This window comes from Populus alba, chromosome 3, assembly GCF_005239225.2.
Source record: "Populus alba chromosome 3, ASM523922v2, whole genome shotgun sequence".
Classification (NCBI taxonomy): domain Eukaryota; kingdom Viridiplantae; phylum Streptophyta; class Magnoliopsida; order Malpighiales; family Salicaceae; genus Populus; species Populus alba.
The window spans coordinates 2,533,701-2,660,080 of record NC_133286.1 but is presented as its reverse complement, the minus strand read 5'-3'; the positions used below and the strand labels follow the sequence as shown (position 1 = coordinate 2,660,080).

The 126,380-nt window shown below is 35.8% G+C and overlaps 6 protein-coding genes, 4 long non-coding RNA genes and 1 pseudogene across 10 annotated transcripts; 5 read left to right on the top strand and 6 right to left on the bottom strand.

The window, feature by feature from the left end:
- Nucleotides 1-14,647: 14,647 nt before the first annotated feature.
- LOC118046100 (uncharacterized) lies at nt 14,648-28,749 on the bottom strand. Its single transcript, XM_035054871.2, has 2 exons — nt 28,648-28,749; nt 14,648-15,484 (listed from the first exon to the last, which is right to left on the bottom strand). The coding sequence occupies exon 2, from the start codon at nt 15,196-15,198 to the stop codon at nt 14,839-14,841; it is 360 nt and encodes a 119-aa protein (XP_034910762.1). The 5' UTR covers nt 15,199-15,484; nt 28,648-28,749; the 3' UTR covers nt 14,648-14,838.
- On the top strand, nt 26,425-29,668 carry LOC118046103 (uncharacterized). The gene is made up of 3 exons (XR_004687084.2): nt 26,425-26,722; nt 26,846-26,915; nt 29,227-29,668. It is a non-coding gene; the product is annotated as an uncharacterized lncRNA (long non-coding RNA).
- Nucleotides 29,669-43,396: 13,728 nt separating this feature from the next.
- Nucleotides 43,397-58,402, top strand: LOC118046066 (uncharacterized). Its single transcript, XM_073408141.1, has 11 exons — nt 43,397-43,720; nt 43,881-44,068; nt 44,147-44,300; nt 44,517-44,777; nt 44,931-45,269; nt 45,351-46,431; nt 46,925-47,251; nt 47,401-47,478; nt 47,617-47,804; nt 48,174-48,813; nt 58,239-58,402. The coding sequence occupies exons 1-11, from the start codon at nt 43,397-43,399 to the stop codon at nt 58,400-58,402; spliced, it is 3,744 nt and encodes a 1,247-aa protein (XP_073264242.1).
- Nucleotides 58,403-69,906: 11,504 nt separating this feature from the next.
- LOC118046067 (pentatricopeptide repeat-containing protein At2g34400-like) lies at nt 69,907-71,446 on the bottom strand (annotated as a pseudogene).
- A 520-nt stretch (nt 71,447-71,966) lies between these two features.
- Nucleotides 71,967-76,050, top strand: LOC140955343 (uncharacterized). The gene is made up of 2 exons (XR_012169315.1): nt 71,967-74,649; nt 75,170-76,050. It is a non-coding gene; the product is annotated as an uncharacterized lncRNA (long non-coding RNA).
- A 6,824-nt stretch (nt 76,051-82,874) lies between these two features.
- LOC140955341 (uncharacterized) lies at nt 82,875-88,182 on the top strand. The gene is made up of 3 exons (XR_012169314.1): nt 82,875-85,254; nt 85,378-85,447; nt 87,604-88,182. It is a non-coding gene; the product is annotated as an uncharacterized lncRNA (long non-coding RNA).
- Nucleotides 88,183-98,512: 10,330 nt separating this feature from the next.
- Nucleotides 98,513-99,377, bottom strand: LOC140955404 (pentatricopeptide repeat-containing protein At1g06140, mitochondrial-like). Its single transcript, XM_073408140.1, has 2 exons — nt 99,239-99,377; nt 98,513-99,120 (listed from the first exon to the last, which is right to left on the bottom strand). The coding sequence occupies exons 1-2, from the start codon at nt 99,375-99,377 to the stop codon at nt 98,513-98,515; spliced, it is 747 nt and encodes a 248-aa protein (XP_073264241.1).
- Nucleotides 99,378-99,651: 274 nt separating this feature from the next.
- LOC140955340 (uncharacterized) lies at nt 99,652-102,818 on the top strand. Its single transcript, XR_012169313.1, has 3 exons — nt 99,652-99,853; nt 99,977-100,046; nt 102,295-102,818. It is a non-coding gene; the product is annotated as an uncharacterized lncRNA (long non-coding RNA).
- Nucleotides 100,914-101,502, bottom strand: LOC118046080 (uncharacterized). Its single transcript, XM_035054843.2, has one exon. It carries the CDS (start codon nt 101,465-101,467, stop codon nt 101,102-101,104), a length of 366 nt encoding a protein of 121 aa, XP_034910734.1. The 5' UTR covers nt 101,468-101,502; the 3' UTR covers nt 100,914-101,101.
- Nucleotides 102,819-102,918: 100 nt separating the features above from the next.
- Nucleotides 102,919-112,939, bottom strand: LOC118046069 (ATP-dependent DNA helicase Q-like 4A). The gene is made up of 13 exons (XM_073408139.1): nt 112,892-112,939; nt 107,674-107,759; nt 106,053-106,122; nt 105,862-105,930; nt 105,577-105,705; nt 105,315-105,473; nt 105,130-105,178; nt 104,857-104,996; nt 104,689-104,744; nt 104,065-104,197; nt 103,884-103,978; nt 103,651-103,728; nt 102,919-103,561 (listed from the first exon to the last, which is right to left on the bottom strand). Exons 1-13 carry the CDS (start codon nt 112,937-112,939, stop codon nt 103,258-103,260), a joined length of 1,416 nt encoding a protein of 471 aa, XP_073264240.1. The 3' UTR covers nt 102,919-103,257.
- Nucleotides 112,940-116,172: 3,233 nt separating this feature from the next.
- On the bottom strand, nt 116,173-118,871 carry LOC140955339 (ATP-dependent DNA helicase Q-like 4A). The gene is made up of 8 exons (XM_073407824.1): nt 118,624-118,871; nt 118,422-118,552; nt 117,757-118,120; nt 117,528-117,659; nt 117,167-117,253; nt 116,931-117,058; nt 116,429-116,549; nt 116,173-116,343 (listed from the first exon to the last, which is right to left on the bottom strand). The coding sequence occupies exons 1-8, from the start codon at nt 118,813-118,815 to the stop codon at nt 116,188-116,190; spliced, it is 1,311 nt and encodes a 436-aa protein (XP_073263925.1). The 5' UTR covers nt 118,816-118,871; the 3' UTR covers nt 116,173-116,187.
- Between the last annotated feature and the right edge of the window lie 7,509 nt (nt 118,872-126,380).

The window sequence follows — 126,380 nt, the reverse complement described above, 5'->3', positions numbered from 1 at the left end:
ATCTTGACAATACGATTCAATCACACCTTAGAAGACCGCCAAACAAGGTTGTAATTAATTAGGTGTTTTGTTTGGGGTTAATTTAGGGTTAATTATGATCTTTTTTGGTGTTATTCCAGGTGCAGTTGGAATCATCTCGTTGAGATCTTTCTAAATGTAATGGAGGTGTCGAAAACAGAGCCTCAATATGTTCTCTTGTGATCAATTCTTTATTTCCTTTTTCTTATTTATAATTTCTTTCTTGATCATTAACTTGAGGCGTGTACATACACTGTCCTTAAGGATATTTCCTCAACACAAGACTATCCTCCAGGATCCAACAAATTCCTCGTCTGAAGACAAGGGTTACAAAAACAGTAACCAAGATAGAAAGGAAATACCAACAAGCCTTGCAAACACAGACAAATAATAATACGGATTTTTTAGCACCTTTTTGCTTGTAAAAGCATATGGTATTTATAGAGTGCTAACATGTTTGCCTTGGGTTAGGTTGATTGTCAAATCCAAGTATTTTGAATCTAGCACGTTCGCCAGATTCATATTGCCTTGAATATACATGATAGCCAAACGCAAGTATTTGAATTTGGCATGTTCGCCAGACCCATTTTTCTTTAGGTCTAGCATGATTGTCAAACCTAAGGGTCCTGTGCCTATCGAGGTCACTATACCTCTATCAAAGTTCACTATATAGACACTAGATAAAAACCTTTTGAAATAATATCAATTATTTACAACAGAAACAAAGTAAAGAAGGAATAAGTAACTGGGGTCACACCATAACTCTGTTTTTTACATATCTAATATTGTTAGAAAGATCTTAACAATACAATTCCATCAGACCTTGAAATACCACCAAACAAGTAAAATTCTGAAATCTGGCTTGCAACCACCACTTCTCATTTGCTAAAAAATGATCAGAGCTTGCTTAGCGTGCCCATGAGACCACTTCAACATATAATATAAATATCTGTAGAAGTAAAATTCTGAAATCTAACACGAAGCCATTGAGCTAAACAATATAAAGTTAAATCATAAATTTTATTCCAATCAAGATCAACAACATATCTTGAGCATCAAAAACTAAACTAATTTATTACGGGTAATCCAAATAGAACACAAGATATGTCAACAAAGCATATAGATGATTTTGTGCTGAAATTTTCAATGTAACAAATGATTCCATTCCTGTTAAAAAAGCTGAATATATAGTCTTCAGCATACACTCATCATACCCAATCCATAAAGATTCTAGACTAGAACCTCTAAGTGACAGAGCAATGCATAAAAAGGTGATCAATGGTCTCAATTTCCATATCACAAAAATAACAACAAGCATCATCATAACTAATAATTTTTCTGTAGGCAAGAAATCCCTTAATACTCATATAAACTGATACACATGACAGGAACAAATCTTGTGAACTCAAGCACATTAAAAATGACTTAAAACTTTTTCGAAGTAAAATGAAGTTCAGTTTTTAGAGTTTTGCAGTCTTGTCATACTTCTGCTTAATCACTGTGTTTTCAAGTCTTGAAACAAGCCATTAACTGCCTTTGTATTTGGTATTGAAAAGGGGTGTTGCATAATTGAACAAACGATTATCTAAATTTAGGGCCTCCAATCATACACTTTCTATCTCCTAGCATGCCCCCATTCCTGTAAAAAAAGCTGAATATATAGTCTTCAGCATACACTCATCATACCCAATCCATAATGATTCTAGACTAGAACCTCTAAGTAACAGAGCAATGAATAAAAAGGTGATCAATGCTCTCAATTTCCATATCACAAAAATAACAAGCAGCATCATCATAACTAATAATTCTTCTGTAGGCAAGAAATCCCTTACCACTCAAACTGCCCTGCAACAACAACCACATAAACATCTTAATTTTAGGAGGAAATATACTTTGCCAAAGCAAAGTACCAAAATTCTTAGATGCTGGATGCCAAATATCATCAATGAGAGCACAAGCTGATTTAACTGTGAAAATCTCATTCTTCTCCAACTGCCACACTCTTCTTCTATCAGCTGAATCAGAAATAGATAAATTCCTCTCTCCTTCAGCAAGAAGAGACTCCATACGCTGACACTCCCTAGTCTCAGCTTCATGCATGACCCCACATTTAGCAATACATGTCAATGTACGCAATCCAATTGACCACAAGCAGAGAGCACACGAACTAATGCTCTCCAATGGAACAAACGCAGCCTCCAGCATGTTACAAACCATTCTAAAGCTTCCTTTGGGTGGTTGCCCAGCAATGATGGCACTCCAGGAAACCACATTCCTCTCCGGCATCTCATTAAACGACATCCTTGCCAGCTCTAGCTCACCGCTTTTAGCATACCCATTAACCATGCACGTCCAAGAGAACACATCTCTAACTCCCATGGTATCAAAGATCCCTCTTGCAGAATCCAAGCAGCCACAGTTCACATTCATGGTGATTTGCATTTCTAGTTTTACATATTCGTGAAAACTCTTCCCTAATCTCAACCTTCTGCGAGCAAGCTGAACGAGCGGCTATCATAGTGACCTCTTCTGGCTCTACATTACCCTCCACTGACATCGAGTCAAAAAGCTTGCAGGTCTCATCCCAACAGTTACGCTTAGAGTACCCATCAGTCATAGACAGAAAGTCCATCTCTAACAGGAATTCCATCAAACAAGTGTCAAGCAAAACCCAAACAACCACGCAGGTCATAAAAACGAGCCAACCCATCTTGAAACAACATAGCAGAAACAAAACCCATCTTTCGAATACCACAATGAACTGATTTCCCTCCTAAAACTCTCAAGCTCCTACAGTCCATTTCAGCGCCATTCTGAAGCATTTGGCAGGAAAACAAGAAGCCACTACGGCCCATTTTGGCTTTAGAGTAGCCTCTAATCATGGTATTCCAAATATGGTTTTGTATCTGCGAAAACAGAAGACGATCACGATTTATACCTGCAGTGTGAGAGAGGGCAAAAGGCCAAGGCAAGACAAAGCTTGGGGGTAGATTAGCCAGACTATAAAGGAGAAGGACTTATTTGTAGTTGTTCCAAGATTGTGAGTCAAAATAATACCGCTTCTTTTCCTTCAAACGCAATCTCGTCCTACGTTCCAGGGAATCTTTTTACCTAATCTCTTAATATATATTTGAATGGCATCTTGGCTTAAGCTCCTTCAATTATTGCTTTCGAGTATTCTCATGGTATTGCTCTTTGTTTTTGAGGATCCAATTAATAAGCAAATCATGGAGACTTGGCTGTTGACCTCAACACTCTCGTCTGCTTTGACTCCTTCAATATCTTGGATGTGAACCAGGCTTGGAATATTGGGTGTTCTTGTTTTTGATACATGTAAAGAGGTAAGCTAAGCATCTCTTTCAAGATCTCTCTAGCTGCTGCAGCGATGCCAAATCGCTATCTTTCTTCAAGTTCCTTAGCAGGAGTATTGTATAGCAACCAACTTTCTTTGCGTTTTGCTCCAGGTTTGGGCCAATTTTGATGCCTTCTGTGAATCCCTCCATCTGGGCTTATCAAAAGAGGAGGAGGAAAGAAGTAAGTTTCTCTTCTCAGTTACATGTTTCAATTCAATACTGAGCTAGTTTCTTGATGCTTCAAACTTCTTTACAAAAGAAAAATAAAGAAAAGAAAACTGTCCTCTGATGTGAATGAGTAAGCAAACTTCACATAAACTAGGAAGGAAAGGGGAAGTTGGAATCTTGAGTTCACAGGCTAATGGTGGAGTCCATGTTACAATTGCTTTGTTTAAACAAATCTGTTCCAGTTAGTGTTCTGTTTTTCCATGTTCTAGTTTCATAGCGTTTTGACATATGGTTTCAAACCGTTTATAATTCAAAATATTAATTTAATACGTATAATTTCAATGTATAACCACAATTCAAATTATGTAATTTAAATTTTAAACAAAGTTTGGTATAAAAGTTGGGTTTGAACCGGTATGGCCTTATCAATTTGATAAATTCAAAAATAACCTGGAATCCTAGATGATTAGTAATAATATATTTTGATTGAAATCATTCAAAACAATAATATATTAGATCGATCCAAGTCAACCTAAATTAATTTTTCAAATTAATAATCCAGATCAGGAGACCATAATAATTTTAAATAAATCAAATTACAATAAACAGCTCAATCCACCAATGAGATACTTTCCATGATTTCAAAAACTATATATCAATGGAAATCTTCATTTTCAGACACTTGAAAAGCGTACAAAATAAAAAAAAAATAAAATAAAAAACCTACAAAGTTGAAAAACCTGGAAATGTACATAAAAATCTGAAGAAAAAAAAAACTTTAACTCTTTGGAAACGTAATTTGAGATCAGTACATATATAACTCATACTATTAGAGACAGAATCTGATCACATATAATTAAAAAACCTACAAAGTTGAAAAACCTGGAAATGTAAAAAACTTGAGAATTACATGCACGTAATACATATTCAAGAAACCAAGAACAGCAACATATTTATTTAATTAGACTCAAACACTCAAACATACATAAATTTACACTCAAAAAAACACCAAACTTAGGAAATTCATTCTTCTATATATATCTGGATATGGCCGAACATCCACGCTCCATGCAAATAATAGCTAGTTAGCTCTTGTCACTTCAACCCAAACCTCCTTACCAAACAGCTTCAAACTACTCCTCCTTTTAGCTTCAATCCTGAACTGTGACCCCAGGTTATGGTCATCCTCACGATGAAGAACAACCACGTCACCAACTCTCAGTCCATAATCAGCAACAAAATCACGCCAGCCCATAGAAAGCACTGGCTTTTCATAAACTCCATTTCTCTTCAGGCAACGAATAACTCGAAGCTCACCACAGCTATCTTTAACATGCAAATCAACAGAATCATTTCCAGCAAAATCTAAATGCTGTAAGCAATGAGTTGGGAACGAGAACCGAACATGAACATCAGTATCTCTCAACACTTTGCTGAAGATCTGCATTTTTTTCTCAGGGGTCGTGAAAAAAGAGAGAAATGGTTATGTTTAAGCTATCTGCAGCTGGATTGATATGGTTTCTTGCAGCGAGTTGTTGATTTATAGTAAATCAAAACTAGCTAGCTACTGTATTCACGGTAGAAAGACATCGAGCGAGAGATTTCGGAAATCTTGTTCATTTGATCGATTTCGCATGGCGTTATTTAAATCTTGATCGATTATTTGTAGATAGAACAAGAGAAACGCAGGCTTATCAAAGACTAAATGAGCCAGGAGGTACGCTCGTATTGCCTCTCGTGCACCTCGTTCGTTCTAACTTGCGAAAACCAAACACTTGCTCAAGATCTTGCATGCTTGTCTAAGTGTTTAGTGAACTAGAGCATCTTGGGCAACTTGGACAATGGCAACTTGGACCCCATTTAATAAAAAAACTACAAGAATAAATAAGGTTTATTTTTCAATTATATTTTATGAAATGAAAATTGTTCCTCTTGTTAGACATACATGAATAATAATAAATTAAATATATTTCTCAAAAATTATATTTTAAAAGGTTTTATTTATAATTTAATTTATCTAGGATCCGTATTCATTTTAAGTCGGTTCTGGGTCATGAACTTGGGATAATGTCCCCTCTTAAGAGATGAGGCTTTCACTCCTCACTTTACTTATCTAGGATCAGTATAACTTTTTACTGTGTGTAACTTAAATATGAAAATGGAGATTTATATAATACATTGCATAAGATTTGTTATCAGTTAATTGTATTTTACCATTATTATTGGCTCTTGTGATTTTAGATAAAGCTGGTTCTTGATCTTGCAGGCATGTGCTCCAAGTCCGCCCAATTAAAGTTTCATCAAATCCTGCGTTTTCTTGAGATTTCTGCGAGGTTTTTGTTCGAATAAGCAACAAGGTGCACGATATTGCTGGAGGGCAAGTCCTTCCATGCGTGTCCAAAATTCGAAGTCATTTTCAATTCAAGGTCAACATTATATTTTTTATAATATAATAATGCTAGAATGACGCTCGATCTCCTCAGCATGCATCGAGCAATCGCGTTTGGATTTCGAGTTCGAGTGATTTGAAATGCTCGGTGTCTGTGTTGTGTGCATGTAGCCCAAAGAATAAATAGTGTTTGTGTCATCGACCGAGACCGTCAGCACTGTGGGCGTGCAATGACGTTTCTACTCGGAGGAGGCTATGTGCTTCATTTTTGTACTTAAGCATTGCCCTTTACAATTACAATTTTATGTGCTTGAAATTCGAGCCTTCATTTTGCCGCAACCAACTTTCTTCTTCGCGCTTTTCAAAGCCGCAATAATAGACTTAAATCCGCGTGTCATTAGAAACGTTGCCTCATTGGCGTGTCATTAGAAATGTTCTTCGTGCGGATCACCAAAAGTTAATTTTTTTTATAGTGAAAGTGGATGGTTCTTCGCCTCTCTCTTTTTTTTTTCTTTTTTTTAAGTACTATTTTAATTTTCTTTTACCAACAAAAGTTAATTGCCGGTTGATTAAAACAATATAGTGATATGCACCCCCGGGGAGCGAACAAGCTGCAAGCAGCGACCTCATTTTTTCATGTTACCCTATTAGACCAAGCTAGAGTGTTTTTAAGGATTTATTATTTAAAGATATTATTTTCTTTGGTTTTGAATAATTGTTTAAAAGTTAGGTTGTTGTAAATCACAAGTCATTCAATTGTCAAACTTCCAACAGTAATCTACACAAACCATCAAATGAAAAATTTCTTAAATTCCTATTAGAAGAGAGGAATTTCTAAAATCCTAGTGAACAGTTCTAGTGCTTTTTGAAAAATACCGACGAAATGTTTCGTCAGTCATTCCTTTTATAATTGACATGATGAACAGTGTTAGGCAGAAGTGAACACTTTACCAATGATTTTACCAAAAGATTTTACTGACGGAATTAATTTTTTCGATAATTCTATTGGTATAAATGATATGTTATTGTTTTTTTTGCTTTGTTTTAATTTTTTTTCCCACCGTAATTCTCTTGGTAGATATCGAGGGAATATTTCTGTCGGTAAAATTCACTGTAATTTTTTGACCGAAATATTTTGTCAGTATTTCCATTTGTATTTATCAATTTTCTAGTAGTGCTATACCATAATTAATAATGTGTAAAACAACATTGTATATGTCACTTGCTGAAAATCTAGCAAGTGATGTATTTCATCATTTTATGGACCTAAAAATCATACTCATTTGTGTCAAGAGGTATGAGAGTCGCCACCTAATTGTTTGGTTTAGAGTCACTAGAAAACCTGAGTATACTGGTCTTATCAGAAATTCTAAGGGTAAACAACTGGTTGTGGCTAGAGAAGGTATTGACACCCTTGGTATAAAGAGGATGGTAAAAGGGTATTTTAAATTAAAATAAAGCATATGGTCATAGCATAAAAGGGGAGGGGTAAAGGGGTAAAATACCCTAAAACCATCTCTATATCCCACTTTTCTTCTATATGCTGCCGGTAAGGCACCTTGCCCTTGCTATCGGCGTGCTTTCCAGTGATAGCCAAGGCTACCGTTTCACCAAGCAACAACAGCCAAGGTCATGGTTGCCTACATCCACGTGAGGCCCAATACTGCCAACAACATCTAGCATGCCTGTCACTGCCACCCACAACAACGTGAGACATTGCTACACATGCTTGTTTTGTAAAAAAATCCGATTTCAAAAAATCATGAGAAAAATTAACTTTCTAGAAAAAATATCTTTATTTCGCACATAAAATTAATTTCTAATTAACACTAACAAAAATTAAAACATGCATTCAAACAATCCTAATTTATCTAACAAAGGCTCTGGTACCACCATTGGATTTCCATAATGGCATACACATAGTAGAAACAATAAAAAAAAAAAAATTGAGAGTCCATAGGATCCTGTTAGACAGATTTAGGGTTGTTTAGGGATTTATTATTTGAAGATCTGAACTTCTTCGACTTTGAATAATTTTTTAAAGGTTGGGTTGTCGCAAACTACAATCCATTTAATTTTTCAGCTTTCAACGGTAATTTACACAAACTACTAGTGAAAAATCTCTTAAATCCCTATTTAAGAGAGGGGAATTTCTATGCTTAGAGTACCAGCTATTTATTTTGTGACTTGTATAGTTTTTTTTTATCTAACAGATAATAACAAAATTAAAAGGCATAGGTTACTATTTATAGAAAAATCTAAAAATCCCTATAAATTGAAAAACATTTCAATTTGCCCCTTGAATAATATCCACATTCCACATATTACTATTCTTTCTATGGATTTGTGTCTTTCATTTATTAAAGGAACATTCGTTTTTGCTGCCTATCTGAACTTTTTTTAAAAAAATTATTTTTTTATTTTAAAATATTTTTTGTGTTTTTAAATTGTTTTTATGTGTGAATATTAAAATTAATTTTTTTAAAAAATAAAATAAAAATTATTTTAATATATTTTCAAATAAAAAACACTTTAAAAAAATATTTTTTACCATAATATCAAACACAACTTGAATTTTAAGAAAAATAAAAAGATTTATACAAGGAATGTGTAATAGCAAGATTCAAACACTAATCAATAAACTCAACCATATATATTTATTAAACAAAAATGTAAAACTACTCACAAATTATTATTATTAGCTAGATTATCTGCTTTCACAAATTATTATTATTAAAACGGACATGTCTTGAACCTCATATATTAAACTCATGCGATTCAAAAGCCCAAAATCATCTACACATCCAAGACTACAACTTTTATAAAGGGTGTCAGGTCAGATAAATTCATTTTGAAGATAAAACTCCAAACGCAAGTTGAAAGACGAGATTAATCTCCTGATTTGATGACAAAACTAATAGTAGGGAGTTGTATCTTGAGAAGGAATATGAGGGGATTAGAAGGATTGTTTTCTACATCCTTTAAACTTCATATCTTTAGCCTTGATCTTATCATGAAATCTACATACTAAGATACAAAAACAGGGAAAGACCAATTAGGCAGTTGGGTTCTATTTTGCTATTGGGATTTGGAGAGAGATTATCTTGAATGCTAGAATTTTCAGAGATCATGAGCAACTAGTTCCTAATTTTGGTTCAATAAGAATATACTCCATCTCCATTAGCAAGTTGTGAGAAGTAACATTATCATTGTAATTCTTTCATATTCAAGTATTTAGTTTTTCTTGTTCAGAATTGTTGGTACCTAATTTTTGACCCACCTTTTTGCTAAACTTTTTGAAAAATCCAAAAAATAGCGAAAAACAACAAAAATCCATAAAATATGTTTTTAATATATTTGCATCGTTTTTAGCATTTTCAATGTCGTCTAAAAAAAAATTTTAATTTTCAAAAGTTTTTAAAAACGCGTTCAACTTTTTACACATTATTTTTAAAAATCATTGATTTTCCTCATTGAATCGAATTTGATATTGCTCGTTTTTAAAAAATACAAAAAAAAAAGAAAAATCAAATTTACAAAAAAAAAAAAAGTTGAGAGACCAATTTTGAGGCCTAAGCAACATTTTGTCTATAAATAGGAGTTTCCACAACTCACACAAACGAGGGGGGCAATCTTGGACCAAAATTAGAAGAGGCAACACAAAAAAACCCTAAACAACCTAACCCTACCAGCTCCCACTCTAAGGGAGCGGCCGTTCTCCCTCTTGAAACAAAAAGGAGCCACAACCCCCAGCAGTTGATTGGATTTTTTTTTTTTTAGAAAACAAAGTCGCCGTCCCCCGGGTTTCTTAGTGGTTGCTCTCCCAGTACAGAGCCAAGGACCCCCAGCCATTTCAGCTCTTTGTCTGCTCCCCTGCACCTGAAGCAACCCCATTCCCACAAATCTTCCCTTCTCAATCGTTCCCTCACCCTAGACAACCCCCAACAATGGCCACCAACCCTCTCTCTTTCCCTGCACCAAGACCGTCCCCATCACCCCTCACCCCTCACCAGGCTTGCCTCTATTTTCCCCTCTCAGTCGTTCTTCCCTCAGCCAACATACGATACCCACATAACCCCCTAAACCAGCACCCTACTTCCCATCGCCTCTCCTTTTCCCCCGATCTTCTCCTTTAGCTCCTCACCAGACTCACGAACTAGTCAAGACCACCCCCTCACTCTCCTCTTAGCCGGTCTTCGCCGTCAGCAGCAGCATCCCTCACTGACCTAGATCGGTCCGTTGCTCCTTCCTCCTCTACTCTTTCAGCCCCTCCCATCTCTTCTAAATAGAGACCCAGCTCTTGCCAACCAGCCTTCTACTACAGAGGAGACACTGCAACATCACCTGTAGACTGGACAGAAACCCAAAGGGCAACAACCTTATGGTCACACAACCGGCCGCCTGAAATAGAGAACAAGGGGAAACGAAAAAGAACATATCTATAGGAAGCAGATCTAAGAAAAAATCGAGAAAGAAAGGGGACAAAGCTTGTTGTTGCGTTTTGTTCTTTTTGTAGGCGGCGGTGACCCTCACCGACGGTGTAAGAAGGTAGAGAATAAGAGGACGTTCCCGATCCACCGGTTTGGCAGCCTTCATCGGCAGTGGCGCGTGAACCCACGTGTCTCTAGTGACAGAGGCGCGTGGAGGAGACGCGCCGCCACTGTTCCTGCAGTTGCAGAAGGCTTTCCTTGCCATTTTTGGAGTTTTAGGGGCTATTTTGTAAATTTTAAATTGTTTAATGTAATTTTTGCTTAGTTTTGAATTTTTATAATTTGTAGTGTGGATGTAACCAAAAAAAAAAAGGAAAAGAAAAAAAAAGAAAAATATAGTGAAAGTGAATGTGTTGTTTGTATTTTATTTATGAATATTTGTTTTATGATAAAATTGCAAAGAATAAAGAAGAATTTAATATTTTGATTTGCTCACAGTTAAGGATTATGAGCCACACGTAAGTCGTATTTCTAATATCTGATGAAAGAATAAAAATTTTAAAACTTCTTTATCGCATCAAAGTCATGAAGCAGCTTACCTCAGGTAGGGTGCATTAGGGATGCTAATCCAGTCCCTTACCCGTGAATCTTTGACAAGACCAGTACACCCAGGTTTCCTAGTAGCCCTCAATTAAATACTAGGTGGTGACTCCTAACAAATCAAGCAAACGAGGAAGAAAAATCACCAACCGACACCGCGCGGGTGATGTGCGACAAAATAGCGACTCCGCTGAGGACGGTACTGTTTCTGACAATATTGGACTAAGCTTTGTGTATTTGTTGTGTTTAAGTTTTTGCAAATTTATCTCTTTTTTAATGTTTTTGTTTCTATGCATTTTATAGAATTGTCTCACGCATCACCTATTTTAATTTTTGAAAGCACACACAAGCTTTTAGGTTAGGTGGGGAACTAGCGATTTGCCCTATGACTATTGGTCAGGGTTCAGATGGGTGAAACACCCAACTTATTTCTGAGTGCTTGCTTGGTAATGGTGGGTATACGTGCTTTAACCATTTCTCGTAACGCCCCTATACTGTCTTTACGAAGATCATCACTGGGCAGATATCAGACCCTTTTGAGACCAAGTAGAAAACCTACCCATGTTCACATAATGAATAGAACTTGTCCTTAGGTTATATGTGCTATCATTATTTGCATAAGGGCAAACCCTTTTTGAAGCATCTTGAACTCAAGACTTGTGGGTAACACAATGACCGTCACTCAAAAAATTTTCATTGTAGAGTTTGGGCAAGAATCAAGATTCTTGTTTCATCATGCAAGAGTTACGATCATATGTCACCCTTCGAAAGACAAATTCATCATATAGATTACTTGTCATACATTTTTCATGCATGCACCGGGATGAAAAGTAGGTCCCTTACGAGTCTACAACACTTGACTTTGAGCGAAAAAAACAAAAGATGAACATTGTGCTCGTCGTAACATCAATTTTCAAGAAGAGTTGGAGTCTCTGAAGAAAAGCTTGACTCACCTCTAGCTTACTCGAGCAAATACTGAAAAATAACTCTGGGGAAGTTCCTTCCAACTGACCTATCATCTTTGTTCAAAACCCAATAGCGACTCAGCTTAAAGAAATTTGGGGGAAACATGATCAAGAGCCTCAATACAATCCAGCATTTCTGCAAAAGCTTTTGTAAGAAGGCTGACCAAATGGGAATTGCACCACCGTTGCAGAATGGAGCTTGTTCTTGTTTTGCTAAAAAATAACTACCTCTATTTGATCATGCCTGCAAAACTTCTTGATTTTTTGTTTAAACGTGTTCCAGTTTTTGTTGGTAATTTGGCTCAAAATTTCCCTGTCAAATGAGCCTTTCTTGTTAATAAGATCATATGTTTTCCTATGTTCATGACATACCTTTATTTTTGTTGTTGTTTTATGCAAATAACACATTAAGCATAACTTTTAAGCATGAAACCATTATACCAAGAATCTTTGGGTGTGTTTCCCTTTTCTTCCAAAGCTATGCATGATCATATATGTTCACAAGGATTTTTGGAAATTCAAAGTTTAGTACAAAAATAGAAATCATGTTGATGTTTGTCCAAAACAAACGAGTTCTGGAAATTCAGGTGATTCTTTAGAGAGGTAATCATACACCTAGAAAACCTGAAAAAAAAAAAACAAAAAACAAAAAAAAAACACCATGAATTGACTCCAAAAGCTGAATTTTATTTGAATGAATAATGAGAAATCATGTTGCATACTCACATGAAAGCAAGGCTAACCAATCTTAAGTGCATGAGTTTGAAATGAGGAAAGACCATTTTTTATAATCATTTCACAAGGCTAAAATATATCATTTGTAGTCCCCTTTTGAGCCTAGTAACATTTTTGAAAATAACCTTGGCTAGGATCACACCTCACACTGGGAGCAAGTGCGAGAGACATAAAAAAAAACCTCAATGATTGAAAGTGCCCAAGCAAAACTGGGGGGCATAAAAAAAATTCTCAATCATAAAAAATGTCCAAACAAAGTTGGGGGCATGAAGAAAAAAACCAAAAGGTCCAAAAAAATTGAGTTTCTCACAAAAATAACCAATATGATGATGCTTAGAACCAAATGAAGAAAACAAAAACAAAAAGAAAGGGCCCAAGCCCAACACTGGGGGGCACAATAGACAATTTTGGAAAGACATTCAAATGATAAAAGGTCAAGAAACAAGCACAAGTGATCCTTAGTTTTGAAATCCCTCAAACACCTTTTGAGCCTACAAATACCCTTTTCTTCATAACCAAGAGCCCAAGCCTACATTACGTGCCTAATCAAGCTCTTTCTGATCAAAGAAAGCAATCAAGATTGGTACACAATGCTTTCTCATACGAATCAAATCATTATTCATGCAAATAAAATGAATGCTTTCAAGACTAGTTCTCTATAACCCTTAAAATAAAATCTTAAACGATTTCCGACCAACCAAATATCACTTCATGTTTTTCACCAAAAGCAAAACAAAAAGTTTTCATCACTCATGAAAACCTCTCCATAGGAATCACTTGAATTTCTTTAGAATGAGTTCGCTTTGAATCGATATCAAAATGATTTCTGTGTCTGGAATAGCTTTGAAAATTCCAAAAATTCTTGGGCATGATTAGGGGGATTGGGGGGGGGGTAAAAAAATGCATGGTAGGGTGGTTGCCCAGCAATCATGGCACTCCAGGAAACCACATTCCTCTCCGGCATCTCATTAAACGACATCCTTGCCAGCTCTAGCTCACCGCTTTTAGCATACCCATCAACCATGCTCGTCCAAGAGAACACATCTCTAACTCCCATGGTATCAAAGATCCAAGAAGCCTCATTTCACATTCATGGTGATTTGCATTTCTAGTTTTACATATTCGTGAAAACTCTTCCCTAATCTCAAACGCCCCTTTTGCGAGCAAGCTGAACGAGCGGCTATCATAGTGACCTCTTCTGGCTCTACATTGCCTTCCACTGACATCGAGTCAAAAAGCTTCCAGGTCTCAACCCAACAGCTACGCTTAAAACCAATATTCTCAAATCTCATTTTTCTCATATCCTGAATATCATCAATGAGAGCAATATTCTCAAATCCTGAATATCATCAATGAGAGCATAAGCTAATTTAACTGTGAAAATCTCATTTTTCTCTAACTTCCGCACCCTTCTCGCAGCTGAATCAGAAATAGATAAATTCTTCACTGCTTCAGCAAGAAGAGACTTCAACTGCTAACACTCCCTATTTTCAGCTTCATCTATGACCCCAATAAACGGATTGAGAGATATGATTGATATATATTGTACAGCTTAGATAACATTTTTTTTAAAAAAAAAACATTATTTGTCCAAAATGGAACAAGATAAAATCTGTTCCAGTTAATTGAAATATATCAGTCATTCAAGACAAAACAAAAGGCAATTGACACCATAGGATTCGGAACAATGATCTTTGTTTCTTAGCATCACCAATGAATTTCCCATGATTTAAAAGACTATACACACACACACACACACACACACACACACATGCATGCATGCATGTAGTCTCCATGGTTTTAAATCCATTTCTTTTTTATTCTTTTCAATTTATTTATCCATCAAATCAATGGAAATTCTCATTTTCAGACACTTGAAAAGCGCACAAAATAGAAAAAATAAAAAACCAACAAAATTGAAAAACCTGGAAATGTAAAAACTTGAAGAAACTAGGAACAGCAACATTCTTCTATATATAATTAATTAAATCCATTATTGCTGAGAATTACATGCTCGTAATACATATTCAAGAAACTAAGAACAGCAACATATTTCTTTAATTCACTCAAACATAAACACATCCATAAATTTACACACAAAAAAACACCAAACTTAGGAAATTCATTCTTCTATATATATCTGGATCTGGCCGAAGATCCACGCTCCATGCAAATAATAGCTAGTTAGCTCTTGTCACATCACCCCAATCCTCCTTACCAAACAGCTTGATACTCCTCTTAGCTTCAATCCTGAACTGTGACCCCAGGTTCTGGTCATCCTCACGATGAAGAACAACCTTGTCACCAACTCTCAGTCCATAATCAGCAACAAATTTAAGCCAGCCCATAGAAAGCACTGGCTTTTCATAAACTCCATTTCTCTTCAGGCAACGAATAACTCGAAGCTCACCATAGCAATCTTTAACATTCAGATCAACATAATTATTTCCAGCAAAATCTAAATGCTCTAAGCAATGAGTTGGGAACGAGAACCGCACACGAACATCAGTATCTTTCAACACTTTGCTGAAGATCTGCATTTTTTTCTCAAGGGTCGTGAAAAGAGAGAGAAATGGTTATGTTTAAGCTATCTGCTGGATTGCTATGGTTTCTTGCAAGGGTCTTGTTATTAATTTATACTAGCTAGCTACTGTATTCACGGTAGAAAGACATCGAGCGAGAGATTTCGGAAATCTTGTTCATTTGATCGATTTCGCATGGCGTTATTTAAATCTTGGTGGATTATTTGTAGATAGAACAAGAGAAACGCAGGCTTATCAAAGACTATATGAGCCAGGAGGTACGCTCGTATTGCCTCTCGTGCACCTCGTTCGTTCTGACTTGCGAAAAGTAAACACTTGCTCAAGAACTTGCGAAGAGCATCTTCCAACTTGGTCAATGGCCAAGCACCCCATTTAATAAAAAAAACTACAAGAATAAATAAGGTATATTTTTCAATTATATTTTATGAAATGAAAATTGTTCCTCTTATTAGGCATACATGAATAATAATAAATTAAATATATTTCTCAAAAATTATATTTTAAAAGGTTTTATTTATAATTTTATCTAGGATCCGTATTCATTTTAAGTCGTTTCTGGGTCATAGAACAAGAGAAAAGCAGGCTTATCAAAGACTAAATGAGCCAGGAGGTGCACCATATTCTTGGAGGGCAAGTCAACAATATAGCAATCGCTTCTGGTATAGCAATCGCTTTCCGCAATAAAGGCGCATGTCATTAGAAACGTTGCCTCATTGGCGTGTCATTAGAAATGTTCTTCGTGCGGATCTCCAAAAGTCAATTTTATTTATAGTGAAAGTGATGGTTCTTCGCCTCTCTCTTTTTTTTCTTTTTTTTTAAGTACTATTTTAATTTTCTCTTACCAACAAAAGTCAATTGCCGGTTGATTAAAACAAGATAGTGACATGCACCCCCCCGGGGAGCGAGCAAGCTGAACAAGCTGCGAGCAGTGACCTCATTTTTTCATGTTACCCTATTAGATAAATCTAGAGTGTTTTTAAGGATTTATTATTTAAAGATATGATTTTTTTTGTTTTGAATAATTTTTTAAAAATTAAGTTTTTGCAAATCACAAGTAATTCAACTGTCCACGATAATCCACCGATAAAATATCTCTTAAATTTCTATTTCGGAGAGAGGAATTTTTATGCCTAGAATACTAGTTTTTTATTCTATGACTTATATAGTTTTTTTATCCAACATACAACACCAAAATTAAGAGGCATAGCTTACTATTTATAAAAACAATTCTAAAAAACCCTATAAATTGGAAGACATTTCAATTTGCCTCTTGAATAATTAATATCCATATATTAATTCAGGATAATTTTAGAAATTAATTTAATCGAGTCCTTTCTTGATTTTTCTAGGTCTAGAAATATAATATTTGTATTAATTGTATTGTAATCCTTAATTTCTAAAAATATATTTAATCAAGTCATACCTAATTAAATTATCCCAGTTTAATTTCTGACTAATGGTTCTTAATGCGTGTGACCCATTAGGTTCCTAATATGTTAGCCCAAATATAAATTATAATTCTAATTAAATATAATTAAATAAATCAAAAAATTTAATTTGTTATCAATTCAACAATTGATTAATTTATATATAAAGATTAGGTGCATCGTGTAATAACGTGTCATGATCCCCTAAATATTAGAGAAATCATTAGTGGTTTGACTTAACCTTTGAGTGACTAGTTTTTCAGTGTAATTAATATGATTTCATCAATAATGTTCTGATTAATTAGTTGCGAATGAAGCTGAGAAGAGAAAAAAGAAAAATCTTACCTTAATGTAGTTGCAAGTGAAGCTGAGAAGAGAAAAAAATAAATTCATAAAGTATATTAATTAAAAAAAATCTGAGAAGAGAAAAGAAAAAAAAAAAGAGAAGAAGACATACTTGAGAATGGAGGAGAAGAGGAGTTGAAGATAAAAGAGAAGAGAAAGAAAGAAAGAAAAGGATGTTGTTGTTTTTAACATAAGGGGAAGAAGAAGGAGAAGAAAAAGAAGAAGGAGAGCATGCTCGTTTGTTGTGAAATGAGGGATTCTATTTATTGGAGTATTTTACTAATGATTTTACCAACAAATAATTAATATTAATATTTCTAACTTTCATCGGTCATTTTGTCTGTAATATTTAATTTAAATTTTTAATTTAATCAAAAATATTCAGAAACCACCAAATATCACCAACGACTTTTCAATCCGTCGATAATTTTGTCTATAAAGAACAATAATTAACAATGCAATTGAGAAGTGAACAGTTCCAGTGCTCTTTGAAAAATACTGACGAAATGTTCTTTCGGTGATTTCCTTTGTAATTGACATGATGAACAATGTTAGGCAGAATTGAGCACTTTACCAATGATTTTACCAAAGGACTTTACCGATGGAATTAATTACATCGATAATTCTTTTGGTATAAATGACATGTCATCGTTTTTTTTGCTTTGTTTTAATTCTTTTTTTCCCACAGTAATTCCCTTGGTAGATACCGAGGAACTATTTTTGTCGGTAAAATTCACTGCAATTTTTCGACAGAAATATTCTGTCAGTATTTATCAATTTTTTGGTTGTGCTACACCATAATTAATAATGTGTAAAACAACATTGTATATATCACTTGTTGAAAATCTAGCAAGTGATATATTTCATCATTTTATGGACCTAAAAATCCATACTCATTTGCGTCAAGAGGTATGAGAGTCGCCACCTAGTTATTTGGTTTAGAGTCACTAGGAAACTCGGGTATACTGGTCCTATCAAAAATTCTAAGGGTAATAAATTGGTTGTGACTAGGAAAGATATTAACACCCCTAGTAAAAAGAGAAGGGTAAAAAGGTATTTTAAATTAAAATAAACCACGTGGTCATAACACAAAAGAGGAGGGGTAAAGGGATAAAATACCCTAAAACCATCTCTATGTCCCACTTTTCTTCTATGTGTCGGCGGCAAGGCACCTTGCCCTTGTTGCCAGTGTGCTTTCCAGTGACAGCCAAGGCTACCGTTGCGCCAAGCAACAACAACCAAGGTCATTGTTGCCTACATCCACGCAAGGCCCAACGTTGCTAGCAGCATCTAGCACACTTGTCGCTGCCACCCATGACAACGTGAGACATTGCTACACATACTTATTTTGTAAAAAAACCCGATTTCAAAAAATCATGAGAAAAATTGACTTTTTTGAAAAAAAATCTTCATTTCGCACATAAAATTAATTTTTAATTAACACTAATAAAAAATAAAACATGCAATCAAACAATCCTAATTTATCTAATGAAGGCTCTGTAACCACCATTGGATTTCCATAATGGCATACACATAGTAGAAACAATAAAAAAAAATTATTCGAGAGTCCATAGAATCCCTTTAGACAAATCTAGAGTTGTTTAGGGATTTATTACATGAAGATCTAAACTTCTTCGATTTTGAATAATTCTTTAAGAGTTGGGTTGTCGCAAACTAGAAGTCATTCAATTTTCTAGCTTTCAACGGCAATCCACATGAACTACTAGTGAAAAATCTCTTAAATCCTTATTTAAGAGAGAGGAATTTCTTTGCCTAGAGCACCAGCTATTTCTATTGTGACTTGTATAGTTTTTTTTTGCCTAACAGATAATAACAAAATTAAAAGGCATAGCTTACTATTTATAAAAAAAAAATCTAAAAAATCCCTATAAATTGGAAAACATTTCAATTTGTCCATTGAATAATATCCATAGTCCACATTATTGTTCTCTCTATGGATCTGTCTCTTTCATCTATTGGGGGAACATTCATTCTTGCTTGCCTATCTAAACTTTTTTTTTAAAAATATTTTTTTATTTTAAATTATTTTTTATGTGTTTTTAAATTTTTTTATGTGTGAATATTAAAATTAAATTTTTTAAAAAACATAAAAATTATTTTAATATATTTTCAAATAAAAAACATTTTAAAAAATAATTTTTACCATAATATCAAACACAACCTGAATTTTAAAAGAAAAATAAAAAGATTTATATAAGGAATGTGTAATAGCAAGATTTCAAACACTAATCAATAAACTTAACCATATATATTTAGTATACAAAAATGTAAAACTACTCACAAATTATTATTATTATTAGCTAGATTATCTGCTTTCAACAATTATTATTATTAAAACGGGCATGTCTTTAGCCTTATATATTGAACTTATGCGATTCAAAAGTCCAAAATCATCTACACATCCAAAACTACAACTTTTATGAAGGGTGTCAAGTCAGATAAATTTATTTTGAAGGTAAAAATCCAAACACAAGTTGAAAGACGAGATTAGTCTCTTTATTTGATGAGAAGACTAACAGTAGGCAGTTGTATCTTTAAAAGGAATCTGAGGGGATCAGAATGATTGTTTTCTACATCCTTTAAACTTCATATCGTTAGCCTTGATCTTATCATGAAATCTACATACTAAGATACAAAAACAGGGAAAGACCAACTAGGCAGTTGGGTTCTATTTTGCTACTGGGATTTGGAGAGAGATTATCTTGAATGCTGGAATTTTCAGAGATCATGAGCAAATAGTTCCTAATTTCAGTTTAATGAGAATATACTCCATCTCCATTAGCAAGTTGTGAGAAGTAACGTTATCATTATAATTGTCGCACCCAACATCGTGGCGGTCTTAAAAATAAATTCTCGAATTATGAAAAAAAAACAAATATCTGGCATCTTGTTCTTTTAGGGAAAAAGATCTTGTTTAAGGAGTCGCCACCTAGTATTATGGTCACTAAGAACCCTAACTGGTCAACAGAGATTCTATGGTTTAGGACTGGTTACGTAAAAGGGAAGATATTATCACCCCTTAAACGTCCTGCCTGAAGCAAGTTGCATTGCTAGTTTCGTCTTAAATTGCTAAATATTTATTAGTTTATGCTATGAAAATTTGCTTATAATATTCCTAACTCTGGCGCCAGTGAATATTCAATTACGAATAATTTCAACTCTGGTGTTGGTAAGTATTACGTAGCTATAAAATAAATTTGGATCAATATTTTTATTCCTGACTCTGGCATCAGTGAATAAACAAATAAAAATAAATTTATTTTTAGGCATGCACATATTTTTTATTTTTTATCTAAATAAAACAAAATACAACAAATAAAAATAATATAAATTTAAACCGGTATTTTTATTCTTGACTTTGACGTTAGTGAATAAACCAATAAATTTACATTATTTTTATTCGTGCATACATATTTTTTATTATTTTTATTCCTGACTCTGGCGTCAGTGAATAAAAAAATAAAAATAAATTTATTTTTATGCATGCACATATTTTTTATTTTTTAGCTAAATAAAACAAAATACAACAAATAAAAATAATATAAATTTAAACTGGTATTTTTATTCCTGACTCTGGCGTCAGTGAATAAACTAATAAATTTATATTATTTTTATTTGTGCATACACATTTTTTTTCTACCTTTTTTTTTATTTTTCTGCTTTTTATTGTTTTTTGGACGGGGCCCAGCTCAGCCCATATAAGCGGGGCTAGGCCCGGCCACTGGCCCAAGCCAGTGGCCTGGCTGGGCTGAGCAACGCGCACGCCTGTAGCTACACTGTGCAAGTGAATTAAAATTCACTTGCACAGTGCAAATGCTAATCAAACGAAATAATGCACGAAGAAGAGGTTACTGACCTGGTCTGCTGAGCGCCTTTCTCCTTCGCCCTTCTTCGTTCTTGTTATTCCTTCTGTGTGGGCACCTTTTCCACCTTGCTTATTTCTTCTGCTGCTAATGACTCGAAGCAAAAACTTTAGGCGAATGACTGAACTGGTTCTCTGTTATCTCCCCTGTTTCTGGGTTTCCCCTTTTGCTCCTTTTTGCTGTGATTTATGCCCTCTTTTCGTCTTCCAACCGTCGCCTCCCCTACTTATTTCCCCCTGTTTTCCCCTGTGTTCTGGGTTTTTATTCTCTGGCTTTTGTTTTTTCTTGCGTCTGCCCTCACGTGCTCTATCTTTCTTCTGTTTTGGGTTGATTTTTTCTTGTGCAGGGATGAAGATGAAGGCAGGGTTGATCTCTGATTCCTTTCTGCTTTTCTCCCCTTCTCTCTGTATTTTTTCTGTGTTTATGCTCTGTTTTGCTCTGCTTGTTTCCTCTCTGATTTTCGGTTCCCCTGTTCGTTGCTCCCCTTCTCTGTTTTTTTTTTTTTTCTGGATCTTCTTCCCTGTTGGTTCTGTTTTTTCACCTCTTGGTGTGCTTGCGCTCCCCCCTTTTATAGAGAAGCTTCCCCTCAACCAGTCCTCCATTTGCAGGACTGTTATGGAATCCACGAACGAGATCGTGGGCAAGAGATATGGTTCATGACCGGATTTGTTGCAGCAGATTTCCCTGTTGAACCGGCTTCATCCGCGCAAGCGTGGGAGACGATGAACAATGCTTCCAAAACGGCGCCGTTGTGTCCTTGGGCATGGCTGTTTTTCAATTTAGTCCCTAGACAGTTTAAACGTAACAATTGGGACCCTAATCAGAAATAATTGATTTCTAATTGTGCCCTTGGATTAAATTCAATTGAATCCTTGAGTTATAGCATCATTTACATAACAGTCTTGGATTTTTGGACTATTTAATTTGGTCCTTGAATTTTAATTTTCAAGCAATTTTTTTTTAAATCAGCTCTAAACTTTGGTATTTTTTCAATTACACCCCTGATTCCTTTAATTAATTAAATCAAAGTTTAATTAAATCCTCAAACTTATTAATTCTTCAATTAAACTCTTGATTTCATTAATTAAAATAATCTAAATTTTAATTAAATCAATTCTCCAATTAAACCCTTGATTTAATTAATTAAACTTCCAATCATGTTGCCCTTAACCCAAATTTTAATTCATTCTTTATTTATTTTATTTTTATTTTTATTTTTTTTCATCATCATTTTTTTTTAAAATAATAAAAATAAAAAGATTAAAAATTGGGTTATGATAATAATTGTTTCAGATTTCAAGTATTTAGTTTTTCTTGTTCAGAATTATGCTCTTGATTTTTATTTAAGCTTATTGAATTGTTTTGAGATGCATGTATGTTTTCTAGTTTCTTTCAATCCGTAATTGTTTCTAAGGATTAGAGTAAGAAGTAAAAAAATTAATTTGATTGTTGCAACTCTTATTTTAATTTATTAGGAAAGAATAAATTAAGTTAAATTGTCAAGCTTTTGAATGTTTACTTAGAATAATTTCATAGACTTTACTCCTAAGGCTACTTCCGAGTGAATGAGAATTGCTTTTAATATTAAATTCGATTGATGGTAAGAAATTGATTCGAGAGCTTTGTCTAATTATTTACTTGTAATCTCATCTATTTCCCTCAGTTTTAAAGGATATCAACTTTATTTGCTTGAAGTGAAAGAATATTAATTTTATTTCATTGATTAACAGTTTTATAGGATAGATGTGTGGACTCTTAAACTGAGTTAACAATATATCAATTTATTATATATTTTTTTAGAATTTTATTTTTTTAATTTTTTTTATTCAAATCCCTCAGTTTTTTTATTTTAGTATATTGTAGGAAAATTAAACTAAATTTCCCTTGGGTTTATCCGGGTTTTCACGATCATACTAAAAATTTATTTTATTTATGATAGTAAATACATAATTATATTCTGGAGGTTCCAAAGTCCGACCAATAACTTGATATTTTGGTTTTAACACTTTCTTACCCAATGGATATAAAATAGCCCTCTATAAGGATAAAGCAACGCTGACAAAGAAAACAGCTAAATTAAAGTAGGATATGAATTTTATAAATAAAAATATTCATATTATTATTATTATTGTAAATTTTTATTGTTCAAATATTTTCATTTTTGACGGGTACTTAAGCATTGCCCTTTACAATTACAATTTTATGTGCTTGGAATTCGAGAAATGAACGGAACTCTGTTGGGTGTTCTTGTTTTTGATACATCATAAGCTGCAGCAAATCGCTTTCTTTCTTCTAGTTCTTCCTTAGCAGGAGTTTTGTATAGCAACCACCTTTCTTCTTCGCGTTTTTCAAAGCCGAAATAACAGGCTTAATTGTATCTCGATGACACCATAAGAACAGCAGCATATGAAATTGGATGTTGCTAATCTTGTTAAAGCAGTGCACTAATGTTGTTGTTGTTTTTTTTTTTTATGTGAAGAGATTTAACTTTATAAGAAATTGTAGCAATCATGCTTGGTATTTAAAGTTTCGTCGTTTAAGTATGATTTGTATGTATCGATGTATATTCCTGTTGATAAAAAAATTCACGAGCTCATTACTAAGAATTATGCATTATTTGGACTCAAACCTAAAAGCTTATGCTTGCTTATTCATGTGCACATGAAGGTGTTGGGCGGAATCCGGTGACCGGTGATGAACTGATAATTGCTCAACGGAGGAATAAGCACACTGAGAGACAATATTTAACGTGGTTCGGCAAATCGCCTACATCCACGGGAGAGAGTCCATTTTATTAGAGTAGAGAAAGAATACAATAAATACATGGAGGAGGATCTCATCACTCAACTCCCATCTCTCTTGCTGCCTTGCAGCTGCAGGGCTGCTGCCCATGGCAGCAGCCCTTTCTCTTCTCTTTCTCTTCACTCTTTCACACACTCACGTTATTCTCCCTCTCACACTTTGGCTCTCTTTGCATGCCTCTTTTATAGGCAATAAATGGCCATCATGGAGGGGCCAACATGCCATCATTAGTGGCACTAATGGAGCTACCACTTGCTTGGTGGTGGTGGCCACTTGCTTGGTGGTGGGGTATTGCCAATAAATGGCAATATCCTAACAGAAGGAACTTCAAACATTCCATTTTAGCTAAATACATAAAGTGAATATATATTGATTATAGATGCATAAAGATTTGTGTTTTTGAATTATACAAGGTTTTACTTTTTATGATTGGTGTAGGAACTTCAAAGTTCAAACATTCCATTTAGCTAATTACTTTTTGAACTACATGGATTGCTTTGAAATTTTTGTGTGCTGCAGGTAATCTATCTTTCTTCAATTAATCTTTTATTTATCTTTAATGTATTTATTTTGCAAGGTTTATGTTTAAGAAGTTCTTATAATGGATCAATGACCAAAGTGTTAATTTTTTTCTTTTAAAAAAACAAAAAATACTTGCATCATATATATATGAATGACAACTTGGTTTAAGCTTCTTCAATTATTGCTTTCAAATATTCTAATGGAGATAATGGAGTTTATTGGGGAATACGATGTAAATTGTGTATTTTTAAATTTTGATTTTTTTAATTTTTATTAAAAAGTTTTTTTTTTTATTTTTAAATCATTTTAATATTTTAATTTCAAAAATAATGTTTTTAAAATAAAAAAAATATCATTTTAATATATTTATAAATAAAAATACTTTCATCCACAATCACTAATATAATTCTAAACCGGCCATTAGCTGTTGAACTCAACACTCCCGACAGCATTGACTTCTTCAATTATTGCTTGGAATATTGGGTGTTCTTGTTTTTGACACATGTAAAGAGGTAAGCTAAGCCTCTCTTTTAAAATCTGTCTAGCTGCTGCAGCGATGCCAAATCAGAGCTTGGTTAGCGTGCCCATGAGAGAAGCATAAACAGCGATCATGGAATTCGAGAAACAAAGATTTTCCTTCTTCATGTCATTTGAAACGTTTTTAGCTTCATGTTTATACACACACACACACATAGAATGACAAACTAACTAAAAGAAAAACTTACATTGAAAAAATATTAATATTGAGCATTAGACTATCTCAATACATAATCTGAATATCTAACTAGATTAATATCTGTATAAATAAATTTTGAAATTTAACACGAAATTATTAAGCTAAACAATAAAAAATTAAATCATAAACTTTATTCCAATTAAGATTAACAGCATCAAAAACTAATTTGTTACGGGTAATCTAAATAGACCCTAAGATGACTTTGCACTGGAATTTCCCATGTAACAAATGATTTCATTCCTGCAAGGAAAGCTAAATAGTCTTCAGCATACACCCATCATACACAATCCATTGCATAATCATAACTAATAATTCTTCTACAGGCAAGAAATTTTCTGGAACTCAGACTACCCTGTAACAACAACCACAAAAACATCTCAATTTTTTAGGAGGAAATATACTTGCTAGATTTAAGTATCAAAATTCTCATATCCTGGATGCTGAATATCATCAATGAGAGCACAAGCTGATTTAACAGTAAAAATCTCAGCTGAATAAAAAATAGATAAATTCCTCTCTGCTTCAGGTTTTGATGACTCCAAACGCTGACACTCCCTAGTCTCAGCTTCATGCATGACCCCACATTTAGCAATACATGTCAATGAACGCGTTTGCTATGATCACACTGATTCGTTGTGTTTTGTAACGATGGTGTAGTTTCAATGGATTCACTGACCAAATTCCAAGCAATCCAAATGACCACAAGCAGAGAGCACACGAACTAATGCTCTCCAATTGAACAAACGCAGCCTCCAGCAATCATGGCACTCCAGGAAACCACATTCCTCTCCGGCATCTCATTAAACGACATCCTTGCCAGCTCTAGCTCTCCGCTTTTAGCATACCCATTAACCATGCTCGTCCAAGAGAACACATCTCTAACTCCCATACTCGTCCAAGCAGCCACATTTCACATACATTGTGATTTACATTTCTAGTTTTACATATTCGTGAAAACTCTTCCCTTCTGCGAGCAAGCTGAACGACCTCTTCTGGCTCCACATTGCCCTCCACTGACATCGAGTCAAAAAGCTTCCAGGTCTCAACCCAACAGTTACGCTTAGAGTACCCATCAGTCATAGACAGAAAGTCCATCTCTAACAGGAATTCCATCAAACAAGTGTCAAGCAAAACCCAAACAACCACGCAGGTCATAAAAACGAGCCAACCCATCTTGAAACAACATAGCAGAAACAAAACCCATCTTTCGAATACCACAATGAACTGATTTCCCTCCTAAAACTCTCAAGCTCCTACAGTCCATTTCAGCGCCATTCTGAAGCATTTGGCAGGAAAACAAGAAGCCACTACGGCCCATTTTGGCTTTAGAGTAGCCTCTAATCATGGTATTCCAAATATGGTTTTGTATCTGCGAAAACAGAAGACGATCACGATTTATACCTGCAGTGTGAGAGAGGGCAAAAGGCCAAGGCAAGACAAAGCTTGGGGGGTAGATTAGCCAGACTATAAAGGAGAAGGACTTATTTGTAGTTGTTCCAAGATTGTGAGTCAAAATAATACCGCTTCTTTTCCTTCAAACGCAATCTCGTCCTACGTTCCAGGGAATCTTTTTACCTAATCTCTTAATATATATTTGAATGGCATCTTGGCTTAAGCTCCTTCAATTATTGCTTTCGAGTATTCTCATGGTATTGCTCTTTGTTTTTGAGGATCCAATTAATAAGCAAATCATGGAGACTTGGCTGTTGACCTCAACACTCTCGTCTGCTTTGACTCCTTCAATATCTTGGATGTGAACCAGGCTTGGAATATTGGGTGTTCTTGTTTTTGATACATGTAAAGAGGTAAGCTAAGCATCTCTTTCAAGATCTCTCTAGCTGCTGCAGCGATGCCAAATCGCTATCTTTCTTCAAGTTCCTTAGCAGGAGTATTGTATAGCAACCAACTTTCTTTGCGTTTTGCTCCAGGTTTGGGCCAATTTTGATGCCTTCTGTGAATCCCTCCATCTGGGCTTATCAAAAGAGGAGGAGGAAAGAAGTAAGTTTCTCTTCTCAGTTACATGTTTCAATTCAATACTGAGCTAGTTTTCTTGATGCTTCAAACTTCTTTACAAAAGAAAAATAAAGAAAAGAAAACTGTCCTCTGATGTGAATGAGTAAGCAAACTTCACATAAACTAGGAAGGAAAGGGGAAGTTGGAATCTTGAGTTCACAGGCTAATGGTGGAGTCCATGTTACAATTGCTTTGTTTAAACAAATCTGTTCCAGTTAGTGTTCTGTTTTTCCATGTTCTAGTTTCATAGCGTTTTGACATATGGTTTCAAACCGTTTATAATTCAAAATATTAATTTAATAAGTATAATTTCAATGTATAACCACAATTTAAATTATGTAATTTAAATTTTAAACAAAGTTTGGTATAAAGGTTGGGTTTGAATGGGTATGACCTCATCAATTTGATAAATCCAAAGACAACCTGGAATCCTGGATTATTAGTAATAATATAATTGGCCTAAAATCATTCAAGACAACAACATATTAGATCGATACAAGTCAACCTGAGATAATTTTTGTCCAGAATAATACTAAAAAGTTCCAGCTGAAATTTAAACATGATTTATGGAATGGACTGAGATTTTAAACAAGATAAAATCTGCTCAAGTTAATTTATTCTGTTTTTTAAATTAAAATATATCAGTTATTCAAGACAAAACAGAAGGCAATTGACACCATAGGATTTGAAACAATGATCTTTGTTTCTTAGCATCACCAATGAATTTCCCATGATTTAAAAGACTACACACACACTTTTTTATTCTTTTCAATTTATTTATCCATCAAATCAATGGAAATTCTTATTTTCAGACACTTAAAAAGCGCACAAAATAGAAAAAACAAAAAAACCAACAAAATTGAAAAACCTGGAAATGTAAAAAACTTGAGAATTACATGCACGTAATACATATTCAAGAAACCAAGAACAGCAACATATTTATTTAATTAGACTCAAACACTCAAACATACATAAATTTACACACAAAAAAACACCAAACTTAGGAAATTCATTCTTCTATATATATCTGGATATGGCCGAACATCCACGCTCCATGCAAATAATAGCTAGTTAGCTCTTGTCACTTCAACCCAAACCTCCTCACCAAACAGCTTCAAACTACTCCTCCTTTTAGCTTCAATCCTGAACTGTGACCCCAGGTTATGGTCATCCTCACGATGAAGAACAACCACGTCACCAACTGTCAGTTCATAATATTTAACAAATTGACGCCAGCCCTTAGAAAGCACTGGCTTGTCATAATCTCCATCTCTCTTCAGGCAACGAATAACTCGAAGCTCGCCACAGCTATCTTTAACACGCAAATCAACATAATTATTTCCAGCAAAATCTAAATGCTGCAAGCATTGAGCTGGGAACGAGAACCGAAAACGAACATCAGTATCTGTCATCACTTTGCTGAAGATCTGCATTTTTTTTCTCAAGGGTCGTAAAAAGAGAGAGAAATGGTTATGTTTAAGCTATCTGCTGGATTGATATGGTTGCTTGCTCCGAGCTTGTTAATTTATACTAGTTAGCTACTGTATTCACGGTAGAAAGACATCGAGCGAGAGATTTCGGAAATCTTGTTCATTTGATCGATTTCGCATGGCGTTATTTAAATCTTGGTGGATTATTTGTAGATAGAACAAGAGAAACGCAAGCTTATCAAAGACTAAATGAGCCAGGAGGTACGCTCGTATGGCCTCTCGTGCACCTCGTTCGTTCTAACTTGCGAAAACCAAACACTTGCTGAAGATCTTGCATGCTTGTCGAAGTGCTTAGTGAACAAGAGCATTTTGGGCAACTTGGACACTGGCCAAGGACCCATTTAATAAAAAACTACAAGAATAAATAAGGTTTATTCTTCAATTATATTTTATGAAATGAAAATTGTCCTCTTATTAGACATACATGAATAATAATAAAATATATTTTCTTAAAAATTATATTTTAAAAGGTTTCATTTATAATTTTATCTAGGTTCCCTATTTATTATAAGTCATAAGTCGGTTCTGGGTCATGGTCATGAACTTGGGATAATGTCCCCTCTTAAGAGATGAGGCTTTCACTCCTCACTTTACTTATCTTGGATCAGTATAATATTGAGCATTAACAAAAAAAATAAAAAATAATTACATGTTAATTTATGGAGTTATTAATCATGCTCAATAACTTAAATATGAAAACGGAGATTTATATAATACATTGCATAAGATTTGTTATCAGTTAATTGTATTTTACCATTATTATTGGCTCTTGTGATTTTAGATAAAGCTGGTTCTTGATCTTGCAGGCATGCGTTTTCTTGAGATTTCTGCGAGGTTTTTGTTCGAATAAGCAACAAGGTGCGCGATATTGTTGAAGGGCAAATCCTTCCATGCGTGTCCAAAATTCGAAGTCGTTTTCAATTCAAGGTCCACGATATATTTTTTATAATGTAATAATGCTAGAATTACGCTCGATCTCCTCAGCATGCATCGAGTAATCGCGTTTGGATTTCGAGTTCGAGTGATTTGAAATGCTCGGTGTCTGTGTTGTGTGCATGTAGCCCAAAGAATAAATAGTGTTTGTGTCATCGACCGAGAGCGTCAGCACTGTGGGCGTGCAATGACGTTTCTACTCGGAGGAGGCTATGTGCTTTGTTTTTGACGGGCAGCTTCATTTTTGTACTTAAGCATTGCCCTTTACAATTACAATTTTATGTGCTTGAAATTCGAGCCTTCATTTTGCCGCAACCAACTTTCTTCTTCGCGCTTTTCAGAGCCGCAATAATAGACTTAAATCCGCGTGTCATTAGAAACGTTGCCTCATTGGCATGTCATTAGAAATGTTCTTCGTGCGGATCACCAAAAGTTAATTTTTTTTATAGTTGGTTCTTCGCCTCTCTTTTTTTTTTTTTTTTTTTTTTTTTTTTTTAAGTACTATTTTAATTTTCTTTTACCAACAAAAGTTAATTGCCGGTTGATTAAAAAAATATAGTGATATGCACCCCCGGGGAGCGAGCAAGCTGAACAAGCTGCAAGCAGCGACCTCATTTTTTCATGTTACCCTATTAGACCAAGCTAGAGTGTTTTTAAGGATTTATTATTTAAAGATATTATTTTTTTTGATTTTAAATAATTCTTTAAAAGTAAGGTTATCGTAAATCAGAAGTCATTCAATTGTCAAACTTCCAACGGTAATCTACACAAACCATCAGTGAAAAATCTCTTAAATCCCTATTAGAAGAGAGGAATTTCTAAAATCCTAGTGAACAGTTACATGATTTTACTGACGGAATTAATTTCGTCGGTAATTCTATTGGTATAAATGACATGTTATTGTTTTTTTTGCTTTGTTTTAATTTTTTTTTCCCACCGTAATTCTCTTGGTAGATACCAAGGGAATATTTCCGTCGGTAAAATTCACTGTAATTTTTTGACAGAAATATTTTGTCAGTATTTCCATTTGTATTTATCAATTTTCTGGTAGTGCTACACCATAATTAATAACGTGAAAAACAACATTGTATATGTCACTTGCTGAAAATCTAGCAAGTGATATATTTCATCATTTTATGGACCTAAAAATCATACTCATTTGTGTCAAGAGGTATGAGAGTCGCCACCTAATTGTTTGATTTAAAGTCACTAGGAAACCTGGGTATACTGGTCTTATCAGAAATTCTAAGGGTATGCAACTGGTTGTGGCTAGAGAAGATATTGGCATCCCTGGTATAAAGAGGATGGTAAAAGGGTATTTTAAATTAAAATAAAGCATATGGTCATAGCATAAAAAGGGAGGGGTAAATGGGTAAAATACCCTAAAACCATCTCTATATCCCACTTTTCTTCTATATGCCGCCGGTAAGGCACCTTGCCCTTGCTGCCAACGTGCTTTCCATGATAGCCAAGGCTACCGTTTCACCAAGCAACAACAACTAAGGTCATAGTTGCCTACATCCATGCGAGGCCCAATACTGCCAACAACATCTAACATGCTTGTCACTGCCACCCACAACAACATGAGACATTGCTACACATACTTGTTTTGTAAAAAAATTCGATTTCAAAAAATCATGAGAAAAATTAACTTTCTAGAAAAAATATCTTTATTTCGCACATAAAATTAATTTCTAATTAACACTAATAAAAATTAAAACATGCATTCAAACAATCCTAATTTATCTAACAAAGGTTCTGGTACCACCATTGGATTTCCATAATGGCATACACACAATAGAAACAATAAAAAATATAAAATTTGAGAGTCCATAGGATCCTGTTAGACAGATTTAGAGTTGTTTAGGGATTTATTACTTGAAGATCTGAACTTCTTCGACTTTGAATAATTTTTTAAAGGTTGGGTTGTCGCAAACTACAATCCATTTAATTTTCCAGCTTTCAACGGTAATCCACACAAACTACTAGTGAAAAATCTCTTAAATCCCTTGACGCGGAACAATAAATAACAAGAATTAAAACAAGAAAAGAAAGAAGCTTTAGAGAAAGAAAGAAGCTAAAGAAGAGAAGAAAGGGGATTGGAGATATGCAAAAGCTGCAATTTTTCATTAATCATCAAAAGTACCTCTCAAAATGACAAAAGAACATATAAATAGTAAACCCTAAAAGTAAACCCTAAAACATCCTGCTATTTGGGCTCGACCCATCAAATCGAACTGTTTAACATAAATAACAATGAGCAGGCCCAGGTGGGCTAAATAAATAAATAACAATAAGCAGACCCAAATGGGCTAAATAAAATAACAATGAAATAGGCCCACATGGGCTTAGTCTCCCAACTAAAGCGTGACAGGCTGGGCCATCCTACGTCGTCTCCGTCCATATACTCGTGTAATCTGTGGTGTGGGCCTGGTGTCCCCACCAACTCTCCCGGGGTTAGAAAAACTCGACCCCGTCGAGTGTAGCATTGGCCGACTTTAATAGTACTCCCAAAGATCTGGGTCAAGCTGCTGCAAAGTATCTCTGGTAATCCAAGTGCAGTCTGAGTCAGGCCGACCCACCCAGCGAACTAGAAACTGTTGAACCTCACCATTCCTGTTAAAAACAACTTGTTCATCCAGAATAGCATCAATATTATCCTTTTGTGCTGATGTCAAGGTGAAAGGGATAGAGGGCTCAATAGCATCATCAGTAAGGGAGTTAAGTGGTATCTCAAATGGGTTATTTGGAATTGGAAGTGGTTTGTGGTATGCAACTAGATCCTCAATGTTAAATGTAGAGCTAATGCCAAAATCATGTGGTAAATCAAGAACATAAGCATTTGTACCAACCCGTTGTAGCACTTTAAAAGGCCCAGCACTACGTGCATGCAATTTTCGATTAGCTCCCGAGGGAAATCGTTCAGGTCTAATCCTTATCATAACATAGTCTCCAACATTAAACTCATTATGTCGTCTATATAAATCAGCGTGCAAAAGATTCAGCTGACTTAGACACTCTAGCATTAAGGGACATGGGAAGAAGATCTAAAGGTTTCCTAGGCTTGTAACCATGTACAACTTCAAAGGGACTCATGCCTATTGACCTATTGATAGAGCTATTATAGGCAAACTAGGCTGTAGGAAGAATCAGATCCCAATTCCGATTATGATCACTCACTAGACACCTTAAGAGGTTTCCTAAACTTCTGTTAACCACCTCAATTTGACCATCAGTTTGGGGGTGGTAAGCAGTAGAAAACTTCAATTTGGTTCCTACCATATGCCAAAGGGTTTTCCAGAAATAACTTGTAAATCTAACATCCCTATCCGAAACTATGGTTTGGGGAAGGCCATGCAACTTGACAATCTCGTCAAAATAGAGTTTTGCAACTCTAGAAGCATCTGTGGTCTTAGTACAAGGAATAAAATGGGCCATCTTAAAGAAGCGGTCAACAACCACAAAAATAGAATCATGTTTCTTTGTAGTACGTGGAAGCCCAAGCACAAAATCCATACTTACATCTTGCCAAGGACAAGTAGGAACGGGCAATGGGGTGTAAAGACCAGTATTTTGTTTTCTATGTTTAGCTAGTTGGCAAGTTCGACACTGACTTACCAATTTTGCAATATCTCTTTTCAAACTAGACCAAAAAAACTGGCGTTCTACTTCTTCAATGGTTTTATTCCTCCCAAAATGCCCTGAGAGACCTCCAGCATGAATCTCCCATATCAAAAAATCAAGCACAGACGTTTTCGGGATACAAAGTTTATTATCCCGAAATAAGTATCCATCTTGGAAGTGATAACCATTTATTACACGGTGATTCTCATCCTTTAATGTCAAGTATATTTCTCCAAATTCTGAACAAGATTCACATTCCTCTTTAAGTCTCTCAAATCCTATGACTTCAACACTCATGACAGATAACAACGTTACTCGACGACTCAAAGCATCTGCAGCCTTATTCTCTATTCCAGATTTATGTTTCAAAACAAATGAATATGCTTGCAAATATTCAACCCAATGACCATGCCTATGATTAAGCTTCTTTTGGGAGTTAAGATAGTGGAGGGCCTCATGATGGGAGTATAGAACAAACTCCTGTGGCAACAAGTAATGTCGCCAATAACGCAAGGCCTGAACCACCGCATAAAACTCCTTATCATAAGTTGAGTACTTTTGTTTGGCCTCATTAAGTTTCTCACTAAAGTAGGCTACATGGTGACGTTCTTGACTAAGTACTCCACCTATACCAACTCCCGAAGCATCACATTCTACTTCAAACACTTTAGTAAAATCATGTAGCCGCATTACTGGGCCTCCGTCATTTTTTTCTTAACTTCCTCAAATGCCCTATTAGCTCCTTTACTCCACTTAAACTCACCTTGTTTCAAACAATCTGTAATAGGTGACATGATAGTGCTAAATCCCTTAATAAAACGACGATAGAAAGTCGCAAGCCCATGAAAACTACGAACCTCATGAATATTCTTAGGTTCAGGCCAATCTACTATCGCTTGGACTTTCTGGGGGTCAGCAGAGACTGCTTTCCATGACACTATAAACCCTAAAAAGATCACTTGATCTGTAAAGAAGGAACACTTTTTGACATTTGCAAACAAACTTGCCTTTCTTAGGGTGGTACAGACCTGAATAAGATGATCGAAATGTTCTTCCTTTGTTTTGCTATAAATAAGAATATCATCAAAGTATACCACCAAGAATTTTCCCATAAATGGCCGAAGCACTTGTGTCATTACTCTCATAAAAGTGCTTGGTGCATTGGACAGGCCAAAAGGCATGACTAGCCAATCATATAAACCATCCTTAGTCTTATGTTGTTTTCCACTCATCTCCAGGACAGATCCTAATCTGATGATACCCGCTCTTTAAGTCAATCTTAGAAAAGATTTGGGCTCCTGCCATTATATCTAGCATGTCATCCAATCGAGGAATTGGAAAACGATACTTGATTGTAATCCTATTTATGGCTCGACTGTCAACACACATTCTCCATGATCCATCTTTCTTGGGTGTTAACAGTGCAGGTACTGCACAAGGGCTCAAACTCTCTCGTATAAATTCCTTTTGTAACAACTCACATACTTGCCTTTGCAATTCAGCATGTTCACTCGGGTTCATCCTATAGTGAGGCAAGTTTGGTAATGTGGCCCCAGGGACAAAATCTATGGCATGTTGAACATCACGCATAGGGGGCAAAGCATCAGGTAGTTCAGAAGGGAAAACATCTAGAAATTCTTTCAACACTTCTCTTACCTTTTCAGGTGGCTCTTCTAAAAAGTCTTCTACAATCTCTTTAGCCACTACAGCAAACACAACAGACTCCTCACAAATCTCCTTATCATACTCCTTGGGACTTATTATGTTAAGTCCTCCTTCTTTCACTTTATTCTTCTTCTGACTATTATCATTAGGCTTTGGAGGTAATCCAATAAGTTGGATTTTGTTACCTTGAAAAGTGAATGAACAAGAATTTGATCGTCTAAAGATTGTAACGTCCAAATCATATAACCAAGGCCTACCCAAAATCACATGCCCTACATCCATGGGAATGACATCACACCAAATTTCATCATGATAGTCCAAAATCTTAATAGGAAAATGACATCTCTCTTTGACTGCTATAGATGTATCATTAACCTAAGACACGCTATAGGGCTTGGGGTGTGGAACAGACTTTAAGCCTAAGCGGGATACACTACCCGATGAAACTGCATTAATACAACTACCACTGTCAATAATGATCTTACACCTTTTATCTCCACATTTAATGTAAGTGTAAAATATAGCAGTCCTTCTCCAATCCTCAGTTCCTTTAGGTTGTGTTAAAGCACATCTAACCACACCTAACCTAGTTGTCTTGATTTGAGTGGATATAGACCTAACACATCCTAGCAAGTTAGACTCATCATCCTCATCATTTAGATCTTGAAAATCATCGGGATTGGGTTCATATACTTTATCATCACAATTATCATCTTCATCTATATCCTCTTGCCCCTTGATGAACAAAGCTTTATTTGGGCAGCTAGAGGAAATATGACCGAAACCCTGACACTTAAAACACTGAATTCTTGACGTTCTAGGTGCTTCATGAAAAATACCCTTACCCTTGTCTTCTCTAGGTATCTGGGAAATCAAAGGATTGGGTTTACGGGGTGGGGCACCTAATATGGAGTTATTACTACTAGGTTGAGATCTAGAAGGGGTATTACAAGTGTCCTGACGTCGTGTCCACTGGCTTTTTGTGACCAAGTCATAATTTTGCACTAGGTATAAGCTTCATCAAGGGTGGAAACACCCCTAAGCACAACCTCTCTTCTAAGGTCATCGTTTAAGCCTTTTCGAAATCTACTTAGGGTCATCACTTCATCCTCCGTAACTGCACACCTCATCCTATACTCATCAAATTGTGCCACATATTTATTGACAGACTTGCCTCCTTGTCTCAAGTTATTCCACTGGTCCAAAAGATTCTCTCTATGAGAACGAGGCAAGGACTTTTCTCTTAACTTAGTCTTCATTTCAACCCAGTCAGTAATAAAGGGTTGACCTCTCCTAATTAAAGACTCTTCTACACTTTCCCAATAGAGTTGAGCGGTTTCACTAAGTTTCATCTTTGCAAATCTTACCCTTCTATTCTCAGATAGATTATACCAACCAAAGAATTGATCCATGTCACGGATCCATCTATCAAAAATCCACGGGTCAAGTTGACCCTCAAAAGTTGGGGCTTCTACCTTAATATGCCTCATGACTCGCTCGTCAGGGTCATCATATTCGTGATGGCCCTGATTGCGGTTGTACTAACGGTTCTTAGGATGAACTGGTCTTTGACGGTAGTCATTGGAACGCTCACTATCATTAGGGTCATCAAAGTCATTGTGACCCTGGTGTTGGTTATGGTGGCGGTTCCTACGAGGAACTGGTCTTTGAGGATTTCTATGGTTGTCATTTGAATGCTCACTCTCACTAGACTGTCTTATTTGCAAAGATTCTATGGACTCCATCCTCCCAGAAAGATTGTTCATTTGATTGGACATGTTGCCCATTTCCGTTCGCATAAGTTGTAATTGTTCTTGAATATCTCTAAGAACATTACTAGAGTTCGGGTCCATGGTAGCTATGACTTCTAGATTGTGTACTAGACGACCACTACGTAAATGCATGCAAAACTAATACTGAGATTGAGATCACAAAATGACACTTGCAAGTAAAACGCAAAAGAAAATTATAGCTAATAATAATAAAAATAAATAAAATAATTTTTTTTTTATTATTTTTTTTATCTTGGAAACTAAGTAATGATAAATTAAACCCGGAAAATGCGCATGCAAGTAATGTAAGTCCTCTAAATACACACAAGTAATCCAAACACAATGTTTCAGTTTTTCCCACTAATTTAACTAAGCTCCACAATTAACTAAGAGGATCAAGTTTCCATTGACTCAAAATTAGGGTAATTCAATTTAAAAGTGGGTTATGTAATTTAGTTTTGGGTAAGCACAAAGAATAATATTAATGCTAAATACTAATTAACAAGTGTAAAAACATACCAGAATGATGATTTTCAATGGGTAAAACTTCTGACCGTATGATGTGGCAGTGAAGGATTACGTGGCAGGATATGTTGACGAGGCAGATGATGTGGTGGGCATGCTGACGTGGCAAGAACTGATGACGTGGCAAGAATGTCTGACGTGGAAGATGTCACTGATGCTCTGACGTGGCGATGACATGGCTAGGTTAATTACTTACCAGCTTCTGTCTTCGTGTTTTCCTGGCTTCTGTCACCTGTGGCCGCTGCTGTCGGCGATGGCGCACGAAGCTTGCTGATTTTGATGGGGCTTCGTGATTCTGCTTGGGTCTGGCGGTGCGAGGGAAGAGGCGGTGGTGTCGCTGTTGGACGAGGTCCTTTTGATCTGTTGTCGCTGCTGAAGGTGATAGCACTGTGGACGGTGGCGTTGGGGCTGCTGCTGCTGCTGGGGCGCGAGTCAGTGGTGGTTGCGGCTGATGGTTTGGAACCGAAGACAAAGAACTGCTGTGGCCGCGGCGCTGCGGGTTGTTGAAGGCAGTGAATCAGCGTGGACTAGTGATCGGTGGCTGTGATCGTTGGCTATGATCGGCGTTGATGTAGAGTGGCCGATCGTTCTGTGGAACTGATGTGCAGGTCTTCTCGGTGGTGTCTGTTGTTGTGATTGTCTGAGGCGCCGGTGATGGCGGGGCGCCGCTGCTGAAGATCGAAGATGAACAGTGTCGATGAACAATAGTTTTTTTTTTTATCAGAACAGTAGTTGTTTTCTGATTTTTTTTTTCAGATTAATCTAGGGTTAAACATAAACACATAGATCGTTTAATTGTAAGAACAATTAAAAGCCGTGCTCTGATATCAAATTTGATGCGGAACAATAAATAACAAGAATTAAAACAAGAAAAGAAAGGAGCTTTAGAGAAAGAAAGAAGCTAAAGAAGAGAAGAAAAGGGATTGGAGATATGCAAAAGCTGCAATTTTTCATTAATCATCAAAAGTACCTCTCAAAATGACAAAAGAACATATAAATAGTAAACCCTAAAAGTAATCCCTAAAACATCCTGCTATTTGGGCTCGACCCATCAAATCGAACTGTTTAACATAAATAACAATGAGCAGGCCCAGGTGGGTTAAATAAATAAATAACAATAAGCAGACCCAAATAGGCTAAATAAAATAACAATGAAATAGGCCCACATGGGCTTAATCTCCCAACCAAAGCGTGACAGGCTGGGCCATCCTACGTCGTCTCCGTCCATATACTCGTGTAATCTGTGGTGTGGGCCTGGTGTCCCCACCATGCCTGTTTAAGAGAGGGGAATTTCTATGCTTAGAGTACCAGCTATTTATTTTGTGTCTTGTATAGTTTTTTTTATCTAACAGATAATAACAAAATTAAGAGACAGGTTACTATTTATAAAAAAATCTAAAAATCCCTATAAATTGAAAAAAATTTCAATTTGCCCCTTGAATAATATCCACATTCCACATATTACTATTCTCTCTATGGATTTGTGTCTTTCATCTATTAAAGGAACATTCGTTTTTGCTGCCTATCTGAACTTTTTTTTAAAAATTACTTTTTTATTTAAAAATATTTTTTGTGTTTTTTAAATTGTTTTTATGTGTGAATATTAAAATTAATTTTTTTAAAAAAATAAAATAAAAATTATTTTAATATATTTTCAAATAAAAAACACTTTAAAAAATAACAAAAAAATGGGTCATCTTCCCAATGACTTGATTCTTGATTTCTACATCTCTCTGTAAAGGTCGTGTGTCAATCTATTATTTTCTAAGTTTTCAAGACAAAAAAAAAAAAGGGTTCTTTCTCTATCTACATTTCTTTATAAATTTTACTACACAAAGATAAAAGAAAATGAAATTTTTCAATATCTTTGCATAGTAAATATTATAAAAAGCGGACAACTGTTATAACCCAATTTTTGACCATTTTATTTTTATTATTATTATTTTATTTATGGAAAAGGATGAAAAAAATTGCTGAAAAATAATAATGATAATGAAATAAATGAAGAATGAATTAAATTTTGGGTTAAGGGCAATATGAATGGAAGTTTTGGGGTTTAATTAAACTTTGGAATTAATCTAATTAAGTTTGGAATTAATTTGTTTAATTAAGGGTTTAATTGAAGAATTGATAAATTTTTAGAATTAATTAAGCTTGGAATTAATTTAGTTCATCCAATCAAGGGTTTAATTGGAAAATTAATAAGTTTTGAGACTTAATTAAGCTTGGAATTAATTTAATTCATCCAATCAAGGATTTAATTGGAGAATTGATAAGTTTTGAGACTTAATTAAGCTTGGAATTGATTTAATTAATCCAATTAAGGGTTTAATTAGAGAATTGATAAGTTTTGAGACTTAATTGGACTTGGATTTAATTAAATTAATGAAATCAGGGACTTAATTGAAGAAATATTAACATTTGAGGGCACGATTGCAATAAATTAAAATCCAAGGATCAATATGTAAATGGCGCTGAAATGCAGGGGTTCAATTAAAATTTACCCAAGGACTGTAATGCAAAAATTCAAAATTGCAAGGCTCAAAACGCAAATTGCCATTAACATCAGCACTGTTCATCTTCTTCACCCGAAAACAAGAAGAAAACGCATGCCTTTATTGCATTAAAATCCATGCAACCGCATGGCATTCTCTGGTTATAAAAACCAGAGAAGGAGAACCGGCACAGGGGGGAAAAATCAAAGAAACGAGAGAATGGGGAGAGGAGAAAATAAACAGACTTTTATTCCTCTGTTTCTTCTCAAGGAAACAGAGGAGGTAAAAGAAAGAAAGGCAACAAACCAGGGGAAAAGAGCAGCACCGGGGGAAGAAGAAAAAGCCACGAAGGGCAGGGGAGACTGAAAAACTGAAAAAGACCGAAGGAGAACAAAAACAGAGCCACGAACAGGGGCGGGAAAAAAACCCAAGAAAAAGAGAGCAGAACTTAGAGCAGGGGAGGCGGAGAACAGAAAAAAAGGAGAGGAGAAAAAACTGAATCAGGGATGACAGAACCAAGGGGCTGAAGGGAGAATAGAACGTGATAGAAACAGAGAGAAGTATTGGCCAGCTAACACACGAATACCAGCCTCGTCTCCGGTTGCACCACCCCCTACCCTGAGCAGACGGACAGAACGCAACCAAAGTGGACAAAATAAAAAAGAAAAAAAAACAAACAGAAAAGAGAAGGACCACTAGAGAGCACCAACATCATCATCGGCTTCCCCTTCTCCAACGCTAGCTTCCACGGCCAGAGAAAGAAGTTAAAAAGGAGAAGAACGAGCGGCTGACAGAAGGGAACATTGACAGAAGGGGAACGAAGAGAAGCAAACCAGGAAATAAAGAAAGCAAAGAAAAAAGAGCAGGAGGAAGCAGCGTCGTTCGTCCAGCACAGCACGCCATCGCCTCCATCTTGCTCCCAGGTAAGTATCTCCAGTTTGCAAAATAACTCCCCGACACTGTGCAATAGAAATATAATTACACACTAACTGTTGCCAGCGTGCGTTAATAATTCACGCACGCTGGCGGGTAAAAGCCGCCTGGTCACCGGCTTGGGCCGGCTGGGTCCAACCCAGTCCATGTGGGCTGAACTGGGTCCAGTCTAAGAAAAATAAAAAATAGAAATAAAAAATAAAAAATGTGTATGCATGAATAAAAATAATGTAAATTTATTGGTTTATTCACTGACGCCAGAGTCAGGAATAAAAATACCGGTTTAAATTTATATTATTTTTATTCGTTGTATTTTTATTTTGTTTAGCTAAAAAAATAAAAAAATGTGTGCATGCGTAAAAATAAATTTATTTTTATTTATTTATTCACTGGTGCTAGATTAGGGAATAAAAAAATATATTGATATAATTTTTGTCGTAGCAACGAATTTTTACCAACGCCAGAGTTGGAATTATTCGAGCTCGAATATTCACTGGCGCCAGAGTCAGGAATATTATAAACAAATCATCACAGCATAAATTAATAAATATTTAGCAATTTAAGACAAAACCAACAATGCAGTTTGCTTTAGGCATAAGGAATGTTGACAGAGTTTCCCAAACATCTGCACAAGGTTTATTTTCCTTTGAGAAATGACAAGGTGATTCCTGAGTTGTCAAAGTTGTTGAAGATTCCATATTTGAGCAGATTTTTAGAGAAGAATGGCAGCGGTTTAAAGTGGAAATTTCTAGAAGAATGGCAGCGGTTGAACTAAAAAGGAAAAAGGAGCAATACGGGTCCATGCTAGAAAGAGACAGGTTAATCGCTTTGGGAATATATGGTCTCGTGTTATTTCCAAGCTTAATAGGGGTTATAAGTCTAGAAGCTGCTGCTGTATTTGTGGAATATGAAAATACTCATGTCAACCCTACAACCGCCATATTGGTTGAGACCTTTCTGACCCTCAACCATTTTAGGAAGACGGGGAAAGGCGCAGTGAGATGTTGTACTCAGTTATTATACATCTGGATGGTAAGCCATGTTGAAACCAAGAAGCCGATCTTTAATAATTTTTGGTGGTTTAACCAAAAACCCTTGAAGATAGTGGAGGAAGAAGAATGGGGAAACCTTGGTGACCAAGGTTGGATGAAAAAACTACAAGAGTTACCTAGTAGCAACTTTAGTTGGAAGGCCCCTTGGGTTAAGTCGGTTGATGTCATAGTAAGTTGTGGACAAAAATGTTGGGTACCTTTAATTGGGATCACAGGTTATGTCAGCTATGCTCCGGCTCTGGTGATAAGACAATTAGGCGGCATACAACACATCCCAAGAATTGTGGGACTTGCTGAATTTTTCGGGTTTTTCAAGGATCAATCCGCGCGAGAAGTGCTTGAAACCATCAAACAAGATTGGAGCCATTTGACTCTAATTCAAAAGGAGTCTAAAAAGATGAGGGACCCTAGCTCAAGTGAAGGATATGAAAAGTGGAGGAATTTGACCCCGACTGCCGCTCCTAAAAAGCCATGTTCTGAAGACAGGCCTTCGCGAATTATAGAAGGGTCATTGAAAAGAAAAAAGGTCAGTAATGAGGAAGACCTTATGAAGCAATTAGAAAGGCTCCAAATAGAATTGGGAAAGAGTAAGGGAGATAAAGCATCATTAGAAAGGATGATGATGGAAGGAGATAAAAGCAGAGTGTTTCTAAATGAACAACTCAAATCTAGAGATGCGAAGATAGTGATGTTGGAGCTGCAACTGAGCAAAGGAAAGGATGTAATAGAAGAGTCCGAGAAAGAAAGAGGAAGACTGATTTTGGATTGGATGCAAAGCGGTTCTGAAGTGGAAGTATTGAAAGCCGACTTCAACGACTATCAAGAGAATGTTGAGTTCAATCAGGACAAATTCTTGCATGTTCAAGCAGAGTTGTTAGACCGAATTGAGAGGTATGATGAGTTAAACAAGAAATATGTGATGATGGAAAGTAGGCTAGTTGAATTGCAAGAGTTCGAAAGAAAGGGGAAGGAAGAGGAGTTTGTTAAGGCAGATTTGGTAGCTAAGAAAAATGAAATTAGGATGCTAAAGGTGAAGTTTGACAAAGAACGAGAAAAGGTAAAGCAGTTGACCGAAAAGTTGGAAGCTTCAGAAAAACATAAAGAACAGATCGACACCAACAACAATACATTGAATCGGAACAACATGTTGCTTATGGAGAAGATGGCCAAAGTAGATGAGCAAATGGATGAAGCTGCCATTCATGCACGGATCATTAGAGCCAATGCTCGAAGGGTGGGGAGAGACATCTTTTGTTATCGACAAAGCTTGGCTGAGACAGATGCCTTCTTAGAAAAAATTGAGAATCGAGGCCTTGCTTTCCTACCAGTGGTTAGAGACATAGATGAAGAGGAAGATTGATGTATTTTGTTCTTTTTTTTGTGTATCCTTTTTTCAAGAGATTGTATTAGCCAATATTATGAATGAAAATGGGTCTTGACCCATCTTTGGTGAAAGAAAATCTCCTATAGAGTAGGGATAAGCCTACCAAAGCAGCAACATGAGCAAAACTACTCCTGATAAGGAATGTGACAAAAAGAGTCCATACCCATTACACAAGAAGAAATGTTGACCATCAATCGATTTAAAAAAAAAAAAAAAAGCTCACATTTACATATGCATCATGCATTGTTCATTACCATACATTCATTTATATTTTTCCATGCGCCAGATCGTGAAACATAGGTCCTCCTTCTAGAATCCACAACACTCGACAAAGAAAAAGAATGGAAAACGAAGAAAGGTCACAACCAAAAGCTCAGTACCAAAGAGAACTTGAAGGAGTTCGGAATGATGTGGCGCGCCTAACCGGTATGTTAGAGCAAATGTTGAGAGCTAGAGATGGAGAGGGAACGTCTACTTAACATGATGAAGCACTAGCAGCAGCTCAAATTCCTGTCGCACCTATAAACATGGGGGCAAATACACCAAATAAGCAGAATCTTAATCCCACTCAGCCCATCTAAAACCCTATTACAATGGATTTAACAAACGAAGATCCACATGACTTCAAATTCTCTAATCATGAAAGAGATGATAAGTGGACAGCACTAGAAGAGAGGCTAAGGGCAATTGAAGGAAATGATTTATTTGACCCAATTAGGGCTGCTGAAGTATGTTTGGTGCCTAACATTGTTATTCCAAAGAAGTTCAGAGTGCCAGAGTTTGTTAAGTATACCGGGATGGAATGCCCAAAGACCCATCTTCGTTCCTACTATAACAAAATGGCAGAAGTTATCCACGATGATAAAATGTTAATTTACTTCTTCCAGGATAGCCTGACAGGATCGGCACCCATCTTCGTTCCTACTATAACAAAATGGCAGAAGTTATCCACGATGATAAAATGTTAATTTACTTCTTCCAGGATAGCCTGACAGGATCGGCACCCATCTTCGTTCCTACTATAACAAAATGGCAGAAGTTATCCATGATAATAAAATGTTAATTTACTTCTTCCAGGATAGCCTGACAGGATCGACCCTTAGCTGGTATATGAGGTTAGACAACATTAGGATCAAGAAGTGGACGGACCTGGTAGATGCCTTCTTAAAGCAATACAAGTTTAATCTTGAGATTGCTCCTGATAGGACCAGTCTGATTACCATGGAGAAAGGAACCCAAGAGTCCGTGAGGATTTATGCTCAAAGGTGGCGTGACCAAGCTATCAATGTACAACCTCCACTAATAGAGACATAGATGGTGACACTGTTTGCTAATACTTTTAGGGCTCCATACTATGAACACCTTATGGGTAGTTCAGCACAACATTTCTATGATGTTGTGCGGATTGCTGAGAGGATTGAACAAGGAATCCGAAGTGGCAGAATTGCAGAACCTATAGAGAAGAGAGGTTTCATTGGGAAAAAGAAAGAAAATGAGGTGAATAACCTAGAAGGGAGAAGAAAAAACTACCAAATACCCACCACCCAAGTCACCAGTATTAATTTTGCCAAACCCCCCATTCCAAACCAACCCAATCAAACAAAATTCCCAGCAAAAAACCAAAGAAGAGATAACCAATCATTGGAAGAACAATTACCACCTTTACCAATAACCTTAAAAGAGTTGTATGCCAAGCTGTTGAGCATTGGGCAGATAGCTCCCCTACCCGTACCACCTATGCAACCACCTTTCCCTACCTGGTACAACCCCGAAGTGACTTGTGAATACCATGCTGGTCATGCGGGTCATAACATTGAGGCTTGCTTTGCTTTTAAAAGAAAGGTGTTGCAACTGATCAAAGTTGGATGGGTCACTTTCGAGGATTCGCCTAATGAGAATTCAAACCCTTTACCCAAACATGTTGCTAGTAGGGATGGAGTGAATACCATGGAGATTGGTAGCAAAGAGAGGGTGGTAAAAGTGCCCATGACAAAGCTATACTTTATGTTGGTGCAGTCTGGACATTTGGAAAATTCAACTGAATACTACAAATAGGAAAGTAACTTTTACCCTTTCCATAAAAAGAAAGGGCATCACATTGATGAATGCATTGAATTTCATCAAAAGGTTGCAAGAATGCTAACTCTAGGAGAGTTAAGGATTGAGGCCGTAAATGACAATGAAGAGATAGAGATGATAGAGAATCAAGAGAAATGTAGAATCCAATCAACAGCTAATGGGCTCTCAAAATTGGTATTAACTAAGCCCCTATATGCAAAAAAAGTAGACTACGGTGTGATGCCTGGAGATTATGGTTACACCTCGAATATTGAAACTCCTTTGCCGCTGTTCCGAACTGAGATAAGTGGTCTAACTCGGAGTGGTCGTTGTTTCACACCTGAGGAACTAGAAAAACAAAGAAAGGCTAAAGGCAAGGAGGTGTTGGACCTCGATAAAGAGCTTGAGGTGAATAAACCTGTGACTAAGGAAGAAACAAATGAGTTCCTGAAATTGATGAAACATAGCGAGTACTGTATAGTGGATTAGTTGAAGAAGACCCCTGCCAAGATCTCCATCATGACATTAATACTCAGCTCCGAGCCACATCGTAATGCTCTGCAAAAAGTACTGAATGAGGCTTATGTGCCCCAAGATATTGAACAAAAGACTATGGAGCATCTAGTAGGGAGGATCTATGCTACCAATTACTTATATTTCACGGAAGATGAACTTGACGCTGAAGGAACTGGACATAACAAACCTTTGTATGTCAAGGTCCGATGCAAAGATTGTCTCATCGGTAAGGTTCTCATCGATAACGGCTCGGCCCTTAATGTGTTACCAAGGCATATGCTGGATGAAATGCCGATAGATCCCTCACATATGGAACCCAGTGTGATGATAGCGAGAGCGTACGATGGCTCACCAAGGCAAGTGATAGGGTCAATTGAGGTCGAACTAGCTGTGGGTCCACAAGTCTTTCTAGTAACCCTTCAAGTGATGGATATCCACCCTTCCTATAGCATGTTGTTAGGAAGGCCATGGATACATTCCGCGGGAGCTGTCACCTCCTCACTACATCAATGTTTGAAGTACATTGCCAATGGTGTCCTGGTTACTGTTAAGGCTGAGGAGACTATATCAATGGTAAGAAATGTGGCGGTTCCATTCATTGAAGCAGAAGATTGTAAGGATGGAAACCTTCATGCATTTGAGGTTGTGAATATCGAGTGTGTTCCCGAGAACACTGTGGTGAGGAAGCCAGAAATCTCGGAGGCCACCAAAATGGCCGCTAAAAGCTTTTTGAAAAAGAAGATTCCTTTCCCATATGACATTGAGCAAGGAAGGCTTGAATGGATGGATATAATCAAATTGAAAGCTGCAGAACAGAGGTTTGGGCTTGGATATAAGCCCAAGAAAGAGGATTACAAGCAAGCTGTTGGTGCAAGAAGGGAGAAGAGAATGGCTAGGATTGAAGGAAGGAAGCCTGAAGAAGAAAACTTAGCCATCCCTCCAATCAGGATTTCGTTTCCAAAGGCCGCATATGTGATGCAACCTGATAGGGGACATGGAAACCTTCTTTTTGAAGCTTTCTTCAATGAACATAAACACTCTGGAGGAAAATCAAGTCAAGGACATTGCTGAGAAAATTGAATCCGAAAGAAGGGATGAAGAGCTGCCACAATTAACCATCCACACTTTGGAAGAAGTCACCATCAAGACTTTTGTTCGAAAACTAGTCGAAGGAGAGAAGTTCCAGAATTGGGAGACCCAAGAAGCTCCATTGGTTTTTAAAATGTAATCAACAATGATTGTTGGATTATAATTTTTTCTATGTTGTTTGCCTTTTTCTGTTTTGTTTTTATTTATTGACAATCGAGGCTCAAGATGTCAATTGGATTTTATTTTGTTTTTGAGCCAATCTTTTGTTTTTAATGGATTGTCCACAACAACACCTGCACTTTACATTGAGAATGAATGACCAAAATTTAAAGAATACATAGTGGTTGTAGAAGATGAGGAATGGGAGGAAAAAAACATATGGGAATTCACAAAATTAATAGAACAATACGAACAGGCTTGGAGGCCCGCTAAAGAGGAACTTGAAACCATAAATGTAGGCAATGAAGAAATCAAGCGAGAGCTGAAGATAGGGACTTTGATCACCCCTGAAGCAAAGGAAGATTTGATTGCACTGCTCCAAGATTATATAGATGTCTTTGCCTGGTCCTACGAGGATATGCCTGGTTTGGATACAGACATTGTAGTACATAAAATACCACTGATGGAAGGATGCCGGCCGATTAAGCAGAAGTTAAGGAGAACTCATCCGGAGATCTTAATCAAAGTAAAGGAAGAAATTGAAAAACAATGGAACGCTGGTTTTTTGGAAGTAGTGAAGTATCCACAATGGGTGTCAAACATAGTTATGGTACCCAAAAAGGAAGGTAAAATCAGAGTTTGCATGGATTTTAGGGACTTAAACCGGGCTAGCCCTAAAGATAATTTCCCTTTACCACACAGAGATATGTTAGTTGATAATGCAGCACGCAGCTCCACATATTCCTTCATGGATGGGTTTTCAGGCTACAATCAGATAAGAATGGCGCAAGAGGGGCAGTAGTGAAGTATCCACAATGGGTGTCAAACATAGTTGTGGTACCCAAAAAGGAAGGTAAAATCATAGTTTGCGTGGATTTTAGGGACTTAAACTGGGCTAGCCCTAAATATAATTTCCCTTTACCACATATAGATATGTTAGTTGATAATGCAGCATGCAGCTCCACATATTCCTTCATGGATGGGTTTTCAGGCTACAATCAGATAAGAATGGCGCAAGAGGATAAGGAGAAGACAACCTTTGTAACACCATGGGGAACCTTTTGCTATAAAGTCATGCCATTTGGTTTAAAGAATGCTGGGGCCACTTACCAAAGGGCTATGGTGACTTTGTTTCACGACATGATGCACAAAGAGATTGAAGTATACATGGATGACATGGTTGCTAAATCTAAAGAGGGAGAGAATCACGTCCAAATATTGAAGAAATTATTTGAAAGGCTAAGGAAATATAAGTTGAGGCTTAACCCAGCAAAGTGTTCATTCGGGGTGAAATTCGGTAAGTTGTTGGGATTTGTGGTGAGTGATAAAGGGATAGAAGTGGATCCTGAAAAAGTAAAGGCTATTCAATCTATGTCACCCCCCAAGACTGAGAAGGAGGTAAGAGGTTTCTTAGGAAGGTTGAATTACATCGCTCGGTTTATATCCCAATTAACCGTCACTTGTGACCCGATCTTTTGTTTGTTAAGGAAGAAGAACCCTGGAATATGGAATGAAGAGTGTGATGAAGATTTTGAGAAAATCAAGCAGTACTTGCTAAATCCACCTTTGCTTGTTCCTCCTGTACCAAAAAGGCCATTGATATTATACCTAACAGTAACCGAAACAGCAATAGGATGTGTGCTTGGGCAACATGATGAAACCGGAAGGAAGGAAAGGACCATTTATTACCTAAGCAAGAAGTTCACGGAATGTGAGTCTAGGTATACTGTGATTGAGAAGCTGTGTTACGCACTAGCATGGGCTACAAAGAGATTACGTCAGTATATGTTGTATTGCACTACATGGTTAATTTCCAAGTTAGACCCATTGAGATACATTTGTGAAAAGCCTTATCTATCTAGCCGAATTGCAAGATGGCAAGTTCTTTTGGCTGAGTATGACATAGTATATATGACAAGGAAAGTCGTGAAAGGAAGTGTTGTTGCCGATCACCTGGCTGACCACGCTATGGAAGATTATGAGCCGTTAAACTTTGACTTTCCCGATGAAGATGTGTTGGCAATCAAGGAAGAAAAATCAGATTGGTGGGTTATGTATTTTGATGGTGCTGTAAATATACGTGGTAACGGAGCGGGTGCAGTGATAATCTCTCCTGATAAAAAGCAGTATCCGGTTTCAGTTAAGCTGCAGTTCGGGTGTACTAACAACACGGCTGAGTATGAAGCTTGCATTCTTGGTTTAGAGGCTGCATTAGAGATGAACATAAAAAAGATAGATGTGTATGGAGACTCAATGCTGATCATTTGCCAAGTAAAAGGAGAATGGAAAACCAAAGAAGAGAAGTTAAGGCCTTACCAAGAATACCTGTCTAAGCTGGCTAGAGAATTTGAGGAAATAGAGTTCACCCATCTGGGAAGGGAAGGGAACCAATTTGCAGATGCTTTGGCCACACTAGCATCTATGGCCAAGATAGACTTTGGGCACAAGGTACAACCAGTACACATCAATATCAGAAATAGCCCCGCTCACTGCTGCTCAGTCGAAAGAGAAGTGGATGGAAACTCGTGGTACTATGATATCAAGAATTTCATCCAAAGCCAGGCATATCCCATGGGGGCATCCAAAATCGACAAGAAGACCTTGAGGAGGTTGGCAATGGATTTTTATCTTGATGGGGAGATTTTGTATAAGAAATCATTTGACGGGACTTTGTTGAGATGTTTGGATGAATTTAAGGTAAAAAGTACGTTACGGGAAGTCCATGAAGGGATTTGCTCAACCCATGCTAGTGGACATGTGATGGCTAGGAAGATATAAAGAGCCGAGTATTTTTGGATGACATTAGAGAAGGATTGCATCAACTATGTCCGAAAATGTCATAAGTGCCAAGTATACAGTGACAAAATCAATGCTCCTCCAGCTCCTTTGTTTAACTTGACATCTCCATGGCCCTTCGCGATGTGGGGAATTGATGTGATTGGACCTGTAAACCCAAAAGCCAGCAATGGTCATAAGTTTATTCTCGTGGCTATCGACTATTTCACAAAATGGGTAGAAGCTGGGTCATTTGCTCATGTGACGCAAAAAGTGGTGAAGAAATTTATTGAGAGAGATTTGATATGTCGGTATGGTCCACCAGAAAAGATTATAACTGATAATGCCCAGAATTTCAATGACAAGATGATAATAGAGCTCTGCACTAAATGGAAAATCAAGCATTCCAATTCTTCGCCATATAGACCAAAGATGAATGGTACGGTAAAAGCTGCTAACAAGAATGTCAAAAAGATTATTCAGAAGATGGTAGTCACCTATAAAGATTGGCATGAGATGTTGCCATTTGCCCTTCATGCATATCGCACCGCAATTCGAACCTCAACAGGAGCCACCCCGTACATGTTGGTATACGGAATGGAGGTGGTGATGCCTTTAGAAGTGGAAATCCCATCATTAAGAGTGTTGTTAGACTCTAAGCTGGAAGAGGTAGAATGGGCAAAAGTTAGATACGAACAGTTGAATCTGATCAGTGAAAAGAGGATAGCCGCAATCTATCATCATCAACTCTACCAAAGAAGGATGGCTAAATCATATGACAAGAAGGTTTGACCTTGAGGATTCCACGAGGGAGATCTTGTACTAAAGAAAATATTGCCTTTACCTGGAGAAGATCAGAGTAAATGAGCGCCTAACTATGAGGGGCCTTACATGGTGAAGAAAGCATTCTCAGGAGGAGCTTTGTTACTGTTTAGAATGGATGGAGAAGATCTAGTTAGGCCCGTGAATTCTGACTCTGTAAGGAAATACTACGCTTGATGTATTTCGTAATTTCCCAGTCAATAAAATAAAGTCCGGCCATGAATTCTCTTTGTAAAGAGCTTTCTTTTTTTTACATATATATATATATATATATATATATATATATATATATATATATATATATATAACATATGATCTCATAGCATTTTGAAATGCTTTTACTTAAAAGAACCTTTTTTTTTACGCATAACCAAGGAGTTGCCTCCATCAATTGGAGAAAACCAAATCAAATCTAAACTTGAAATATTTTTGCACGCCACACTAGGGGGCAAGAAGTGCACGAAGTGCACATAGGGGTCCATAGTGAAACAAAGCCCAAAGGGGTATCGTAATAAAAAACTTCTAAAAAAGCATCTTTTATGAGAATTGCTAATTGCATTGAAAGTTTAGTTTTCATGAACAAAACCAAATCTTTTGAGTTTTCCTTTTTGAAATAATAATAAAGCACAATACTCAATGGAGCAAGAAAGGGCCCCACAAGGAACCAGAGATCTCTTCACTAAAAGGATATGAAGTATATTTCGGTTCATGAGAAAAGGTTGAAACAAGAGCTCGAAGAAGTTTACGACGAAAGGGGGACCTATGTTTCCAAGATAGGTAACAAAAACATACATGCATATTGACCATAATGCATTGCTTTCAACATTTGTCAGATCGGTGTTTCATCACCATTTCTCAGGTAGTGCGTTTTCTAACCCTACCTCCTTTTGAGTGCGCCTTTTGAGCCCTCACTTCTTAGGTAGTGTGTTTTCTAACCCTACCTCCTTTCAAGTGCGCCTTTGAGCCATTATCATTTTTTTTTGGGTAGGTCACCCATTACAATGTGACCAATTCTCCATGTTTTTTTATCTGGGTAGGTCACCCATTACAACGAGACCATTCTTCCACCTGGGTAGGTCACCCATTACAATGAGACCGTACTTTTCTTTATCTTGGGTAGGTCACCCATTACAATGAGGACCGCTCTTTTTCTTTTATCTTTGGGTTAGGTCACCCATTACAATGAGACCAACATTTTTCTGGGTAGGTCACCCATCACAATGAGACCAATATTTTTCTGGGTAGGTCACCCATCACAATGAGACCATCATTTTTGTTTCTGGGTAGGTCACCCATTAGAATGAGACCATTCTTCATTTTTTTTTTTACTTGGGTAGGTCACCTATAATAATGAGGCCATTCTTCCCCCTGGGTAGGTCACCCATAAGAATGAGACCACTCTTTCCTTTTCTGGGTAGGTCACCCATCACAATGAGACCATCATTTTGTTTCTGGGTAGGTCACCCGTTAGAATGAGACCATTCTCCGTCTTTTTTACTTGGGTAGGTCACCCATAATAATGAGGCCATTCTTCCCCCTGGGTAGGTCACCTATAAGAATGAGACCACTCTTTCCTTTACCACTCGGGTAGGTCACCCATCACAATGAGACCATCATTTTTTTTCCTAGGTAGGTCACCCATTAGAATGAGACCATTCTCCATCTTTTTTTACTTGGGTAGGTCACCCATAATAATGAGGTCATTCTTCCCCTTTGGGTAGGTCACCCATAAGAATGAGACCACTTTTCCCCTTCTCCACTCGGTTTCAGATCAATCAAGCTTCGACCAGATCAGTTTCGGGAGTTCCGTTTTGGGTTTATCTTTATAAAACTTACTGCGCAAAACACTTGCTCCGTAAGCATTATAAAGAGGGGGCATCTGTTGTAACCCATTTTTGGGTCCCCACAAAAAAAAAAAAAAAAAGCCAAAGGAGGTTTAGAAAAATAACAGGAGGTAGAAGCACTCAGAAAATGGTCAGAAAATTCGTCAAGGAGGTTAAAATACAAAAATTTGATTTTTGACAGTATATTCTTGAAGGATGAGAGCCCTGTTGAGAAGGAAAATTTGAATTTTGAGGAGAAAAGCCCAAATTTGGATGTTTATGGACTTAATTGGATTTTTATTTGAATTTATAGAGGATTTGATTGCAAGAAAAATTGATTTTTAAGTCAATTTGGGCTTTAATTAGAAGAAATTTAAGTTCTGGGCCAAAATATATTTTTTAGGAATTTATTGGGTCAAATCAGGGGCTTAAATGCATAAATATTGAAGTTTAAGGGCCAATTAGGGACTCAATTGAGCAAATCCGAAACCAGGGACCAATTTGGAAAAGGCGCGAAGATAGAGGGGGGTGTATTGAATTAATTCAGGGGCCTAATTGAAGAAATTGAAAGTTTATTGATCAATTAAGGGCTTAATTGCATAAATCAGAGGCCAAGGACTAAAATGAAAAACACGGCCAACTTGAGGGGTGGGGACCGAAATTGGCAGGGATGCAATTGAATAGAAAAAAGATGATTGAGGGCTGATTTGAAATTTGGTGCGTTCTGGCGCCACATTTAAATGAAACGGCACGTTTTCTCCAAAACGACGTCGTTTCATACATTAAAAAAAAATAAAAAAAAGAAGAGAAAGGCTGAACGGTGCCATTTTGAACGGCACTATTCCCCTTTCTTCTTCCCCCCGAACATGCAGCGGGGAAGAAGGAAAAAGAATGCATTGTTTAGTTTCACCGGTCCCTCTAGCCCACCGACCAACCGAGGCCCCACGTCGTTGGACCACCGACCGAAGACACTGGCCGACCACCCGCCGCGCCACCGAAACCGAGGGAGGCACGCCTGGACAGCTACGCCCCGACCAGCCGCCCCGTGACCCGCTCCCTGGCTCCACAGTGAAAAGCCACGCTCACTGGGTCTATAAATAGAGAACCGAAAAGAAGAAAGGGGAGAGGAGAAAAAAGAAAAAAAGACGGGAACCGAAAGAGAGAAAAAAAAAAAGGAAACAGAGAGAGAAACTAACCAGACAAAGCCACTGGAAACCCAAAGTTGAGAAGCTTGGGAAAGTTGAAGCCGAGAGGTAACTTAAGAAACCGAAACAGAAGCAACGAACCGAGTGAACGACGACGAACCGTGCGAAACAGCCGCAGCACTGCCTGGAGCCGCCGTTCGCGAGCCACGACACCGCCACCAGCCTCCACCGCAGCGTCACCAGCGAGGAACTCCGGCTAGCAGCGCTGCCTCCGCCGCGCCAGGTGCACTTTCTTCCCCCTGCATTCTTTTCTTTCTTTGTTGCAGATTTGCCTCCTGCATGCTGCATGCAGGAGGCGGGGGGGGGGAGAAAAATAATTCTTCCCCCGCTGGTCTGTTGGTGGGCCAGCCCGATGCTGGCCCAGCCTTGCACGTCTGGGCCAGTCCTGGCCCAGACTGAAGAAGAATTTTTGGTTGGGCTGAGACCCTTTTTTTTTGGGCTGAGCTTGGGTCCATTTATTTGGGCCGGCCAAATAAATATAAGAAAATATAAGAAAATATAAGAAAATATATATTATAATATATATGTGTGTATACATTTTATATATAAAGAAAATATAAGAAAAAAAATATTTTGAAAAAATCTTTGAAAAAATATTGTTGATTTTCTTGCATTTTTATCAAAAATGGCTGAATAATGGTTTGCATTTCTTATACCGTAGAGATATAAATTCATTATTTAAAATACCCGGTTTTCGTCAAAACATCAAAGATTTTCAAAAATAAAAAATGTTTTTTTTTTGTTTAAAAAAAAAAATTCTAAAATTTTTTAAAAAAATATTGTTGATTTTTCCTGCATATTTTTATTAAGGTGGATTAATATTGGGTTGTATTTTTTATACCGTAAGGATACAAACCCAGTATTAAAATACCTAATTTTTCGTTAAAACATCAAAAAAAAATATTTTCCAAAAAAAAATGTTTTTTGTTTTAAAATACAGCCTAGTCTCTCCAATATATATATATATATAATATATATATATATATATATATATATATATATATATATATTATAACATTCATATTTTCACACAACAAAGGAAATTTTCAAAAACAATATATGGATTAGCATGCATTTTGGCTTTAATAACTAGTTTATTCAAGCCACCGAGAACTAGGCCAATATTTTCAAAAATTCTAAAAAATCTTTTTGTTTTCTTTTAGTATTTGGGATTACGAATTTATACGTAAAACATATTCCTAATATTATTAATAAAGTTTTGGTATAGACATTAGAACGGTTAGGATTTTACCCGATAAGATAAAGACCTTCTTACCGAGGAGGATTTTTCTTGAACCATAGACAGACCAACAACTAGAAGTACAATAACACCTTAGTTTTTATCAGACAATAAAACAATGCAGCTTACCTTAGGTAGGGCGTATTTGGGGTGCTAATACCTTCTCTTTACGCAACCAGTCCCCGTGCCCGATCTCTGTGACCAGTTAGGGTTCCTAGTAACTAAAATACTAGGTGGCGACTCCCATTCCATTTTTCACCACTAAGAGACAAAGAATTCCTTGTCTCACCATACTTTCCACAATAGATAGACATACCACACCCAATGTATGAAAAGGGGTGGTGATAGTGGGCGATCGCCGCGATGCCGCACACGTGCGACATCAAGAATAAACTACTCATTATTATTCATGCTGATAAAAATGAATGTTCAAAAAGAGACAACTTTTTCTCATACAAAACCTCGAGCTTTTTCTCGAGCCCTTCACTTTGAAACAAAAGGTCATCTTATGACGTATTTTCACTAAAGATCTCATTGCTAAACACAAGAGCAAATAACCTCTTTTTCCAAGAAAGGAAATAACCAAGGAGTTGCAAGATTTCAAAAGCGAATTGTTTTAGATTCACATCGAAATAATTTTTGTTTTCAAAATGCAAGATCAAGATTTCAAGATTCATTCTAGACCTATATTCCTTCACCAAACTGAAAAGGAGAGAAATGAGAGAATGGCATTTTAAAACCATTATTTGTCTAAGTCGCTGACAAAGCACACTTGAGGGCAATGACCAGTACAAGGGGGCAACATTGTATTTTCTCTTCTAGAAAAAAGAGAGAGGAATATTTCCTACAACCAGACAAAAGGGGCATTTTGGTTTACAAAAAATAGCTTGATCCTTTCAGCAAGTGACACCGAATGTTTCTAGCAGTGAAACGAGGGGTAATGAATAAGTCCTCTCAAATTAGTTGACGAGTCAGAAATCTTCAGCAAATAAGTGGGTTGCAATGGGCACCATAAAGGCTGAGTTGTGTGAACAAATCTGGAAATAGACTCACATAGGCCAACTTAAGTGGGCTATAAGCCAAGCGACAAAGATGACCCAAATCAGAGGTAGCAAGTCCTCATCAGTCAAGCAACGAGAAGACTAAGAAGAAATGGGGGTCTATATTTCAAATCAGGTAAAGATGCATGCATATCATCTAAACTTGGAGGATTGGACAATGAGTTTCACAAATTTCATATGAGAAAATTCCAGCTGAATCCATCAAGTGGAAGGCCAACTTGAAATGGCCAATGATCAAAATTGCTATTTGAAAATTTTTCATTTTTTGAGAATTTTTTCAAACATAGGAAGGCCGCCCATGAGAAATAGGCCATTCTGAAAAATCTCCGTGCTTTTCCACCTCCTTCGAGCGCCTTTGAGCCCTTGCTTCCCTCTTCGAGTGCCTTTGAGCACTTTCTTTCCTTTTCAAGTGCCTTGGAGCATTCACCTTCCTTCTCGAGTGCCTCTGAGCCCTCGCTTTTCTTTTCGAGCGCCTTTGAGCACCCCCTTTCCTTTTCGAGTGCCTTTGAGCACTCGTTTTCTTCTTTGAGCGCCTTTGAGCCCTCACTTTCTTCTTCAAGTGCCTTTGAGCACTCGCTTTCTCCTTCGAGTGCCTTTGAGCACTCGCCTTCCTTTTCGAGAGCCTTTAAGTGCTCGCTTTCCTCTTTGAGTGCCTTTGAGCACTCATTTTCTTCTTGGAGCGCCTTTGAGCCCTCACTTTCTTCTTCAAGTGCCTTTGAGCACTCGCTTTCTCCTTCGAGTGCCTTTGAGCACTCGCCTTCCTTTTCGAGCACCTCTGAGCCCTTGCTTTTCTCTTCGAGCGCCTCTGAGCACTCGTTTTCCTCTTCGAGCGCCTCTGAGCCCTCACTTTCCTTTACGAGCGCCTTTGAGCCCTCGCCTTCCTTCTCGAGCGCCTTTGAGCCCTCGCTTTCTCCTTCGAGTGCCTTTAAGCACTTGCCTTCCTCTTTGAGTGCCTTTGAGCACTCGCTTTCCTCTCCGAGCACCTTTGAGCACTCGATTTCCTCTTTAGAGTGCCTTTGAGCACTCGTTTTCTTCTTGGAGCGCCTTTGAGCCCTCACTTTCTTCTTCACTGGCGCCAGAGTAGGGAATATTATAAACAAATCATCACAACATAAATTAATAAATATTTAACAATTTAAGACAAAACCAACAATGCAGTCTGCCTTAGGCAGAACGTTTAAGGGGTGATAATATCTTCCCTTTTACGTAACCAATCCCGAGTCATAGAATCTCTGTTGACCAGTTAGGGTTCCTAGTGACCATAATACTAGGTGGCGACTCCTCAAACGAGACTTTTTCCCCTAAAAGAATAGGATGTCAGAAATCTATTTTTTTTTAATTAATCCAAGAGAATTAATTTTTAGGACCGCCGCGATGTTGGGTGCGACAATTGTAATTCTTTCATATTCAAGTATTTAGTTTTTCTTGTTCAGAATTGTTGGTACCTAATTTTTGACCCGCCTTTTTGCTAAACTTTTTGAAAAATCCAAAAATAGCGAAAAACAACAAAAATCCAAAAAATATGTTTTTAATATATTTGCATCGTTTTTAGCATTTTCAATGTCGTCTAAAAAAAAAATTTATTTTTCAAAAGTCTTTCGAACGCGTTCAACTTTTTACACGTTATTTTTAAAAATCATTGATTTTCCTCATTGAGTCGAATTTGATATTGCTCGTTTTTAAAAAATATAAAAAAAAATAAGAAAAATCAAATTTACAAAAAAAAAAGTTGAGAGACCAATTTTGAGGCCTAAGCAACATTTTGTCTATAAATAGGAGTTTCCACAACTCACACAAACAAGGGGGGCAATCTTGGACCAAAATTAGAAGAGGCAACACAAAAAAACCTTAAACATCCTAACCCTACCAGCTCCCACTCTAAGGGAGCGGCCGTGCTCCCTCTTGAAACAAAAAGGAGTCGCAGCCCCTAGCAGTTGATTGGATTTTTTTTTATAAAAAAAAACAAAGTCGCCGTCCCCCCGGGTTTCTTGGTGGTTGCTCTCCCAGTACAGAGCCAAGGACCCCCAGCCATTTCAGCTCTTCGTCTGCTCCCCTGCACCTGAAGCAACCCTATTCCCACAAATCTTCCCTTCTCAATCGTTCCCTCACCTTAGACAACCCCAAACAATGGCCACCAACCCTCTCTTTCCCTACACCAAGACCGTCCCCATCACCCCTCACCAGGCTTGCCTCCATTTTCCCCTCTCTGTCATTCTTCCCTCAACCAACAGACGATACCCACATAACCCCCTAAACCAGCAACCCACTTCCCATCGCCTCTCCTTTTCCCCCGATCTTCTCCTTCAGCTCCTCACCAGACTCACGAACTAGCCAAGACCACCTCTCACTCTCCTCTCAGCCGGTCTTCACCGTCAGCAACAGCATCCCTCACGGACCTAGATTGGTCCGCTGCTCCTTCCTCCTCTGCTCTTTCAGCCCCTCCCGTCTCTGCTAAATAGCGACCCAGCTCTTGCCGACCAGCCTACTACTATAGAGGAGACACTGCAACATCGCCTGTAGACCAGACAGAAACCTAAAGGGCAACAGCCTTATGGTCACACAACCAGCCGCCTAAAACAGAGAACAAGGGGAAATGAAAAAGAACATATCTATAGGAAGCAGATCTAAAAAAAAAATCGAGAAAGAAAGGGGACAAAGCTTGTTGTTGCGTTTTGTTCTTTTTGTAGGCGGCGGTGACCCTCATCGACAGCGTAAGAAGGCAGAGAAGAAGAGGACGTTCTTGATCCACCGGTTTGGCAACCTTCATCGGCAGTGGTGCATGAACCCATGTGCCGCTAGTGATGGAGGCGCGTGGAGGAGACGCGCCGCCATTGTTCCTGCAGTTGCATAAGGCTTTCCTTGCCATTTTTGGAGTTTTAGGGGCTATTTTATAAATTTTAAATTGTTTAATGTAATTTTTGCTTAGTTTTGAATTTTTATAATTTGTAGTGTGGATGTAACCAAAAAAAAAAAGGAAAAGAAAAAAAAGAAAAATATAGTGAAAGTGAATGTGTTGTTTGTATTTTGTTTATGAATATTTTTTTTTATGATAAAATTGCAAAGAATAAAGAAGAATTTAATATTTTTATTTGCTCACAGTTAAGGATTATGAGCTACAAGTAAGTCGTATTTCTAATATCTGATGAAAGAATAAAATTTTGAAAACTTCTTTATCACATCAAAGTCACGAAGCAACTTACCTCAGGTAGGGTGCATTAGGGATGCTAATCCAGTCCCTTACCCGTGAATCTCTGACAAGACCAGTACACCTAGGTTTCCTAGTAGCCCTCAATTAAATACTAGGTGGCGACTCCTAATGAATCAAGCAAACAAGGAAGAAAAATCACCAACCGACATCGCACGGGTGATGTGCGATAAAATAGTGACTCCGCTGAGGACGGTACTGTTTCTGACAATATTGGACTAAGCTTTGTGTATTTGATGTGTTTAAGTTTTTGCAATTTTATCTCTTTTTTAATGTTTTTGTTTCTATGCATTTTATAGAATTGTCTCACGCATCACCTATTTTAATTTTTGAAAGCACACATAAGCTTCTAGGTTAGGTGGGGAACTAGCGATTTGCCCTATGACTATTGGTCAGGGTTCAGATGGGTGAAACACTCAACTTATATCTGAGTGCCTGCTTGGTAATGGTGGGTATACGTGCCTTAACCATTTCTCGCAATGCCCCTATACTGTCTTTACGAAGATCATCACTAGGCAGATATCAGACCCTTTTGAGACCAAGTAGAAAACCTACCCATGTTCACATAATGAATAGAACTTGTCCTTAGGTTGTATGTGCTATCATTCTTTGCATAAGGGCAAACCCTTCTTGAAGCATCTTGAACTCAAGACTTGTGGGTGACACAATGACCATCACTCAAAAAAATTTCATTGTAGAGTTTGGGCAAGAATCAAGATTCTTGTTTCATCATGCAAGAGTTACGATCATATGTCACCCCTTGAAGGGCGAGTTCATCATATAGATTACTTGTCATACATTTTTCATGCATGCACCGGGATGAAAAGTAGGTCCCCTACGAGTCTACAACACTTGACTTTGAGCGAAAAACACAAAAGATGAACATTGTGCTCGTCGTAACATCAATTTTCAAGAAGAGTTGGAGTCTCTGAAGAAAAGCTTGACTCACCTCTAGCTTACTCGAGCAAATACTGAAAAATAAATTTGGGGAAGTTCCTTCCAACCGACCTATCATCTTTGTTTCAAAACCCAATAGCGACTCAGCTTTGAAGAAATTTGGGGAAACATGGTCAAGAGCCTCAATACAATCAAGCATTTCTGCAAAACCTTTTGTAAGAAGGCTGACCAAATGGGAATTGCACCACCGTTGCAAAATAGAGCTTGTTCTTGTTCTGCTAAAAAATAACTACCTCTATTTGATCATGCCTGCAAAACTTCTTGATTTTTTTTTAAACGTGTTCCAGTTTTTGTTGGTAATTTGGCTCAAAATTTCCTTGTCAAATGAGCCTTTCTTGTTAATAAGATCATATGTTTTCCTATGTTCATGAACATACCTTTATTTTTGTTTGTTGTTTTTATGCAAATAACACATTGAGCATAACCTTTAAGCATGAAATCATTATACTAAGAATCTTTGGGTGTGTTTCCCTTTTCTTCCAAAGCTATGCATGATCATACATGTTCACAAGGATTTTTGGGAATTCAAAGTTTAGTACAAAAATAGAAATCATGTTGATGTTTGTCCAAAACAAACGAGTTCTGGAAATTCAGGTGATTCTTTAGAGAGGTAATCATACACCTAGAAAACCTGAAAAAAAAAACAAAAAACAAAAAAAAACCACCATGAATTGACTCCAAAAGCTGAATTTTATTTGAATGAATAATGAGAAATCATGTTGCATACTCACATGAAAGCAAGGCTAACCAATCTTAAGTGCATGAGTTTGAAATGAGGAAAGACCATTTTTTATAATCATTTCACAAGGCTAAAATATATCATTTGTAGTCCCCTTTTGAGCCTGGTAGTAGTTTTGAAAATAACCTTGGTTAGGATCACACCTCACACTGGGGGCAAGTGCGAGAGACATAAAAAAAAACCTCAATGATTGAAAGTGCCCAAGCAAAACTAGAGGGCATAAAAAAAAATCTCAATCATCAAAAATGTCCAAACAAAGTTGGGGGCATGAAGAAAAAAATCAAAAGGTCCAAAAAAATTGAGTTTCTCACAAAAATAACTAATATGATGATGCTGAGAACCAAATGAAGAAAACAAAAACAAAAAGAAAGGGCCCAAGCCCAACACTGGGGGGCACAATAGACAATTTTGGAAAGACATTCAAATGAAATAGGTCAAGAAACAAGAACAAGTGATCCTTAGTTTTGAAATCCCTCAAACACCTTTTGAGCCTACAAATACCCTTTTCTTCATAACCAAGAGCCCAAGCCTACATTACGTGCCTAATCAAGCCCTTTCTAATCAAAGCAAGCAATCAGGATTGGTAAACAATGTTTTCTCATACGAATCAAATCATTATTCATGCAAATAAAATGAATGCTTTCAAGACTGGTTCTTTATAACCCTCAAAATAAAATCTTAAACGATTTCCGACCAGCCAAATGTCACTTCATGTTTTTCACCAAAAGCAAAACAAAAAGTTTTCATCACTCATGAAAACCTCTCCATAGGAATCACTTGAATTTCTTTAGAATGAGTTCGCTTTGAATTGATATCAAAATGATTTTTGTGTCTGGAATAGCTTTGAAAATTCCAAAAATTCTTCATGAAAACTACTCATTGGCAAACCTTCCTTCACATAGCCTCATCTAAACTCGAATTAAACACTTAGGGGCATGATCAAGCGCAGGGGGGGGAATAAAAAATACATGGTAGGGCTAGCTCCATGATTCCCTTCCTAAGAAAAATGTCGGGCAAAATTGGCAACCCTTGAGATAAAGGGTGGAGGACAAAGAAGTATATTGATATCAAGTCCTTCCCAGAGGTTAAGATCACAAGATATGACTTGAGTAAGCAAGAGCGAAAAATCTATCAAAGTTTACTACCAACACTCCAACTTTTAAGAAAAGAAAGACACCATGAAGAAATGGGGACCTATATTTCTCAAGTAAGTATACATGCATATCAATCATGATGCATTGCTTTCATCATTGACAGATCGGTGTTACACCTCCTTTTGAGTGCGCCTTTGAGCCTTCACTTCTCAGGTAGTGCGTTTTTTAACCCTACCTCCTTTCAAGTGTGCCTTTGAGCCCTCACTTCTCAGGTAATGCGTTTTAAACCCTACCTCCTTTCAAGTGTGCCTTTGAGCCACCATTTCAGGTAGTGTGTTTTCTAACCCTACCTCATTTTGAGTGCGCCTTTGAGCCCTCACTTCTCAGGTAGTACGTTTTCTAACCCCACCTCATTTCGAGTGCGCCTTTGAGCCCTCACTTCTCAGGTAGTGTGTTTTCTAACCTTACCTCCTTTCGAGTGTGCCTTTGGGCCACCACCATTTGGGTAGTACGTTTTCTAACCCTGCCTCATTTTGAGTGTGCCTTTGAGCCCTCACTTCCTTTTATGTGCGCCTTTGAGCCACTATTTCTTGGGTAATGCATTTTCTAACCCTACCTCATTCCGAGTGCGCCCTTAAGCCACCATCTCTTAGGTAGTGATTTTTTAACCCTACCTCCTTTCGAGTGCACCTTTAAGCCCTCGCCATCCTTTTTCTGGGTAGGTCACCCATTACAATGAGGTCATTCTTCCACTTGGGTAGGTCACTCATTACAATGAGACCAATATTTTTCTGGGTAGGTCACCCATTACAACGCGATCAATTCTCCATGTTTTTTATCTGGGTAAGTCACCCATTACAATGAGGCCATTTTTTTCACTTGGGTAGGTCACCCATTACAATGAGACCATTATTTCCTTTTTCTTTAGGTAGGTCACCCATTACAATGAGACCAACATTTTTCTGGGTAGGTCACCCATCATAATGCGACCAATTCTCCATGTTTTTTTATCTAGGTAGGTCACCCATTACAATAAGGTCATTCTTCCACTATGGTAGGTCACTCATGACAATGAGACCACTCTTTTCTTTTTTCTTGGGTAGGTCACCCATTACAATGAGACCAATATTTTTCTAAGAAGGTCATCCATTACAACGTTACAAATTCTCCATGTTTTTTTATCTAGGTAGGTCACCCATTACAATGAGGTCATTCTGCCACTTTGGTAGGTCACCCATTATAATGAGACCAATCTTTTCTTTTTTCTTGGGTAGGTCACCCATTACAATAAGTTCTTCCATTTGGGTAGGTCACCCATTACAATAAGTTCTTCCACTTGGGTAGGTCACCCATTACAATGAGGCCACTCTTTTCTTTTTCCTTAGGTAGGTGACCCATTACAATGAGACCAACATTTTTCTAGGTAGGTCACCTATTACAACACGACCAATTCTCCATGTTTTTTTTATCTGGGTGGGTCACCTATTACAATGAGGTCATTCTTCCACTTGGGAAGGTCACCCATTACAATGAGACCACTCTTTTATTTTTCCTTAGGTAGGTCACTCATTACAATGAGACCATTTTTTCTGGGTAGATCACCCATTACAAAACGACCAGTTCTCTATATTTTTTTTATCTGGGTAGGTCACCCATTACAATGAGGTCATTCTTCCACCTGGGTAGGTCACCCATTAAAATTAGACCACTCTTTCTTTTTTCCACTTGGGCAGGTCGCCCACAAAATAGATCAAAGTAAGTGTGTGTAGGTGGTCGCCCCTGAAAATAGACCAGTGTGAGTGTGTATGGGCAAGTCGCCTGTGAAAATAAACCAGTGTGAGTGGGTGTGGGCAAGTCACCTTTGAAAATAGACCAGTGTGATTTTGTGTGGGCAAGTCGCCCGTGAAAATAGATCAGTGTGAGTGTGTGGGTTGGTCGCCCTTGAAAATAGATCACTTTTCTTCAAAAGGGGCAGGTCGCCCAAGATAATAAGATCATTTTCTTTTTCTTTTCTTTACAAAGCTTACTATGCAAAACATTGAGGAGTTTTGCTTCATAAGCAATGTAAAGAGGGAGCATCTGTTGTTACTCAATTTTGACCCACCTTTTTGCTAAAATTTTTGAAAAACAACAAAAATCCAAAAAATATGTTTTTAATATATTTGCATCGTTTTTAGCATTTTCAACGTCGTCTAAAAAAAGAATTTAAATTTTCAAAGGTCTTTCGAACACGTTTGACTTTTCACGCGTCATTTTTAAAAATCATTGATTTTCCTCATTAAGTCGACGTTGATATTGCTCGTTTTCAAAAAATACAAAAAAATTAAGAAAATCAAATTTATAAAAAAAGAAAAAAAGTTGATGGACCAATTTTGAGGCCCAAGCAACATTTTATCTATAAGTAGGAGTTTCCACAACTCACACAAAGGAGGGGGCAATCTTGTACCAAAATTAGAAGAGGCAACACAAAAAAACACTAAACAACCTAACCCTACCAGCTCCCACTCTAAGGGAGCGGCCGTTCTCCCTATTGAATTAAAAAGGAGCCGTATCCCCCCAATAGCTAATTGGATTTTATTTTTTTTAGACAACAAAGCCGCCGTCCCCTGGGGTCCTTAGTGGTTGCTCTCCCAGAACAGAGCCAAGGACCCCCGACCATTTTAGCTCTCTGTCTTCTCCCTTGCACCCGAAGCAGCCCCATTCCCAGAAATCTTCCCTTCTTAGCCGTTCCCTCACCCTAGACAACCCCAACAACGACCACCAACCCTCTCTCTTTCTCTACACCGAGACCGTCCCCATCACCCCTCACTAGGCTCGCCTCAATTTTCCCCTCTTAACCATTCTTCCCTCAGCTAACAGACCATACCCACATAACCCCCTAAACCAGCACCCCACTTCCCATCGCCTCTCCTCTTCCCCCGATCTTCTCCTTCAGCTCCTCACCCAACTCACGGACCAGCCAAGAGCACCCCCTCACTCTCCTCTCAACCGGTCTTTGCCGTTAGCAACAGCATCCCCCATAGACCTAGATCGGTTCGCCGCTCCTTCATCCTCTACTTTTTCAACCGCTCCTGTCTCTGCTAAACAGAGACCCAGCTCTCGCTGGCCAACCTTCTACTATAGCGGAGACACTGCAACATCACCAGCAGACCGAACAGAAACCCATAGGGTAGCAACCCTATGGTCACACGACCGGTCGCCTGAAATAGAGAACAAGGGGAAACAAAAAGAACAGATCTATAGGAAGCAGATCTAAAAAACAAATCGAGAAGGAAAGGGGACAAATCTTGTTGTTGCGTTTTTGTTTTTTTTTTGTAGGTGGCGATGACCCTCACCGACGGCGTAGGAAGGCAGAGAAGAATAAGACGTTCTCGATCCACCGGTTTGGCAGCCTTCATTGGTGGCGGTGCGTGAACCCACGCGTCACCAGTGACGGTGGTGCGTGGAGGAGATGCGCCGCCACTATTCCTGCAGTTGCAAAAGACCTTTCCTGCAATTTTTGGAGTTTTAGGGGCTATTTTGTAAATTTTAAATTGTTTAATGTAATTTTGCTTAGTTTTGAATTTTTATAATTTGTAGTGTGGATGTAACCAAGAAAAGAAGAAAAGAAGAAAAGAAAAATATAGTGAAAGTGAATGTGTTGTTTGTATTTTGTTTATGAATATTTTTTTAATGATAAAATTGCAAAGAATAAAAAAGAATTCAATATTTTGATTTGCTCACAGTTAAGGATTATGAACTTACACAAAAGTCGTATTTTCTAATATCCGATGCAAGAACAAAATTTTTAAAACTTCTTTATCACATCAAAGTCACGAAGCAGCTTACCTCAAGTAGGGTGCGTTAGGTGTGCTAATATTTTCTCCAACCACAACCAGTCCCTTACTCATGAATCTCTTACAAGACCAGTACACATGGGTTTTCTAGTAACCCTCAATTAAATATTAGGTGGTGACTCCCAACGAATCAAGCAAACGAGAAAGAAAAATCGCCAACCAATGTCGTGCGGGTGACGTGCGACAAGAATTATACTATTGATTTTTATTCAAGCTTATTGAATTGTTTTGAGATGCATGTATGCTTTATAGTTTCTTTCAATCCGTAATTTTTTCTAAGGATTAGAGTAAGAAGCAAAAAAATTAATTTGATTGTTGCAACTCTCATTTTAATTTATTAGGGAAGAATAAACTAAGTTAAATTGTCAAGCTTTTGAATATTTACTTAGAATAATTTCATAGACTTTACTCCTAAGGCTACTTTCGAGTGAATGATAATTGCTTTCAATATTAAATTCACTTGATGGTAAGAAATTAATTCAAGATCTTTGTCTAATTAATTTACTCGTAATCTCATCTATTTCGCTCAGTTTTAAGAGATATCAACTTTATTTTCTTGAAGTGAAAGAATATTTATTTTACTTCATTGATCGACTTCTTCAATAATTGCTTGGAATATTGGTTGTTCTTGTTTTTGATACATGTAAAGAGGTAAAGCTAAGCATCTCTTTTAAAATCTTCAGAGCTTGGTTAGTGTGCCCATGAGAGAAGCATAAGCAGCGATCATGGAATTCGATAAACAAAGATTTTCCTTTACAAACTAACTAAAAGAAAAACTTACATTGAAAAAAACAAATAAACAACAAAAATTACTAATATTGAGTATATATAATCTGAACATCTAGCTAAATAAATATTTATATAAGTAAAATTTTGAAATTTGAATATCTAGCTAAATAAATATTTATATAAGTAAATTTTTGAAATCTAATGCAAAACAATTGAGCTAAACAATAAGAAAAGTTAAATCATAAATTTTATTCCAATCAAGATCAATAGCATGTGTCATAACCCAATTTTTGACCATTTTATTTTAATTATTATTATTTATTTATTTACTGAAAAGAATAAAAAAAATGATGATGAAAAAAATAATAATGATGAAAAACAAGTAAAATGAAAATAAATGAAGAATGAATTAAAACTTGGGTTAAGGGCAACATGATTGGAAGTTTTGAGGTTTAATTAAATTTTAGAATTATTCTAATTAATCCAATCAAGGGTTTAATTGGAGAATTGATAAGTTTTGAGACTTAATTAAGCTTGAAATTAATTTAATTCATCCAATCAAAGTTTTAATTGGAGAATTGACAAGTTTTAGACTTAATTGAGCTTGGAATTAACTTATTCAGGGACTTAATTGAAGAAATATTAAAGTTTGGGGTCAACATTGGAAAAGTAAAATCCAAGGACTACATTGAAAATGGCGCGCTAATGCAGGGGGCCAATTACAGTTTAAACCAGGGGCTTAATTACAAAACTTTTAAAACTTCATGGGTCAAAACGCAAATAAACATTAAACACCAAAACGGCGCCATCAGTGGATGCGCTGTTCATCTTCTTTAACGGACACCCACCGCCACCATTACACCTGCAATCAATGGTTGGAAGAAACATATTGTTTAAAAGCTAGAGAACGAAAGGTCACAAGGGGAAGAAAAACTAGGAGGAAAAACAGGAAAAAAAACCTAGGCGACAGAGGACGAACGAGCAAATAAACCAGAGGATAAAACAAAAAAAAAAATGCAGAAAAGAGGAGGAAAAGTAAATGAGCAACACAGAGAGCAGGATTGGCTTTTCCATTGCTTTCGCTCCTGCAGACAGTGGAAGACCCAGAATCAAAACCAATTCAAAGCAGGTCGGCCTCTTAATCACCTTCTCGACTTCAAAAGCTGCTGAGAAAACAAAAAGAACACGCAGGCAAGTGAACGCAGAAGGAAGATAAAGGGAAGTAGCAAGTGAGAATCCATCAGCGTTGCAAGCATCTTCGGTCTCCAGAAGCAGGTACGCTTGTTTCTTCATTTGTGCATTCTTTAAATTTGTAAGAGCACTGCGCGAAGGTAATTTAATTACCTTCGTGCAGCGCCACTCAAGCATGAACAAGTTCACGCATGCTTCGGCCCAGCTGGGTCACTGGCTTGTTAAAAGTTGAAAATGAAGAAAATTAAATTTAAAAATAAGATACAACAAAAGAATATGAGTTTATCTGAGTTAACCCACAAAACACGTGACCCGAGCATAAGACCGAGACAACCCCATAGAAAACAAATCAAAATAATTCATGAGGTCTAATTCATAATCAACCAAATGTTGAAGGATGAAATAGAAAAAATTACAATGAAAAAGTCAATAAAAACTCGAGTTAACTAGGTCAACCTGCCAAACCCACGACTTAAGTAATGATAATCTTATATAAAGCAAACTAAAATAAATCATGAAACCTAATTCCCAGCCAACCTAATGTTGAATGATGAAATTGAAAACACAAATTTTCAATTAAAAAGGATAAATAAAACTGGAGTCAACCCGCCAAGGTTGCACGTATTAGAAATATTATTTGAAAATAAATTTCTTTTTATTTTCAAAATTAAAGTTCATGTATATAAAAGATTAAAAAAATATAGATTAATCAGAAATAACTCCTAAAAAATTAAATGCATAATTAAAATATAATTGCTATTTCAAATAAGCTTTCTAAAAAGCATAAAAGAGAGAAAGAATATTAATCTAAATAAAAATAAAATTAAAAAATAAGATTAATTTAAAAAATAGAAACAAAAAACAAAATAAAATATTTTTTCCTTAACAATAAAAAAGTGAACAATGTTGTCCATAGTAAAACTTGAGGGGTGAACCCGGACCATGAGCTCAACCAAGTTTAATATTTTCCCCCCTTAAATTTATAGCAAACATTAAAAAAGTAAACAATGTTGTCTACAGTAAAACATAAAAGGGTGAACAATGTGGCTGCACGATGTTCACCTCACATATTTTCCTCTTAAATTTATAGCAAAACCTTGAAAAAACAAAACAAAACAAAATAAAAAAACTAATGTCGTCCACAATAAAATGTGAGGGGGTGAGTAGTGTATCTGCATAGTGTTTACCCCATACGCTTTAGTTTATTTAGGGTAAACCCAGACCATGAATTCAACTGGGTTTAATATTCCCCCTCTTAAATTTATAGCAAACCTAAAAAAAATGAACAATGTCGTCTATGGTAAAGTATGAGGAATGGTTTAGCTAATGATATAGTGGCAACAACAATAGAGCTAGCGGCAGGAGAGATGGCAACAACTGAGTTCTCAACAACAACATTGTTGAGGGCAACAACGTTGTCGGTAGTACTGTTCTCGTCCATGTTACTAAAATATCCTTAAGATTAATGTAAAAACTAGATACATCGAACATAAACAAACTATAACTTAAGGCATATACATACACTATCCCTATTTCCTCAACACAAGGCCATCCTTCGGGATCCAACAAGTTCCTCGTTTAAAGACAAGGGTTACAAAAACAACAACCAAGATAGAAAGGAAATACCAACAAGTCTTGCAAACACAAACAAATAATATTATAGTTTTTTAGCACCTTTTTGCTTGTAAGAGCACATGGTATTTATAGAGTGTTATCATGTTTGTCTTGGGTTATGTTGATTGCCAAATCCAAGTATTTTGAATATGGCGAACATGCCATATCCATATTACCTTGGGTTTGACATAATAGCCAAATGCAAGTATTTTGAATCTAGCATGTCCGCCAGACCTTAGGGTCCCGTGCCTATTAAGGTTGCTACACTTATATCAGAGTTCACTATATAGACACTAGGTAAAAAAAAAAATTGAAATAGTTATTTACAACAGAAACAAAGTAAAGAAGGAATGAGTAACCAGGGACACACTACAATTCTATTTTTTACACATCTGATACCGTTAGAAAGATCTTAACAATACGATTCAATCACACTTTAAAAGACCACCAAACAAGATTGTAATTAGTTAGGTGTTTTGTTTGGAGTTAATTACGATCTTTTTTGGTGTTATTCCAAGTGTAGTTGGAATCATTTAATTGTGATCTTTCTAAATATAATGAAGGTGTTGAAAACAAAGCCTCAATTTGTCCTGTTGTGATCAATTCTTTATTTCCTTTTTCTTAGTTCTAATTTCTTTCTTGATCATTAAATCTTGAATCTTATATTTTGACTATTGAATTTTCATAAAATTTTAAGTTGATTTTTGTTTAAAACAAGATCAAACCTTAATGGTTCATATATAAATAATTTCTTCTCATGTTTTGAAAATATTCTGGACCTTCAGCAACTAATTAAACCATATAACAAATGATTCCTTTCATGTAAAAAAAGCTGAATAATCCATTCCATAAAAGGATTCTAGAACCTCTAAGTAACATAGCAATGAAAAAAAAGATAGAAGTAAAATTTTGAAATCTAACACGAAGCCATTAAACTAAACGATATAAAGTTAAATCATAAATTTTATTCCAATTAAGATCAACAAGATATCTTGAGCATCAAAAACTAAACAAATTTATTACGGGTAATCCAAATAGACCACAAGATATCTCAACAAAGCATATAGATGATTTTGTGCTGAAATTTTCCATGTAACAAATGATTCCATTCCTGTGAAAAAAGCTGAATATATAGTCTTCAGCATACCCAATCCATAATGATTCTAGACTAGAACCTCAAAGTAACAGAGCAATGAATACAAAGGTGATCAATGGTCTTAATTTCCATATCACAAAAATAACAACAAGCATCATCATAACTAATAATTCTTCTGTAGGCAAGAAATCCCTTAACACTCAAACTACCCTGCAACAACAACCACAGAAACATCTTAATTTTAGGAGGAAATATACTTTGCCAGAGTAAAGTACCAAAATTCTTAGATGCTGGATGCCAAATATCATCAATGAGAGCACAAGCTGATTTAACTGTGAAAATCTCATTCTTCTCCAACTGCCACACTCTTCTTCTATCAGCTGAATCAGAAATAGATAAATTCCTATCTCCTTCAGCAAGAAGAGACTCCATACGCTGACACTCCCTAGTCTCAGCTTCATGCATGACCCCACATTTAGCAATACATGTCAATGAACGCGTTTGCTATGATCACACTGATTCGTTGTTTCAATGCATTCCCTGACCAAATTCCAAGAAATCTAATTGACCACAAGCAGAGAGCACACGAACTGATGTTCTCCAATGGAACAAACGCAGCCTCCTTTGGGTGGTTGCCCAGCAATCATGGCACTCCAGGAAACCACATTCCTCTCCGGCATCTCATTAAACGACATCCCTGCCAGCTCTAGCTCACCGATTTTAGCATACCCATTAACCATGCTAACACATCTCTAACACCCATGGCATCAAAGATCCCTCTTGCAGAATCCAAGCAGCCACATTTGCAATCTAGTTTTACATATTCGCGAAAACTCTTCCCTAATCTCAAACCCCGTTCTGCGAGCAAGCTGAACGAGCGGCTATCATAGTGACCTCTTCTGGCTCTACATTACCCTCCACTGACATCGAGTCAAAACGCTTCCAGGTCTCATCCCAACAGTTATGCTTAGAATACCCAACAGTTACGCTTAGAGTACCCATCAGTCATAGACAGAAAGTCCATCTCTAGCAGGAATTCCATCAAACAAGTGTCAAGCAAAACCCAAACAACCACGCAGGTCATAAAAACGAGCCAACCCATCTTGAAACAACATAGCAGAAACAAAACCCATCTTTCGAATACCACAATGAACTGATTTCCCTCCTAAAACTCTCAATGAGCGCAGGAACAGAGCTCCTACAGTCCATTTCAGCGCCATTGTGAAGCATTTGGCAGAAAAACAAGAAGCCACGATGGCCCATTTTGGCTTCAGAGTAGCCTCTAATCATGGTATTCCAAATATAAGCACTGGGGTTTTGTATCTGCGAAAACAGAAGACGAGCATGATTTATATCTGCAGTGTGAGAGAGGGCAAAAGGCCAAGGCAAGACAAAGCTTGGGGGTAGATTAGCCAGACTATAAAGGAGAAGGACTTATTTGTACTTGTTCCAAGATTGTGAGTCAAAATAATACCGCTTCTTTTACTTCAAACGCAATCTCGTCCTACGTTCCAGGGAATCTTTTTACCTAATCTCTTAATAAATAATTGAATGGCATCTTGGCTTAAGCTCCTTCAATTATTGCTTTCGAATATTCTCATGGTATTGCTCTTTGTTTTTGAGGATCCAATTAATAAGCAAATCATGGAGACTTGGCTGTTGACCTCAACACTCTCGTCTGCTTTGACTCCTTCAATATCTTGGATGTGAACCAGGCTTGGAATATTGGGTGTTCTTGTTTTTGATACATGTAAAGAGGTAAGCTAAGCATCTCTTTCAAGATCTCTCTAGCTGCTGCAGCGATGCCAAATCGCTTTCTTTCTTCAAGTTCCTTAGCAGGAGTATTGTATAGCAACCAACTTTCTTTGCGTTTTGCTCCAGGTGTGGGCCAATTTTGATGCCTTTTGTGAATCCCTCCATCTGGGCTTATCAAAAGAGGAGGAAAGAAGTAAGTTTCTCTTCTCAGTTATGTATGATAAGTTTCTCTTCTCAGTTATGTATGATATGGTTTGAGTGCTTCTTTATTGAATTACTCTCACTATCCCTGTTACGTTCTGTGAATTTTAAAGGACTAGCCATGTTTCAATTCAATACTGAGCTAGTTTCTTGATGCTTCAAACTTCTTTACAAAAGCAAAAATAAAGAAAAGAAAACTGTCCTCTGATGTGAATGAGTAAGCAAACTTCACATAAACTAGGAAGGAAAGGGGAAGTTGGAATCTTGAGTTCACAGGCTAATGGTGGAGTCCATGTTACAATTGCTTTGCTTAAACAAATCCGTTCCAGTTAGCGTTCTGTTTTTTCAATTGAAATGAATTTTTCATTTCATCTCATCAACATATCCTTAAGGTGTATTGTTATTATATATATAATTTGAAATACTAATTCAACGAACATAATTTAACTCGAATATATGTATAACCTCAATTTAAATGATAATTACGCAATTCAAATTCTAAACACTAATAAAAAAAAAAAAATTAGAGTTCAATCAATATAACTTAATCAATTTTAAATAAGTTTAAAGACAATATAGATAATTGATAAAAATATAATCTGACTAAAAAGAAATTCAAAATAATATATTTTTTAAAAAAATATTGAAACGACAACATATTAGATCAATCTGAGTTAACTTTTCAAATTTATAATCCGGGTCATGAGACTATAATAGCCTTAAATAAAATAAATTATGCAGCTCAATTCTTATTAAACCTGTTGTTAATTGATGAAATTAAAAAAAAAAAAAAACAATCTTAAAAACCACACAAAAAGATAACTTTTCAAAACAAAATTATAAAAATGCTCCACGGTCTTTCTAAACTTTTAACTTGAGGTCAGCATACTCCTTATAAAATTTCAGCTTGATTCAATAATTGAATTGAGAGATATAATTGATATTGTAAAATTAGATAATATTTTTTTAAAAATAAAAAACATTATTTGTCCAAAATAGTACTAAAAAGTTCCAGCTGAAATTCAAACATGATTTATGGAATGGACTGAGATTTTAAACAAGATAAAATCTGCTCCAGTTAATTTATTCTGTTTTTTAAATTAAAATATATCAGTTATTCAAGACAAAACAGAAGGCAATTAACACTATAGGATTTGAAACAATGATCTTTGTTTCTTAGCATCACCAATGAATTTCCCATGATTTAAAAGACTACACACACACTTTTTTATTCTTTTCAATTTATTTATCCATCAAATCAATGGAAATTCTTATTTTCAGACACTTAAAAAGCGCACAAAATAGAAAAAACAAAAAACCAACAAAATTGAAAAACCTGGAAATGTAAAAAACTTGAGAATTACATGCACGTAATACATATTCAAGAAACCAAGAACAGCAACATATTTATTTAATTAGACTGATGCTAAGAACATCGATAATCACTACAAACATCGATAATCACTTCATCCCAAACCTCCTCACCAAACAGCTTGAAACTCCTCCTCTTAGCTTCAATCCTGAACTGTGACCCCAGGTTCTGGTCATCCTCACGATGAAGGACAGCCATGTCACCAACTGTCAGTTCATAATATTTAACAAATTGACGCGAAGTTTTAAGATATCCCGTTTTATTTTATCAGTCGAAAGTTTTATAAATACCAGAAGTTTCCAGAAATCTCCAAAATGTCATCAAGTTTTAGGAACATAATTTTATAGATGATATGTTATTACGATAGGATCTGAATCCATCAATCTTTGTTTCTTAGCATCACCAATTAATGAGTTAGTTCCCATGATTTCAAAAACTATATATGTGGATTCTCTATGGTTTTAAATCAATGGAAATCTTCATTTTCAGACACTTGAAAAGCGCACAAAATAGAAAAAAAATAAAAATAAAAATAAAAAACCAACAAAATTGAAAAACCTTGAAATATTAAAAACTTGAGAATTACATGCACGTAATACATATTCAAGAAACCAAGAACATCGATTATCACCACAAACAGTACTCAAACATAAACAGACTGATGACGCTCCATGCAAATAATAGCTAGTTAGCTCTTGTCACTTCATCCCAAACCTCCTTACCAAACAGCTTGATACTCCTCTTAGCTTCAATCCTGAACTGTGACCCCAGGTTCTGGTCATCCTCACGATGAAGAACAACCTTGTCACCAACTCTCAGTCCATAATCAGCAACAAAATCACGCCAGCCCATAGAAAGCACTGGCTTTTTATAAACTCCATTTCTCTTCCGGCAACGAATAACTCGGAGCTCACCACAGCTATCTTTAACATGCAAATCAACATAATTATTTCCAGCAAAATCTAAATACTGCAATCAATGAGTTGGGAACGAGAACCGCACACGAACATCAGTATCTGTCAACACTTCGCTGAAGATCTGCATTTTTTTCTCAAGGGTGGTAAAAAGAGAGAGAAATGGTTATGTTTAAGCTATCTGCTGGATTGATATGGTTTCTTGCAAGGGGAGTTGTTGATTTATACTAAAAACTAGCTAGCTACTGTATTCACGGTAGAAAGACATCGAGCGAGAGATTTCGGAAATCTTGTTCATTTGATCGATTTCGCATGGCGTTATTTAAATCTTGGTGGATTATTTGTAGATAGAACAAGAGAAACGCAGGCTTATCAAAGACTAAATGAGCCAGGAGGTACGCTCGTATTGCCTCTCGTGCACCTCGTTCGTTCTAACTTGCGAAAACCAAACACTTGCTCAAGATCTTGCATGCTTGTCTAAGTGTTTCTAGAGCATTTTGGGCAACACATGGGCAATGGCCAAGGACCCCATTTAATAAAAAAACTACAAGAACAAATAAGGTTTATTTTTTAATTATATTTTATGAAATGAAAATTGCTCTTTTTATTATTAGACATACATGAAGAATAATAAATTAAAATATATTTCTTAAAAATTATATTTTAAAAGGTTTCATTAATTTATAATTTTATCTAGGTTCCCTATTTATATTCATTTTAAGTCGGGGTCATGAACTTGGGATAATGTCCTCTCTTAGGAGATGAGGCTTTCACTCCTTACTTCAATTTTCTAGCATTAATTAAAAAATGGAGATTTAAATAATACATTGCATAAGATTCGTTATCAGTTAATTGTATTTTACCATTATTATTGGCTCTTGTGATTTTAGATAAAGCTGGTTCTTGATCTTGCAGGCATGCGTTTTCTTGAGATTTCTGCGAGGTTTTTGTTCGAATAAGCAACAAGGTGCGCGATATTGTTGAAGGGCAAATCCTTCCATGCGTGTCCAAAATTCGAAGTCGTTTTCAATTCAAGGTCCACGATATATTTTTTATAATATAATAATGCTAGAATTACGCTCGATCTCCTCAGCATGCATCGAGTAATCGCGTTTGGATTTCGAGTTCGAGTGATTTGAAATGCTCGGTGTCTGTGTTGTGTGCATGTAGCCCAAAGAATAAATAGTGTTTGTGTCATCGACCGAGACCGTCAGCACTGTGGGCGTGCAATGACGTTTCTACTCGGAGGAGGCTATGTGCTTTCTTTTTGACAGGCAGCGGTTTCTTTTCTTTATTCTTTATTATTTTTACCCAAAGGGTTCCTATTAAGATAGAAAGGATACATGGTTCAGACAAAAAAAAATAAAAAACATATTTATCTTGTAATCATATTTATTTTTATATTTTATATTTATCTCTCTAACCCGAAACATGTTTATTCTTTTTATATTTATATTTGTACTTTCTATTTTAAAACAATAATCAGTGCATTAATTAGACAGACAATTACTATCCAATCACAATTAGTTTCACAATTTACACGGCTGAATCTTGAAACACCAGCCCAGTTATTGGCCATCTTAAGCTTCAAACGCAACTGCTGAAACCTTCTACCTTCCTCTTGACTTCCATCTTGAAGTGCTTCGCCGTTAATGCCATGATATCCTCTTGTATATTTTACTTTGCTATTTTTTTTTATAGTGGTCTTCATTGAAAATTATTATTATTTTTAATTTATTATTTGATATTTGGTTATTAAACCCTTAATTTTATTAGTTTATATTTTTTTTTATTAAGTTATCTCGATCTCATATTTCGGCTAATAGGTTAGTTAAGTTAACCATGATTGCCTTATTTTTTTCCTTTGATTTTTTTATAAAATTGAATTTTTTTTTTAACAATTTCATATTTTGGTGTTAAATTATTGGTCCTTGAGCTAAGTGATTTTTTCACTTTTTTTTTTTTTGGGTTATTCCGAGTACAGGTTAATCAAGTTAACCCGGGTTAGCTTGCATTTTCTTACTCGATGTCTTTTTATTTGACTTCAGTCTTTTCGTTAGGTCCTTTTTTTGAAAGTCTAATTTTTTAATCCTGATCTCGTGTCGCGAATGGCGAGTCAATCGAGATAACCCGAGTTAACTTGGTGTTCCCTAATTTTTTTATGACTTTGTTTTTATTTTTTTAATTTATCATTTTGCATTAACTTATTTGCCCTCAGCTTTGTTATTTTTTTGCTTCTCCTTCTATTTCGTTATTTCAAGAGTGGGTTGATCAAGTTCACTAGGGTCAACTTGCATTTTTGTTCACAATGTTTTTTTATTTAACTTGGACCTTTTTTGCCTCGCCCATTTTTGGAGATCTTTTTTTTTTTCCATCAATATCTCATGTCGTGTTTGATGGGTTAGTTAAGTTAACATAGGTTGACTAGGATTTTTTCCTTTGAATTTTTTTTATGATTTTTATTTTAATTTCATCATTTTACATTAACTTATTTGTCCTTGAGCTTTTTTATTTTTTTACTTTTCTTACTATTTGGTTATTCTGATGGTGGGTTGGTAAGTTAACAAGGATTGACTCTAGTTTTTTTTTTTTGACATTTTTTTCATCAAACTTAGGTTTTTTTTACTAGGTCATCCTTTTGAAATTCTTTTTTTTTTTATCCCAAAATCATATCATGGGTTGTTGGTTTGTCAAGTTTTCCGAGCTGACTTGGGTTTTCTTCTTCGGCATTGTATTTTTTGAAGTTTTTTTTTTCATCTTTAACATTAGGTTATTAGGCCTTGAAGTTTCTAATTTTTTTTTCTTTTTATTGGTTCTTTCGGTCTTATATCTTAGGCTGTGTTTTAGTTAATTTAACTAGATTGTCTCATATTATCATCGCTTTAATATCCTTTTTTTAGTATTGGAAAAAGTTTGGTCCGACCCTCGGTGTGGCACGGGCCACCTTCTTTCCAGTGAACAACACGAGCCACCTTCATTCCAATGAACAACACTTAAATAGTAGCATTCAAGGAGAGGAACGATGATTTCCCTCCATTAGTTTTTGTTGATAAACTAGATCGTTGACCTGCTCTACGCCTCGAGTTAGATTAATTTTTTTTAGCATACAAAAGAAACATCCAGACATTGCTAATATTTTTCAAGTAAATATTTTTTAAAAAAAACGTGGAGGTAGAGCCGATGTAACCTGATCGACATGATGGATTTAAGTAACCTCACACAACCTGCAAAAATGTTGTTTGATTAACAAAAATTCATGACAACATCTTTTTTTAAAAAATAATATTAGAATGACAACATATTGAATCGATTCGGGCTAACACGGGTTAATCTGTCAAATCGACGACCTAGATTATAAGCCCACGATAACCCTATAAAAAATAATTCAAAACAAATTACAAAGCTCAATTCCTAATCAACTCATTGTTGAAGAATGTAAATGAAAACAATTAATTAAACAATAACAAAAAATTATCTAGGTTAACCTCCCAATCCTGTGATCCAGGTCATGATATCAAGATAACCTCATGAAAAGTAGACAAAAAAATTACTTGATTTAACCTGGATTAATATGTCGAACTTGCGACCAAGGTCATGATATTGTGATAACCCCATTAAAAGAAAATCAAAATAAATTATAAAGCCTAATTTTTAATGAACTCATTGTTAAAGGTTGAAAATGAAAAAAAAAATCGATTTTGAAAATAGAACACAGTGAAAAAACTTGAGTCTACCCGGGTTAATCCGCAAAACACGTGACCCGAGCATAAGACTATATAACCTCATAGAAAAAAAAAAAATCATGAAGTCTAATTCACAATCAAACTAATGCCAAATCATGAAATATAAAAAATTCCAATGAAAAAGTAAAAAAAAAAAAAAAAAAACTCAAGTCAATAGGGTTAACTCACCAAACCCACGACTCGAGTCATAAGGCTGAGAAAACCTCATAAAAAATAAATCAAAATAAATCATGAAACCTAATTCCCAGTCAACTTGATGTTGAATAATTAAATTGAAAAACAATGGTCAATTAAAAAAAGTGAAAACAAACTCGAGTTAACCCGCCAAACCTTAAACACGGGTTATAAGTCCAAGCTAGCCACAATAAATCATGAATCCTAATCTCCAATAAACTAAATATTGAAGTATGAAATTAGAAAAAAAATATCAAGATAATCTCATAGAAAGTAAATAAAAAAAGACCTAAGTCAACCTGAATTAATCTGTCAAACTCACGAGCAAGGTCATAAGACTGTGATAACCCTGTTAAAAAAAAAAATTATGAAGCTTAATTTTTAATAAGCTCATTGTTAAAGGTTGAAAATGAAGAAAATTAAATTTAAAAATAGGATACAACAAAACAATATGAGTTTATCCGGGTTAACCAACAAAACACGTGACCTGAGCATATGACCGACATAACCCCATATAAAACAAACCAAAATAATTCATGAGGCCTAATTCATAATCTACCAAATGCTGAAGGATGAAATATAAAAAATTCAAATAAAAAAATTCAATAAAAACTCGAGTTAACTAGGTCAACCCGGCAAACCCGAGACTCAAGTAATGATAATCTTATATAAAGCAAACCAAAATAAATCATGAAACCTAATTTCCAATCAATCTAATGTTGAATGATGAAATTGAAAAAAAAAATTATCAATAAAAAAGGATAAATAAAACTGGAGTCAACCTGCCAAACCCATGACTCGGGTTACAAGATCGAACTAACCATGTATATAGCAAACCACAATAAATTATAAAACCTAATCTCCAATAAACTAAATACTGAAGTATAAAATTCAATATATATATATATATATATATATATATATAAAGACAAAAAAATACTATTGAAATAAATAGTATTTTACAAGGTAGTGCACAATAAAAGCACCATCTCTTTTAGTTTATAATAGATATTTGACCCGCATTTCACCGCTGGTTAGAATTTTTTTTTTTACAAAAAAATTTATATATAGACTTTTTCAATACTTTTTTGTATTTAAAAAATTTCCAAGTGAAAATAAAAAATATATATACATACACTTAATCAAAACAATTAAGAACTGTATGTCTTAATAAGTGAAAAAACAAAAACCATAAATGATAACTAAAAATTAAAACTAAAAAAATTGAGAGACAAGTGTAAATTAAGATATTAAATTTTGCAAGACATGACATTTACGCGATTGTGCTTGATAAATTTATTAATTAAAATAATTGTTTTATTCAATCAAATGATAATAAAATAGACACACACATTAAATTATTTGAATAAAATAAAAGGTAAAAAATAATATGCAAGGTTGCACATATTAGAAATATTATTTGAAAAATAAATCTCTTTTTATTTTCAAAATTAAAGTTCATGTATATAAAAGATTAAAAAAAATATAGATTAATAAGAAATAACTCCTAAAAAATTAAATGCATAATTAAATTATAATTGTTATTTCAAATAAGCTTTCTAAAAAGCATAAAAGAGAGAAAGAAAAAAAATAAAAAGTGAACAATGTCGTCCATAGTAAAACTTGAGGGGGTGAACCCGGACCATGAACTCAACCAGGTTTAATATTTTTTCTCCTTAAATTTATTGCAAACATAAAAAAAGTAAACTATGTCATCCACGGTAAAATATAAAGGGGTGAACAATGCGGCTGCATGATGTTCATCTCACACATTTTCCCCTTAAATTTATAGTAAAACCTTAAAAAAAAAAAACAAAAAAACAAAAATCTAGTGTCATCCACAATAAAACGTGAGGGGATGAGCAGTGTATCTACACAGTGTTTACCCCATACGCTTTAGTTTATTTAGGGTAAACCCAGACCATGAATTCAACTGGGTTTAACATTCCCCCACTTAAATTTATAGCAAACCTAGAAAAAAAAAAAAAACAATGTCGTCTACGGTAAAACATGAGGAATGGTTTAGCTAATGATACACTGGCAACAACAACAGAGCTAGCGACAGGAGAGATGGCAGCAGTTGAGTTCTCAACAACAACATTGTCGACAGTACTGTTCTCGTCCATGTTAACATCCTTGAGATTAGTGTAAAAATTAGATACATCAAACATAAACAAACTATAACTTGAGTCGTGTACATACACTATCCTTAAGGATATTTTCTCAACACAAGGCTATTCTCTGGGATCCAACAAGTTTCTCGTCTAAAGAAAGGGGTTACAAAAACAGTGACCAAGATAAAAAGGAGATACCAATAAACCTTGCAAACACACACAAATAATAGTATGGTTTTTTGAGCACTTTTTTGCTTGTAAGAACGCATGGTATTTATAGAGTGCTAACATATTTGCCTTGGGTTACGTTGACCGCCAAACCCAAGGCAAACATGTTAGCACTCTATAACTAATAATTCTTCTGTAGGCAAGAACCTCTAGGTAACAGAGCAATGAATAAAAAGGTGATCAATGGTCTCAATTTCCATATCACAAAAATAACAACAAGCATCATCATAACTAATAATTCTTCTGTAGGCAAGAAATCCCTTAACACTCAAACTACCCTGCAACAATAGCCACAGAAACATCTTAATTTTAGCTAATGATATAGTGGCAACAATAGCAGAGCTGACGATAGGAGAGATGGCAGCAGCTAAGTTCTCAACAACAACAACATTGTTGAGGGCAAAGAAGCTGTCGGCAGTAGTGTTCTCGTCCATGTTACTAAAATATCCTTAAGATTAGTGTAAGAACTAGATACATCGAACATAAACAAACTATAACTTGAGGCGATTACATACACTGTCCTTAAGGATATTTCCTGAACACAAGACTATCCTCCAGGATCCAACAAATTCCTCGTCTGAAGACAAGGGTTACAAAAACAGTGACCAAGATAGAAAGGAAATACCAACAAGCCTTGCAAACACGGACAAATAATAATACGGATTTTTTAGCACCTTTTTGCTTGTAAAAGCATATGGTATTTATAGAGTGCTAACATGTTTGCCTTGGGTTAGGTTGATTGTCAAATCCAAGTATTCTGAATCTAGCACGTTCGCCAGATCCATATTGCCTTAGATATACATGATAGCCAAACACAAGTATTTGAATCTGGCATGTTCGCCAGACCCATTTTTCTTTAGGTCTAGCATGATTGTCAAACCTAAGGGTCCTGTGCCTATCGAGGTCACTATACCTCTATCAAAGTTCACTATATAGACACTAGATAAAAACCTTTTGAAATAATATCAATTATTTACAACAGAAACAAAAGTAAAGAAGGAATAAGTAACTGGGGTCACACCATAACTCTGTTTTTTACATATCTAATATTGTTAGAAAGATCTTAACAATACAATTCCATCAGACCTTGAAATACCACCAAACAAGTAAAATTCTGAAATCTGGCTTGCAACCACCACTTCTCATTTGCTAAAAAATGATCAGAGCTTGCTTAGCGTGCCCATGAGACCACTTCAACATATAATATAAATATCTGTAGAAGTAAAATTCTGAAATCTAACACGAAGCCATTGAGCTAAACAATATAAAGTTAAATCATAAATTTTATTCCAATCAAGATCAACAAGATATCTTGAGCATCAAAAACTAAACTAATTCATTACGGGTAATCCAAATAGAACACAAGATATGTCAACAAAGCATATAGATGATTTTGTGCTGAAATTTTCAATGTAACAAATGATTCCATTCCTGTTAAAAAAGCTGAATATATAGTCTTCAGCATACACTCATCATACCCAATCCATAAAGATTCTAGACTAGAACCTCTAAGTGACAGAGCAATGCATAAAAAGGTGATCAATAGTCTCAATTTCCATATCACAAAAATAACAACAAGCATCATCATAACTAATAATTTTTCTGTAGGCAAGAAATCCCTTAATACTCATATAAACTGATACACATGACAGGAACAAATCTTGTGAACTCAAGCACATTAAAAATGACTTAAAACTTTTTCGAAGTAAAATGAAGTTCAGTTTTTAGAGTTTTGCAGTCTTGTCATACTTCTGCTTAATCACTGTGTTTTCAAGTCTTGAAACAAGCCATTAACTGCCTTTGTATTTGGTATTGAAAAGGGGTGTTGCATAATTGAACAAACGATTATCTGAATTTAGGGCCTCCAATCATACACTTTCTATCTCCTAGAATGCCCCCATTCCTGTAAAAAAAGCTGAATATATAGTCTTCAGCATACACTCATCATACCCAATCCATAATGATTCTAGACTAGAACCTCTAGGTAACAGAGCAATCAATAAAAAGGTGATCAACGGTCTCAATTTCCATATCACAAAAATAACAACAAGCATCATCATAACTAATAATTCTTCTGTAGGCAAGAAATCCCTTAACACTCAAACTACCCGCAACAACAGCCACAGAAACATCTTAATTTTAGGAGGAAATATACTTTGCCAGAGTAAAGTACCAAAATTCTTAGATGCTGGATGCCAAATATCATCAATGAGAGCACAAGCTGATTTATCTGTGAAAATCTCATTCTTCTCCAACTGCCACACTCTTCTTCTCTCAGCTTAATCAGAAATAGATAAATTCCTCTCTCCTTCATCAAGAAGAGACTCCATACGCTGACACTCCCTAGTCTCTGTTGGAATGTTGCCAATTATGTTGACATTGTCAAAGAAGGAGTCTTGTTGGTGGCAACCACCAACCTTGACTTTGGTAGCCACCATTGTTGAAGAAGAGAAGAAGTTGGCAGCCACCTTTGTTGAAGAAGAGATGAGTTTGGCAGCCACCATTGATGACAAAGGAGCAAGAGGAGCTGCCATTGATGCCTATAAAAGAGGCATGATCTTAGAGAGCAAAGTGTGAGAGTTGTGAGACATGTAGAGAGAAGAAGAGAGAAAGAAATAGAAGGGCTGCCATCAGCAGCCCTGCTGCCTTAAGCAGCTGCTACCCCATGTAGCAATGAGAGATGGGAGTTGAGTGGATGTGATCCTCCTCCATGTGTTGTATTCTTTCTCTATCTCTAAATAAAATGAACCTCTCCCGTGGATGTAGGCAATTTGCCGAACCACGTTAAATATTGTGTCTCAGTGTGCTTACCCCTCCGATGAGCAATGATCAGTACATCACCGGTCCCGGATTCCGCCCCATCAAATGGTATCAGAGCTTTTTTGGTTTAAAGTGGTGTTTGATCTTTGCTCAAAAATGAAAGTTGTCAAAATGGTGTTTTGACCATCCCACTGTGTAGAGGAGGACGATACGAAGCCACTGGTGAAAACGGCGTCAAAATCGGACGTCGGACATGGCCGCACTCTCCATCACTCTCCGGCAAGGCGTCTACCCACGCGCGCCAACGCGCCCCACGCGTCTTCTTCACCCGGATGAGTTGACCCGACCCATGTGAACAGTAGACATGAACAGTGACGTATCATGAACAGTGCCCCATGTAGCAGCTGCTGCCCCATGTAGCAATGAGAGAGGGGAGTTGAGTGGATGTGATCCTCCTCCATGTGTTGTATTCTTTCTCTATCTCTAAATAAAATGAACCTCTCCCGTGGATGTAGGCAATTTGCCGAACCACGTTAAATATTGTGTCTCAGTGTGCTTACCCCTCCGATGAGCAATGATCAGTACATCACCGGTCCCGGATTCCGCCCCATCAGTCTCAGCTTCATGCATGACCCCAGATTTAGCAATACATGTCAATGAACGCGTTTGCTATCATCACACTGATTCGTTGTGTTTTGTAACGATGATGTAGTTTCAATGGATTCCCTGACCAAATTCCAAGAAATCCAATTGACCACAAGCAGAGAGCACACGAACTAATGCTCTCCAATGGAACAAACGCAGCCTCCAGCATGTTACAAACCATTCTAAAGCTTCCTTTGGGTGGTTGCCCAGCAATCATGGCACTCCAGGAAACCACATTCCTCTCCGGCATCTCATTAAACGACATCCTTGCCAGCTCTAGCTCACCGCTTATAGCATACCCATTAACCATGCTCGTCCAAGAGACCACATCTCTAACTCCCATGGTATCAAAGATCCCTCTTGCAGAATCCAAGCAGCCACATTTCACATTCATGGTGATTTGCATTTCTAGTTTTACATATTCGTGAAAACTCTTCCCTAATCTCAAACGCCCCTTCTGCGAGCAAGCTGAACGAGCGGCTATCATGGTGACCTCTTCTGGCTCTACATTACCCTCCACTGACATCGAGTCAAAAAGCTTCCAGGTCTCATCCCAACAGTTACGCTTAGAGTACCCATCAGTCATAGACAGAAAGTCCATCTCTAGCAGGAATTCCATCAAACAAGTGTCAAGCAAAACCCAAACAACCACGCAGGTCATAAAAGCGAGCCAACCCATCTTGAAACAACATAGCAGAAACAAAACCCATCTTTCGAATACCACAATGAACTGATTTCCCTCCAAAAACTCTCAGAAACTGTTCGCTGCACGCTTTGAGCGCAGGAACAAAGCTCCTACAGTCCATTTCAGCTCCATTCTGAAGCATTTGGCAGAAAAACAAGAAGCCACTACGGCCCATTTTGGCTTTAGAGTAGCCTCTAATCATGGTATTCCAAATATAAGTACCTGCGAAAACAGAGCATGATTTGTAACTGCAGTGTGAGAGAAGGCAAAAGGCCAAGGCAAGACAAAGCTTGGGGGTAGATTAGCCAGACTATAAAGGAGAAGGACTTATTCGTACTTGTTCCAAGATTGTGAGTCAAAATAATACCGCTTCTTTTACTTCAAACGCAATCTCGTCCTACGTTCCAGGGAATCTTTTGACCTAATCTCTTAATATATATTTGAATGGCATCTTGGCTTAAGCTCCTTCAATTATTGCTTTCGAATGTTCTCATGGTATTGCTCTTTGTTTTTGAGGATCCAATTAATAAGCAAATCATGGAGACTTGGCTGTTGACCTCAACACTCTCGTCTGCTTTGACTCCTTCAATATCTTGGATGTGAACCAGGCTTGGAATATTGGGTGTTCTTGTTTTTGATACATGTAAAGAGGTAAGCTAAGCATCTCTTTCAAGATCTCTCTAGCTGCTGCAGCGATGCCAAATCGCTTTCTTTCTTCAAGTTCCTTAGCAGGAGTATTGTATAGCAACCAACTTTCTTTGCGTTTTGCTCCAGGTCTGGGCCAATTTTGATGCCTTTTGTGAATCCCTCCATCTGGGCTTATCAAAAGAGGAGGAGGAAAGAAGTAAGTTTCTCTTCTCAGTTACATGTTTCAATTCAATACTGAGCTAGTTTCTTGATGCTTCAAACTTCTTTACAAAAGAAAAATAAAGAAAAGAAAACTGTCCTCTGATGTGAATGAGTAAGCAAACTTCACATAAACTAGGAAGGAAAGGGGAAGTTGGAATATTGAGTTCACAGGCTAATGGTGGAGTCCATGATACAATTGCTTTGTTTAAACAAATCTGTTCCAGTTAGTGTTCTGTTTTTCCATGTTCTAGTTTCATAGCGTTTTGACATATGGTTTCAAACCGTTTATAATTCAAAATATTAATTTAATAAGTATAATTTCAATGTATAACCACAATTTAAATTATGTAATTTAAATTTTAAACAAAGTTTGGTATAAAGGTTGGGTTTGAATGGGTATGACCTCATCAATTTGATAAATCCAAAGACAACCTGGAATCCTGGATTATTAGTAATAATATAATTGGCCTAAAATCATTCAAGACAACAACATATTAGATCGATACAAGTCAACCTGAGATAATTTTTGTCCAGAATAATACTAAAAAGTTCCAGCTGAAATTTAAACATGATTTATGGAATGGACTGAGATTTTAAACAAGATAAAATCTGCTCAAGTTAATTTATTCTGTTTTTTAAATTAAAATATATCAGTTATTCAAGACAAAACAGAAGGCAATTGACACCATAGGATTTGAAACAATGATCTTTGTTTCTTAGCATCACCAATGAATTTCCCATGATTTAAAAGACTACACACACACTTTTTTATTCTTTTCAATTTATTTATCCATCAAATCAATGGAAATTCTTATTTTCAGACACTTAAAAAGCGCACAAAATAGAAAAAACAAAAAACCAACAAAATTGAAAAACCTGGAAATGTAAAAAACTTGAGAATTACATGCACGTAATACATATTCAAGAAACCAAGAACAGCAACATATTTATTTAATTAGACTCAAACACTCAAACATACATAAATTTACACACAAAAAAACACCAAACTTAGGAAATTCATTCTTCTATATATATCTGGATATGGCCGAACATCCACGCTCCATGCAAATAATAGCTAGTTAGCTCTTGTCACTTCAACCCAAACCTCCTCACCAAACAGCTTCAAACTACTCCTCCTTTTAGCTTCAATCCTGAACTGTGACCCCAGGTTATGGTCATCCTCACGATGAAGAACAACCACGTCACCAACTGTCAGTTCATAATATTTAACAAATTGACGCCAGCCCTTAGAAAGCACTGGCTTGTCATAATCTCCATCTCTCTTCAGGCAACGAATAACTCGAAGCTCGCCACAGCTATCTTTAACACGCAAATCAACATAATTATTTCCAGCAAAATCTAAATGCTGCAAGCATTGAGCTGGGAACGAGAACCGAAAACGAACATCAGTATCTGTCATCACTTTGCTGAAGATCTGCATTTTTTTTCTCAAGGGTCGTAAAAAGAGAGAGAAATGGTTATGTTTAAGCTATCTGCTGGATTGATATGGTTGCTTGCTCCGAGCTTGTTAATTTATACTAGTTAGCTACTGTATTCACGGTAGAAAGACATCGAGCGAGAGATTTCGGAAATCTTGTTCATTTGATCGATTTCGCATGGCGTTATTAAATCTTGATGGATTATTTGTAGATAGAACAAGACAAACGCAGGCTTATGACTAAGCTTTTTCAAAGACTAAATGAGCCAGGAGGTACGCTCGTATTGCCTCTCGTGCACCTCGTTCGTTCTAACTTGCGAAAACCAAACACTTGCTCAAGATCTTGCATGCTTGTCTAAGTGTTTCTAGAGCATTTTGGGCAACATGGGCAATGACCAAGGACCCCATTTAATAAAAAAACTACAAGAATAAATAAGGTTTATTTTTTAATTATATTTTATGAAATGAAAATTGTTCTTTTTATTATTAGACATACATGAAGAATAATAAATTAAAATATATTTCTTAAAAATTATATTTTAAAAGGTTTATGGAGTTATTAATCATGCTCAATAATTTTTACAGTGTGCAACTTAAATATGAAAATGGAGATTTATATGATACATTGCATAAGATTTATTATCAGTTAATTGTATTTTGCCATTATTATTGGCTCTTGTGATTTTAGATAAAGCTGGTTCTTGATCTTGCAGGCATGTGCTCCGAGTCCGCCCAAAGTTTCATCAAATCCTGCGTTTTCTTGAGATTTTCTTCGAGGTTTTTGTTCGAATAAGCAACAAGGTGCACGATATTGTTGAAGGGCAACTCCTTCCATGTGTGTCCAAAATTCGAAGTCATTTTCAATTCAAGGTCCACCATATATTTTTTATAATATAATAATGCTAGAATTTTGCTCGATCTCCTCAGCATGCATCGAGTAATCGCGTTTGGATTTCGAGTTCGACTGATTTGAAATGCTCGGTAGTCCAAAGAATAAATGGTGTCTGTGCCATCGACCGAGGCCGTCAGCACTATGGGCGTGCGTACAATGACGTTTCACTCCGAGGATAGATAGTTTAGACACCAAAAAAAATAAAAATAAAAACCTTATCTTGTAATCCGAAACTTACTCCGAGGATAGATAGTTTGTTCGTTTTATATTTATATTTCAACTTTCAATTTTAAAAGCAATAATCAGTGTATTAATTAGACGGACAATTACTATCCAATCACAATTAGTCTTACAATTTACACGGTTGAATCTTGAAACACCAGCCCAGTTATTGGCCATTTTAAGCTTCAAACGCAACTGCTGAAACCTCTCGACTTCCATCTTGAAGTGCTTCACCGTTAAATTCATTGTTTTACTTTATTTATTTCTTTTTTATTATTAAGTTATCTCGATCTTATATTTCGAATAATAAATTAGTCAAGTTAATTATGATTGTCTTATTTTTTTCCCTCAATTTTTTTATGAAATGATTTTAAAATTTTTTTTTTCATACTTTAGTGTTAAATTATTGGTCCTTGAGCTAAGTGATTTTTTATTTATTTATTTTGGGTTATCCCGAGTACAGGTTAATCAAGTTAACCCGGGTTAGCTTGCATTTTCTTACTCGATGTCTTTTTATTTAACTTTGGTCTTTTTGCTAGGTTCTTCTTTTGAAAGTCTAATTTTTTTAATCATGATCTCATGTCGGAAGTGACAGGTCAATCGAGATAACCCGAGTTGACATGGTGTTCCCTAATTTTTTTTATGACTTAGTTTTTATTTTTTTTTATTTTATTATTTTGCATTAAATTATTTGCCTTGAGCTTTGTTATTTTTTTGCTTCTCCTTCTATTTTGTTATTTCAAGAGTGGGTTGATCAAGTTCACTAGAGTCAACTTGCATTTTTGTTCACAATGTTTTTTTATTTAACTTAGACCTTTTTTGTCTGGCCCTTTTTTGGAGATCTAATTTTTTTTTCCACCAATATCTCATGTCGTGTATGATGGGTTAGTTAAGTTAACCTTGGTTAACTAGGATTTTTTTCCCCTTGATTTTTTTTATGATTTAAAAAATAAAATAAAATGACAACATATTGAATTGATTCGGGTTAACACGGGTTAATCTGTCAAATCAATGACCTAGATTATAAGCCCATGATAACCTTATAAAAAGTAAATCAAAATAAATTACAAAGCTCAATTTCCAATCAACTCATTGTTGAAGAATGTAAATGAAAACAATTAATTAAAAAATAACAAAAACTTATCTAGGTTAACCTGTCAAACCTGTGATCTGGGTCATGATATCAAGATAACTTCATGAAAAGTAGACAAACAATTACTTGATTTAACCCGGATTAATATGTCGAACCTACGACCAAGATCATGATATTATGATAATCTTATTAAAAGAAAATCAAAATAAATTATGAAGCTTAATTTTTAATAAACTCATTGTTAAAGGTTGAAAATGAAAAAAAAATCAATTTAAAAAGAGAACACAGTGAAAAAATTGAGTCTACCTGGGTTAACCCGCAAAACATATGACCCGAACATAAGACTAGATAACCTCATAGAAAGCAAAACAAAATAAATCATGAAGCCTAATTCACAATCAAACCAATGCTGAATCATGAAATATAAAAAATGTTAATGACAAAGTTAAAAAAAAAAAAAAAAAAACTTAAGTCAATAGGGTTAACTCGCCAAACCCACAACTCGAGTTATGAGGCCGAGAGAACCTTATAAAAAACAAACCAAAATTAATCATGAAGCCTAATTCTCAATCAACTTGATGTTGAATGATTAAATTGAAAAAAAAAAGGTAAATTAAATAGAGAGAAAACAAACTTGAGGTAACTGATTAGTACTTAAAAGTGCATTTTTATCAAGGTTTTATATCATCATTTTGCACTTGAAGTATCAATAACTCCTTAACTAAAGCATGTTTTATAATAACAAGTCTGATACTATAAGATACCTTAATTTATGGTAAATTTTCATCTTAAATGCAGGCCTATCACATAAATAAAAGGATTGATTGATGAGTTTAAGTACTGAAATTGAAAGGACAAAGAGAGGGTAAAACTTAGAAAAAAGATTTTGGTTAAGTCCAAATAGGAACACTATTCGGTAATTGAGTCATATCTGGAGCTACAGATCTCGGATTTAGGTATGCTTTATATGGATGGAAAGCTAAGACATAGGCCTAAAAATTTCATGGGAGTCCAAGATTTAAAAAGATCATTTTTAAGTCCAAATTATAGCAACAACAAAGAAGTCTGAATTTATCCTGCAGCCCAAACACTGTTCAGTGTTTTGCCCATATCTCGAGTTCTAGAAATCCAAATGACCTCAATGTTTTTTCCTGGAAATCTGACACAATTTCCTATAACTTTCATAAGTAATGTTGGTTCAAACTCGGACGTTATCAATGATGTTTTGTTCAGACAAAAAGATAAGGATTGTAACCAAGTCAAGATGTGGCCACCCACTCAACAATTAGTCATCAAATCAATAGTTCTAAATTTTGACCTATAAAAGGAGGTATTTGCCATGCATTTAGGCATCTTGGTTGTTCAGATCAAGATCATGCTCTTTATTTCTTTTTTTATATTTTTGTAATTTTTAAGTTTTATTTCATGTTATATTTTCCTTAATCTCTTGTTTATGCTTTTCATTTCATTTACTATACTTATGTTCTTATGTTGTTTATTTATGCTTTTCTTTTTTATTATGTTTAACTAAGTTTATTATGTCAAGGTGAAAAGGTTTCACTAATGGTGTTAGAATATGTATAATATAAACTCAACATGGACTTCAATGTTTATATCCAAGAAAGTTTGTTATTAACATGTCTTTATCTTTTTATCTTACTAATTCTTAATACCTTGCTTGTTCAATGATTAATCTAGATTTGTGTTGTATAACACTTGGTACAACAAATTCTTGGCACTTTCATAGCCAACCGTATGGTATAACCTACACATGTGCTATGAAAGGAACTTGATTTGTTATTAACATAAGTTAGCATCATAAATTCTTGATAATATTTAAAAGTTTGGTTTTACTTAAATAAGATAATTAAAATGATCATGTTAAAAATTTATAATGACCTATTAAGGATAAATCATATGATTAGAACCTCGTTTGTGTGTGGTTTCCAATTGATTAATAAAAAAAGTTTATACTATACTCTTTTTATTAGTGACTCCTCTAACCTTGACATTTGTTTTTATCATTGTTGAATCCTCACATCAATCTTACATCTCAAAGTCCTCATTAACTTATTATTATTATTATTATTATTATTATTATTATTATTATTATATAGTTAACATCTTTGTGGTTCGACCCCGGTCTTGCCAGGTTATTTATTACTTCGACAGTCCTGCACTTGGAAGAAGACATCAATCTTTTGATCGTGTCAGTAACCCGCCAAACTTGCAACACGGGTTATAAGTCCGAGCTAACCATGTATAAAGCAAACCATAATAAATTATGAATCCTAATTTTCAATAAACTATGTATTAAAGTATGAAATTAGAAAAAACAAATCAGGATAATCTCACAGAAAGTAAATAAAAAAAGACCTAAGTTAACCTGAATTAATATGTCAAACTCGCGACCAAGGTTATAAGACTATGATAACCATGTTAAAAGCAAATTAAAAAAAATTATGAAGCCTAATTTTCAATAAGCTCAATGTTAAAGGTTGAAAATGAAGAAATTTAAATTTAAAAATAGGATACAACAAAATAATATGAGTTTATCTGGGTTAACCCATAAAACACGTGACCCAAGCATAAGACCAAGATAACCCAATAGAAAACAAACCAAAATAATTCACGACGCCTAATTCATAATCAACAAAATGTTGAAAGATGAAATGGAAAAAATTCCAATAAAAAAAGTCAATAAAAACTCGAGTTAACTAGGTTAACTCGCCAAACCCGTGACTCAAGTAATGAGACCGAGATGATCTTATATAAAGCAAACCAAAATAAATCACGAAACCTAATTCCTAATCAACCTAATGTTGAATGATGAAATTGAAAAAAAATTTATCAATTAAAAAAGATAAATAAAACTGGAGTCAACTCGCCCAACCTCTAACACGGGTTACAAGATCGAGCTAACCTTGTATAAAGCAAACCACAATAAATTATAAAACCTAATCTCCAATAAACTAAATATTGAAGTATAAAATTAGAAAAAATTATATATATACAAAAAAAAAGACAAAAAAATGCTATTGAAATGAATAGTATTTTACTAGGTAGTGCACAATAAAAGCACCGCATCTTTTAGTTTATACTAGATAACAAAAAAAATTTAAATATAGACTTTTTCAAGTTTTGTATTTAAAAAAAAATTCCAAGTGAAAATAAAAAAAATATACATACATATAATCAAAACAATTGAGAACTCTATGTCTTAATAAGTGAAAACAAAAACCATAAACGATGACTAAAAATAAATACTAAAAAACTTGAGAGATAAGTGTAGATTAAGATATTTAATTTTGTAAGACGTAATATTTACGCGGTTGCGTTTACTAAACTTATTAATTAAAATAATTATTTTATTCATTCAAACAATAATAAAAATAGACACACACATTAAATTAATTGAATAAAATAAAAGGTAAAAAATAATATGCAAGGCTGCACATATTAAAAATAAATTTCTTTTTATTTTTAAAATTAAAGTTCATGTATATAAAAGATTAAAAAAATATATAGATTAATCAGAAATACCTCCTAAAACATTAAATGCATAATTAAAATATAAATGTCATTTCAAATAAGCTTTCTAAAAAGCATAAAAGAGAGAAAGAATATTAATCAAAATAAAAACAAAAATAAAAATACGATTAATTTAAAAAAATAGAAAAAAATAGGAAATTATTTTTTCTTTAACAATAAAAAAGTGAACAATGTCGTCCACAATAAAACTTTAAGGGTGAACTCGAACCATGAGCTCAACCAGATTTAATATTTTTTCCCTTTAAATTTATAGCAAACATAAAAAAGTAAACAATGGCATCCACGGTAAAATATAAAGGGGTGAACAATACAGATGCATGGTATTTACCTTACCAATTTCCCCCTTAAATTTATAGCAAAATCTATTTTTTAAAAAAAAAAACTAATGAGTAGTGTCGTCCACAGTAAAACTCGGACCATGAATTCAACTGGGTTTAATTATAAACCCTAGTAATAATTTTTCTGCGGTTATTAAAAGATGAGAAATTTAACCAATAGTAAAATGGGTTAAATTAAATTAAAGAAATCTAAATCAAGGTAAAAAATAGTGAAATTAATGAAATGAAAAGTGAATATAGTACTAAATTATTGAAAAGAAAAACATTTGTGAGAACAAAATGAATACGTAAGATCAAGAGAGGTCAATACTCAAATAATAGAAGGTTGAGAGTTTATGTACAAATGATAAAAAAGGGTGGGGATAAATGTGCAATTAACAAGATGTTAGAACTATAAATATCATTCTATTTCTCTCTTAGAGGGATTGGAAAGAGTAAGAGAGAGTTTAAAGAGAGGCTAGAGAGAAGACATATTGATGGCAAAACATCTGACAGCTATAACTTCACCTTCCACCATTGGATCAGAACGATATTCGGATAAGTTGTTCTCATCCGTGTCATGTACATTTTCACTGAAGGGATTTTCTATATCAGTCCCCGTTTGAGAGATATCAAGGGAGGAAAATATCTGGGAAAATACACTTCTAAACAATCTTCTTTGTTGTCTATTTTCTCCTTCGGCCACCGTTGGATTAGGCTATAATTTGGATATGTTGTTCTTCCTGATTCTATCTAGATTCAGAACGGTGGAGATCAGAAACAAACATTTGGTATAGAAGTTACGCTTCTCACACAGTAGGTCTGCAAGTTTGAGGTCAGTGCGGTTAAACCCATATTTCTGGAAATTTCACGAATTGTTGAAGTTAATATTTGGATATGTTATTCTCATAATAATGAATTATAACTTGACAATATGGATTGTTTGGAATATTATTCATTTGTTATTTATGGTTGGTTGAAACTGTTGTCAATGATTGTGTTTAGAAGAATATTGTTCGGAAAGTTTGCAAAATCGATAAGAATATTTTATTTTGACGTTAAGAGGGGAGATTGAAATAAATAAGATACATTGGCTTTTATAAAGATACTTTTTTTTTTACACTCTTAAACGATATGTGATATGCCCAAGGGTTGAAATAAAAGAGAAAAAATTAAATTGTGGATGTTGTGTGTAAATGGAAAGGTTGATGAATCTGGACAGATTCGTCTCCTGACTTTTAGAGAGAATTCGAGTAGGAGGATGAGAGAATTAGGATCGGGTTCCGCATAGAAATTGTAGATCTGAATGTTAACTAACCAAGGAAACTGGTCTTGCTCAATTTGGAGATGTAGAACTCCAGTTGTGGGTTACCAACTGAGACTGAGTTGTGACTGATTATGTAGGGCAGCAGGACTAATTAGTTAATGAAAAATTTTGACTATCTTAGAGGCAAAACTGGGTTCTCCTCCCTTCAGAGAACTTATAGCCTCGTGTCCTAGCTTTATAATGACATCAATCTCACTTAAAATGGAGTTTTAAAACTTTAGATATGGTAAAAAAATCTAATGAGTGTTTAACAGTAATAGTTAAAAATTGGATAGTAACAATTCAAAGTTAGGTATTAACAATTCAATGTCTAGACAATAACGGTTGGACAGTAACAGTTGAAAATTAGACAGTAACAGTTCAAAATTAGACAGTAACATTTCAATGTCTAGGTAGTAATGTTTGGACAGTAACAATTCAATGTCTAGATAATAACGTTTGGACAGTAACAGTTGAAAATTGAACATTAACAATTCAATGTCTAGACAGTAACGGTTAGGCAGTAACACTTGAAAATTGGACAGTAACAGTAGACTTTCACGTGAATACTATATGTAAGAATATAAAAGAATTGAGTCATACAAACACTTGCACACTGGGATACTAACTCTAAAAATATACATGATATATGTATGTATGTATGTTATTATGAGGAAATGAACATGTATAGAAAGTAACATATGAGTAATGGATGAATAAGGATTCTTTGTAATATCGGCCTGAAGGAATGATAACTATGGTTGGATAAAGGATGACAACATGCTTAAATGTTAACAAATGATTAGCTTCGGCTAATGGCATCTAAAGTGATGGCCGTGACAAATGAATGATTAAGCTTTGGCTATGCATCCGAAGGGTTGACCGAGACAAAGAATTGATTAGCTTCGACTAATGGCATCCAAAGGGATGATCGGGACAAACAAATGATTAGCTTTAGCTAATTGCATCCGAAGGGATGACCAAGATAAACGATTGATTAGCTTTGGCTAATGGCATCCGAAGCGATGACTGGGACAAACGAACGATTAGCTTTGGCTATTTGCATCTGAAGGGATGATTGGGACAAACGATTGATTAGCTTTGGCTAATGGCATCCAAAGGGATGACCGGGACAAACAATTGATTAACTTTGGCTAATGGCATCCAAAGGGATGACCGGGACAAAAGAATGATTAGCTTTGGCTCATGGCATCCGAAGGGATGATCAGGACAAATAATTGATTAGCTTCGACCGATGGCATTCGAAGGGGATGGCCAAGGTGAGTGAATGGTTAACCTCGATAAATGATGTCTTAAGAGGATGGCTGGATTTAAGATTATGGCTGATTGTAAGAATTGGTGCGTCTATATGTACTGCAAGTTGTGTATACCAAGAACATGAAGGAACTACAAATGTCACGCTTCAAACATGAGATAATGTTAATGCTTCATTAAACTGCCAAATCGTTTTCTTATTATTATTATTATTATTAAGTAATTTCATTCTTGTAAATGTTGTGTACTGCAGTAGGAATGTCGTACCAACAAAGTGCCTAGGAAACCCAATACACGGGAACCTACTTTTGCAAGGAATCATGTAGTTGCAGTCTAAATCATGATGAATTTTATATGAATCAATGAATTGAATGTATAACTATTATTAGATCCTTTTAGATTAAATTTGTGATGTCTATTTGTAGGATAGAATACAAACTCATGTCTATACATGTATATTTTAAATCCGAACTTCTAATCATGCAAACATAATATTATGAGTTTATGTAAGATTCTCTTTTAAATGAAATGTTGATTGTTGTTGATGTATGGATTCTATATTGATGATGTAAAGGGAACACGTCCACCGATTACTGACACGGTATGTGTCAAGTAAAAAAAAAAATACTATTGTTTTGGGCTTGAAAAGCCGGGTTGTTACATTAATATGCCCCCCTCTTAGATTTATAGCAAACCTAAAAAAAAAGTGAACAATGTCGTCTACATTAAAACAAGAGGAGTGGTTTAGCTAATGATATAATGGAAACAACAGCAGAGGTGGCGATAGGAGAGCTGACAGCAGTTAAGTTCTCAACAACAACATTGTTAAGGGCAATAACATTGTCGGCAGTAGTGTTCTCGTCCATGTTACTAAAATATCCTTAAGATTAGTGTAAAAACTAGATACATCAAACATAAACAAACTATAACTTGAGGCGTGTACATGCATTGTCCTTAAAGATATTTCCTCAACACAAGGCTACCCTCCAGGATCCAACAAGTTCCTCGTCTAAAGACAAGGGTTACAAAAACAACGACCAATATAGAAAGAAAATACCAACAATCCTTGCAAACACAGAGAAATAATACTAAGGGTTTTTTAGCACCTTTTAGCTTGTAAGAGCGCATGGTATTTATATAGTGCCAACATGTTTGCCTTGGGTTAGGTTGATTGTCAAAACCAAGTATTTTGAATCTGGCATGTTCACCAGACCCATATTTCTTTGGGCCTGACATGATTGTCAAACCTAAAGGTCTCGTGCCTATCAAAGTCACTATACCTATATCAAAGTTCACTATATAGACACTAGATAAAAACCTTTTGAAATAGTATCTATTATTTACATCAAAAACAAAGTAAAGAAGGAATGAGTAATCAGGGTCACACCGCAACTCTATTTTTTACACATCTGATACCGTTAAAAAGATCTTGACAATACGATTCAATCACACCTTAGAAGACCGCCAAACAAGGTTGTAATTAATTAGGTGTTTTGTTTGGGGTTAATTTAGGGTTAATTATGATCTTTTTTGGTGTTCTTCCAGGTGCAGTTGGAATCATCTCGTTGAGATCTTTCTAAATGTAATGGAGGTGTCGAAAACAGAGCCTCAATATGTTCTCTTGTGATCAATTCTTTATTTCCTTTTTCTTATTTATAATTTCTTTCTTGATCATTAAATCTTGAATCTTATATTTTGGCTATTGATTTTTCATAAAATTTTGAGTTGATTTTTGTTTAAAATAAGATCAGATACATATATAAATAATTTCTTTTCATGTTTTGAAAATATTCTTGACCTTCAGCAACTAATTAAGCCATATAACAAATGATCCCGTTCGTGTAAAAAAAAGTTAAATAATCCATGACATAAAAAGATTCTAGAACCTCTAAGTAACATAGCAATGAAAAAAACAAGATAGAAGTAAAATTCTGAAATCTAACACGAAGCCATTGAGCTAAACGATATAAAGTTAAATCATAAATTTTATTTCAATCAACATCAACAAGATATCTTGAGAATAAAAAACTAAACTAAGTTATTATCGGTAATCCAAATAGACCACAAGATATCTCAACAAAGCATATAGATGGCAGCAGCTAAGTTCTCAACAACAAGTTTATTTAGGGTAAACCCAGACCATGAATTCAACTGGGTTTAATATTCTGCCCCTTAAATTTATAGCAAACCTAAAAAAAAAAAAGAACAATGTCATGACCAAGATAGAAAGGAAATACCGACAAGCCTTGCAAACACAGACAAATAATAATACATAGTTTTTAGCACCTTTTTGCTTGTAAAAGCATATGGTATTTATAGAGTGCTAACATGTTTGCCTTGGGTTAGGTTGATTGTCAAATCCAAGTATTTTGAATCTAGCACGTTCACCAGATCCATATTGCCTTGGATATACATGATAGCCAAACACAAGTATTTGAATCTGAATTTAGGGCCTCCAATCATACACTTTCTATCTCCTAGCATGCCCCCATTCCTGTAAAAAAAGCTGAATATATAGTCTTCAGCATACACTCATCATACCCAATCCATAATGATTCTAGACTAGAACCTCTAGGTAACAGAGCAATGAATAAAAAGGTGATCAATGGTCTCAATTTCCATATCACAAAAATAACAACAAGCATCATCATAACTAATAATTCTTCTGTAGGCAAGAAATCCCTTAACACTCAAACTACCCTGCAACAACAGCCACAGAAACATCTTAATTTTAGGAGGAAATATACTTTGCCAGAGCAAAGTACCAAAATTCTTAGATGCTGGATGCCAAATATCATCAATGAGAGCACAAGCTGATTTATCTGTGAAAATCTCATTCTTCTCCAACTGCCACACTCTTCTTCTCTCAGCTTAATCAGAAATAGATAAATTCCTCTCTCCTTCAGCAAGAAGAGACTCCATACGCTGACACTCCCTAGTCTCAGCTTCATGCATGACCCCAGATTTAGCAATACATGTCAATGAACGCGTTTGCTATCATCACACTGATTCGTTGTGTTTTGTAACGATGATGTAGTTTCAATGGATTCCCTGACCAAATTCCAAGAAATCCAATTGACCACAAGCAGAGAGCACACGAACTAATGCTCTCCAATGGAACAAACGCAGCCTCCAGCATGTTACAAACCATTCTAAAGCTTCCTTTGGGTGGTTGCCCAGCAATCATGGCACTCCAGGAAACCACATTCCTCTCCGGCATCTCATTAAACGACATCCTTGCCAGCTCTAGCTCACCGCTTATAGCATACCCATTAACCATGCTCGTCCAAGAGACCACATCTCTAACTCCCATGGTATCAAAGATCCCTCTTGCAGAATCCAAGCAGCCACATTTCACATTCATGGTGATTTGCATTTCTAGTTTTACATATTCGTGAAAACTCTTCCCTAATCTCAAACGCCCCTTCTGCGAGCAAGCTGAACGAGCGGCTATCATGGTGACCTCTTCTGGCTCTACATTACCCTCCACTGACATCGAGTCAAAAAGCTTCCAGGTCTCATCCCAACAGTTACGCTTAGAGTACCCATCAGTCATAGACAGAAAGTCCATCTCTAGCAGGAATTCCATCAAACAAGTGTCAAGCAAAACCCAAACAACCACGCAGGTCATAAAAGCGAGCCAACCCATCTTGAAACAACATAGCAGAAACAAAACCCATCTTTCGAATACCACAATGAACTGATTTCCCTCCTAAAACTCTCAGAAACTGTTCGCTGCACGCTTTGAGCGCAGGAACAAAGCTCCTACAGTCCATTTCAGCTCCATTCTGAAGCATTTGGCAGAAAAACAAGAAGCCACTACGGCCCATTTTGGCTTTAGAGTAGCCTCTAATCATGGTATTCCAAATATAAGTACCTGCGAAAACAGAGCATGATTTGTAACTGCAGTGTGAGAGAAGGCAAAAGGCCAAGGCAAGACAAAGCTTGGGGGTAGATTAGCCAGACTATAAAGGAGAAGGACTTATTCGTACTTGTTCCAAGATTGTGAGTCAAAATAATACCGCTTCTTTTACTTCAAACGCAATCTCGTCCTACGTTCCAGGGAATCTTTTGACCTAATCTCGTAATATATATTTGAATGGCATCTTGGCTTAAGCTCCTTCAATTATTGCTTTCGAATGTTCTCATGGTATTGCTCTTTGTTTTTGAGGATCCAATTAATAAGCAAATCATGGAGACTTGGCTGTTGACCTCAACACTCTCGTCTGCTTTGACTCCTTCAATATCTTGGATGTGAACCAGGCTTGGAATATTGGGTGTTCTTGTTTTTGATACATGTAAAGAGGTAAGCTAAGCATCTCTTTCAAGATCTCTCTAGCTGCTGCAGCGATGCCAAATCGCTTTCTTTCTTCAAGTTCCTTAGCAGGAGTATTGTATAGCAACCAACTTTCTTTGCGTTTTGCTCCAGGTCTGGGCCAATTTTGATGCCTTTTGTGAATCCCTCCATCTGGGCTTATCAAAAGAGGAGGAGGAAAGAAGTAAGTTTCTCTTCTCAGTTACATGTTTTCAATTCAATACTGAGCTAGTTTCTTGATGCTTTCAAACTTCTTTACAAAAGAAAAATAAAGAAAAGAAAAACTGTCCTCTGATGTGAATGAGTAAGCAAACTTCACATAAACTAGGAAGGAAAGGGGAAGTTGGAATCTTGAGTTCACAGGCTAATGGTGGAGTCCATGATACAATTGCTTTGTTTAAACAAATCTGTTCCAGTTAGTGTTCTGTTTTTCCATGTTCTAGTTTCATAGCGTTTTGACATATGGTTTCAAACCGTTTATAATTCAAAATATTAATTTAATAAGTATAATTTCAATGTATAACCACAATTTAAATTATGTAATTTAAATTTTAAACAAAATTTGGTATAGAGGTTGGGTTTGAATCGTATGACCTCATTAATTTGATAAATTCAAAGACAACCTGGAATTCTGGATGATTAGTAATAATATAATTTGACTAAAATCATTCAAGACAATAACATATTAGACCGATCCAAGTTAACTTGGGATAAATTTCAAATCAATAATCTAGATCAACAAACCATAAAAACTTTAAATAAATTAAATTACAATAAATTATAGAGCTAAATTCACCAATGAGATAGTTCCCAAGATTTCAAAAACTATATACCAATGGAAATCTTCATTTTCAGACACTTGAAAAGCGTACAAAATAGAAAAAAATAAAAAATAAAAAACCTACAAAGTTGAAAAACCTGGAAATGTACGTAAAAATCTGAAGAGAAAAAAAAACTTTAACTCTTTGGAAACGTAATTTGAGATCAGTACATATATAACTCATACTATTAGAGACAGAATCTGATCACATATAATGAATTAAATCCATTATTAATGATGGGAATTAGATGCACGTAATACATATTCAAGAAACCAAGAACAGCAACATATTCATTTAATTAGACTCAAACACTCAAACATACATAAATTTACACACAAAAAAACACCAAACTTAGGAAATTCATTCTTCTATATATATCTGGATATGGCCGAACATCCTCGCTCCATGCAAATAATAGCTAGTTAGCTCTTGTCACTTCAACCCAAACCTCCTCACCAAACAGCTTGAAACCACTCCTCCTCTTAGCTTCAATCCTGAACTGTGACCCCAGGTTCTGGTCATCCTCACGATGAAGAACAACCTTGTCACCAACTCTCAGTCCATAATCAGCAACAAATTGAAGCCAGCCCATAGAAAGCACTGGCTTTTCATAAACTCCATTTCTCTTCAGGCAACGAATAACTCGAAGCTCACCATAGCAATCTTTAACATTCAAATCAACGTAATTATTTCCAGCAAAATCTAAATGCTCTAAGCAATGAGTTGGGAACGAGAACCGCACACGAACATCAGTATCTTTCAACTCTTTGCTGAAGATCTGCATTTTTTTCTCAAGGGTCGTAAAAAGAGAGAGAAATGGTTATGTTTAAGCTATCTGCTGGATTGATATGGTTGCTTGCACCGAGCTTGTTAATTTATACTAGTTAGCTACTGTATTCACGGTAGAAAAACATCGAGCGAGAGATTTCGGAAATCTTGTTCATTTGATCGATTTCGCATGGCGTTATTAAATCTTGATGGATTATTTGTAGATAGAACAAGACAAACGCAGGCTTATGACTAAGCTTTTTCAAAGACTAAATGAGCCAGGAGGTACGCTCGTATTGCCTCTCGTGCACCTCGTTCGTTCTAGCTTGCGAAAAGCAAACACTTGCTCAAGATCTTGCATGCTTGTCTAAGTGTTTCTAGGGCATTTTGGGCAACATGAGCAATGGCCAAGGACCCATTTAATAAAAAAAACTACAAGAATAAAATAAGGTTTATTTTTTAATTATATTTTATGAAATGAAAATTGTTCGACATGCATGGAGAATAATAAATTAAAATATATTTCTTAAAAATTATATTTTAAAATGTTTCATTAATTTATAATTTTATCTAGGATCCCTATTCATTTTAAGTCTGGGTCATGAACTTGGAATAATGTCCCCTCTTAAGAGACGAGGCTTTCACTCCTCAGAGCATTAACAAAAAAAAAAAAAATTTACATGTTTATGGAGTTGTTAATCATGCTCAATAATTTTTACAGTGTGCAGCTTAAATATGAAAATGGAGATTTATATAATACATTGCATAAGATTTGTTATCAGTTAATTGTATTTTGCCATTATTATTTTGCCATTATCAGTTAATCAGTTCTTGATCTTGCAGGCATGTGCTCCAAGTCCGCCCAAAGTTTCATCAAATCGTGCGTTTTCTTGAGATTTCTGCGAGGTTTTTGTTCGAATAAGCAACAAGGTGCACGATATTGTTGAAGGGCAAATCCTTCCATGCGTGTCCAAAATTCGAAGTCATTTTCAATTCAAGGTCAACGATATATTTTTTATAATATAATAATGCTAGAATTACGCTCGATCTCCTCAGCATGCATCGAGTAATCGCGTTTGGATTTCGAGTTCGACTGATTTGAAATGCTCGGTGTCTGTGTTGTGTGCATGTAGCCCAAAGAATAAATAGTGTTTGTGTCATCGACCGAGAGCGTCAGCACTGTGGGCGTGCTATGACGTTTCTACTCGGAGGAGGCTATGTGATTTCTTTTTGACAGGCAGCGGTTTCTTTTCTTTATTCTTTATTATTTTTTCCCAAAGGGTTCCTATTAAGATAGAAAGGACACATGGTTCAGACAAAAAAAAAAAAACATATTTATCTTGTAATCATATTTATTTTTTTTATTTTATATTTATCTCTCTAACCCGAAACATGTTTGTTCTTTTTATATTTATATTTGTACTTTCTATTTTAAAACAATAATCAGTGCATTAATTAGACAGAAAATTACTATCCAATCACAATTAGTTTCACAATTTACACGGCTGAATCTTGAAACACCAGCCCAATTATTGGCCATCTTAAGCTTCAAACGCAACTGCTGAAACCTTCTAGCTCACTCTTGACTTCCATCTGGAAGTGCTTCACCGTTAATGCCATGATCATCCTCTTGAAAGAGTTATGACCAGATTGATCCAAAACTGTATACAATGAGTTCTGTTCCAACAGCATAGAGATGAAACGCACGTAACTGTTGCAAGGCATGTTCTTGACACATATTTTGGTTAGAATTTGGCACCTTCTTGCCTGGATTTTACCATGATGAATCCTCTGCATCCTTTACTTCTAAGCATCAGCTTCCAGATCATCATCTAGGAATTGGTTGCAGCTAACTGGCTCGATAAAATTATGAACCTTGGAACCTTTCTTCTGCCTCGTCGCTGTCCTTTTCTTTGACCGACCAGTGCTTTTGGTGAATTCATCTTCTTCTTCCATGTTCCCATTCAGAGCCTTACTTGCATCTCTTCTCCTCTTTATTGAATCAGTACTTTCGTTGCTACCGCTACTATTTCTGTCTCCCTTATTGTATTCCCTAATGGTAGATTCAATGGTTTCAAGCAGTCGATCTCCATACTTGCTGACCTTGGCCCTGAATATTGGAAAAATGTCCTTTCAGCCCTGAATAACAGAAAGAATGCCTGCCAAATAATCACCACACAACCTAAAATCAAAACTTACTTTCCAATGCCATTGATCTCCAGGAGTTCTTCCTTCGTTCTGGGAATTCTTTTGCTCATGTGCTGCAGCGTGGCATTACTACACGGAAACAAGGGGGGCAAATCAGGACAAATATTCCAATCCCTTGCACCACTCAAATTTTTAGATGGCTCCTTTCAATTTCAGCATGATTGATTTCAATATATATATATTTATAGGAATAGAGATTGAAAAGGAAAAACCTGACAGCTCACCCAAATATGTGGTACGCCATAACACCATCTCCAGCTTCTTTCAGAAGAGCAGTTCGGAGCATTCGCAGAGCAGAAAATAGTTTGGCCGACAGGTTCTGTCATGTTAAAAGTTTAATAGATGGTCAGGAATCTCATCAATCATGATGAATGAAGAGAACAAAAACCCAAGACATAAGCATACCAAGTCCACTTCAGATTGAGGTTGGGCAGGACTACAAGCTTGTGGAGGACTTAACTTCCCAGACATTAGAGAGCCTTTTGCTGGAGTAGCCTCGGATTTGCCCTGTTTTGAAGCTTTTACAGAGGAAGGGAATCTACAAGGAGCATGAGATACCAGAATCAGCATCCTACCCGTTCATTTCAGCTATGAAAAACAGAAAGGTTAAATGATGATGTTTTGTCCAGAGGATCATAATATGTGAGGCTACGCAAAGCACAAGGCTAAGCTTGCTGGCTTCATCCAACTCTCGGTCTCCATGATTTAGTCAAAGCCACCCTCGCTAATGCCATATGTAAATTTTGTAAATTTTATAACCAGTCGCTCCAAAGTTAAACATCTGGACCAACCAACACAAAACTTACTCGGCCAGATTTCTGACAGCTTCATCTGAATTTCTTTGCAAAAACATGTGTTTTGCATAGGTTTTGCCCAATGAAAGGGTATGGTTTAGACCAAACAATCCAACCCAAATGAACTAAGAAAATAATCAAGTTATAAAGTTAAAGTAGCTGGCATTTGGCAATAAAACACTGGCATAAGTCTAATGAAACATGTACTCAAAAGAAGCATGCTGAAAGGCTGCACCTTAAAACAATCCTTTGCCCGCCAGAGCATAGTTTGTGTGCCTTGGATTCATTCACCTGAAAGAAATTAAAATGATCATTTAACATGAGAAAACAATGAGAATGGTAGAGTCGCTCTCTCTATCACAATGAGTTAAGCTCTATATAGAATTTGAAAAACCACAAGCACCTTTAACACTGACGATACAGATCCGTAAATGTCACTTTTCTTAACATCCTCTGCAAGAAAATCCTCAATAACAAGATGACGCAATATACGGGAAGCTTCCCCTTGGCTAGGTGTTTTCCAGCTCCATGAAGGCTCAAGTTCTCATGTCTGTGTCTCTTGACCTGGTTCAGACAGTAACACCATGAAGTTATGCAAGGACATGACATCTAAATAAGATGGGCATATCTTTTTGTTCTCAGGACATACAAATTGGCTTAAGGAACCCCTGTAGACTTCTAAAAATGTGAGATGATGAAAAATGCTGCCCAGTTGACTTGACCAGCTCAAACCTAGAAAAAGACAAAATACAAATTTTAAAGAATAAGGAAGCGAGAAATGCACTATGCCAGCATAAAATAACAGCTACTACTTTCAAGTAGGCACAATGAAAATAACAAAAGAAACAACGGTTTTCAAACCAATTGCTTTGCGCTCTCAGTGACATCCCTCTCCACTAGAGTTTTGATCTTAGAGCAATTATCACATGTATTCCCACAGTTGCCAGCATCAAACTTTTCTCCAAAATGCAGAAGTTGTAAGAGACGTCTGCAATCAACATCATTTTCAGAACAACTGACCTGAAGCAGGAATAGTCATATTTTAGAATGCAATGAGTTAGAAAACAGATGGATGTACTAACAGCAGCCACAATACAACAGAAAAAAATTTCATAATAGTTACCATTCGCAGGAGATTTTCAGTGTTTTTTTCCAGTATCCTATCTGAACTTTTCATATTATTGCGACCACATCCAGCTGTCCAGGGACTTTGCTCTGCTTGTCCTTGTATAATCATGTGCTTGACTCGTATCTAGAAAGGATGAGAAAATAGATAAATAATTGAATCAAAGATAACAATGAACAGGAAAGGTCAATAAATCGCCTTTATTATGACAACATGGCAAAAAGGAAAAAAAAAAGTCTACAAGAAATGAGAAGATACATGAATTCTGTGACATTAGCTTACATAGTCGCTGTAACTGTAATACAACACACAGGATGCGCGTTGACCGTCTTTGCCATCAAGACCACACTCCTGGAAAATTTGGTGAAATCATTACTAGCTTGTGGTCATCAAGGAACCAAATACTTGTACCTCAATCCTGAACAATCAACAGTTGTAATGTGAACACCTTTAAAAGGTAAGAATATGATTACCTGATGGTAACCTTCAATCGATTTTGGAAGAGAATGATGAATCACAAAGCGGACATCTGTTTGTTGATGCCTGCAAAAAACACACCCAGTTTAGTACATGGTGTTCTCGGTTAATCAAGGCAGTGATCAGTAACAATAAATTATACCCATTCCAAATGCCACTGTAGCACAGATGATGTTAATTTCATCTTGACAAAGCACACTCGTCAAGTACTTGTGGACAAGTATGACCACCCTTAATAACCACCAAAACCAATCGATGCTAGCACAAAAATATATTTCAAGCTGCTCACTAAGAAATAAAGATTTTTCCAATTGATTTACAAATGATAAATCTTGTAATACAATAAAAACACTAAATGGAAAACCAACCTGCAGCTTGTCACACCCCCTCAAAAAAATTATAAAGGCACGACATCGGCTGGCGATTTTCGTTTTGTTCTATTTTGCGGATTTGGTTCTTTGGAGTCGCCACCTAGTATTTGGTCACTAGGAACCCTAACTGGTCTTTCAGAGATTCTAAGGCAAGGGACTGGTTGCGTAAAGGGAAGGTACTAGCACCCCTAGTACGCCCTACCTAAGGTAAGCTGCTTGGTGTTTGGTTTGCTCTATAGTCTATGGTGTGTTGGCGTTTTCTAAACCCGTCAATTGATTTTGGATAGAAATCTAAGGAGATTCCATGTGCTTTGAAAGCTCATTTTTCCCTTAGTATTTCAAGAGTTTGCGACTCGTAAATCGCAAGGAGGGACAAAATTTGAAATTTTGAAATGTCCTCGATTATAATCAAGGCTTCTTTCAAAGATGCGTGCGGATTTTATTACTCCAATAATATTTTGGATATTCATCCTTTAAGGGTTTCTTTATCCAAACATTAGCGGTGAATAATAGATGAATTACTCCCAATAATATTTTGGATATTCATCCTTTAAGGATTTCTTTATCCAAACATTAGCGGTGAATAATAGATGAATTACTCCCAATAATATTTGGATATTCATCCTTTAAGGATTTCTTTATCCAAACATTAGCGATGAATAATAGATGAATCTCCCTCCCAAAATAAAATTTTAATAGTTTTTTGGAATATTGGCCAATACCCTTTGGAGTTTTACAAACATGTTGTAAAATCCAGAAATGCAAGAAAATAATTTGTGTTTAAGAAATCTATGCGAAAACACATTTTCAAAAAACTTCCAATATTTTTTTTTATATAAAAAGAAACATTCAAAACATGTTAGAGTATTGGCCGTATGCATGAAAACAAAACATTTTTTTTTTAAAAACATTTTTTTTTGTTAACGAAAATCGGGTATTTTAATACCGGATTTGTATCTTTACAATATAAAAAAATACAACCCAATATCCTGCAAAATTGGTAGAAAAAGATGCGAGAAAATCACATTTTTTAAAAATTGATTTTTGAATTTTTTTTTTTATTTTTTTTTTATAATCTTATAATACACACACACACACACCTATATATATATAATTCATGTCCTGCGTGAACAGTAGGACGTGAATTATATTTCACGCCTACTGTTCATTGCAACAGTAGGTAAGGAGGAAGAAGAAGAAAAGGAGGAAGGGAAAAGGAAGGAGGAGGAAAGGAAGAGGGGCTTACTTGGCCGAAGGGGTTGTGGCTGCTGTGATGAGGTGGTTCGGCTGGTGGTTGCAGCGGTGGAGTTGGAGGAAGACGGCGTCGGTTTCCTGTTGCAGAGGAAGAAAGAAGAAGAAGAAAAATCTGCAGAATTTGGGCGAAAATGCTGGTTTTTGGCTGACTTTGGACCCGAATTTCTTCTCCCTCAGATCATCAAATTCGACTCTATTTATAGGCTGTGGAAGAGGGAAATCTTGTATATGTTATGGAAAAATTGCAACCCTTGATTCAGTTGGGAAGCATCTCAACCGTTCGCTCAAAGTGTGCACCTCGAGCTGCCAAATTTGGCAGCTCAAGGCTGTGAACTGCCCGAGGTGGCCACTTTGAGCCACTCAACGGAGCCGTTTCTAACATTTCCGACCCGACCGGACCATTCTCCGGGATAAAGGGGTTGCATGTGAACATGTTGGTGTAAAGTTTGTCGGATTTGGAGGCCACACGAGCCGGAAAACACGCCTGGAATGCAGCCACTCAGGCAGTTTTTTGAGGAAGAAAGTGAACAGTAAATTAAGGCATCTTTTCCAAATTGGTCCCTGGTTTCGGATTTTCTCAATTAAGTCCCTAATTGGCCCTTAAACTTCAATATTTATGCAATTAAGCCCGTGATTTGACTTAATAAATTCCTAAAAATCATAATTTGGCCCCAGAACTTTAATTTCTTCTAATTAAAGCCCAAATTGACTTAAAAATCAATTTTTTCTTGCAATCAAATCCTTTATAAATTCAAATAAAATCCAATTAAGTCCATAAACATCCAAATTTGGGCTTCTCCTCAAAATTCAAAATTTCCTTCTCAATAGGGCTCTCATCCTTCAAGAAAATACTGTCAAAAATCCAATCTTTGTATCTTTATACTCCTTGACCAGTTTTCTAACCATTTTCTGAGTGCTTCTGCCTTCCGTTATTTTTCTAGCCTCTTTTGGCTATTTATTTTATTTATTTTTGTGGGGACCCAAAAATGGGTTACAACAGATGCCCCCTCTTTATAAAGCTTACGGAGCATAGGTTTTGCGCAGTAAGATTTATAAAGATAAACCAAAACTGAACTCCCGAAACTGATTTGGTTGGAGCTTGATCGCTCTGAAACTTTGTCTTTATAGCAATCCTCCTCAACCCAAAAACTATGATCAAAATTTAGTCATCTCGAGATCCCTTCTGGCGATCTCCTTTAACCCCAAAAACTTGGAATCCCATCTGGCGATTCTTCTTAACCAAGGCTAAAATATAAAGTCCCTTCTGGCGACCTCCTTTGACCAATATCGAAATGCGAGATCCCTTCTGGCGATCTCAACCAACTTGGAATCTCATCTGGCGATTCCTTTACTCACAACCAAATACAAAAATACGTAATGGTCTCGTTGTATGGGTGACCTACCTAAGAAAAATGATGGTCTCATTATATGGGTGACCTACCCAGAAAAAAATGAAGAATGGTCTCATTGTATGGGTGACCTACCCAGAAAAAAATGTTGGTCTCATTGTATGGGTGACAAACCCAAAAAAAATGTTGGTCTCATTGTATGGGTGACCGACCCAAGAAAAATACTGGTCTCATTGTACGGGTGACGAACCCTAGTGCTGGTCTCATTGTACGGGTGACGAGCCCTAGAAAAAATGATGGTCTCATTGTATGGGTGACCGACCCAAGAAAAATAATGGTCTCATTGTATGGGTGACCTACCCAGAAAAAATGGTCTCATTGTATGGGTGACCTACCCAGGGGGAAGAATTCTTAGTAAACTCCAATGCTTTTCCAAGAAATGGTTTCAATATGAGGTCCCTTCTGGCGACCTTCCTTGATGAATGTCGAAGTATGAGATCCCATCTGGCGATCTCCTTTAACTTGGAATCCCATCTGGCGATTCCTTTTATTCAAAGCTGAAATATGAGGTCCCTTCTGGCGACCTCCTTGGATAAATATCGAAATATGAGATCCCTTCTGGCGATCTCAACCAACTTGGAATCCCATCTGGCGATTCCTTTTTTAACCAACATGAAATACGAGGTCCCATCTAGCGACCTCCAAATAGTGAAACACGAGATCCCTTCTGGCGATCTCCTCTAATCATCTTGGAATCCCATCTGGCGATTCCTTTTAACAAACATGGAATATGAGGTCCCATCTGGCGACCCCCAAAATAGTGAAATACGAGATCCCTTCTGGCGATCTCCATCAACTTGGAATCCCCTCTGGCGATTCCTTTTATTCAAAGCTGAAATATGAGGTCCCATCTGGCGACCTCCAAATAGTGAAATGCGAGATCCCTTCTGGCGATCTCCATCAACTTGGAATCCCATCTGGCAATTCCTTTTATTCAAACATGAAATATGAGGTCCCTTCTGGCAACCTTCATCGAAATACGAGATCCTTCTGGCGATCTCAACCAACTTGGAATCCCATCTGGCGATTCGTTTTAACAAAAGCTGAAATTTGAGGTCCCTTCTGGCGACCTCCGTTGATGAATATCAAAATACGAGATCCCTTCTGGCGATCTCAAACAACTTGGAATCCCATCTGGCGATTCCTTTTTACCGAATGCTATCGATGTCGTTTTTCCTGCTGGCAGGGTTTGAGAATCCTTATCTTCTCTTCTTGTTGTTCTAGAATCAACTCAATGATTCTTTCTTCGTCCATAATCTTGTTGGAATGCACTAAGATCTCCTCCTGTAACGATCCAAAAAAAACATACATGCAATGATTTATGATTAGATGCAATGCATGCATTCGTACCTGGTTTTGAAACATAGGCCCCATCCTCATCTTCTTGTTCGTGAGACTGCCTCTCAACATGAGCTTGCTTTTGAAATCGTATGCTGGATTCATCTCTCGTGTTGCCTCCTATCATATCTTGGGGAAGAAAGTCTTCGACTTTTTTACAAGTAGCCCCTTTTTTTCTCCAAAATTTACGACTTGTCCTTGCCTCTTTGTCATGCTTTTGTTAAATGCTTTATCTTTTTCAAATCTACGGGCCCTCATCCCGTTTTGAAAACATGTAAAACCTTTCAGGAAAATAATCTTTTATTGCCCCCTAGTGTGGAGTGCAACTATATGTCAAGAAGATCTGATTTGGTGCTCTCCAATTGATGGAGTCATCTCTTTAGTCATGTGTAAAAAGTTCTTTTAAGTAAAAGATTTCAAATGCTATGAGATCATATGTTTTATATATATATATATATATATATATAAAAGGCTCTTTACAAAGAGAATTCATGGTCAGACTTTAATTTTGTTGATTGGGAAATTACGAAATACATCAAGCGTAATATTTCCTTATAGAGTCAGAATTCACGGGCCTAAATAGATCTTCTCCATCCATTCTCTAGATAACAATTAAAGCTTCTCCCAAAAATGCTTTTTGTACCACTAAAGGGCCCTCATTGTTTGGCGTCCATTTACTCTGACCTTCTCCTGGTAAAAGACAACATTTTCTTCAATATAAGATCTCCTTCGTGGGACCCTCAAGGTCGAATCCTCTTGTTGTATGATTTGGCCATCCTTCTTTGATAAAGTTGATGATGACAGATTGCGGCTATCCTCTTTTCACTTATCAGATTCAACTGTTCACATTTAACCTTGTCCCATTCTAACTCTTCTAGCTCAAAGTCTATCAATACTCTTAATGAGGGGATTTCAACTTCTAAAGGTATTACCGCCTCCATTTCATATACCAATGTATACAGGGTAACTCTTATTGAGGTTCAGATTGCAGTGGGGTACGTGTGAAGGGCAAATGACAACATCTCATACCAATCCTTGTAAGTGAATACCATTTTCTAAATAATCTTCTTGATATTTTTGTTAGAAGCTTCTACCGCACTATTCATCTTTGGCTTGTATGGCGAGGAATTGGCATACTTGACTTTTTCATTTAGCGCAGAGTTCTATTATCATCTTGCTATTGAAGTTCTGGCATTATTAATTTTTCTAGTGGACCATATAGATGGATCAAATATCTTTCCATAAATTTCTTCACCACTTTTTTCACGTCATCGAAACATCTCAACAAAGTTTCGTCAAATGATTTCTTTATACAAAGTTTCCCCATCAAGATAGAAATCCATTGCCAACCTCCTCAACGTCTTCTTGTTGATTTTTTGGATGCCCCCACGGGATATGTATGGTTTTGGATGAAATTCTTGATATCATAGTACCAAGGGTTTCCATCTATTTCTCTTTCAAACTGAGCAAGTGAGCTAAGTTATTTCTTATATCAATGTGTATTGGTTGTACCTTGTGCCCAAAGTCTATTCTAACCATAGAAGCTGGCGTGACCAAAACATCAAAATGGTTTCATTCCCTTCCTAGATGAGTGAACTTTATTTCCTCAAATTCTCTAGCCCATCTAGACAAGTATTCTTGGCAAGGTCTCAACTTCTCGTCCTTGGTTTGCCCTTGTCCTTTCACTTGACAAATAATCAAAATCGAGTCTCCAATACACATCTATCTTTCTGATGTTTAGCTCTAATGCAACCTCTAAAATGCAAGCTTCAAACTCAGTTGTGTTGTTAGTGTACCCAAATTGCGACTTAACTAAAACCGGATACTATTTCTTATTAGGAAAGATTAGCACTGCCCCCACTCTATTACCACAACACCCTCAAAGTACATAATCCAACAATTTGATTTCCCTTACTCGACTGAAAGCATATTTTTATCCAAAAAAATTAAATCTTAACAGCCATAAACTTTCACAACATGGTCAACTAGGTGATTGGCGATGACATTCATGGCTTTCCTTGTCATATATACTATGTTGTACTCAGCTAGTAGAACTTGCCATTTTTCAATTCAACCCGATAGATAGGGGTGGATTCAGTAGGTATTGCTTGATTTTCGTGAAAGCTTCTTCACATTCTTATTCCAAATTCCAAGATTCTTCCTCCTTAACAATTTGAAGATGAGGTCATAAGTCGTGGTTAATTGGGATATATATTGCGCAATGTAATTCAAACTTCCCAAGAACCTCCTTACATCCTTCTTAGTCTTGGGAGTTGGCATAGGTTGAATAGCCTTTACTTAATCAGGGTCCACTTCTATCCCTTTGTCACTCATCAAAAATTCCAAAACCTTCCTAGATTTCACCCCGAATGAACACCTTGCATGGTTAAGCCTCAACTTGTACTTTCTTAGTCTTTCAACTAATTCCTTCAATATTTGCATCATGTTGTGAAATAAAGTTACCATAGCACTTTGGTAGGTGCCCCCAACGTTCTTTAACCCAAACGGCATGACCTTGTAGCGGGTTTCCAAGCTTGTTCATGCTGTTCGTTTTTGTGAATCCCCTAATGTTATTTTCCTACCATTCTTCCTCTTCTACCCCTAAGTCTGGCCATTCATTCTCAGTGTAAAGTGTAGGTGTAGTTATGGAAGATTCGTTTTGAAAAGAAAAATGATGTGTAAAAACACCAAGATGAACTTTTGAAAAGGCATTTGGAACCTCGATTTAAAAAGTTGAAAAAGGAAAACAACACAATATCATGATCAAACAAGCATTGTTGATTAAATCACCAAATGGAGCTTCTTGGGTCTCCCAATTCTAGAACATCTCTCCCTTTATGGATGCAAAAAGATATTATGGAGCATACATCCTAAGGATAGGCTCTAGTTCCTTTATGTGAGACATTGGGTAGGTTTACTACTGGGTCTCTAAAAAGGGTCTCTTGCTGTTCCAGTGATCACCCTCGTAAAGGCGATATGGAGGTCCAGCAGATAGTGGGATGGCACGTGTACCAATCACAATCAGTCTAAACACTCAGCAAAGAGTTGGGGTTTACACAAACTTAAACCTTGACTCAAGTCATAAGGCAAGCTGCTAGTCCCCCACTTAACCTTAAAGTTACAGGTGTGTGCCCTCATAATATAATAACAATAATAAAGTGATGCATGACCATGCCATGTACGATAGAATGTAAAGATGTATGCTAAAGCTTTTAAACAAAGCATCGTAAGAAAACAAAAACCAATAACACATAGCCTAAACAAACAAAAATCAAGCTTAGTCCAAGGGTCCCCAGTGGAGTCGCCATTCTGTCACACCCCCTCAAAAAAAATTATAAAGGCACGACATCGGCTGGCGATTTTCGTTTTGTTCTATTTTTGCGGATTTGGTTCTTTGGGAGTCGCCACCTAGTATTTGGTCACTAGGAACCCTAACTGGTCTTTCAGAGATTCTAAGGCAAGGGACTGGTTGCGTAAAGGGAAGGTACTAGCACCCCTAGTACGCCCTACCTAAGGTAAGCTGCTTGGTGTTTGGTTTGCTCTATAGTCTATGGTGTGTTGGCGTTTTCTAAACCCGTCAATTGATTTTGGATAGAAATCTAAGGAGATTCCATGTGCTTTGAAAGCTCATTTTTCCCTTAGTATTTCAAGAGTTTGCGACTCGTAAATCGCAAGGAGGGACAAAATTTGAAATTTTGAAATGTCCTCGATTATAATCAAGGCTTCTTTCAAAGATGCGTGCGGATTTATTACTCCCAATAATATTTTGGATATTCATCCTTTAAGGGTTTCTTTATCCAAACATTAGCGGTGAATAATAGATGAATTACTCCCAAATAATATTTTGGATATTCATCCTTTAAGGATTTCTTTATCCAAACATTAGCGGTGAATAATAGATGAATTACTCCCAATAATATTTTGGATATTCATCCTTTAAGGATTTCTTTATCCAAACATTAGCGATGAATAATAGATGAATCTCCCTCCCAAAATAAAATTTTAATAGTTTTTGGAAATATTGGCCAATACCCTTTGGAGTTTTACAAACATGTTGTAAAATCCAGAAATGCAAGAAAATAATTTGTGTTTAAGAAATCTATGCGAAAACACATTTTTCAAAAACTTCCAATATTTTTTTTTTATATAAAAAGAACATTCAAAACATGTTAGAGTATTGGCCGTATGCATGAAAACAAAACATTTTTTTTTTATAAACATTTTTTTTGTTAACGAAAATCGGGTATTTTAATACCGGATTTGTATCTTTACAATATAAAAAATACAACCCAATATCCTGCAAAATTGGTAGAAAAAGATGCGAGAAAATCACATTTTTTTAAAAAATTGATTTTTTGAATTTTTTTTTTATTTTTTTTTATAATCTTATAATACACACACACACACACCTATATATATATAATTCATGTCCTGCGTGAACAGTAGGACGTGAATTATATTTCACGCCTACTGTTCATGCAACAGTAGGTAAGGAGGAAGAAGAAGAAAAGGAGGAAGGGAAAAGGAAGGAGGAGGAAAGGAAGAGGGGCTTACTTGGCCGAAGGGGTTGTGGCTGCTGTGATGAGGTGGTTCGGCTGGTGGTTGCAGCGGTGGAGTTGGAGGAAGACGGCGTCGGTTTCCTGTTGCAGAGGAAGAAAGAAGAAGAAGAAAAATCTGCAGAATTTGGGCGAAAATGCTGGTTTTTGGCTGACTTTGGACCCGAATTTCTTCTCCCTCAGATCATCAAATTCGACTCTATTTATAGGCTGTGGAAGAGGGAAATCTTGTATATGTTATGGAAAAATTGCAACCCTTGATTCAGTTGGGAAGCATCTCAACCGTTCGCTCAAAGTGTGCACCTCGAGCTGCCAAATTTGGCAGCTCAAGGCTGTGAACTGCCCGAGGTGGCCACTTTGAGCCACTCAACGGAGCCGTTTCTAACATTTCCGACCCGACCGGACCATTCTCCGGGATAAAGGGGTTGCATGTGAAACATGTTGGTGTAAAGTTTGTCGGATTTGGAGGCCACACGAGCCGGAAAACACGCCTGGAATGCAGCCACTCAGGCAGTTTTTTGAGGAAGAAAGTGAACAGTAAATTAAGGCATCTTTTCCAAATTGGTCCCTGGTTTCGGATTTTCTCAATTAAGTCCCTAAATTGGCCCTTAAACTTCAATATTTATGCAATTAAGCCCGTGATTTGACTTAATAAATTCCTAAAAATCATAATTTGGCCCCAGAACTTTTAATTTCTTCTAATTAAAGCCCAAATTGACTTAAAAATCAATTTTTTTCTTGCAATCAAATCCTTTATAAATTCAAATAAAATCCAAATTAAGTCCATAAACATCCAAATTTGGGCTTCTCCTCAAAATTCAAAATTTCCTTCTCAATAGGGCTCTCATCCTTCAAGAAAATACTGTCAAAAATCCAATCTTTGTATCTTTATACTCCTTGACCAGTTTTCTAACCATTTTCTGAGTGCTTCTGCCTTCCGTTATTTTTCTAGCCTCTTTTGGCTATTTATTTTATTTATTTTTGTGGGGACCCAAAAATGGGTTACAACACAGCTTTTCAGCAACTTTTTCGCAGTCCATTCTTGAAAGACAGTAAATAATTCCACATTCATCAAAATGATTTTCTTTGATGAACTTGTCGATGTCTTCCAAGCACTTTTTTGCCTTGGGAATTACAGAATACCTGTCATGTTCACTATGAGTAAAGATATAAAATGCAGTGGCAGTTCATTTTAATTCAATACTAACCATAAGTTGGGGCGTTAAAGCTTTGCCGGAAAACAATGCAGTCCACGAGACCAAGAGCTTGCACAACATCTTCTTTTACACTGGCTGTTGCAGTAGCAGTCAAAGCTAACACTGGAGTTTTCTCAAATTTCTTCTTCAAGATACCAAGTTCCTGGATATTTTACAAAATAGATTAGCATAAGACAGAAGCGCTGTGAGTTGAAATACAAATTGGAATATGATTTAAAGGCCACAACCTTGTAATCCGGTCTAAAATCATGCCCCCACTGACTCACACAGTGTGCTTCATCAATAACAATCCTGGCAAGCAATCCACGACCATTTAAGCTCTCCAAGTGCCGCAAAAGAACATCACTTCTGCAATCAGAACAGGTAGGTTTCAAAGAAGTATTTGGAACTGCATAAAAATATCAGAATTAACAAGTACACTGAATTCCAAAAAAAAAAAAGAGCTGATAGCCTACTAAATTATAAACCTTTCCCAACAAAATTTTTCCGCCATTACAAAACATACTGCAACAAATTGGATTAGCGGTACACAAGGTCAACAGCACCATGCCACCATCCTGTAAGTTCCACCAGAGAAACTATTTTGCATTGTATGAACCCATTCTGACAATATATCAAACCAGAAAGCATGAAACCAACTCTTAAGATGCCCTAAGCTTCAAATTTATAATTAGAAGGCAATATCAATTGATAATTTTTGCTAGAATACTGGTAATGGATGACACTCACTTAGCAACTTTCTCTGGCGTGACATATAACAACTTGTATTTACAATAATCAGAACAAAGTTCCCTTAGGATCTCCTGTTGTTCAGTCCACTCCATGTTGGCACTCAGGTAAGCAGCAGGAATATTTGCCTATAGCACAAACCAATAGGTAAGAAAAATGCATGCCACTAAATGAGCAGTTTGCAGTAACCACAAGAAAATAAATGCTTGAATAAATTAGTAAGATAGCTAGCATACCTGTAAAAGGTGCATTATTTGATCTTGGATCAGCGACACGAGTGGAGAAATTACCAAGGTTATTCCAGGACAAACTAGAACAGGAAGCTGCGTGAATCATTAAAAAAAAAAAGAGTGAGTCCCATTGTTAAAACCGTGAACCAAGAAAAAGTTTAATTTCCCAGTATCACCAAAAATTCAAAGATAAAGAAAATTTAGCCAAGCTGGTATCCTAGAATCAATTCAACTGCAAAATATTGTCAGAGATATGACTCTGGAAGTTAAGCAGATTGTCACAAATGGAAACAGCAAAATAATGGAAATTAAATGAAACTAAAGCTGTGTCTAACAGAATTAGACTTTATTAGAGCTGAATGATCACCTGATATGTCAGACTTTTTCCACCTCCTGTTGGCATTAAAACAAAGACATCATACCCACTCATTGTAGCATTGATTACCTCTCTTTGATTGGGGCGAAACGAGTGATTTCCAAACACTTTTTTGTTATTGGCCTAGCAGCAAACCAAGCAAACAGTAATATAGTATGTAATGAAACTAGTGATTGATAAAATTCTAAGAAATGGGTAAAAATCTAGAGCAAAAGAGCACCTCCAGCTTTTTTGTCCATGGGAAATTTGTGCTGCTCCACTTTGGATCATTTGAGCCTTCGATATAATTAACTTCAACAAAGCTTGGAATGTAAGGTTCTCTCTCTAAAGGAACAGAAGAAACACCAAAGCTATCAATGGAAGAGAATGAAACTGAGGGTGCATTCCACTTTTCATATCCATTCAGGTCATTTCGTAGATGAACCTGGGCATCAAATCTCATGGGATCTATTTTGCATGCAGCAGATTGAGGTGTTTCATACTGCAAATTTCGAACCAATGTGGATGCAGAACAATGTGACTTCTGTCTTTCCTTATCACGAAGATATTTTTCAAGTTGCTGAATTTGCTTATTGAGCTGTGACCTATTTATGAAAACACAAATAGACATGCATAAGAGAGCAAATCTAACAATCATTCGAGCTTATCTCCCAAGAAAAGGAGCTGAGAGTGTTTTACAAAATGCAAAAAGACAATGGAGCATATTTTTCATGTCTATCATACTATATTTCCTTCCATGTAATCCCAGAATTCCTCTGCCATACTCTATTTCTATTCTTCCTGTGAACTTTGGTTCACCTTTTGTGGCTCCATTGAACCAAAAAAACCCATGCATCAAAAGGTAGTATGATATCATGGGAGAAGAAAAGGGAGAAGAAGCACAACCTATCTTGGCGAAGCTTATCTATTTGCGCTTGACTCAGTTCAGCAGCATTGTCAAGCAGATCATTTGATACTGCAATCAGCATATCCTTCATTTCTTGTAAATGTTTGGCAGCTTCTGGGCAAAGTCCTAGCTGTAATGATTTAAGAATCAGGCAGATCAAGATGAGAATAGAATAGAACAGTGCAAATATAGTGCCCAAACCTTGAATCCATGACTGCAGTTTGAACACAACTCAGGTGGCACAGAAATCTCCTCTGGCCTTATAAAACTATTTTGATCTGCAGTTGGAGTTATGAGCGGAAACTTAGAAATTGCTGGTTGCGGTGTGCAAGTAGCTTGGTAGTGCTCCATAACAATTTGGTCCACATCTATACTCTGCCACCAAGCTAACATGTGCTAGGAGCATGAGATACCAGAATGAGCATCCTACCTGTTCATTTCAGCTACGAAAAACAGAAAGGTTAAATGATGATAGTTTGTCCAGAGGATCATAATATGTGAGGCTAAGCAAAGCACAAGGCTAAGCTTGCTGGCTCATCCAACTCTCGGTCTCCATAATTTAGTCAAAGCCACCCTCGCTAATGCTATATTTAAATTGTAAATTTTATAACCAGTCGCTCCAAAGTTAAACATCTGGACCAACCAACACAAAACTTACTCGGCCAGATTTCTGACAGCTTCATCTGAATTTCTTTGCAAAAACATGTGTTTTGCATAGGTTTTGCCCAATGAAAGGGTATGGTTTAGACCGAACAATCCAACCCAAATGAACTAAGACCTAGTGTCGGTTCTATTTTCTCTTATGCTCAATATCCACATGCTTCTTCAGAGAATAATCGAGTTATATAGTTGAAGTAGCTGGCATTTGGCAATAGAGCACTGGCATAAGTCTAATTTAAAAAGAACACAAAAAAGATGATTAAAATTATAAAAATGCTATCAGTAGTTTTTGTAACGCCTTTCCAACTTTAATTTAACTTGAGAAATCATAATATATAAGGAGATTTCTTATAAAATTTTTATTACGGTATGTTATTGATGGATTTGAATCAATCGATGTTTGTTTCCTAGCATCATAACCAATGTATTTAGCTCCCATGATTTAAAGAACTATATATATGTTAAATCTATTTCTTTTTTATTCATTTCGATTTATTTATCCATAAAATCAATGGAAAATCATCATTTTCAGACACTTGAAAAGCGCACAAAATAGAAAAAATTAAAATTAAAAACCAACAAAATTGAAAAACCTGGAAATGTAAAAAACTTGAAGAAATAAAAAAAAAAAAATTATTGGAAAAGTAAGGTCATTACATGTATACTATATAACTCATACTATTAGAGACAGAATCTGATCACATATAATTAATTTAAATCCATTATTGCTGAGAATTACATGCACGTAATACATATTCAAGAAACTAAGAACAGCAACATATTTATTTAATTAGACTGACGCAGATAACATTGATTATGATCACTACAAACACTCAAACATAAACACATACATAAATTCATTCTTCTATATATATCTGGATATGGCCGAACATCCTGCAAATATATAATAGCTAGTTAGCTCTTGGCACTTCACCCCAATCCTCCTCACCAAACAGCTGGATACTCCTCTTAGCTTCAATCCTGAACTGTGACCCCAGGTTCTGGTCATCCTCACGATGAAGAACAACCATGTCACCAACTCTCAGTTCATAATATTTAACAAATTGACGCAGCCCTTAGAAAGCACTGGCTTGTCATAATCTCCATCTCTCTTCAGGCAACGAATAACTCGAAGCTCACCACAGCTATCTTTAACATGCAAATCAACATAATTATTTCCAGCAAAATCTAAAATGCTGCAAGCAATGAGCTGGGAAACGAGAACCGAAAACGAACATCATCATCTGTCAACACTTTGCTGAAGATCTGCATTTTTTTCTCAAGGGTCGTAAAAAGAGAGAGAAAAGGTTATGTTTAAGCTATCTACCGGATTGATACACTTGCTCAAGATATTGTTAATTAGTGGAGACAAACAATGTCCCACTATATTGCAAGTGGGAATACCTAATCTCCCACTTGGCACATGGTGGAGGACACAAACGGTGGGCATAAATGATGGTATATATGTATGCTCAGTAAAGAGTTCGACTGATTTGAAATGCTCGGTGTCTGTGTTGTGTGCATGTAGCCCAAAGAATAAATAGCGTTTGTGTCATCGACCGAGACCGTCAGCACTGTGGGCGTGCTATGACGTTTCTACTCGGAGGAGGCTATGTGATTTCTTTTTGACAGGCAGCGGTTTCTTTTCTTTATTCTTTATTATTTTTTCCCAAAGGGTTCCTATTAAGATAGAAAGGACACATGGTTCAGACAAAAAAAAAAAAAAAAACATATTTATCTTGTAATCATATTTATTTTTATATTTTATATTTATCTCTCTAAACCGAAACATGTTTGTTCTTTTTATATTTATATTTGTACTTTCTATTTTAAAACAATAATCAGTGCATTAATTAGACACACAATTACTATCCAATCACAATTAGTTTTACAATTACGGAAGTGCTTCGCCGTTAATGCCATGATATCCTCTTGTATATTTTACTTTGCTTTTTTTTTTTTTTTTTTTTTTTTTTTTATAGTGGTCTTCATTGAAAATTATTATTATTATTTAATTTATCATTTGTAATTTGATTATTAAACCCTTAACTTTATTAGTTTACATTTTTTTTATTGAGTTATCTCGATCTTATATTTTGACTAATAGGTTAGTCAAGTTAACCATGATTGCCTATTTTTTTCCTTTGATTTTTTTATAAAATTGAATTTTTTAAAACAATTTCATACTTTGGTGTTAAATTTATTGGTCCTTGAGCTAAGTGATTTTTTCAAATTTTTAATTGTTTTTAATTTTGGGTTATTCCGAGTACAGGTTAATCAAGTTAACCCGGGTTAGCTTGCATTTTCTTACTCGATGTCTTTTTATTTGACTTCAGTCTTTTTGCTAGGTCCTTTTTTTGGAAGTTTAATTTTTCAATCCTAATCTCATGTCGCGAGTGGCGAGTCAATCGAGATAACCCGAGTTAACTTGGTGTTCCCTAATTTTTTTATGACTTTGTTTTTATTTTTTAATTTATCATTTTGCATTAACTTATTTGCCCTAGGCTTTGTTATTTTTTTGCTTCTCCTTCTATTTCGTTATTTCAAGAGTGGGTTGATCAAGTTCACTAGAGTCAACTTGCATTTTTATTCACAATGTTTTTTTTATTTAACTTAGACCTTTTTTGCCTAGCCCTTTTTTGGAGATCTATTTTTTTTCCCATCAATATCTCATGGCGTGTATGATGGGTTAGTTAAGTTAACATAGGTTGACTGAGATTTTTTTCCCTTGAATTTTTTTTATGATTTTTTTTTCAATTTCATCATTTTACATTAAATTATTTGCCCTTGAGCTTTTTTATTTTTTTCACTTTTCTTACTATTTGGTTATTCTGATGGTGGGTTGGTAAGTTAACAAGGATTGACTCTAGTTTTTTTTTTGACATTTTTTTCATCAAACTTTGGTTTTTTTACTAGGTCATCCTTTTGAATTTTTTTTTTATCCCAAAATCATATCATGGGTTGTTGGTTTGTCAAGTTTTCCGAGTTGACTCGGGTTTTCTTCTTTGGCGTTGTATTTTTTGAAGCTTTTTTTTTTCATCTTTAACATTAGGTTATTAAGCCTTGAAGTTTCTAAATTTCTTTTTTTTTTTCTTTTTTATTGGTTCTTTTGGTCTTATAACTCAGGCTGTCTTTTAGTTAATTTAACCAGATTGTCTCATATTATTATCGCTTGAATATTCTTTTTTTACTGTTGGAAAAGTTTGTCCGACCCTCGGTGTGGCACAGGCCACCTTCTTTCCAATGAAGAACACTTAAATAGTAGCATTCAAGGAGAGGAACAATGATTTCTCTCCATTAGTTTTTGTTGATAGACTAGATCGTTTGACCTGCTTTACGCCTCAGGTTAGATCAATTTTTTTTTATCATACAAAAGAAACATCCAGACATTGCTAATATTTTTTCAAGTAAATATTTTTAAAATAGCGTGGAGGTTGAGCCGATGTAACCTGATCGACCTGATGGATTTAAAGTAACCCCATACAACCTGTAAAAACGTTGTTTGATTAACAAAAATTCATGACAAACATCTTTTTTTAAAAAAATAAATATTAGAATGACAACATATTGAATCGATTCGGGCTAACATGGATTAATCTGTCAAATCGATGACCTAGATTATAAGCCCACGATAACCCTATAAAAAATAATTCAAAACAAATTACAAAGCTCAATTCCCAATCAACTCATTGTTGAAGAATGTAAATGAAAACAATTAATTAAACAATAACAAAAAAAATCTAGGTTAACCTCCCAATCCTGTGATTTGGGTTATGATATCAAGATAACCTCATGAAAAGTAGACAAAAAAATTACTTGTTTAACCCGGATTAATATGTCGAACCTGCGACCAAGGTCATGATATTGTGATGACCCCATTAAAAGAAAATCAAAATAAATTATAAAGCCTAATTTTTAATGAACTATTGTTAAAGATTGAAAATGAAAAAAAAATCAATTTTGAAAATAGAACACAGTGAAAAAACTTGAGTCTACCTGGGTTAACCCGTAAAACACGTGACCCGAGCATAAGACTATATAACCTCATAGAAAACAAAACAAAATAAATCATGAAGTCTAATTCACAATCAAACCAATGCCGAATCATGAAATATAAAAAATGCCAATGAAAAAGTAAAAAAAAAAAAATTCAAGTTAACAGAGTTAACTCACCAAACCCACGACTCGAGTCATAAGGCTGAGAGAACCTCATAAAAAACAAATCAAAATAAATCATGAAGCCTAATTCCCAGTCAACTTGATGTTGAAATAATTAAATTGAAAAACAATGGTCAATTAAAAAGAGTGAAAACAAACTCGAGTTAACCCGCTCAAATTAAACACGGGTTATAAGTCCAAGATAACCATAATAAATCATGAATCCTAATCTCCAATAAACTAAATATTGAAGTATGAAATTAGAAAAATAAAAATTCAAGATAATCTCATAGAAAGTAAATAAAAAAAAGACCTAAGTCAACCTGAATTAAATCTGTCAAACTCGCGACCAAGGTCATGAGACTGTGATAACCCTGTTAAAAACAAATAATTTTTTTTAATGAAGCTTAATTTTTAATAAGCTCATTGTTAAAAGGTTGAAAATGAAGAAAATTAAATTTAAAAATAGGATACAACAAAACAATATGAGTTTTATCCGAGTTAACCCACAAAACACGTGACCTAAGTATATGACCGAGATAACCCCATAGAAAAAAACCCAAAAAATAATTCATGAGACCTAATTCATAATCAACCAAATGCTGAAGGATGAAATAGAAAAAAAATTCAAATAAAAAAGTCAATAAAAACTCGAGTTAACTAGGTCAACCCCGTCAAACCCCGAGACTCAAGTAATGATAATTTTTATATAAAGCAAACCAAAATAAATCATGAAACCTAATTCCCAATCAACCTAATGTTGAATGATGAAATTGAAAAAAAAATTTGTCAATAAAAAAGGATAAATAAAAATGGAGTCAACCTCCCAAACCCGTGACTCGAGTTACAAGATCGAATTAACCATGTATATATAGCAAACCACAATAAATTATAAAACCTAATCTCCAATAAACTAAATATTGAAGTATAAAATTCAAATATATATATATATAGAAAAAAAAAAGGCAAAAAAATGCTATTGAAATGAATAGTATTTTACAAGGTAGTGCACAATAAAAGCACCATCTCTTTTTAATTTATAATAGATATTTGACTCGCATTTCACCGCTGGTTAGAATTATTTTTTTAACAAAAAAAAATTATATATAGACTTTTTCAATACATTTTTTGTATTTAAAAAAATTCCAAGTGAAAATAAAAAAAAATATACATGCATATAATCAAAACAATTGAGAACTATATGTCTTAATTAAAAAAAAAAAAAAAACATAAACAATGACTAAGAATAAATACTGAAAAACTCGACAGACAAGTGTAGATTAAGATATTTAATTTTGCAAGACGTGACATTTACGCGGTTGTGTTTACTAAATTTATTAATTAAAATAATTATTTTATTCAATAAAACAATAATAAAAATAGACATACACACATTAAATTAATTGAATAAAATAAAAGGTAAAAAATAATATCCAAGCTTGCACATATTAAAAATATTTTTTTTTCAAAATTAAATTTCATGTATATAAAAGATTTTAAAAAATATAGATTAATCAAGAAATACCTCCTAAAAAATTAAATGCATAATTAAAATATAATTGTCATTTCAAATAAGCTTTCTAAACATCATAAAAGAGAGAAAGAATATTAATCAAAATAAAAAAAATAAAAAAAGATTAATTTTAAAAAAAAATTGAAACAAAAAATTTTTTTTTTTTCCTAAACAATAAGAAAGTGAACAATGTCGTCCATGGTAAAACATAAAGGGGTGGATAATACAGCTGCACAATGTTCACCTCACACATTTTTTCCCCTTAAATTTATAGCAAATAATTTTTCTGGGTTATTAAAAAAAATGAGAAATTTAACCAATAGTAAAATGGGTTAAATTAAATTAAAGAAACCTAAATCAAGATAAAAAAAAATAGTGAAATTAATGAAATGAAAAGTGAATATAATGTTAAATTATTGAAAAGAAAAACATTTGTTAAGACAAAATGAATACGTAAGATCAAGAGATGTCAATATTCAAATAACAGAAGGTTGGGAGTTTATGTACAAATGATAAAAAGTGGTGGGGATCATGGTTGTTAAAATCGCGAGTCAACTCGTAAAATCATACGTTTTTACGAGTCAATATAGACTTTACGTGCTAAATCGTTCATAAAACTCGGAAATGAGCAAAATCGGATTTTAAACAGTTAAAATCATTAAAATCGGGTGAAATCGCATAAAATCGCGATTTTAGGACCGTTTTAACGATTTTGACAGAAAATATATACTACCCATAACCCTTGCATCCACCCTCCAGTTGTCCAGCAGTTATTGGGCCATTGACTATTGCAATTTGCGCGTTCTTTCATCTTTCTTTCAGCTGCTGATACACACACATACATAAACAAACAAAATAATAATCCCTAAGCCTAAAATTGTCTACACAAAATCATCTTTGAACATCTCAAAGCTTCTGCTGCTCCCGCCCACCACCCGAAAACAAAGGTAGAAAGCGAACCAGGAAACGCGAAACTACATGAGTAGCTTAACCCGGGCAAGAAGGAAAGAAAGGCACCTTCGGATGGATTGAATGAGAGAAGGGATCGGGCGGAGGAGAAACTTGAGAAATTTCTAGTATTCGTTCATGAGGAATAGAGGATGAAATTTCCAGTATTTTGTATCCTCTCCCTGGTGCTGTTTGTTTTGGGTTAATGGAAGGTAAGGAAGATGATGATGTTTTTAAAGGCTGAGATATGGTGGAGATAGCTCATGATCTGATGGGTATGGTGTTGGTTTGTGTTTGAAAGGATGGCTATGGTGATGTAGGTCTCTGGGTCGATTGAAATCAGGAAACATTTCCAGACTTATTTGTTGGTCCTCTGTTGTTGTTTCATAATTTTTTTCCCTGGTTCCTCCCATTTGAATTCCCCAGTGTCCACCCTTTCTTTGTAGGAGAGAAAATCTGGAATTAATGCAGTATTGAATGATTTCTAGACTTGATTCCTGGAGATGGAAATTGAGAGATTATAATCTAGGTTTATTTTGCTGGGATTTGGGATTTAATTTGAATCATGGACTCGATTGAATCAATTGGAAAACATCATACCAAAAACATGCTTTGAATGGGCTGAATTGAATTAGTTCAATTTTAATTGGACTGAATTGATTGGAATGAAACAAATGGG

Excerpts from the sequence above, each read along its gene's own strand:
- LOC140955339 (XM_073407824.1), bottom strand. The coding sequence starts at position 118,815 with ATGTTAGCTTGGTGGCAGAGTATAGATGTGGACCAAATTGTTATGGAG. Across the intron at positions 118,553-118,623 it reads ACTGCAGTCATGGATTCAAG|CTAGGACTTTGCCCAGAAGC; the intron begins GTTTGGGCACTA and ends AAATCATTACAG. Across the intron at positions 116,550-116,930 it reads ACGCCAGAGAAAGTTGCTAA|AAGTGATGTTCTTTTGCGGC; the intron begins GTGAGTGTCATC and ends TTCTGATTGCAG.
- LOC118046080 (XM_035054843.2), bottom strand. The coding sequence starts at position 101,467 with ATGCAGATCTTCAGCAAAGAGTTGAAAGATACTGATGTTCGTGTGCGG.
- LOC118046066 (XM_073408141.1), top strand. The coding sequence starts at position 43,397 with ATGGATTTAACAAACGAAGATCCACATGACTTCAAATTCTCTAATCAT. Across the intron at positions 46,432-46,924 it reads ACACTCTGGAGGAAAATCAA|GCAATGAAGAAATCAAGCGA; the intron begins GTCAAGGACATT and ends CCATAAATGTAG. Across the intron at positions 47,479-47,616 it reads TGTGGTACCCAAAAAGGAAG|GCTACAATCAGATAAGAATG; the intron begins GTAAAATCATAG and ends ATGGGTTTTCAG.
- LOC140955404 (XM_073408140.1), bottom strand. The coding sequence starts at position 99,377 with ATGGGCCGTAGTGGCTTCTTGTTTTTCTGCCAAATGCTTCAGAATGGA. Across the intron at positions 99,121-99,238 it reads AGGGAAATCAGTTCATTGTG|AGATGGACTTTCTGTCTATG; the intron begins GTATTCGAAAGA and ends AATTCCTGCTAG.
- LOC118046069 (XM_073408139.1), bottom strand. The coding sequence starts at position 112,939 with ATGCCGTTTGGGTTAAAGAACGTTGGGGGCACCTACCAAAGTGCTATG. Across the intron at positions 105,931-106,052 it reads CGATTGAAGGTTACCATCAG|GAGTGTGGTCTTGATGGCAA; the intron begins GTAATCATATTC and ends CAAATTTTCCAG. Across the intron at positions 103,979-104,064 it reads CTCAATCTGAAGTGGACTTG|AACCTGTCGGCCAAACTATT; the intron begins GTATGCTTATGT and ends TTAACATGACAG.
- LOC118046100 (XM_035054871.2), bottom strand. The coding sequence starts at position 15,198 with ATGCAGATCTTCAGCAAAGTGTTGAAAGATACTGATGTTCGTGTGCGG.